Below are 106870 nucleotides of genomic sequence, written 5' to 3'. Positions count from 1 at the left end.
TCAGTTACGTATTGCTGGGTTTTGATTATAATAAATTTGAGACATTCCAAAAAGAAACACATAGTATTAGGGTTTTGATTCAAAACCGAAAATATGAGACATTCTGAAAAGAAGACATACGATTTGGGTTTTGATTAAAACCCCAAAAATGGTAGAATTTTTTGAAGAAAACATAGGATTAGGGTTTTGTTTTAAAAATATGTGATATTCCTAGATGGAAACATATGAGTAATGTTTTGATTAAAAAATAGGAGGCATCGCTGAAAGAAAACATCAGCTTAATGTTTTGATGAAAAACCCAAAAAAAAGGTGACCCTAAAAATAGAAAACATAGGATTTGGGTTATGATAAAAAAAATAAGAGACATTATGAAAACAAACAAAAGGATTATGGTTTTGATTTAAAACTGATAAATTGGAGATATTCCGAAAAGAAACGTTGGATTAGGGTTTTGATTGAAAAATAGGAGACATTCCGAAAAGAAAAAATATGATTAGGGTTTTGATACAAAAATAGGACATTCCAAAAATAAAATCATAGGATTAGGGTTTTGATTCAAATGCAAAAAATAGTAGACGTTCTGAAAAGAAAAAATAAATTTAGGGCTTTGATTCAAAATTAGGTGATAGTCTAAAAAGAAAACATAGGGTTATGGTCTTCATTCAAATATAGATGATATTTCGAAAAGAAAACATAGGATTATTGTTTTCATTGAAAAATAGGATGCATTCTGAAAGGAAGACTTTGGATTAGGGTTTTGATTGAAAACAAAATCATAGGAGGCATTGCAAAAAGAAAACATAGGATTAGTGTTTTGATTCAAAAAGAATAAATAGGAGACATTTCTTAAAGAAATCATAGCAATTGGTTTTGAATAGAAAATAAAAAATAGGAGACATTTCGAAAAGAAGACATAGGACTAGGGTTTGATTCAAAACTAGAAGACATTCTGAAAAGAAAACTTAGGATTATGATTTTGATTGAAAAGCAAATATTGGGAGACATTCCAAAAATAAAACATAGGATTAGTGTTTTGATTGAAAAATAGTAGACATTCCAAAAAAACATAGGAGTAGGGTTTTGATTGAAAAATAGAAGACTTTGTGAAAAGATAACATAGGATGAGTGCATTTTATATGTATATTTTTATACCTTTTTCTTGTATTTATCTTGTCTTTAAGCATTTATTTATTGTGATTTTGTGCTACTATGGGTATTATTGTGTGTTTGTGCACAAAAATAGGATCATGTGAAAAAAAGCAGGATTCAGCAATTACAGCTAGTGAAAAGATGTGAAATTAGCAAGACGCCGTGCTAGACATGGTCTCCGCATGACCCCGCATCGCCCCGATTATTCCGTGATTTTTGTAGCGAGAAATCGCACTATCTACTCAGTAGCAAAAATTATTGTAGCTCAAGTTTGAGAAGCTTCTACGCTTTAGTATGCAAGTAGCACGATCGTGCTAGGAGGTGATGCAGGGGCGTGGTCGTGCTGAACTTCTATGATTCAATTTTTTAGACATTCCAGTGATAATTAGGGGAGTGGCACGAACATTCGCAGGGCGTGTCATGCCCAAAAACTACTTTTTAAGTCAGATCTAGGGCATATTCTCTTCATCCTTCCTTCCTTCTTAGCGGTGGTAGCCGTGCTTTTTCCTTCATTTTCTAGGGCCAGAGTAGAGCTACTTTGCAAGATCGCGAGTGGAGTAGAGCTAAACTGGCGGAACTTCATTGAAAGCATTGTCGCTAGATGGTAGAGAAGCAAAGAAAAGAGTCCTTAATGACTTTATTACCTTTTGTTTTTAGTCTTTTTATGGATTTGTAAAACTATAAGGGGCTAGCCACTCTCTGGTGCTCCAGATCTATGAACTTGGATGTTTATGGTCTTTGTTGATTTACTTAATTTTAATATGTCTATGGGGTTCTATTAGTTTTTTGTGTTTAATTATGTGTTTGTATAACTTGATGTGTTTGATTTTGTCATAGTTGCTTGGGTAAAAACTTGGTGTGTGGATTACCATAGTTGAAGTTACCTTCTATGATTGCAAAACTCAATGTGTATGAAACCCCGATAGTTACCGTAGAGTAAAAATTTTAGTGTATTTGAGAACCATAGATGCAACATTGCTCTCGAGCACACACAAAAACCTTAGGATGTACCCCGATAGGTATTAAGAGCAAGTCCATTGCATGTTTCTCTATGGGATTAGTCCGGGGCACTACTCTATCTCGTAGCATCTCACCTAATTCTATCCCTCAAACATTACTCGTCATCTTCGTCCCTTTTAGGATCTAGTTGTAACCCTTTTTACCAACCATCATTGATTGGTTAGACATTAGAAGATCAATTTGTACTTTTCAATCCAAATCCCTCGTGGTTCGACAACCTTACCCCTCATGGAGTACCATTGTATTACTTGTGATGTGCGACCCGTGTACTCATGGAGAGCTCATCAAGTTTTTGTGCGTGGTTGTCTGGGGATTGGTAACCCTAGGAACATTAGGAATCTAGTGGTCTAGCCATTTAACTTTTTCCGTATATATATATTTATGTTTTTATTTGGTTACCTAATTTTTTTTATTCATCAGTTATTTCAGGAAGTTCAACCTATGACGAATTGAGTGCAACCTTGGAAGATCTAGATTGGTTTCAAAAATTCCATGAAACTACTGCATTCTATGAGCCGCTTCCTCAAAAGCATGGCACAACTAGTGAAGAAGAAGGGCTATCACTGACGGAATTAGAAGATCAATATTGGTTTTTGAAATTTTCTAAAACTCCGGCATTTTTAAGAAGAACCTCCACTCACAACTACGGAGTTTTCAATCCCATCCGAGATAAATTCAACCATGGACAGCTGGAAATATTTGAGACAGAAGAATAATTTGAATCAAGATGAAGCTTTGATTCCGGATGAGACTTCCGACATGGAAGGATATAGAGAGCCACAAAGTTTATATCAGAAAATTAGTAAAGGCCCTTCATGAGCCATATGGATCTAATGATACTGTAATTAATTAAGATCAAATGAGTTGGAGGAAACATTATAAGACTAAAGTCCCACAGGTGGAGTAAAATCTTGTGACCTGGAAAGGTATGAGAGTAATCAAGCTTACATCCAGAAATTAGTAGAGGCACTTCATGCACCATATGATTCTCATTAGATTGAAGTCCTACAGGTCAAAGAACAAGCCCTTGAAAAGGAGAGATCTCCTAAGGATAAAGAGAGTGAAGAGTGGGTCACATTTAGTGAAGAGCAAAAACCACCACCAATTGCTTTAGGTGAGCATTGGGAGAAGAAAAACATTGAAGAGGTTGAAGAAACATACTTAATTTACTTTGAACAAGTTGTCTCTATTGACACGGATGAATGGGTTTATAGGAAGAGAGCGCTTCAAGGAATTAATTTAAGTCTTGCAAAGAGGTTGAAACATTCTTTACACCTTTCCTCTAAGAAATTGAACAACTCGTGCCCCTGGTTGTTCCCTTGGAGGCCTAACTTTTAATTGATGAAACATTTATCACTAAAGAGAGCTCAAGGGATAGGGCATAAGGAGGATGATTTTGGATGAATGAGAAATATGAAGATAAACCCTTTAGCCTTGTTTCATATTTTGGAGTTTGACAAGGTTATTCTCAAGGAATTCATCGGCAAGCTTACACACGTCTCATTCGTTGGAATCAACTTTACGAGCAATGGCCAGAGGGAACATTTTTATTTTCAAACCGAAAGATTAGATGAAGATGCAAACTCCAAGACATTGAAACAAAAAGCTTCTTGTATACTTAACAAACTCATCTTTGGCAAGAAGAAGATGTTGGGAATTCCAGAATTTGTGGGTAAGAAAAAAGAGCCATACAATGACCCACGTGTGCATGTACTGATCCTGTATAATTTCCAACCCAAATTGTTCCCTTGGAGACATAAATCATGTTGGTTGTAGCCTCTAACATATATCCCTCCATGATAAGTAACTATGTGCTTTAATGGAAGTAGCTATGCAACTTGTAGCCGAAGGAGCACACTCTCTCTCGCCTCCCTAAGGTAAATCCGATAAGGTATGTCAAGTTAGTAACATTAAACAAGCGCTTCTTCCGATGCAACCCAAGCATTGGTTGTTTTTGCCCTTCTCGTTTTTTAGTTTTATGTAGTTGCTTGTTTTGAGTTCTTGAATAATTTTGTGTTGCTCTGACTTAATTTAGGGTTTTATCCTTGGTGTTTTTGCTTCTATTCATTGCATATTTGTTTTGTAAATTGTTGGGGTTGCATGCCTTGGTTATGGAAGTTTTGTAAAATTCAGAAATTACTGTTCTGATGCATTACAAGAGTGACGCTGGTCGGATCACTGATAGTGCCGTGAAGGGTTGCATGGTTCTCTTGCTCTTTACACGATCGTGTCTTCCCCTTTTGAGTTCTTGGGAAATTTTCCTGAGATTTTTAGGAGGAGAGGCACACCCTCGGCATGATCATGTGTACCCTGATTTCTTGCATTTATGGATTAATTTCTATTGTTTTACTGCAGATTATCATACCAAGGTTAAGAGCCATATCATTGATTCTTGAGCATCACCAGTCTTTATTTTACTAGTGTTTTTCTTTTATTTCTTATTTTCTGTTTCTTGAGCTTCACACTAGTTCCCCTTTGCTTGTAGGATTTGAGCCCTATGGAAACAAGGAACCCACATGTTGAGAGTGGCCACATCAGCTCCCGCATTCGAAAGTTAGTCCTAGAACTTCTCCTCAATTTTAATTGTCCTTGATTCATTTTTTCATGCATGCATTTGTATATTGAGGACAATGTATGGTTTAATTGTGGGGGAAGGTTTTACTATTGTATTCATTGTGATGAGGCATGACTTAGGATGATCTATGATTTTATTTTGTTGAATTTTAGACTTAGGATGATCTATGATTTTATTTTGTTGAATTTTAGACTTAGGATGATCTATGATTTTATTTTGTTGAATTTTAAGTGTAAGGAGACACTAGTGTGTTAGTGTATTTTTATTGAGCTTAATTGTTAGCTTCACTCTTATCTCGGAAACCCTCTTATTTCTCACCTTACCTTAATTGTAGAGCGACTTGTACTTAGGAGAAAACCTATAGCTCAATGACCATGATTGTTCCTTGTTATTAAAAATGGAAAAGTCGAATTCCTTGTGGCATAACCCACCGGCTCTTTTGTAAATACTTTGTAAAATGGTAGAAAGAGGTGTCACCTTAGAAGTGTGAAAAGCTACTCTTTGAGTAGTCGAATTTTTGGGCATTACTAGTGTACATTTGATGACCTCTTGCGAGAGAAAGGACTACTCAGGGTGTATGAAGCTACTCAAATTTAATATAGTGTGAAATAAGGTCATTGTTAGCTAAGTTGATTCAAAAATTGCATAGAACATAAATTAGGGTAATCATACACACACTCGGGGAGTACAAAGGGTGATAGTGAATCTTATCATTTTGATCAGCCCAATACGACATGGTGCCCTATTCCCCTCTTTTGAAATTCCTATATTACTAACATCGGAGTCGACACTCATCTTCTTCTTATGTGTTGATGTGTTTTGCTTAAGGACAGAGCAAAATGTTCAAGTAATGGGGTATTTGATGAGTGCATTTCATATATACTCATTATCCTTTATCATGTATTTATCTTGACTTTAAGTGTTTTATTTATTGTGATTCGGTCGCTGATGGTATTATCTGTGTGAAAATAGGTTACTATGCAAAAGGTAGGATTCTACCTCGATTACAATGGGAAGAGATGTGAAGTATTGTGCTCTCATGCGGACACCGTCACACCCACCCCTTCAATCGAGGTAAATCGTGGCAACCATCGGTTAAAATTCTCTTTTAGCTGGAAGCGACTACTAGCTTTTAAAGCAAAGGTCAGGACCTACAAATCACAATTTACAATTTTACACAAACTCACGGGGTTCAAAGTCTGGAAATATCATGAATCTGATAACTTTCGAATTTACTTGGTACAACTGCTACAAGATGTGATACCAATGACAAGAAATAAAAGAAAGGGGGACCCATCTGGGCTCTGGACTCGACCCGACTAGCTACATATGGGGTCGATCGAGCGATGCAGAGGTCACCCGTTCGCACTACACGAGACGTTCGAGGTTGGGTAAGGCGCTCAATAATTTCAAATACTTAAATACATGATATATATATAGTATATAAATACCAACTTCTCAAATAATTTTCCAACTTTTTCCAAAATACTGTAATTCTAGCAAAATACATTTTTAAAGAACTCTGAAACATAGATTCAACATAGATCGACATCAATTGATTTTCTCGGAAAACACAAATTTCTGTGAGATATCGCCTCATCACAATTCAAAAATAACATAAATTTCAAATTCAAAAATACGCTAATACCCAACACTCACCCAAAGATAACATGGTTCTAGAAAACTCTCTAAACCTTCGCCGTGGGTCGCAGCTTAGAGTTCGTGAGCCGACAAGGAACTCACGTCCTTAACGTTGACCCATTTGCTCACCTGGCCTACACTCCCGGCTACCCCGATGAATATCGCCGTGCCTCACGCTCCCACCGAACCGACTCAGACATCAATACCCGGGTCCACCACGCCACCTCTAAAAGGCCGGGCCCTGCGGGGGACCCACTACTCGAAAGAGGTCGGCCTCAGCACGCCACCATCAAACCATCATAGAAATACAACAATAATACCATCGATATAAATCATAACACAGGGATCCTTTTCCGGACAGAAGTATTCACATCACGGAAATAACCATTATTTTTCCAGAAAGTTTCATGCCAAAAGTATAACAATCGCGTAATGCCGAGTAAAAGCCGGGATCCACGATACCATTCCTATACCAGGGAATGAAAACCACTCTACTAACAATGCCGATAAAACATCTTTAATATGCTCACATGATTTCCTAAATCACTCCAAATCAAAAGCATATATACCCATCAAAAATAAATACACGAATCTGAATAATTAAATCACATATACATGTATTTTTACTATTCACAAATACGTATAATTATACAAAACTGATGTATCAATACGGTTATCATGTAACATCAATGGCAAACAAATATACATGTATATTTCAACTATATATGGAATCAAACATGATAAAATGAAATACTTAAACATTTATTTCAAAATACTTAGCCATTAAACAATTATTTCAAAAATAATAATAATTAATCAATTATTTAAAAATAATAGCCACTACCAACTCACCCTGTGTCCTTGGGTCCCTTGCTAGACCTGGAACTCTCCCAAGCCTAATCAACACCTAGTAGGATAACATAATAAAAATAAATAAATACGACAACTAAAAACATAATTTATCCCAATAGAAAATACAAAGAAAATCAATAAGCGACTCTCTAATCGACCCACTCACTCCAATCGGTTCAAACCCCGACATAGTATAACCAAATTGGTCTCCAATTACAATTAAGCTCAACTCAATTTGGGGCTAGACCATTATGAACCAACCTGGAAACCAACCCTCAATTCCATCAACCAAACTCAAATTCACCGAACCAAACTCAATTCTTATTCAAAAATCCATTGAACCAATTTGGTTCATCCAAAAATCCTTAACCCAAATCAATTGAACCAAACCCAAACCATCTCAACTTCGATTTCGATCAAAACCCAACTCAACCAAAACCAATTCAACTCTCAACCCATTTCAATTTGGTTAAAACCCAACCAATTCAATCTAACCATCATCATTAACACCTTAATCATCATCATCAACTTAATTAATCAAACTAAACCCCTAATCCTCAGGTCTACAAGTAATTGCTACAAATGAAAACCGAGAAAATCTCATCCTCCATTCAAGCTAGATTCATCATAAATCATGATGATTTTTCAACAGAATCGCTGAACAATCATCTATAATCATTAAACATGTTTTTCCTACTCAAATCCATAATTATTTTCATCAAATCCATCAAATACACATATATACATGACATACATACACTCATTACATCAAAAATACACCAAGAAAAGTCCTTACCAATTAAAACCATATCTCCCATGAGCTCCATCCCGATCGATCTCCCAAAGCTCCCTCTCCTTAAAACCTCCAATTTCTTCCCATTTCTTCATCTTCTCCGGGTTATCGTAGCGGATGAAGGGAAGTAAGATGAGCAAACCATCAAAATCTGAGAGTTTTTCTCCAACTTAAGTTTTCAGACGAAATTCACATTTAGTCCCTCAAAATATAATTTCTTACAAAACAGTCCCTGAAAAAACTCACCAATGATCCCCTGAATTATGAAATAGTATTCTCAAAAGGTCCTTTCAAATTATTCAATGATCCCTGGATTATAAAACAACATTTCAAAAAGATCCCTTCATCTTACCTTTCAGTCCTTGGTTTTCGAAACATTTTATATCAATCCTTTTTTAATTACTCTTTAACCCAAAATCTGTTATAAACTTTCACATTTAAGTCCTTATTCTTTTCACTTGGGGTTTCTCAACAAAGATTAATCAGAGAAAACCCATCTACTCTGTAGTAATATCCCTCGAATATATTTTTCTATCGCTTATCCATGTGTTCGAGGGTATTCATAATCCTTCCCTAAGAAAATTTCGTCCTCGAAATTTCTTAGCATTTATCCATCCGATATCACCGAATTTCACTTATTTGTTCCAAGACCTGTTTCTCTTGCTACAAATCGCTCAATAGTAAATAATCACACCGCAGATTCACTATGTATCGATCAATAAAGAGCATCCAAACACCTTTTCTTTGGCATCTTTAAGTTAACTCATTTTGGATAAAAATCAATTCGATAAAATCTCGACCCATGATTCCGATCACGATGACACTACTTTCACTCTTTGTCTCAAATGTCAAAATCAACTATCGCATCTAATCCCAATATGCAACTTAGGTTTTTAACCCCGATTGGAGACTCTAAATACTTCATTGGGCCCTTAACTTTATTTCTAATCACTACTAACTCTCCAAGTCTGAGACATGGCTTCTAAACTTAAGCTCAGATCACAACCCGTGATCTCTACCAAACCGGGATATCTCAACCTCGCTCTGATACCAAAAGATGTCACACCCACCCCTTCTATCGGGGTAGAATGTAAGCCCATCGCTAAAATTCTCTTTTAACCGAAAGCCCGACACCGCTTTTAAACAAAAATCGATCTACAAATCACAATTTACAACTTCACACCAACTACGAGGTTCAAATACATAAATACCATGAATACTAATAACTCAAATTTATGAGTACAACTCGCTCATGAAGATCACGACACCAATAAATAGAAAGAAAGATATGGGACCCACTGCGATCTTGGACTCAACCCCCGATTAGCGCTATACTCGATCGATGCAATCAAGGGTCTCTGCCCTGCAGACTACGAAAGACATTCAGGTTGGTTTCGGTAGCGGCTTAATAATTTTAAATACTTAAATACGTAGTATATAAAATATATAAATACTCAACTCGCTCAAATAATTTTCCAATTTTTCCAAAATACGAATTCTAGCAAAAATACATTTTTAAAGAACTCTCGAAACATAAATTCAACATAGATCAACATCGATTTGATTTTTCTCGAGAAAACACAAATTTTGAGGAGACGCCCTCATCACAATTCGAAAAATAATATAAATCTCAAATTCAAAATCAAATGAATACCTCAACACTCACCCAAAGTAACATGGTCTCAGAAAACTCTCTAAACCTTCTGCCGCGCAGCTGCTAGGTTGAGCCGTCCAGGAACTCATGTCCCTAATCGCTGACCCCATCGATTTGGCGTCACCCGGCTGACCCGGCTACCGATGAATATCCGATCGAGGCTCTACGCTCCCACCAGGCGGCCCTCGTAGTAATCAACACCCGGGTCCACCACGCCACCTCTAAAGGGTCGGCCCGTGGGGACCCATCTCTGCGATAGTAGGGGCCTTGCAGCCCGTCACCATCAAAAACCATCAAGTAAATACAACAATAATACCATCTCGTATAAATCATAACACGGGATCCTTTTCCGGGACAAAGTATTCACATCACTGGAAATAACCATTATTTTTCCACAAAGCCAATGCCAAAAGTATAACAATGCATAATGCCAAGAAAGCCCGGATCCACGATACCATTCCTATACCGGGAATGAAAACCAATTCTACTAACAATCGCCGATAAAACATCTTTAATATGCTCACATGATTTCGCAAATCACTCCAAATCAAAAGCATATATACCCATCAAAAATAAATACATGAACCGAATAATTAAATCACATATACATGTATTTTTACTATTCACAAAATCACGTATAATTATACAAAACGAATGTATCAATACTGTTATCATGAACATCGATAGGCAAACAAATATACGTATATTTCAACTATATATGTAATCAAACATGATAAAAATGAAATACTTAAACATTTATTTCCAAAATACTAGCCATTAAACAATTATTTCAAAATAATAATAATTAATCAATTATTTAAAAATAATAGCCACTACCAACTCACTCGGTGTCCTTCGGGTTCCTCACTAGACTCGAACTCCCTCCCAAAGCCTAATCAACACCCCTAGTAGGATAACATAATAAAAATAAATAAATACGACAACTAAAAACATAATTTATCCCAATAGAAAATACTAGAAATCAATAACCGACTCTCTAATTGGCCCACTTCACTCCAATCGGTTCAAACCCTCGACATCAGTATAACCAAAATTGGTCTCCAATTACGATTAAAGCTCAACTCAATTTGGGGCTAGACCATTATGAACCAACCTGAACCAGACCTCAATTCCATCAGACCAAAACTCAAATTCACTGAACCAAACTCAATTCTTATTCAAAAATCCATTGAACCAATTTGGTTCAGTCCAAAAATCCTTAACCCAAATCAATTGAACCAAACCTCAAAACCATCTCAACTCTGATTTGATCAAACCCAACTCAACCAAACCAATTCAACTCAACCCATTTCAATTTGGTTAAACCCAACCAATTCAATCTAACCATCATCATTAACACCTTAATCATCATCATCATCAACTTAATTAATCAAACCAAACCCTAATCTCGGTACTGCAAGTAATTTAAAGCTACAAGTAAAACCGAAAATCTCATCCTCCATTCAAGCTAGATTCATCATAAATACAACTGATTTTTTCAACACAAATCGAAGCTAACAATCATCTATAATCATTAAACATGTTTTTCCTACTCAAATCCATAATTATTTTCATCAAATCCATCAAATACACATATATACATGCATACATACACTCATTCATCAAAAAAATACACCAAGAAAAGCTCTTACCAAATTAAAACTATATCTCCCATGTAGCTCCCTCCCGACGATCTCCAAAGTCCTCTCCTTAAAAACCTCCAATTTCTTCCCATTTCTTCATCTTCTCGGGTTCATCAGAATAGCGGATGAAGGGAGAAGAAGATGAACCATCAAAATCTAGAGTTTTCTCCAACTTAAGTTTTCAGCCGAAATTCACATTTAGTCCCTCAAAATATAATTTCTTACAAAACAGTCCCTGAAAAACTCACCAATGATCCCTGAATTATGAAATAGTATTCTCAAAAGGTCCTTTCAAATTATTCAATGATCCCTGGATTATAAAACAACATTTCAAAAAGATCCCTTCATCTTACCTTTCAGTCCTTGGTTTTCAGAAACATTTTATATCAATCCTTTTTAATTACTCTTTAACCCAAAATCTGTTATAAACTTTCACATTTAAGTCCTTATTCTTTTCACTTGGGGTTTCTCAACAAGATTAATCATGAAAAACCTTATCAGCAACTGTAGTAATACCCTGAATATATTTTCTAACAGTTATCCACAGGTTCAGGGTATTACAGTTATCTATTTTATGTTTGAAGTGGACCGGATAATGACATGATATGAATGGTATGCAAATAGACAAAATTACCCTTTGTAATATAGTTATATATATATATATATATATATATATATATATATATATATATATATATATATATATATATATATATTTTAAAATAGACTTTTTTTTGAATTTTTTCTTTAATGATTTACTTATCGGTATATTTTAGATTTTTAAAAAATTAATAATCTATAAATAATGTCCACAAATATATAGATTGCAATATCACCAAATTGCAAAAAATATATTTAATACCTATTTCATTGGTGAAAATCATACACAAAGTCATCAATATGATATAAAGCTAGCGTAATAAACTCATTAATGGAAAATAAATAGATCACATCAAAATCAATTTAAAAAAAATCATTAGACTAGAGAAACTAAAAATAAGACAAAATTAAAAATATTATATTTAGATGAAAAATAATTGAACACGAAGATTAACTGAGAAACCTTTAACCACTCTAAATACGTAAAATCCTGCTTAAAATAGTAAAATTAGTGTTCTATCTAGTTGTTGAAAAGTTTTTTGTCTCAAGCATCTTGTTTAAAAGATCAAAAGAAGAGATACAATGAAATTAAGGAGACAAACTAAATAATAGGGTAAAAAGGTAAATTTTTTTTTATCATATCCTATTTGTTCATATCCTGACTCCCCCATAGGATACATTGAGCCAATAGGATATGACTATCATATCCTATTGACACACCAAACAAAGGACAACAACAGGATATTATCATATTTTATCATTTTTATTATGCCCACCAAACGGGCCGTAAATATTTGTCTTATTGTAGAGCAATTATACTATGCAAATATACAATCAAATCCCCAAAAGAATAAAATAAAATCATCTAAAAATAATATTCTGTGATATCAATGATGTTGAATCAACTCACCTTGAAATCTAGCTTGTGATGCACTAAGTGAAAATATTTTTCTTCGAAATCAGACTTTCGAAAAACAAAAGTTATATCAAAGGCTACATCTTTCAGTTGAGGGCATTCTACATGAAGATGAGAACTAACATGAATGTATAAGACTTCAAGGCTTCTTGATACAAGCTTAATTTTTCCCATTGGAAGTTGAACCTTAGGTAAAATCTGCAACTTCTTTAAGTGAAGGCATTTTGAAACCAAATTGCATGCAGAATCTAAGCAAAGAACATCTTGTCCAAAGATAAGTGTCTCCAACTTCTTCATATCCCCTAATGAAGGTACAAAAAGTCTATGATTTCCACCAATCTCCAAATGGTTCAAATTCTTACATAAAAGGATATTTTAAAGGTTATCAAATTCCTCATCATGATGAAAACATTGATCGATTGATGCACTAATGAGATGTTGGTTCTCTAACTTGAAAAATTGGTACTTCCCCACAATCTTTAACTGCTTCACTCTTGTGTTTTAGATATCAATTTTCCAACAATGATGCAACTTGATCAATGTTAGTTCTTGTAACTAGAGTGCAGCTTGACAACAAATTTTGCAGTTTATCATTGGATATTTGTACAAGCTTGTGAGAAGAGATGTGAAGGTAAGGTATATATTCGTTGTCGTTCCCTTGTTATGAGTTCGAAGTCAAGTAATAGAGTATTTCGTTTCATGAGAGCTCTATCAACAAACTCGACAAACATGGACTCATGATTAGTATTGATCATACTCGTGTCCAAAACTAATTTGGGCATTGAAGACCATGCATTGATCTATTTTCTTGAAACAATGCTAGTTCTGAAAGCATCTTTTGTTTGAAGTTTCATCAAGATTTCCTCTATTAATTCACTTGGCAAATTACCAAACACATCTGAAGATGAAAATGAAGAAGAAGAAGAAGAAGAAGAAGAAGAAGAAGAAGAAGAAGAAGAAGATGCTGCCAAGTCCATATCTAACATATAAGAAGAAAAAACATAAATGAGAAATATTAAATTGATAGATAAAGTAAATCATTCATAACATCATGTTTCAAGTTCATAAGATATAAATAAACAAGATAAAATTACAAAATAAAATTATGAGACTAGTCTTACTGCTAAGGGAGGGGAAAAAAACAACCTTCAAATCCCACACTGGCTTATCAAATTGATTGCTCTGAATCAATTAAATAAATACATAATAAGGAGAAACCAAAGTTGTGATTGATGGATGTAGAGGGAGTAAATTTCCGTACTGGTGTCCGTACTTTGGACTTATTTCAAATCGGGGTCTGAACTTTAATTTGTATCAAATTGGTTACCAAACAATAATATCGTTTCACCGGCAAGTGACCCAGTCTTTTCCGGCCTATATTTTCTGACATGGCCACCAGAAATTCATTGTCATCATCTGTGTGTCTACCTGGATCCCAGTTGGCCCCTTCCACGTCAAAGCTTGAAATTAATTTAAGGAAGCTTCGCCACGTCAAAGGCCATGTCAGATTATTTTCGCCACGTCTCCAACTTCTGCCACGCGTACAAGGGTTCATCCATCGTCTACAGAGATTGCTCCCTTGTGTGGTGGGGCTGCTGTATAATCAGAGAGAGATAGGGGAGAGAGCGACTGAGATAGCCAGAGGGTCCAGGCCAAGGTTGCCGGCGTGAATTAAGCAGGGGAGAGAGGCAAGGGTGAGGTGAAGATGGTATAGGGGAGATGTAAATCAAGATAGAGCCTTTTCGATGATGACCTGCAGCTTGTGTGGAGATGTAAATCAAGATAGTTTATCTATTTATTCTTTATTTGAATTTGTTATTTTTGGAGATTGATTTGCACCATTTATTTGTATTTTGGGGATTGCTTTGGTTGTATTTTCATTATTTGGACCTTTGAGGGTGACAATGTGATTTGTTTTAGGTTTTCATTATTGGTTCAATTTTGTGTTCATCTCTATTGTTCAGTTAGTTCTACTGAGTTTTTCCCTCAGGTCAACAGCTTTGTATTAGTCCTTGATGTTTTTTTAATGTAATTTTCTCTTGGAATTAAATAAAACAACCTTTTGATGGAGATTAGTGCCCAAGTTGAAGTGAATACAAAATTTCAATGTTAAAATTTACATCTATGTATTAAAAATTTACATCAGTTTGATCCTGAAGACAAGTTAGCAAACCTTTGAACATAATTCAGCAGACATTGAAATCATTGCCAGTTAAGACAATATTACTTGATAAGCCTGATTGAAATAAAGGAATTGGAATTATACACAACAAGAATAACAAACTAAAGGAAATTGAAGTGCAACATAAGTTAGGGTGGCTCAATTAATTATCTATAGTTCTTAAATTTACATCAGATTTCTGACTGAAGGCAATTTAGCAAACTAACTTGAATTTCTACCATTCAAGTCTACAACAATGACATTTTTAACAAAATAATGTTGTTATCGATCACCTAGTGATAATGTTACCAAATCTTCTCAGACACTTGAGAAGTGTTACAAAAATGATACAACCAGACAAATACAACACACACACAAAAATAAAAATAAATAAATAAATAAATAAATAAATCCCAAATGAAGCATCAGGAGTGAGTTATTTGTCTTTCTCAATTTTCTTGTCCATTGGTATCATCAAGAAAGCTATCTACATTTGTTTAAAATCTGATTTTATAAATCCGTTGACGCATTCAAGTAATAATATAATTATAATAGTAGCAATAATAAAATAAATAATAATATTAGGAGGGTAGAATGTTTGATACCACCGCAATAAATTTGGCTCTTAAAAATTTAAACATTATAAATAGCTAAACCCAACTGAGGTAGGCAGTCATAACAATGAAACTTGAATTAAGAGCATGTTCTGGCCATTGTGCAAATGGTTAGCTAGGGGCTTGATGCTTGATGCTTGATGCTTGATGCTCAAAGAATAGGAAGCTTGGCACACTTTGTGAAGTATTACTTTGCTCAAACATTTGCAGCAACCTTTTCTCCAAATTGAGTTGCATGCCCATTAAATATATTGAAAACGTTACGTGTATTTCTTGGATCATTGGCGAATTATTTAGCATAAAAGCCACAAAAGAAAGTTCTTCCTCGGTACCATGGAAATCGATGATTTTCAATAGAGTGAGATGATTGAATTTGACTTCCAAACCTGTGTGATTCCAATATCCCCAGAAATCCATATTGTTTTGATTTTTTCGATGTTTTTCCCGATGACACTTTCGAAACATCACAAAGTATAGAGAGAATGAGCAAAATTAAATATTAGAATTTATGTAAGAAAATTTCTATGATTAAAAAGATTAATATCACTCACCTTTATTTCAAGTTCACTCATAGCTGGGACTCTTTCAAAGAAGAAAAATGCAATGTATTCGCTTAATAAATTCTCGAACCAGACATGCAGTGAGAGATTCTTCAAATGATTGAATGTCGAAGGGAGACTGACCAATGTTTGCAAATCTGCTAATACCTATATCAATCAAGAATTAATATGTATTAATAAATCAATAATTGAAAAGAATAATAGTGAAAATGTATTGATTTCACTAATTGTTATATATATTGTAATATAAAAGTATACATCTATATATATACACACAAACATTCTAATTACCTTAAGATATTACAATTAAGGAAAATATTTGTACATTAAAGCAATCTTGTCCTAAAAATATACAATCAAACCCCCTAATAAAAGTATAAAATAAAATCATCTTAGACGATGAATCAACATCACCATGACAAATTAATCAACTGACCTTCAAATCTAGCTCGTTATGCGCTAAGCGAAGATATTCTTCTTCGAAATCTAACTTTTGATAAGCAAAAGTTATATCAAAGGCTGCATCTTTCAATTGAGGACAATCTACATGAAGAGAACAACAATAAACATGAATATATAAGCATTCAAGGCTTCTTGATACAAGCTTAATACTTCCAAATGGAAGTAGTGCTGTGGGTAATATCTGCAACTTCTTTAAGTGAAGGCATTCTGAAACCAAATTGTTTACAGAATCTAAGTGAATAAAAGAGTGTCCGAAGATAACAGTCTCCAACTTCTTCATATCCATTAATGAAGGTAGAGAAAATCTATGCCTTCCACCAATCTCCAAATGCATCAAATTCTTACATAAAAAGATACTTTTAAGGTTATCATCAGCTTCATCCCAACGAAAACACAGATTGATAGATGCACTAATGAGGTGTTGGTTCTCCAAATTGAAAAGTTTGTACTTCCCCACAATCTTTAAATGCTTCACTCTTGTGTTTCGGATATCAATTTCAGAACAATGATGCAACTTGATCAATGTTAGTTCTTGTAACTGTGTGCAGCTTAACAGTAAACTCTGAAGTTTATCACTTGGTATTTTTACAAGCTCCAGATGGAGACTTTTTAGCATGTCAAAACCTTTGAAGTTTTGTGGCAGAGTGAGTATGCAACCATTGAGCTTCAGGCACACCAGTTTATGGTGTGAGAAGAGATGTGAAGAGACAGTATATATTTGTTCTTGTTCCCATGTTCGAATCAGCCTTTCTCTTGAAAGTGTCATTGTTGTTCTCATTGTGAGTTCGAAGTCAAGTAATAGAGTATTCCATTTCGAGAGAGCTCTATCAACAAACTCGACAAACATGGACTCATGATTAATGTTGATCATACTCATGTCCAAAACTAATTTGGGCATTGTAGACCATGCATTGATCCATTTTCTTGAAACAATGCTAGTTCTGAAAACATCTTTTGTTGGCAGTTTAATCAGGATGTCCTCTATTAATTCACTCGGCAAATTACCAAACACATTTGAAGATGAAGATAAAAATGAAGAAGAAGAAGATGCTACCAAGTCCATGTCAAACATATAAGAAGAAACAACATAAATGAGAAATATTAATTAAATTGATAGAGAAAGTAAATCATTCATAAGAATTATAACATCATGTTAATTTCAAGTTCATAGTATATAAATAATTAAGATAAAAATTATGAGGCTAATCTCACCGCTAATGGAGGAAAACAAAACAAAACAAAACAATCTTCAAATCCCGCTTGTTTGCTCTGAATCAAATTAAATACATTATAAGGATGTGGACTGTTTTTAACAATGAAGTGAATAGTGAAAAGTTATTTGATAAAGTTTGTTGAATCAAGTATCAATTTATTAATTTTTATGGAACATAACTTAGCATTTTTTTTATCGTACGATATATATATATATATATATTATAATACATACATATCTATATATATATATGATACGCACATATATTATAATACATACATATCTATATATACGATACGCATATTTTCATATTTTTCATCAGACTAAATTAAACATCATTAAATAATTATTTTATTATAAATAATCTTTTTAATTAACCATAATAAAAATAAATAATTTTTAAAATAATAAAAATAGTAATAAATTTGGACAATTTCATGAAAACATAAAATATAGATAAGTATAGAAGAATAGAAAATGAATATATAAAATTTACCAATATATCTTATCCTATCGCTAGATAAATATATTTAAATTACATCATATTTTACTTTTTAAAAATAACTATTAAAGTTTTATTATTAGCTGATCATAAATGTGGAAGGGTCTATCAATCTTGGGTGAAATTATGGACTCGTGCCTCTTTCAATTCTTGAGCATTAAAAGTGTCCATGCTATCTACTATACATAAAACAAACTACCATTTCTTTTTGTTTTTTTTTAATATTAAATTTTATGTTAAAACTATGAAAAGAGTATTATTGTCATTTTATCATGTTTTTATTTTCACAGGAAAAACAGCTGGTTCTCTTCTTCTGTCATCCTGGATGACTTATTCCCCTTCTATCTCATTGACCCATTTATTTTTGTTGGTATTTATATTTATTTATTAAAAATATTAAGAAATATTTTTTTTAAAGAAATCAATTTATTTGGCAATGTACTTGTTCACGACAATAGATTGAGAAAATTTTAAATTATTAACTAATAAACATAAAATAAGAAATTATTTTATGGGATTATTTAGTGGGTAATAAATCAAATTACCCTGGTAAAAATATTTGATTTAAAAAAAAAACTTTGATGAAATTTAAAATCTTTTTGTTGTTATGGATGCTTTCGCAATATCTCAACATTATTTAAAAAACTAAAAACAAAAATCTGTGTTATAAATTTCAACCCTATCCCATTTCAAAGTGCATAAAAAAAATAAAATAAAATAAACCAAACAATTTTTAGACAATTTTACCTTGTTAAGTTGGGGATCCTAGTGGCCGGCAATTTTATACCTGTTCTCAACATTAGTTAAAAAATAAAAACAAAACAAAAATCTGAGTTCTAGATTTCAACCATATCCAATTTCAAAGTGCATAACTATGCGTAAGCTAACCATGCAGACTTGGTACCCTAACCATGCAAGTGTGGTAAAAATATATGATTTAATTTTTTTTAAAAAATTTGAAGTTGGTTAACATAACTTCTAATTCCTGGCAATAACTTTGAAATCAACATATGAAATTTATATCATAATTCAAATAACACTGAGAGCATGATATATTCATTGAAAAAATAATGGCAACATGAACTTATATATATAAAAAAGGATATCATACAAAAATATATCTTGAGTACTCAAAAAAAAAACAAAAGAAATGCAGTTAACAAATTTGAGATTAAAACATGTTCAAAAGTTCACGGCCCAAATATTACAAATAAAATTAATTAACAAATCTAAACATAAAGATTGAATTGTGTCCATTCTTGAGAGTAAGCACATTGTGAAATAATCAAGTAACCAAGCTTTGGATTTAATCAAACCCTTCTATCTATGCTTCCCTTTCTTGTTTTTTCTATACAAATAGATAGTCAAAATCTTGTTAATATCTTCTCAAATTTAAGGTTGAGTTTGCACATACTCACACAAAGAATGGGAGAGAAAAAAAAAGAGAGATATAGAGAGAGAATGAAAGAGATTGAGAAAAGTTCCCTTATTAGGCAATTAGGGCATGGTTATTGTGAGAGATTTGAAGCCAAAATTCATAAAGAGAAAGAAGAAGAAGAAAATGTTGGTGAGTATGGTTATTTGAGGAATAGAAAGGAAGAGATTAGAAAGAAAATAGTGCACAAGTTTTCAAGGCGTGGGAAACTACTTTCCTTTAGGCTTAATTCGCCTCCACCTAATTTCAAACCTTTGATGCAAAATGAATTGAATGGCGAATTTTTTTTAGTATACAATGAAGACCCTTGAGTGTGGTTTACATTTCCAAACTAAAGCAAAGACAACAATGACTTTTACAAAGTGAAAGTTTGCTTCTATCTTTTGTGCACTCAAAGAACAAAGCAAATGAATCTTGTGAAGAGTTTGTTTTTCATTCAATTAACTTGAATGATGTTAGGAGATTATTTTTATAGGAATGAAGTGGTGTTTAGTAAAGAGACACACCACTTCAATAATGAGTGTTATCTAAAAAGACACATCACTTCAATATACCACTTCAATAAAAAGTCACATTATTTCATTAATGAGACACACCACTTCATTAAATAGATACACCACTTTACTAATGAGACATTATTTCATTAATGAGACATCTTTTTAAATAAAATAAAACAATCATTCATTTATTAATGAAATTATAAATAACAAGTTCTCATTAGTTATATTATAAGTAGTGTTTATTACATTAGTGTCCTTTCATTTTTAAAATCCTCTCACAGAAAAAGAGAGGGATAGGGAGAAAGAACGAGAGAGGGTGAGAGGGACAGAGGGAGAGAAAAAAGGAGATGGATCGGTGCTCCAGGAGAAAATAAAATCTTGATAAAATGACAATAATACTCTTTTCATAGTTTTAACATAAAATTTAATATTAAAAAAAAAAGAATGGCCGGTGTGATCTCACATCTCGGTGGTTCCGTGGCCCTCCCTCCTACTTGTCAAAATTCATGAAGCTAGTTTTGTCAAATTTATTCTTTATATTTAATATATTCTTACCATTTTCAATTATATTTAATTATACATTTTATTAAATCATATTTTAAATAAAGGTAATCTTTAAAATTTAATATAATCTTTTATAAATTTTAGATTACCAACAAACTTTAACCAAATTCATGTGAATAAATTAAAATGGACAAATAAAAAAGACATCTTTCTAAAAGTTTACACGATATATTTCGATAATTTACCTATATATATTATCGAAGAACATAAGATATTTTTTTTCAAAAAAATAATGAATTATACGGATTTGATTTGTAATTAAGACTAGAGATTCAAAATTAATTTAAATATTCTAAATTACATTTTTACCTGTCTTTTCCCCCTCTTTCCTTCTTTCTCCTTTAGGCGCATCCTACTTGGTGACTCTAATATCCCTAACAACTCCAAGATCCCAAAGAATCCCTTGCCAAGATCTAAAACCTCCAATTTGAAAGCATCTTCCAAGAATATCACTAATTTTAAAATTTTTATTTGAGTTAGCATCAAAGAGGGTGAGACGGTAAGGATTGGCATAGGTGGTGGGGGAGAGAAAGAAAAGCGTGGAGAAGCATTGATGGAAAAAAAGCAAAATTGGAATATTTAAAGATGATCAAAATATTAAAATGACCCTCCTATTTTGAGTTTTTTTACTCTTTAAGTCTTTCTAATATAAAATCCACCATTTCGGTCTTTGTATTTGCATATTTTTGTCTTTTTAGCCCCTTCAGCAGATGGATTTGTCCTTTTAATTCTCATATTTGCACATTTTCGTTCTTTTTGATCCTCAAATTGATTGATGTTTATCAGTTAGAGGGATCAAAAGGACGGAAATTTGCTAATACGAGAACCAAAAAAGGTGAATTTTATATTAGAGAAACTAAAAAAACAGAAAGTGTAAAATAGAGAAACTATTTTCACCTTTAAAAATTGGGGCTTATTAGTCATCGAGAAAGTTATCGGCCTAGTTGGGTTAATTTGAGACTATGTAACACTCTTAGGGTCCGTTTGATACGAAAAAAAATGAGGGTCAGCACAGCACAAACACTCTTGTCTCTTGTTTGATTTGCAAATATGTTTAGGGTACAACACAACAACGTGTTTGAGTACAGCACAAGTTGAAAAAAAAATTGTCCCACCAAAACCATGGTACAAGTTTTAAGTTATGGGACAGTACAACAAAAGTCAATTTTACCCCACTTTAAATCCAAAAAATTACAATAATTAACTAAAAACCCATCCAAAAATTTGCAGTTGTCTCTACCCGATCTAATCCACGGCCGTGAACCTCCTTCCCCGGCCTTCCCCTCCACCGCGGTACTTTCCTTTTCAAATCTCTCTCCTCTTCTCTTGCCTTTCCCTTTCTTACTTTCTATTATCTTTGAGAATTCTAGGGTTTCCGGATATCTTTCATGATCTACCGTTCTTCTTCTATGCCAATTTTTAAAATTTATTTATTAAATAAAAAATGATTATTATGTTAAGATTCTTATTATCTCTAATTATAATAAACTTATTTAATCTTGTGAATTATAGTTAAAAATATCAAGATAATTAGTTTTTTTAATAAGATAAGAAATGTTAACAAAATTTATAATATATTTTTCATAAATAATTATTAGTTAATATATTTAAAATTTTAAAAATATTTGTGCCAAGTAATTTAAAAAAAAAATTTGTTAATTTTCTTATTCCACAATACTATAGGAATATATAAAGGGTATTATAGTAATTTTATATTTAATTGTGTTATATTAATTTAATGTTGTCCTTTGAATATCAAACATGGCACAAGACAAATACTTGTGCTGTACTACAAGCATTTGTGATGTGTTGTATTCTTGTGTTATACCTTTGTGCAAATCAAACGGACCCTTAATGTAATTTTTCTTTTTTTTTTCTTTTTTTTTTTTAACAAAACTACTTGCATACCTTTGAAATTGTGAAGGGTTTGTCCACATTATATAGAAAACTTTAAAGAGAGTTATTCTTCACGGAAATAAATTTAAAATTTTATAAAAATATAAAATAATATTTAATTATTTTTAAAAATAGTGTCGTAAATAAAAATGGTTTATAAGGATACAATAAAATAACAATTTTAACTTCTCATATATAATTTTTTATGATTTAAATTTATTTTAAAAGATTTTTATTATTATTTAGATATTATAGGTAAAATATGACCATATCTTTTTTTTTAATAAAAATGAGTTAAATCATTTATATATTTTTATTTGTTTATAAAAATTCACAGTTATTAGTCAAACACACATTTAGTATCCAATTATATGTATCAAAAATAAATTCACTACTGAGAAGGGCCAATTTAAGTAAAAGAGATTTGGTTGTTATAGTGAGTAGTTTCAAACTTGAATTCCTGTAAATACAAAAAACACATAAATGTTGGAGAAGTCGATATTTTATATGATAGGCTACTTGTATATGTAATAATTTTTTTTTAGTAATTATTTAACTTATAGTTACTATTATGACATAACTTTTCTATTTTCCTAACCTTCTCAATGTTTAGGTTTTATATATATATATATATATATATAAGTGATGAAACCGCATTGCTCCATATGGGCACTAGCAATAATTTTTCCAACAACTTGTGAGAGGATGTGTATAAGTTTTTAATTGCATTGTAACACTTATCATTGTCACACCCTATATTTTTTTCCACCAACATGTAAGGGCAAAGATGATATTTCTCCATATTTATCATGACATGGTGGTAGGTGGAGAGAGTTAGTGGAGTTGGTGGGATGAGTTAGTGGGGATAGGTGCCACCTACCCTTCTCAAGTGAGCCCTTGGATCAAATTGATCATAGCTCTTGATTTGTTAGGTGGAGGGTTATATAAACCCCTCATGACAACTTGTAAAAACACACGAGAGTGCTTTATGATATACAAGAGAGTTTTCTCCTCATCTTCTTGCTTACATATTTACGCGTGTTCTTGCATACTTAGTTTTTGCTTTATTATTTTGTCAAGTCCTTTCATTTCATACTTGCAAGATTGTTATTTTCTAAGTTTCTAAGCAATCTAAGAGAGGGAAGGCTGTCTTTTGTCAAAGGAACTTTGAACAAACACTTTAAGTGTGAACAATTACTGATTAAGGGTCTCATGAAACCTTGAACAAAAGAACAAGCCCATGTCAGTTGGTATCATGAGCCGTCAGTTTTCTTTACATTTTTCTTTTGAAAATGTCAGGATTTCAAAGTAACATAACCCAAGGTACTAAGGAGAAGGAACCAAGGAAAGGAGAGAACAAGTTCTAGAGATGTCATGGCGGATATGAACACAAGTCTCTCAAAGGTGGAGCTTGTGGTGGCCGAAGGGCAAGAGCGGTATGATGATGTGGAGCATCACGTCGAGGGACTCGAGCAAGGTAGTGAAGAGTTTCGGGAAGAGATGCAAGGAGCGCTCAACATCACTGCCTCTAAATGCCTTCGACCATGCCAAGAGCTTGGAAGATTCTCTCCAACCCAAAGTTATTCTTGTTGAGGGCGAACTTGCAAGGGTCTACACTGAGTTAGGTGCAAGATTGAAGCAAGTAGAAGAAAAAAACTCATATTATGTAAGAGGGCGATTGCCCAAGGAGCGAGTATGGCCACTCTGGCCACCACTCAGTCATCATCAAAGATTGATGTTCCTAGGCCCAAGCCTTACAATGGGTCTAGGAATGCCAATGAAATCGACAACTACTTTTGGGGCCCAGAACAATACTTCAAGGGCCATGGCTTGGAGGAAGCCAAGAAGGTTGATAGCACAACTCTATATCTCACCGACATTGAGAGAGGCATTTTAATTATCAACTCTTTTGATGATTTCAAGAAAGAGCTCAAGAAGCAATTCTACCCTTGAGAATGTAGAGAATGAGGCAAGAGCAAAGCTTCGTCTGCTATCTCACAAAAATAGTATTCAAGAGTATGTGAAGGAGTTCTCCGAAGTGCTCTTTAAAATCACCGACTACCCCAACAAGGAAGCTCTCTTTGCCTTCATGGATGGACTCCAACATTGGGCTATATTGGAGGTCAAAAGGAGGGGTGCTTAAGATCTTGCCTCTGCCATTGCCATTGCTGAATCTCTCATTGAGTTCAAGAAGCCAAAAAAACCCAAGTCTTTCAAAGACAAGGGGTTTAAAGGCAAGACCAGAGGAGAAAACAAAAAGGAGAACTTTCCTAAGTTCTCTAAACCCAATGATAGACGTAATACACCGGAAGGTAAAGAACTTCCTCCTCTTAAATGTTACTTTTGTGACGGTCCTCATTTTGTTAGGAATTGTCCTAACAAGAGCAAGATCTCCGCCTTGGTAGAGGAGAAGAAGAATGCTCATGAGTAGAAGAAGATGGGCTCTCTACAAATATTAGACGCCATCAAGGTCAAGGTTAGACCAAAGCCGAGAAGAAGGGGCGTTTATTTGTTGAAGCCGAAGTGAAAGGCCAAGTTGTGAAGGCCTTAGTTGACACCGGCGTCTCCAACAACTTCCTTGAGGTAAAGGAAGCCGAGAGATTTGGGTGTTGCCTACAAGAAAGAGCAAGGGTGGCTCAAAGCCGTCAACTCTGAGGCCAAGTCCATATTCGGAGAGGCACATGGCGTGGAGGTGCGCCTAGTAGAATGGAGGAGCTAAATTGATTTCTCCATGCATGCCAATGGATGACTACCCCATGGCCCTTGTGATGGACTTCATGGATAGTGTCAAGGCCGTGCCAATTCCTTTTGCCAATATCATGTACATTGTTGGAGAAGTAAGCCCAAGCATGATACCTTTGGCAAGGGAGGCAAGCCTCCAAACTAAGCAAATCTCGGTCCTACGACTCTAAAAGGGGCTCAAGAAGTCTTGCTCTACTTTCCTTGCCGTACTCAAAGAGGAAACCGGACAGATGTCTTATGAAGTGCCGAAGGAGATCATCCCTATCCTTGAAGAGTTCAAGGATATCATGCCACCGGAGTTGCCAGAAGCTTCCTCCTAAGAGGGAAGTAGACCATAAGATTGAGCTAGAGCATGGCTCAACACCACCGGCCATTGTTCCTTACCGAATGGCACCACCCGAAGTCGAGGAGTTGAGAAATCAATTGAAGGAGTTGCTTGATACTGGTTACATCCGACACTCAGAAGCACCATACGGCGCACGAGTACTCTTCCAAAAGAAGCATGATGGGTCTTTAAGGATGTGTATTGACTACCGGGCTCTCAACAAGCTTACGGTAAAGAACAAGTATCCAATCTCCCTTATAGGAGACTTGTTTGATCGGCTTGGAGATGCAAAATGTAAGGGTAAAGATGATATTTCTCCATATTTGTAATAACATGGTGATAGGTGGAGAGAGTTATTAGGGTTGGTGGGATGAGTTAGTGGGGGTAGGTGCTATCTACCCCTTTCATGTGAGCCCTTGGATCAAATCGATCATAGCCCTTGATTTGTTAGGTGGAGGGCTATATAAACCCCTCATGACAACTTGTAAAAACACATAAAAATGCTTCATTACAAGCATTGATATATAAGAGAGTTTTCTCCTCATCTTCTTGCTTGCATATTTACATGTGTTCTTGCATACTTAGTTCTTAATTTATTATTTTGTCAAATCCTTTCATTTCATACTTGTAAGATTGATTGTTATTTTCTAAAATTCCTAAGCAATCTAAGAGAGGGAAGACTGTCTTGGTAGAAGGAACTTTGAACAAACACTTTAAGTGTGAACAAATACCGATCAAAGGTCACACGGAACCTTGAACGAAAGAACAAACCCATGACATCATCCATCCAACATAATTCGATCTTTCATCATCCACGAGGGCACCTAGGTTACATGTAGGCTAAAACACTGTTGGCATGATGCTAGGGTATTTTAGTACATTAAAGTTGGATTCAGGATATCATAGTAAATAAGACAAATTGATTTATAACGTATTATTGTTAAAAAAAAGTCACATGTAAAAATGATGCAGTATAAATTGGTAACATCAAATCACCACCAAGTAATGACATAAAATAAGTAAAATGTATATATAGCCATCAGATCTTTGGTCGGGGTTATTAGTTTAGTGCGAAAAATATAGTGTGAAAAATTCAAATTTTGAGTTCTAAGTTCTATTAAACCTAATGGTAACAAGTCCTTAATTGTGGGTGCAGATTTATGTCTCAGCTAAACGTTTAATTTTTGGTTGTGCGCATGCCCTTAATGGTGTGTTTATCATATTTGTCAAATATATATATATATATATATATATATTAAAAACATGATAATAATAAAGAAATTTATTTGAATAAATATTGAAATACAATAATAATTAAATAAACATCACACTTCATGCATTTATAAACGAAAATCAATTGTCTGTAATGCCAAATGGAATTTTAAATCTTTAATCATTAATATTTAGTTTCAATGTAGAATTAATTTTTCAAATCACTAAATATCCAAACTTCCAATCATTTGCATAATTAATTTAGGAAACCTATTTAGAATTTGTTATATTCATCATCAGTTATTAGTTATGCAACTGAAAAACTAAATTAACTGTTTGACTTTTTTTTTGTTGTTGTAAATATAAACCTTTTTTTTTAATTTTATAGATAATTTATGTATATTTTTTTAATGAGATGGAAATTAAGTAATATTATAAAATAATGAAAAATATATAATAATATGGATTAGCTTCAGCGTCTGGTCCCTATTTTCTGAAGCAAGACAGTCTATAGGGCTAAAATGGTCATTTCATCCGACAAGATTTAATCCCATTTCTTTTATTTTGGTTAAAAAAATATATATATAATTCACTTCCATTTGTCTCATTTTTTGAGCCATCATCCATCGATTTCTTCTCCGAATCTCCTCCGTTTCCCAATTTTCCATCAATTTCTTCTCTTTTTTCTCAGATTGATTGATCCAAGGTGTTCTAGATCTCAGGGTTTTGTTTCCCTTTGCTGGTTCTTGGGTTTCTTGCTTCCATTAGTGTCCAAATTCCAAGTTTTTTTCTCTCTCTCTCTCTCTCTCTGGTGAGTAAATCCTTTCTTGGCTTATTGTTCATCTCTTTGTTCTTCTCTTTGATTTATCTCTCTCTTTTTTTTCTTGGTTTGGTTTTCAGCTTGGTTTTGGAGCAGTAGATCAGGTTTCTTCATTTGGGAGTCTCAGCTTCAGGTGACAATTTCCACACTTTTGTTCTTGATGTCTTGTTCTGTATGATTGTTTGAAACTTATGGTCAAATCTTTGTATCCCTCCTGAATATCATTCTGAGATGAGGTACTACTCCCAAGAATTATGATTTTATCTTCTTTTTGGAAATTCTTTTTGTGTTATATATATATATATATATGGCTTGAGTTTGAGGTTTATAGATTTTTCTGTTTAGGTTATGGAAAAGTAGATATATGTTAACATGAATGCTTATTAAATAAACAATAATCAGAGAAACTTGATTATTGTTATTAATATTTCAGATTTAGCTTTCGTTTAAGTTCTTTTTACTTTGATTGATATTAGGTTAAGATTTCTTGCCAAGAACTATAAGTTTTTCTTTCCTTTTTTTTTTACTTGGATAACTAGGGTTTCTGATTTTTTTTTCTCTATTGTTATTGTTTGTAGAATTTCTATGATGGAAATTTATTGCTTATACTTGGATATGTGAAATGAATATTTGGTAGTGGATTGTGGGATTGTTGGAAACATAAGAAGATTATAAATTTAAATCTTTTTCCTTTTCTGTTTCTTGAATTTCTCATGTTTGGTTTGTTTGTGATTTTTGATCTTTTTTTTAATCCCAAAGCCACATTTATCTTATGACATAGGTTTCCTGTGGAATCCAACTCTTCCAATCATGTATTTTATTTTTATTTATTATGCATTTATTTTCGAGTGAGAACTGCAAGCTTCCTATTTGGTTTAAATAAATCAAAGTTTTGTAATATGGAACTTCTGAATCTGGGCTAAAATAGAAAATAAAATAATTGTTTGGGTAATTATGTGTTATTTTAAGATCATTTTTATTATTTTCTATTCCAATGAATTGATCATAAAAGAAGTCTTCAGTAAATATTTGGTTTCTATCTCTGCCTAAAGCTTCAAATTGAATTGAAGCTTTTGTTTCTAATATCAACTTGAGATGAGGCATAGATTGTGTGTGACTTTCCCTTAGTTATAAATTCAAGGATTGCTTGAATTTCATTTTCTTGTTGTAAGAGTTAACATTTAATACTTTGAAGCTGTAATATATGCAGATTTCTTTAATGTGATTATGCTGTGAGGAATGAGCCTTTTTGATGCAAATACTATATTATGAAGGAAGAATGTCCTTTATATCTTTTTTAAAACTTTATTCAGGGTTTGTAATCCTATTTGGTGGTCTATTCTTATTTCTGTTTTGTTTAATTCTATTAGGATAGTGATTCACATTGCTTCTGGAATGACATTCAATATAGAAATGTGTGTTGAAATATATTTCTATATTGTAATATATTAAGAGTGGCGCCTATTAGTGGCAAGTCATGTCCTGAGATAGACCAGTAGATGCCCCCTTAAGGATGGTGGAAGGCTCTAGGTAGAGGATCGTAAATGAGGTAGAGATAGCCTAAGAAGTGTTTGGTAGAAACTTTACGTTATCATATGTTTGTTCTTGGTTTCTCTAGTCCCTTGGCTTTTGATAGAACAAAATGGTAGGGAAAGATTCATGTAGCCAACCCAAATAGCTAGGACTAATGGCTTTTGTTGTATTATCTTCTCCTCTATCCATTGTTCTTTTCTCATTCTTAGGTGAACGATGATCTCTTTTATTCTTGACCTTGTGGAATTATACCCTTTTGTTGACAAGAAATTGGACAAGTTTCTCATTGGGAAAGCCAATAGTGCTAACTTGCATCCTCTTACAGCTACTAGCTTATATGTGCTAATAAAGTTGCCGCACTATTACTCAGAAAATTCTTATTCACTTTGTTTTCTCAATAAGCTTATCTTCTTTTGATATTTATGGATCCATTCTCCCCTTTTTTTGGAGCTGAAAGCTGCAATTGGTCTCAGGATGTTTTTTTTTCAAATGACTTAAATACAGTAAAAGAATACTTCAAAATTGATGATTATATTGCCAAAATCAATCCATTTGGTTGCTGATACATTTTGCCTGATAATATATATAGGTAGTTTATTCGAATCGGGCAATGGCAAAAGGAAAAAAGCCTGCAGACACTGATGCATCTGATAGGAGCAATGATCGGATGTCACCCATGAAGGACAAGCCCTTGGTCCCAATAGCTGTTGCTGGATGTTCATCTGGAGAGGGTTTGCCATATGCTCCTGAAGATTGGCCAAACCCAGGAGACATATGGAGGTGGAGGGTAGGAAACAGGAAAGCTACTTCTGGACACTGGGTAGATAGGTTCCTCTATGCTCCTAAGAGTTTACAGCAGACAACATTCTCAAGCAGGGTTTCTGTAGAGCAATATATCAAGAAACAATTTCCTAATGAGGATGTTGAAAAGTTCTTTGCTTCATTTCTCTGGAGGATTCCTGCTGCTGATTACGCCCCACGAAAAGGTTCATTCTTTACTACTTGCCTTTTTTCTGCACTTCCTTTAATTTGTAGCGTAATTGCGTCATTTTAATTCCTCTTTTCTTTTTTGACAAAACTTATGTTGATTGTGTTATAGATATACTAATGTGTGCAGTTGTGTGTAGTTTGTTTAGATATCTAATTAACATATTATGATTGTGTTGCATTGTTTATATCTCTTCCGATATTCTTTGTGTTTAGGCATCCTCATTGAAAGCTTCTCACAAGTTTTCAAATTTGTAAGGTTGTCAAATAGTTTAGACTGAATCTGTTGATAAAAAAACTATGTTTTTTTTTTTAATCCTTTTCCGCTTAAGGTACAAGAGCTACTGACTTTTTCAAAAGAAACCAAGATAGAAAAGATGAGAAAGAAAATGCACTAAAGAAGTTTCAGTTTCTCTATTATGCATCCATACTCTGGAGCATAATTAAATATTTGGTAAATCTAAATCATTGATTTTGCTGATGGTTGCCCATAAATGGTCGTTTGTTTCGTGGAAGTGAAGCCACCAAAGTTGGAAATGGATCACTTCTGTAGAATTCATGGTGTTTAAGTACCAAATGTAGGTTGCTAACGTCAGAAGTGGATTTTTTGAAAAATCTCGCTTTAGTTAAATAGTGAAGTCCCACCTTGGAATAAATTCAAACATTCTTTGTAATTTTCTTCTTTAAAAGAAGTTCATTTACATATATACACCTAGAAAAGTTGATAATTGCGTATGTATCTTTGTAAATAATGTGTTTGTGTGTATACCCGTCATAAATCTTAAAAGGGCGAGGTTTGCATGCTATACCTGCAATTGTATTATTTATGTGGGTATATGTGTAAGTATGATCTTTTGTGGGGTATATACATTTATACCATTTGTTGGAATACATGCAAATATAACTTTTTTGTGGTTATATATGTAATTTTTTGAAATATTTTAACACACATAAATTATTGATGGACTGATGGACAAGTATGGTGGTGGTGATCACATCCTGCTAACGTACACCAATTTTGTCATCCAAACAACAAAAAGTATGGTGGTGATATGCTAAATAGTCAAAAGTCATTCCTTTAAGTAAAAGTGAGTTCTATGGAAGTGTGGCTTCACCACTTCCATTATGTTGCTTCACTCCTGTGAACCAAGCACTCCCTAAACACTTGTTTCTTGTGTTTTTCTGTAAGTGGTATATTGGGTGTGTTCTCCTTGTTGTCAATCATTTGATTGCATATATTGTCATAGCAAGTACATTAGTTTTTGAATTATTCCCAAATAAGGTTACAATTTTTGTGAGGATATGTGATGCAAACTTATTAGAGACAAACCAATGCATAACATGTGTTAAGGTGTTAGAGATAGATTGGTAATTTCAGTATTTGTCCTACATTAAGTGTGCCAAGTCAGGTAGAATCATTTTGAATTTTATCATTAGTTGAGTTTCAGTTGGGAGTCAAACTTTACTCAGATAAGTTTTCAAATCTCTCTATAAGATGTGATGAGTCTGCTTGGGAAGGAGTCAATGAATGAATTATTCTTAGTTTTTTTAAGCATAACACTTTATTTTAAGGTGTGATTGCCTTTTCTTCTAAGTGTGATTACTTAGATTTCTTAGTTGGTGTGATTGTTGAGCTTATCTTGCATCATTTTGGTACCAGAGCCAGCAAAATGTCTACTCATTTAGGAAGGACATGCCAAAGGTGGTTAATTGATCTTCAACGTGATGAGATCTTACTTGAATTAGTTGAAAAATTAGATTATCTCAATGCTTGTTTTAAAGACTAAGGATCAAAGTTACAACAAATCATGTCTAGTTCTATAACAAAACTTATAGGAGAATCAAGTGTAGTTGATAATGAAGATGTCTAGTTCTATAACAAAACTTATAGGAGAATCAAGTGTAGTTGATAATGAAGATGTCTAGTTCTAGAACAAAAGGCTTATAGGTTAACAATTTAATTCTTTACTGGAGCAAGAGATTTAGATTGAGAGATCCCGTCAAGTATCCAAATTCTTTTATAAGATTGTACTAAAGGGCTTTTTGACAGAGAGCACCACTAATTACAAGACAAAGCAATGGAAGTGAAGATATATAAGCCTAATTTTAATGAAAAATCAACCTCTACAACCTGTTGTACTTCCAAGGAAATAAGCTCGGTATATATTCCACAGCCAAGGAAATGGCACTAATATCAGACGAACCAATAAGGACAATGTTATAAGAAAAGTCCAAATTACTAGAAAGATTTTTGACAATGTTGCCACCAATGTGCAAATTTCAACATGCTGGTGATTGGGTTCTTTTATTATATCAACATTAAAAGTATTTGGTTGAATGGAAGAATAAGCCATGGTTATATTGGTTGTAGATTTTCCATTTGAAGTTTCAACAACAAATCTCTTTGAGAAGCAGCTTCTTTTTAGCTCACCGGACTCGAGTTTCTCAAGCTGGAGAGTATGATATAGAATAGGAGCTACTAGTATTATTTAGGATTAGAAGTTGCTAAAAAATAAAGTTCACATGTTTAAGTGGCAGGGGTAGTTTGGTAATTTCAGTTTTTGGCCTACATTAAGTATGCTAAATTAGGTGGATTTGTTTTGAATTTTATTGTAAGTTGAGTTTATCATCAAGTTTAGAATTCAAGATACACAGTTTAAATAAACTTCTCTTATTTGGAGTCAAACTTTGCTTAAATAAGTACTTGGATTTCTAGAAGGAGATAGATGAATCTTCTTGGGAAGCAGTCTATGAGTGAGTTATTCTGAGTTTTGTAAGCTTAATGCTTTATTTTGAGGTGTGATTACCTTTTCTTCTAAGTGTGATTGCTTAATTTCCTAACTGTGATTGCCTAGCTTATCCTGCATCACAAACATTTCCACATCAGTAGTAGTGCATCATCAAAACAGCACACATGACTTCTTATGTGGTATGTTTTAGTTCCTTCCAAGTTATAGCCTTGGTTGTGTTTATTTGACTAATTATTAGGCAATGCTTTCATCCTTTCTGATCCATCTAGAATTAGAATGCTTTATTTGGCTATACTATAGTTATTCTTGACAAAACTAAGGACACAGACAAAAATATGGGGAGAGAATAATTTCTTTTTTTTTTCCTTTTCTATTACGAAGAGAAATAGAATATATATGCAAGTGTTTATCCTCTAATTCTGGTTGTACAAGATTCTAGACATAGATTATGTTTGATTCGCTGAACAAGGAAAGGATTTTAATTCCAAAAAACTATTGCTATGATTTTGCTGTATTCCAAGTTTGGTGTGTACAAATCTTTCATTCCCAACTTGTCAAGTGAGTTGTGAAAGTTCTTGCGGCATATTGCCTTTGTAAGAATATCTGCCAATTGATCTTCAAATTTAATGAACAGGAAATGAATTATCTTGGCCTCAAGGTTTTGTTTGTTGAAATATCGATTCACCTCTATGTGCTTAGTTCGAATTTGTTGAACAAGATTATGAAAAAAAAATCAATAGCGGTCTTGTCGCAAAATATATTTTTGGGGCAAATCCAATTTCTATTAACAATATTTTAAGAGAAGCTCACACAAATCCTTAGCCATTCCACATAATGTGGCTCCATCACTTGACAATGCTACCACATTTTATTCTTCTCCGAGTAACAAGATTTCCACTAATGAACATGAAGTACCTTGAGGTGGACTTCCTGTCTAAAATATTTCCTACACAATTTGTGTCTGTGTAACCTTCCACCCTTTGGTGATTGTTTTTTTTTGTGAATATAAGTCCTTTCTCTATGAGAGGACTTAAAGTATCTAAGAATTCAAGTCGCCACATCCACGTGGTCTTCACTCAGACATGCATGAATTGGCTTACTGCACTTACAATGCGGTAATATTCGAGTGTGAGAGATAAATAAGCTTACCCACTAATTTTTGGTACCTCTCCTTGTTTGTTGGCATCTGGTTGGAGTATTCTCAAAGTATGTGGTTTGGACAATTGGTGTGTCTGTGGGCTTCCATTCTAGTAATCCTATCTCTGATAATAAGTCTAGAGTATATTTTTTTGGGGAAAGAAAGATGCCTTCCTTTAAAAGTGTAACTTTAATTTCCAAAAAATAGTTTAGTGCCCCCAGGTTCTTCATCTCAAGTTCCCATGCTAATTGTTTTTGATGCCTTGATGATTCTTCCAAGTCATATCCTATAATAGCTTATGATCTAAATTACTTTATAGGAATTCATATTTCTTCATTGCCAAGCTGAATCACCCAAACCATGCTGAATCACCCAAACCATGCTTAAGGTGATTGCTTTAATCGAGGCAGTGCTCTTTGTAACTTGCACTGTTGCACATTGTTGTGTCTCTTGAAGTTATCTTATAGCTAGGTGGGATATCCATGTAGATTTCCTCCATAAAGGCATTCTTCATTGCGAGGGATAAGACTATAAGAGCACTCTTATTGTGTCTAATTTAGCCATTGGTGAGAAGGTTATTTGACAGTCCACTCTATAAGTTTGTATGTAGTCTTTTGCTACTAACCTTCACTTATATTGGTCAACAGATCCATTTGCCTTGCACTTGATGGAAAAAATCCATTTGGCCTTGAGCTAGTGGAACAAGAGTCCATGTCTCATTTTTTAACAAGGCGTCCATGTCTTCCTTTATAGCCTAGACCCAATTAGGGTTGGTGGTAAGTCCTTTCTTGATATTGGCAAAAACGCAAATAGAGGAGAGTTCATTTCCAAAGGTTTTGAGGGACTCAAGAAGCTTTTTGATGGATACATAGTTGGTAAGGGGATACATTGATCTTTGTTTCTCAATGTCTAAGGAATACTTATATAGTTGTTTCTGGTGATTATGCTTGAAAGTTAAGTTATAGCCAACAAAATTATCCATATTGTTAGGACTCTGTGATGTAGTAAGAAGGCGTATGTCAGGAATATTCTCAAGAGATGGGTCATTGGGTTCTAGAGAGTGAGGGGATTTAATGTTGAGAGCATCTTTTGAAGGCAACTTTGGAGTCTTACTTGATTCTAAAGTGGCTGGCTCCAGTTCTTTAGGTTCTTTTGGGTCGTTGGATCCAAGGTTATTAGTTCCAGCTATGTAGATTTCTCCCAATCGCTCCTAAGCCCTTGACTTTTTCTCCCATCCCCCTTTAAAGAGTAGAATTGGGATTTGGTCGAGAAGTGAACATGACAAATTCTATGAATGTGACATCCATAGTAACCTAGGTCCATTTTGTGGTTGAGTCAAAGCATTCGTATCCCTACGAGTGTAAAGCATACCCCAAGAAGAGATAATGAATGGCACACGGATCAAATTTTGGCCTTTGATTCTTGTGGAAGTGAACAAGGGCAACATGGTGGAAAATTCACGCGGAAATTATGAAGACTGGTGGTAGTGTGGTAAACGTTAAAGGCATGTTTGGTTCGCTGAAGTAGCGAAAATGAGAGCTAATGTGACACTTTTGTTCGTTTGGTTCATAGTGGGGAAATGGCGATCTCCAAAACCCTTCACTTCGCCTTTTGACTTCAGGAAAAAATTGGCCGAAATGGGATGTTGAAGTCCCACTTCAGCCACGTGGCATGAGTGGAATATAATCACCCACGTATATGTTTTTTTCCTTTTTTTTCTACCTTTTATTGTTTATTTTTTTTTATCTTATATTGTTTTTTTTTCTTTTTTGATCTTTTATTTTTTATAGTAGAACATCTGCCTAGGACAGTTTGTCAAATTGAATAATGCACTTTCTTCTGGAAATTATTATGTGTTTATCCTAGGTTATTAATTTAAGTCATTCTAGAAATAATTAATATTATTCATAAAACTGTACATTAGATACAACATAGTAAATTTCAAAATAAGTTATTATTTTGGATATTAAAATAGTGTGAAAACTTAACCATGATAATAAATATATTTTTTTGGATGAATAACATAAAAAATATGAAGCATACTTATAAATTTAAATATATTTAAAAAGTTTGATGTGCTAATTTCAAAATAATTGTGCATTACATCTAATATATTAAATTTGAAAAAAAAAATTATTTTTTGGATAACAAAATGATGTAAAAAACTTAACCTATAAGGTAACAAGATTTTTATGAACAAATAATATAAAAAATGATTAATATGAAGCATAATCTTACCTTTGAATATGTTTAAAAAAAGGACAAGTAAATATTTTTTTAAAATGTTTGGGGAAAAAATACTTGACATGAGTTAAAGTCTACAAGTTACTATGCTAATTAAAAAAAAAAATTAACAAGTTGAACGATTATAAACCTAATTCAACAAATGTAAGGAGGTAGCTTTACCCCATCATAAAGTGGTGAGTGGAACCTCACTTTCATTTTTTTCTAAATTTTTACTTCCGCTAACCAAATAAAGAAATGGTTGGTGATTTGGCACCTCCACTTCAACGGAGCACACGGAACTGGAGATTTTCAACCGAAACTTTCACTTCGACCGAAGTAGCACTCTAGACTTCCACTATTTCAGTGAACTGTGTTCGAACCAAACACACCCTAAGAGAGCTTAGAGTGAAGTTTGAAAATGCAGGACCTTGGAAGGTATCCTATTGAGCAAATGCACAACCGTGGTGATTGTTAAGAGTATGTCCTAGAAGCCCTACGAAGATACTTGTATTGGGGCATGTCATTTGTATTATATAGGCTTGTTATTAATAATAAGCATTTATTTTGATGTCCATATAAATCTTGTGTTAGAATTTTGATCAATTTTGAATACTATAGTATATGTATTAAATTACACGTTTTACTCCTTACGAGTTGAGAATGGTATTAAAAGGGTTTAGTGTTTACACTTAAATAATTCGCAAATAAGATAATTTTTAGTTGGGCATTCAAGATTCGTAATGATTTATATGGTTTATGCTTTGACAAAATGTGTCAGTTGAACATTATGGGACAATAGAAGTATGTCATTGATGGTGTATTTGAACATAACTCGCGACAATTCAATTACACGGGTTTTATTCTTTGACCGTCAAGGATTGGAATTATTGATTATAATCATATGATTTGTCCCTAGACTTGAGGTATCATGATCACGATGTGCTTGTGACGTCTAGTTTGAATTAGAGTAGTGAGGCCCAATTTACCTTTTGGTTGGGTCAATCTCGAAGTGCGGTTATGTTAGGCAAGTACCAGTTTTGAGTGATCACCAAGAAAGAATTTTTTCTCCCAAAAGTAAACGAGTTAGTATTCTCTGCAATCATGAGTATATATGATAAGAAGACATTTGTCAAGGCACACAAACTAATTGTGTGAGACACAAAAAAGGTAGTTTGACAATCTTACTCTACTATGGATATTTGCATATAATCAAGTTTAGTGAGTTTGATGATTTTCCATGGCTTTCACTCGGTTGAGATAGAAGAACGAAAGGTTTATATATATATGGTTCTCATAAGTGGAAATGTTAATAATGATCTAATCATTCGTGTTCGATTTGCTTATGATGTAGGGTTACTGGGCTAGCTAGGTGTAGGGGTGGTAATGGGACGGGGAATCCCCGATCCCCACGGGGACCCGACCCGACGGGGATGGGGATTCCTCGAATCCCTCCCCCATGGGGGCTGGGACGGGGGCCAATTCATCCCCGTTTCCTAAATGGGGACGGGGACGGGGAATGCCCTCCCCGCCCATGGGGATCCCCGACCCGATTAAAATACATATATATATATGTGTGTATATGTATGTATAATTTTTCCAACATTAAAAAATTCAATGGTATAGGTGATAATATAAAAAACTCTAATTTTAATTTAATTACGCTAATCACATAAATTATTTATTTTAAACTAATAACAATTAAAATTAGATATAAGAGCCCTATGTTAAGTAGTTTTGATCTTATCATAATTTTATGTATATATTTCTGTTGAGTTGTTTTTATGTTCCAATATGTAATAATATTTTTACAACTGGAGAATCCCCATGGGGATCCCCGCGGGGGATGGGGAAGAGAATTCCCACCGTCGGGGATGGGGAATCCTCATCCCCGCCATTGACGGGGACGGGGACGGGGACGGGGACGGGGCATCCCCGCCCCGCCCGCCCGTTACCACCCCTAGCTAGGTGTTACTCACGTTTTTGGTATCCTCTTATTGCCAATCGGGACAAATCTAGATAGACACGCTAAGAATTAAGAGTTAGTCTGGTTTTGAAAATAGGGATAAAATTGTCAATTTAAAATTTCACTCAATGGGATGGAATAAAATTGTATCATGAAGTAAAATTATAAATTGGGTTATGTTTTGTTTTAAATTTAAATTTTGATTAAAGTTGGATTGAATTGAATAACTAATGAAAATTCAAAAAGCTTGAGGACAAAAGTTGCTTTTGGAGTCATGTCTAAATCATATGACTTCATAATGGTATAATGGCAATTTTTACTTTAGTAAGTTTATATAAATATGACTTCCTTTTGAACCCCTAGCTGTAGATCTCTTTTCTCTCGTGGCATCTATTCCTTGTTGGTTCTCCCTTTGTAACCCTAGCCACCATTGTGAATAATGTAGTAATGATCCACTGTGGTCTATCATATGCTTCTTCTGATCACTGTTTTTATTGTTTCCTCACTAGATATATTGGGAAAATCCACTAAGATATTATTGCTGAGCGATGAGAATTTTACACCTTTCTCTCTTTTTTGCTTCTCATATATTGTTTGAATTAAGTAACTTTTGTTCTTATTGTCGTATTGTTCCATGGACGAATTACTTAGATGAAGTGATTGCCGTTTGTAAATCTTATGATATTGGTTATAAATATCCTCTTGCAATTTTACCAGGTCTCTTCTTTTCTACTGTAGGATTCACTCACTACTTTTAGATTATCATCTTTTATGTTTGATATGATGCATTGCACATTCAACTTGCTATTACATTCTTTATTATGTTAATTATCCTACTGTTTATTATGCCCTTTTTACCTTGTTGACATATCTTATGTTTCATGTTTCAAGCTGCTACCATGAAGAGGGTGTTTAATTCTGTGCTCATGATATATGAGTGCCATCTTCTAGGTTGACCATATGATTTGTTATCAACAACCAAGTGGTTTATTGGTAGGTGGATCCCCATTGGAACTTTTCACAAGTGTGAAAGTTCAAATCATGAGTGATGGCACATTTATGAGAGTGTGGGTAGTGGTTGTGTGCAGGTGGTCCCACCGCCCATATACGTGCAGGTCCCTGTTCTCACTTGCTCCGCCGAGGCTTGTGCACACCACTGCTTTTTTTAGCGGTTTAGCATAGTGTAATTTTTGTCTTATTTGATATGGTATAAAACAAGGAACACAAGATTTAGTTTTTCCTTTTTATAGCATTAATTTTGCATTTATTAACAGATAGGTCTTGTAAACAATCTAATGACTTAGAGCGTTCTGGATCAGAATCATCAGGGTCTGAAGATTGTAAAGCTGGCAATAAGATGTGCTCTATGCAGACAAAGGAAAAGACCGACGCATTTGTTGTCATGCCTTGTAATATCTGTTGCGGTGAAAGGAACTTCTGCCGTAACTGTTGTTGCATTCTTTGTTGCAAAAGCATTGATTGGGCTTATGAAGGTTACAGTTATATTAGGTGTGAGGCGTCTGTCGATGAGAAGTTTATTTGCGGTCATGTTGCACACCTGGATTGCGCACGCCGTTGTTACCTGGGTGGAACTGTGAAAGGAAGCATCAATCTGGATGTTGAATACTACTGCAGACGCTGTGATAATAGAACTGATCTTATGGAGCATATGACAAAGCTCTTCAAGACTTGTCAATCTGTGAACTCTTACGAAGATATTGAGAAAATGTTGAACTTAGCTTTGTCTCTATTGCGTGAGTCCCAACATATCCTAGCGAAGAACTTGCGCACTTCCATGGAATTGGTTCTGGCAAAGGTGATAAGATAACAGCTTTTCATTTTAAGGTAATTGAATTCTCGTGCCATAAGCATGATGCTGTTCGTTTCAGCTTAAACGTGGATTCTCCCTTGAAGAGATCTGGAAATCGGAAGACATTGCCTTGACATTTACTTCAGGTTAGCTGTTACTGAGAACTTTATTATTTCGAGATATGTGTCTCATTTATTAAATATATATGACTTTGTTTAGCTTTTTTGCTAATATTAAACATTCAATATTTGGTTTAAAGTCACTATTTGTCCTTAACTAGGGCCATTGTTCGTTTTCTTGTTCCTCAAAACTGAAAGTTGTATGTTTTGGTCTCTCGACTTTATTCGTTTTAGTCCCTGGTGTCATTACTGTGACAACAAATGTCATGCAACCGGCACTAAGGTGTCCGTTAATGCCATCATGGCATCAAACATGGATGCATATGTGGATGACTTATCCACGTGCGATATTAGAGTAAAGGATGCATTGATGGCGGTTGGTCGATGTTTAGTCACAGTGATGAACAGATTGACTAAAACAAACTCATTTAGTTGAAAGACCATGACGAACATTTGAGGACCCAAGACGAATAATGACCCGTAAGTTAGGGACCAATAATGACTTTAAACCTAAATATTTTGGTAAATCCCAGGACGAAGGAATATAGCTAACAATGGAAATGAGATAACAACGTTCGAGTCTTTAGACATCGGGAGAGACAACAAAGAAAGGGACGGGCTTTAGGAAAGAAGCCGGGGCTTTGCTCGGTGGTCGCACAGTTACTGCACAAGCTCAAATGCCCATCTACATAACAACAGATCATAGCAATGTCTCTGCAAGACTTGATGAAGACATAGCTAAGGCTCTGCAGGAACTGAAGAGATCTCAGGAATCTGAGTACCGGTTTGCGGCGCAAAGGCTTTACGAACAAAAAGATCTTCTTCTTAGTTTGTACCAACAACTTGAAGGGGACCGATCAAAACTTGCGCATGAGTTCTCGCTGCGTAATGGTAATGATTCTGATGCTCTTCTCACCAATATTTTAACTAGAGTTGATCGGATTAAGGAAGAGGAGGTAAAACTTCATGAAATGTTGAAAATTGGTAAGGGGTTTGGACAAACTCCGAAAACTATTCTCGGCCTACACTTCGGTATGAACATTGATGAATGATCGACGCCATGTGATTGTTCTCTTTTTTGTTTGTATTTTAAATCTGTTAACAGGTTAGAAATGAATGTGTGTCGAAAACCCGGTCCCTGTAATCCTCTCTAATGATTCATAATTTGTATGTTTTTTATTGCTAAATGCTAATCCTCTTATTCACACATAACTTGTCTGGATGTAGATTTTGAATTTATTCAGGTATGTTGGCTTTTCAAGCTTTTATAATGCCTATCATAATATATATATATATATATAAGAATATTTCTATTAAACTAAAAAAATAATTTTTATATTTAAATCAAATCATGTATCAATCTATTTTCTAAGAACAAATATCATGATTTCTTTTGTCAAGATGAGTTACTACTTAAAAAGCAATGTCAGTAATAACTTTGATATTTTTCAGTGATGGCTGGTAGAACTCTAGTTATTAATTTGATCCAAATAAAATGCTTATGGCAACACATTCTTTTTCATAAATTTATGTAAATACTTTTATCAAGAAATATTACATAAATATTTTATATTTTTTATTATAGTTTAAAACAAAAGGCACTATTTCAAGCCAAGCTCCACACGGAAACAATTTCATGTTTTGGATTGCCTGAGCTTTTATGGGGAGGAACACGTTTTCATTTATTATTATTCAACAAATTAGACCACTTACAAATAAATTCTAATTAATAATCAAAATTACAATCACTGACCAAAAATAATGAGGTAGGTTAAATCATATTGATCAAGGTCAAAACCAACCATCACCAAAAATAACTTTTTTTGGGGTCACCAGTGACTTATTTTTTTATAAACGATACCAGATCTGTAGACCAATATAATTGGGTTGGCAGGACCTTTGGAATAGTCCCCACATTTCCAATACTACTCAACTGTCCCAATCTACCTCAATAATAATAATAAAAATAATAAAAATAATAATAAAAATCTATGCTTCCTTCTACTTTTATCTTTCCTCTCCACACTTTAATACTTTATATGATCTTATCTCATAATCCATGGAATATAGTTCATTATTTAATAGATGCCAAACTTCAACCACCATTCATTAATCAAAAAGTAAATAAAAATAAATAAACAAATAAAATGCCATATATATCTTATAATATCTAGCACATCTGACAAGACATAAAGATTGATGAGAAGTAAGAACTCTAGATGATTCTTTAATTTACTTGTTGTGTTGTTTGATGACTGGGTGATGGTGCAGCAGCACAGAATAGCAGTAGTTCAAGTGTGGTCACAAACATCACTTTCCAATGATATTGAAGTAATGATGTGCTGTATTCCAAGCATCTTCTCACTTCCCAATAATTATTTTGAAGTGTTTGATTAACAGTGAATTATAAGTGCAAATATGGACAGTGGGGACAATTATGCCCTACTTTTAGGTTGGTTCTTTCCTAGACAAGGTCTCTTACAAAGAATAAGCCATTTGGCTCTTCTATCATGACATATAATAATCAAATGTTTGGCCTAAATGTATCATCATGTGTTACTTTTTGTTCAATGAGTCCCAACTGTCCAGCTATAACATTTGCATATGACAATCATATGATTCATATTCACAATAAAAATGAGAGTACAAATAAAATTCACTCTCACAAGAAACACATTCAAACTCAATCAAAGTCAAAATTGGAATATATATATATGAAATAATATAATCATGCGTTGCTTTTCATCGAATCAATTCCATATAACACATTCGACACTTTTATAGAATAATAATGCTTTACTGTGAAACCAAAGTAGATGAAAAGCATATGAAAAACATATGAAATTTTGGGTCAAAATAAAATTCAGAGTTGGACCACATTCACTCACAGTCAAGATTGAAATCTGAATAAAAAACCATTCAAAATAAAAGTATGTGTCAAGGTATAAGAAACGTATAAAATTTCAATTGGAATCGAATGCCGAGGACATATACATTCATTCGCAATCCATCGTAATCTGAACACAACATTACAAATAAATTACCACAAAAATGGAGATCATTTTACAATCAAAATTCGAAAAACAGAATACAAATACAGGGAAGAAATATAACCACAGCATATACAAAATACAGAGTATAAATGCATTCAGTCAATACCAAAATCAAAATGTGGACGTTAAAAAATTCACTCTCACAGTTGAGATGAAAATTATTGAATAATACATTCACATACAATCAAAACTAATACAAAACCAGACATTATTAAAAAAACAATTGGTGAATTTTGATGGAACTCAAACACAAACACAGAATACAAATACCTTCACACTCACAATACAAATTGAAAAGGAAATACAAAAACATTTCATTCAAACTCTCAGTCAAGATAAGATTAGAGCGTAAAGTTCATGCACACATAACAATAGACATCAGTATAACAACAATACATAGTCATGAGACAAAATTATGCAAAAATTTTATGTAAAAACTACAAATTTCAAACAAAAGGATTAAATTGAGAAAAACAAGTGTAATTAGAAGGCAAAATCACAACTTCAAAACAAGAAAGATCCAATTTTTAGCTACTATTCATGGAAACAACACTCTCTATATCATCAAAAGCAAAATTCTTAAAAATGGAACAACTTAAATGGTGAAAAATCCAACCTTATATATATACAAAAACAGCCCAAGATGTTCTCTTGATTCATGCATTCAAGAACCAAAACAAAGCATTCGAATTGAGAAAAGATTGCGAAAACAAAGATGGAATGAAAAAGAGATAAAGAGATTACTATTGTACAAAGACGAGGCGACCGATCCCGAGATCATCGTTGCCGATCCCAAGGCCACCATCATCAACACGGTCATCAAGATCAACGCCCCCTTTAGGGACGGTCACGATCAACACGCCGCCGACGTAGTCCGCGGTGGCGAGAGCAGGGCGAGTACAAGGCGGGAGGCGGAATCGCCACCGATCGAGCTCAAGCTCATCAAGCCCTTCCTCGCCAGCAAGCGGATCATCATCACCAACATCCCTGACGACCACCTTCATCACACCAGGATGGATCTCAATCGCATGCGCCCGGACCTCATCCCACGCCTCCTCAGTCGACGCCGTGAACCGGAAACTCGTCGGACTTTCTTGAACCACCACCTCAGCGTCCGACCCCAGCGGCAGCTCCAGAACCTTACTAAAGATATGCGGAAGCCGCCGGAGCTTCTTCTGCCGCCAAGCACCTCCGATTCCACCGCCGGCAGCCACCGGCAAGCTCCTCCTCTTCGGCGCTGGGTGCACCCTCATTCCTTCCTCCAAAAACCTAGAGATCTCACCCCAAAATTCACCAAAAACGAACCCAAACCCTAACCCTAACCCTAACCCTAAAAAAAGCTCCAAATCGGAGAGAAGAGATGGTGAAACGAAGGAGAAGAAGCTTGGCAATAAAAAGGGCAACAAGATGAAGGGTATTTTCGGAAAGATAAATTATAGAGAGCTCGAATTGATTCGATTGAGAGGTCGTAGCTTGCGAAACTAGAAGCTAGATGGGTTTAGTTTGCCACTGGTTTTGCATTTATTTACGAGAGTGCCACTCTTATAATTGAGTTGGGGGCAGTGAGAACCGTCCGATTGGCATAGGATGCTATCGGGTGTCGTGATTGGACCGTGAGGATCTTGGTGGGTTTCGTGGTACTATCTTGACCGTTGGATTTAGTGGGAGGTGTCACGTGATAAGTGCGCGTCACGTTTTATGGACCATTGATTCCGTTTTTGTGGTCTTTGGGCTTTTATTCCTGGCCCGGCCCAATTTTAACTTTTCAGGCAATTATTAATTATAATTTAACTTTTTGCTTATATATATAATAATATCTTAAATTTGAATCATTTTGTTATTAATTCATTCCCTCACTAGAATACAAATTTTTTCTTTTAATTAAAAGTTTCTATTATTTATCTACTTTTATAGATAAAGAATTTGTCTATAATAAGTAAAAAATATTTTAAACCTAAATTATAAGTAAAGCCTCAGCTTATGAATTGAAAAGGCTTATAGAAGCCCATAAAAAATAACTTAGTTTGTAATTTTAGTTTTTCATTTATCTATGGAGGGAAAAGTTATTTTATTTTGCTTTATTTAATTTAATTTAATGGGTTAAAATAGTAGGGAAACTTTAAAAGTTATATTACAATTATAACTCTAAAAAGAGCTTTATGTAAAAATTATACTATTGCACTTATGATATTTTTAGTAAAAAAATAATTAGATCTTAACATTAACCTTTTAAATCAAATTGAAGTGTAGACTAGTTCATTTGAGAAATGACCTATACTAATGGAAGGATTCATTTTTGAATGAAGTACTCTAACCGGCATTCCTATAATTGGTTCAATAGGTATTTATTTATTTATTTATATTTAGGGCTAGAATAATCACTATATTAATCTCATGAAAATAATTGTAGATATGAAAAAGTAAGAATTCAAAATGACCTCAACCCTCTCAATTCTTACATTTAAGAAGAGTTTTGACATATTTTATAACATATCAATTTTTAAAAAAATATAAAAAGAAGAGAAATTTTTTATTATTTTTTCTTTTTTATGGATATATGAATATATGTGTATAATATTTTTCTTCTGCTTTCGATTACTATGTCAATATGATCTGGGCTTTTGTTTATTTCGACAACAACAAAAAAATATTGATTATTTCTGGATTTTTGTTTTGTGGTTGACTTAAAATATCTCAAATTATAATACATAATATATATATATAAACATACACTATGGACAATAAAAAGCATCATCCTTATTTGTTTCTACGTTATCACTTAGAAACATTACAAAAGATTACAAAGAAAATGAAATAAAGCCAAAAGATAGTACATAAAGGAATCATTTTAGTTAAGGAAAAAAAAATAGTAGACAAATTGTGGATTCGAGCATAATCAAAATGCAAGGAAAAATATCTCGTTGACGATAAAGCAAGTCTTTTTATTTATAAAAATTAAGTTACACCATCTTTATTAGTCTCAAAGTAGATATTAATTAGCCCCTCCATTAAGTGGTAATTTATTTCAATCCTTTTAAGGGAAAAAGAAATGTAATGTGATATTACAATTTTTTTTCCCTAAAAATTTTTTTTAAGGTTTTTACATTTGATGTAAATGTTTATCTATATATTTTCAAATTTTTTTTTTACGATATATGGATAAATTATATGTTAGGGGTGTGCATATGGACAAGGTTTGATCATCTAGCGAGGGATGAATGGTTACTTTCCATCAAATATTAAATTTGAGATTTTTTTTAATATCTCACTTTTAACAGCAGCGTTAAGTATCACTGAGTTATTAGTTATTTGGTATTTTCAAAATATTTGAGTAATTTTTTATAAATATAATTTTTTTAATTTCAACTAATACCATATTAATAATATATTATTTTATATTATAGTTCCTAATTTTGTGCATCACTGATTCACTAACAAAATATTTCATCAAACATAATTTTAAATGGTTATCTCCTTTTGAATAAATTAAAAAAAATTATTTGGTGAATATTTTATTTGCATCATCAAATAAAAAATTAAAAGATAAATGAACGTGAATCTGACCTGATTAAAATCCTATCCAATAATACACCATCAAAATGTTATTTTATTTTATTTTATTTATTTAAATATCATGAAGCTTTGCACTTCGCGTCATATCCGAATATGATTTATTTTCATCAATTTATTAATGAATGTGAAGCTTTACCAAATAATTAATTAAAATAAATTAATTAAGTTCAAACTGACTTTGGATTTAATTTCTCTATTAAATCCAACATCATAAAACCAATGCCACGTGTTCTTACATCCATCGTCAATTTTCATCGAACGGCAGAAACTCGTTTGGATTTATCTCATCACCGATCTAAGCTTATCAACGCGTATCCGTCTACGTGGCAATCCTTTTATTGGTTGAATCCTTGAACAGCAAAACCCTTGTAAAATCAAAGCTGACCCCGAATACACGAGTGATCGATAAGCGGTGTTCCGCCACGTGTCGTTTCATTTTCAGTACCTTCACCATGAAGTTAACAAAAAGCAAAACCAAAATTTCTCACCCGAAAAAAGAAACCATCCAATAAAATCAACCCAAATCATCAAGTCATTCCATTTGTCCCCTCTTTTCCAAGTCTCATCAATAGAAACAAATATCAGATAAAGCGTAGTGGCATTTTGGTAATTTAGTTGAAGACAGTGCCCTTTTACAAAAGAAAGGCCTCAACGATGAGTCGTCGTCTCTTTGTGCATCATCTCGTCGGCAAAATCTCTCCGAGAGAGCTCTGCGCGAGCGGAAGAAACCCTCGATTCCGATGAAGCTCTTCAAGAAGCTCCGCGATCATGGCCGCTCTAGCGAGGTTCCCGGTTGCTCCCTCTTCGTCTACGCCCCCTCCGTTGTCTCCTTCTTGTGCCTCTGACCACCGTGCGGCGGCTGGTGGCGCGGCGGCCCCGGCTAACCCTTCTCCGCCGTCGCCGTCTGATGCTTCCCGGACTTCTCCGGCTGGTGACTTTATGATGTCTGAGGAGGAGTTTCAGGTGCAGCTAGCGCTGGCGATCTCGGATTCGGAGTTTAGGGATGATCCTGATCGGGATCAGATCCGGGCGGCGAAGCTTCTTAGCTTGGGGAAGCAGCGGATGGATCCGATTCGGGAGGAGGATGTTTCTGCCGATGTGCTTTCTCGTCGGTATTGGGTGAGTTTTTTTTTTACCTGCTCGTTTTGGAGCTTGAATTTTTCTTGTTTTAGTATCCGATTTAGGTTTGATTATGCTTAAGAACAGTAGGAAATTTAGAAATTGTGGTTTTGGAGAGGAATTGCGACTTTTTCTGAGAAATTAGGGTTGGCTTTGGCCGTTGGTAGAGTGATGAAAAGAAATTAGCCAACTTTACTCTTTATTGTGATTGATTTTTGTTGTGTCTGTTTACTTCCTTGTTTCTCAAATCTTTTTCCCATTCATGGATGCCAATAACCTTAGACAATCTATTTTACATGAGGGAACTCTACAATATCCATGGTTTTCATTGATGACCTGGGCCTTAGGACCATCCAATTTGTTTAAATGTGGATGCCTGACTAGTGACTACTTTTAACCCCCAGTCTGTTTCCACTATGATTAATAAAAGACCGTGTAATTAGTGGAGGATTTCATTTTTTCGGCTTGCTTGCCTGCATGTTTTGCAATCTAAAAAATCTTTTTCAATCTAATATTGTCTGTCTGGACTCATGTCTAATGCTTGAAAATCATCACTTTCATTTATAATATAACTATTGATGTTTTTGCTAATTGCATTTATTCCTTCAAGATAAGCTTTTGCCTTTTCATGTGTGATTTCCTGCACTTTCAAATCTTGTTTATGCCTTTGAATGTGATAATAATGTGCATATGTTATTCTTTAGTCTGTTATTTTTAATTAGTGTATTTCTATCTTCTGCTTCCAGGAATATAATATTCTTGATTATAAAGACAGAGTTTTGGATGGGTTTTATGATGTACTTGGGTTGTCAATTTCTGCAAATGAAGGAAAGATTCCGTCACTAGTGGCTCTCCAAAATGGAAATCTTGGTTTTGAAGCTATTGTTGTCAATCATGCTATTGATCATGACTTGGTTGAGTTAGAGCAAGTAACACAGTGTATATTGCTTGACTGCCCTGCTGAGGTAGGAATTTTAGTTCAAAGAATGTCTGAACTTGTAGCCGGGCATATGGGTGGCCCTGTAAAGGATGCTAGTATCATGTTAGCAAGATGGTTGGAGAATAGTACAGAGTTACGAACGTCACTACAAACAAGTGTATTACCTATTGGTTGCATAAAATTAGGCCTATCTCGCCATCGTGCTTTGCTCTTCAAGGTCAGGCATTGTACTATTTTAAAATGAGGTTTCTTTCATTATTATCACCACATTCTGGCACACTATCCATGTAATAAACCCCATGTTAATTAATCCCTTTTTCTTTATTACCTTGTTATGAAACCATACCCATGCAGGTCCTTGCAGACAAAGTTGGTGTTCCTTGCAAGCTAGTCAAAGGAAGCCAGTACACTGGGGTTGACGATGATGCTGTTAACATAATAAAATTAGATACCGGAAGGTGCGTGTTTATGTTTTTGAAGTAGTGTCACTCTTAGAGGATCAGTACCTGCTAAAAATAGTGAGCTCTTGTATAATAACATTTGGGGTTAACTCAGTTATTCTTGAAAGCTCTTTTTTTTTTAAAAAAAAAAGGTTATTGAGCTGTTGGTATTTTTTCATTTACCTATTAACGTTTTATGATTTCACAAATAATTTTTGAATTTGACAGCTTTTACCACTTGCTATAAGGACTTCTCTTAAATGCTGCTTATTTTGTGTATGCAGTTTCATAACAAGGAATCGTGCATAAGTATAACTATATATTTCCCCTTCATTTTTTTACCTCTTTTCTCAGAAGGGTTGAATTAATACTATTGCCTCTGCAAAAGTTTATTTGACTGAAACAGTTGTAATGTGTTGAAATGATGTGGCGTCTTCTTTTTCTTTTTTTCAGTATGATTGAAAAAAAGAAGGGATTATGTTAGTAATAAAGGAATTGTTGTTGAAATTGGTCACTTGTATGGTGAACTTTGGTTGTATTCGTATGAGTCATTCTTCTTGTCATTGTTAATGAAGACTTATGATACTTTTCACAACAAAAATTGTGGTGTTTTCTTATTCTCAATGCCTAATATCTTCTTTAACTGCTCTCTTCTTTTGTTCTTTTATTTTTTAGGGAATTCTTGGTTGATCTCATGGCGGACCCTGGCACTCTTATTCCAGCAGATGTACTGAGCATAAAAGATGTGCCCTTAAGTTCAGGTGATTCAAGACTCGCAGAAAACTTCAATTCCTGGGCCACAAATAAATCAGGGGGTGACTTATTGGGATCCAAACAGTTATATGAAAATGAATCTGGAGCTTCATCATTAGATAATAATATCTCAGATAAAAGGTCAAGGCATGAGGAGACAATACTAGTACCTTCTGTTGCAAGTAGTGGAATGTCATCCATAACAGTTGGTAGTAGTTCAAGTACAAATGCAAAGGGTTTGTCTTCTGATCAGCCAAATCAGTTCCCTTCAAAGCAGAAAGGCATTGCTGTATCACCTTTGGATGTTAATAATTCGATTAGTGAGAAACTCAGCATAGTATCAAGTTTACAGAATGCTGAAGATTCTAGAAACCTTTTTGCTGAGCTGAACCCTTTCCAAGAAATTGGAGTCAGAAAAACTTCTGGACCACCCAAAGTTACTGATAATAAAAAATATGAGTATCAGAGGCGCAGAGAAAGCATTGCCCCATTACCTGCAAGGCCTCAACAGCCATTGATTTGGAAAAATCGCCCTGCTTGCAATGAGGTTCCAAACACAAAGCAATATAAATTTGTGGAAGGAATTTTACCGAGAAAAGAGATAGGAATGAATGATCTTAATGCTTCCTCTTCTCATCAATCAACTGCAGATGGGAAGGCATTGCTTGATGGTTCTAGTGGAACTGGTAGCTCATTTGTCACTGGCAGAGATACTTCTGATAGTAAGAGGAATGGTGCCTTCAGTGCTGGTCGTCCTTCTGAGTTCAAAAAATTGAACATTTCCTCCGAATTACATCAAGATGGTAGGATGTATATTGGCCAAACTACTTCACAAGCTAATAAACAACTGAATCAACCATCAGAAAGAAAAAACAGAAATGAAGACCAGATGGCTTTGCAAAGCTCTGCTGAAATGAATGAACCAATAAATGACATTGAAAAACATGATCAGAAGAAGCACTTGGGTGATAGTTTTATGGGGACAGACATGTCATTGAAGAACCTAGAATCCTCTTCCTCTCCTTCGGAAGTGAGGTCAAGCAGACTTGATTCAATGCTTGATGATGTGGCGGAACCAGAAATCCCGTGGGAACACCTTGTCATTGGGGAAAGGATTGGATTAGGTACAATTTTGTTATTGATAATGAATGATTTCTTGTAGTTCTCTTTACATGGATGGGCAGATGCTCGTATTTAGGAATTTAAAACACCATCAAATTATATTTGATATATATCTAATCAGGTTAAATGCAGCCAATTTCATTCATATATATCAATTTACTATCAGGATCTAATAAAATCGTGAAGCCCTTATGTTTACAATTGTTAATTTTCCATTATCAGTGATTGGTGAGTTTCACATTGTTTACTGAAAAGGAGCAGATTACTCCATTTTTCTAGCAATATTTGCCTTTTAATGTGCAACATATTTTGCTTGAGAATTAATTATGTGTTGTTTTTGTTTCACTGAACAGGTTCTTATGGGGAAGTGTACCGTGCAGATTGGAATGGCACGGTGAGTTGTTAATTGCGATATCACTTGCACTCTTTATTATTAGAAATCTTCTTTGAGTTAAATAAAAACTATTTGAATTTTTCCAGTTCTGTTTTTAGAGTTCTTTTCTGCCTTTTTTTTCCCCAATAGTTAATTGGTTGTCTTATGGTTGACTATCCTCTAACTTTATTGTATAATAGATTTCTGACATATTGGGTCTAATATGTAAGAATTCTTATCTTTGATGCTTTGAGAGCCTATTACTATGAGATATCATGGTAATATTTAAGGATGAAAAGTGTTTTGACTGGTAGGCCTTTTTTCTTATAGTTTGGCCTTATTTTAGTAGGATATTGAGCTTTAACTTATGGGTTTTATGAGCTGCTTCCGGCAAAATGCTCAATGGTTGCAATTGAACATGTAGTAGATGTGCAATGTAAGGAATTTCAGTAATAGGGCTTGATGGTTTGAGTTGAGGATATTGATCACCAAACTGTTTGACATGACTTACAAATAGTTTTTTCTGTTAATTTTTTTTATATGCTGATTGATTTTGTTATGTTCCTATTTTTCCATTTAGGTCAATGGGGATAGAGTCCTATTGTTTGAGAGGATCAGTCATGAAGTTGTTTGATTATCGTTTGTATGAGGAAGTAGTACCTAATTGAGTTATTCAAAGATGAGATAGAGAGAAATTTTGTTTTTATAGGTTTGAATATTGTGTAGTGCATCTAACTGAAAGGAATATTTTGATTTTAGTATAAAATTTGCTGCAAGAAATTGATATTGGTTTCTGACTGGTAATGGAGTACACTTGATGTAATCGTTGCAAGAGGATGGAGGCTTCTTGATTATGATTATTTTAATAGTTTAAGTCTTGCTTTGTTTTTTTTTCCTATATGCTGTTCTTGGTCTGCATCCTTCATAGCATGTCCTTTGGCGGTGATCACCAGTGAAGCCATAAAACAAGTGAGCTTGTCTTAGTGAGAAGTGGTCTCCTTAATAAGTCATACAAACAACTAGCTACAGAAATACTGTATTGTCATTTATTTTATCCACTGCATAGCTGCTTTATGAAATGTTTGGGCTATTTTTGTGTTTAAAAGATGTTCTAGGTGATCCTACGAATTTTTATGTGAAGGATCTTTGCTTAATTATGTTATTTAATATATCTGTACTATTCTTACCTTGTTTGATTTTAAATCTGGACATCTTTTTGGTAAAAAGGATGTTATAATTTATCTGTACTGTATATGAATAATAGGAAGTAGCTGTGAAGAAATTCCTGGACCAGGATTTTGATGGAGATGCTTTGGACGAATTTCGGAGAGAAGTAAGTTGCTTGTTTTCTAGAGTAATCATTACATGATTTTATATTGCCACTTTATCTTTTGACGAGGGAGCTTTTATTTTTATGTGCCATTAGGTGAAAATAATGCGTAGGTTGCGGCATCCAAATGTTGTTCTTTTTATGGGTGCTGTGACTCGCCCTCCCAACTTATCAATTGTTTCAGAGTTTCTTCCAAGGTAAAAAGAGAATCCTCTTTTCCTTTAAATTGAACCAGTGAGTAATATGGAAGAAATCAATTTGCATATTCGTACTTCAAAAAAGTTAGCAATATCTTAAATTGGTTTCAATTTAGTCATTGGCATGAACTCAGATTTAATATGTTCCGACATTGTTTGTGCGCCTACTAATTGATTGCAAAGCATTTGTTCTTTTGGTTTTATATAAACTTTGTCCAAAATGGTCCTTATCTCACATGTGCACTGATAATTTGAAAGAGGGTTGTACCATAATCTTGAAAGCTCTAACAGAACACTCCCACCTCCACATTTTAGATTTCATGACAGAATCTAGCAATGAACTTTGAAGCAGAGCTGTATTCAACATCTATTGTTTGAAGGCAATTGAGCTTCATCCTGTCATTTGGTTTTGTGCTCAATGGACGAAGCCCATCCTTTTCTCGTGTTTTTTTACAAATTCTTGCACTTTGGGGTTTTAGAGGAACTGTATGGTTTTGCATCTGTATTTGGTTAAGTTACCAGTGTATTTTTTTTTAACCTTTCTCCTTTTTCTACATGAAACAGTGCAGCTTGAACCTAAAGTTTTACATATGTAATTCTCCAAACCTATCGACATAATCAACCATATCTTATTAGGTTTCATGCTATTCAGAGCAGATACTAGGGTGGACTTTTTTGTTATTTGTGTTATATAACAAGAATTGAACATCAGGGAAGCCATCTGATGTGCATGGGCTTGTAGACTTAAAATTGGGGGAGCAAATAATGAAGTATTTGAAGGGTATAAAGTTTGATGCAATGTTTTAAAGGATACATAGGTATTTATGGAGTTTTGAGATGTATTAATACAAAAAAAAGAAATTATTTGTTGATTTTACTTTTAGAATTTCAAATTGTGCCAGCACAATATTTTTGGATGATGGAAAAGTCTTTTTTTGCTCCTTTCATGACTTTGACTTAAATGCAACTTGATCTATCAGAGGAAGTCTGTACAGAATTCTTCACCGTCCAAATAGTCAAATTGAGGAGAAGCGAAGAATCAAAATGGCCCTTGATGTGGTATGTTTAAATTTTTTTTCATAATTTCTTGATTGGAAGTCTTGTGTGAAGCGATCCTCTGTGTTGTCCCACAGGCCAAGGGCATGAACTGTTTGCACACCAGCATACCAACAATTGTCCATCGTGATCTGAAATCACCAAATCTGTTGGTTGACAAGAACTGGACTGTGAAGGTATTTTAATTTTGCTAACCTTGAATACATGGAAAGGTTTTGGAACTTCTGCTTTTAATATGAAGGATAACTATTAAGGTAATTCAGAAAGTAACAGCAGAATATTCCTTGTCCAAAATTTAAAACTGTCTCAAACTGATTGAGTTGTGCACTTTCAGCCATAGTTGGTAGAATAATAATTAAGGTTACTTGTGTTGGTTCATTGGTTATGCACCTAATTAGAGCTAAGAGGCCCCTTCTAAATTATGAGTATAGCCCTTTCCTATGAATACTGGTCAAAATATTGGGCAAGTTCAAGTTGTTCCTTTTGACCATAGCATCATCCTTAGTTTTCCTTTATGCAGTGTGATCTATTTAGGAAGCCAATATATATAATCTAATGTCACATACAGAATCCATGCCAAAAGCTTATTTATGTATGTTTGGGAAAGGTAACCTCTTTAAATGTTGGAATAGAATAATAAATATATATCATCCTTAATTTTCTTGATCAACTGTTACTTTATTAGTTCGCATTGATTGCATTCTGATATCAGTGTAATGCAGGTCTGTGATTTTGGCCTCTCAAGGTTGAAGCACAGCACATTTTTATCATCAAAGTCAACCGCTGGAACAGTGAGATCTAGTCTTTGCTCCACTACATTTAGGAAATTATTATTTCTAGTCTGTTGAACTCCTCACATTTAACTATCTAAATCTCTGTCCTTATTCTGTTTTAGCCTGAATGGATGGCACCAGAGGTGTTGCGCAATGAACCATCAAATGAGAAGTGAGTTCCTATATTAAAACCTTATTTTTTTTTTGTGTTGGCAAGAGAGTTGTCGCAACAGCTAATAAGACGGAAACAACACACATTGAGCAAACAGAAGTAAACTAAAGAACAATGAACAAGTTAAACACAACATATGATAAATTAAAAATGAATTATCTATAGTTTACTTCCGTTATATTATCTATGATATATCTATAGTTATCTATAGATATGCTTATCTATAGTTACATTTAAGCACCTTATTATTTCCTAGACACTTTGCATTCTTTGATGTGTTTGTTAACTTGAGCTGTTCTCTTGCAATGCTTAACACCTTCAATTGTCTTTCTCTATTCATCATCTCATATATATATATGCATGGCCTCCAATCCCAGGTGTGATGTGTACAGCTTTGGAGTGATATTATGGGAACTGGCAACTCTGAGGATGCCTTGGTCTGGTATGAACCCAATGCAGGTGGTGGGTGCTGTTGGCTTCCAGGATCGCCGTCTAGAGATTCCAAAAGAGGTTGATCCTCTCGTAGCCAAAATAATCTGGCAGTGCTGGCAAAAGTAAGCACACTATATATTAATAATGATATGAACTATTCATACATAACATCTAAGGTTGACTATATTTATATATATGTATTGTAGAATTGTACTAACTCTGTTTTGTTCTCAACCTTTGCTTTTTGTGAAATGAACATGCAGAGATCCAAACTTACGGCCTTCCTTTGCGGATCTCACAACAGGTCTCAAGTCTTTACAACGGCTTTGTTGTCCCTGCTTATCAGGATGTGCAAAACCCACCTTTGGCACAAGAAATATCAGTAAACACAACGCCTTGAACATACTAAATGGTATATAAGCTTTAAGCTAAGACTATCCATCCGTTTATTACTTTTTGTAGTGCTTAGTAGTGCCCTTAAATCAGGAGATGTGAAGTGTAATGCTAGTTTAGTTTGCCTTTTGGGCTAGAGCAAAAATTAATGCCCATTTGGCCTGTGTCTATGGAGACTGTACAGGAATGCTCTTTATGTCTATTCAGTATATATTGGTACTTGTAAGTCCGAAGAACTTGCAGTGGCTTGTAGGAGTTTCTTAGGGTGTTTTCTTTGCTTTGTACCCAATTGAAAACCAGGGATATTATATAGACGAAAATGGGAAGACCTTATGCCTGATTGTGAGGAAAGGGAGTGGTGCCCGGGTTGAGTGTAATTAAGTTGTGTAAATAATAGTGACGATACTTTGAGTTGTTGAAAAATGTGGTCTCTGGAATCTTTAAGAACTAGATTCCATTTCCTGATTGAATGAATGAATGAATGAAATGAAAAGGAGAATATGACATTGTTATATTGGTGCCTGCAGTACTCTTGCTGGAATTATATCTATATATGTTAAAGTGTTAATGTTCTTGCTGTGCCATTTGATTTGTGAATATTTTCATCTGACAATGGTTTTTATTAAGCTTCATGCAAACTAATGCACTGTCTACTCTGTTTTCATTGTTGTGTTTTGTCAAAATGTTTGAACCTTAAGGTCTTCAAGGAAAATTTAAAACAGGAAAATTTGCCAAGCAATGGAAAGGTCTTGTAAATCTATCATCTATCCAAAATAAATAGATAATGTTACAAATGAAAAACACCAGCCAAATGGTTAAATAAAGATTTTGATAACGGAGGTGACATTTGACAACAGGGAGCTGTTTGGTTATGTGACTTAATAAATAATTCTTTAATGGTCAGACAACAAGTGAAGAATTCTGTTTGAGAAAAACTACTCAATGTGTGATGAGCAATTCAATCATATAATAAATAAATATTGATGAGTATGACATAATTTTTCAGCTGTCCAAATTTTGCTTCGTTGAATTGTTAGCTCAAAATTATGCCTTGCCAAACTGATCCGCTCTTGTTCCCTAATCTGGATTCAACTTGCGAATTTGTTAATGCTCTTTAGCAGCATTTGTGAAATCAAAGCTTTGATTGATCATCAGGTTGTTGGATCTTCAGAGAGATTGATCATGTGGTTCTCGTTCTCCTCAAGATGTTGAGTACTTGCTACTCTTTTCTCAAAGACGCTCCATGCTCTTCATTTCCACTGGCAAGCTAGCAACTCATTTGCCTACACCTGCAGAAAAAACAATAAAAGAAATAAATAACAGGAATATACATATATATATATATATATATATCATATCACACTTATTAGAAATGTGTCATGAATATCTCAGCAAAATAATTGAACTCTAAATAAACAAAACAACACAAAATTGTGATAGAAACATCACCTTATCATAAACTGCTGTAACAAAAAACCCAATGCTCCTTTAGTATTCCAGTATTAAACTTTTGATCCTCGAACAAGTTTGCCTTGGCTTGATGAGTAGAATCTTGCTATCACTACCGAAAAAATAAAGAATCTCCACGCATCATGATCTTAATGAAAACTCTTTTTTGAAGTGCCAAAGCCTCCTCTTCCATAAATAGCTTTACCAACTGTAGCAACACATTTATCAATTAACACCTTTTGCCTTTGTTTTGCTCATTAACCTGCCAAAAGAAGAAGAGAGAGAGAATACACACAATTACAATAGTAACACCAAAAACAAAGTTAGGTCTGAAAGCCCCTCATTTTAGATCATTTTGTACATTAACAAAACTAAGGCTTTCAAAGTTTGACAAAGTCCACAAGTAATCCTTAGCAATATGCAAGTGAAAATAACAAATAAACAATATTTTACATATATATATATATATATATGTTTCCACCATGCTAACAAAGCACAACTTACTTGAAAATATAGTTTGAATGAAAGATACAACCCAATGATTAATGTCTTCAATCGATCAACTTTCAAGCTAGACTTCACTTAGAAAATACAAAAGATAATAATGGTAAACAAACCTCAAACTTGGAAACCAAATAATAATGTCTTCACATCGGCATAAATAAAAAACCAATCAAAGAGTTTCAGATTTGAGAAGAAAACCAGAAACAACACGAGCAATCCAGAGCATAATTGCACAGTAACTTTGGTAGATCACTGATTAATTGCGAAGAGAAATTGTAGTTCTGAGAAGCTTTTGGAGATGTAAAACCCCGGAAATTAAAGACCTGTCAAATGGATGACATGATTTCTCAATGTTATAAGTTGCACATTGAATCTGAAAATAAAAAAAAGATAAGAAAAAAGAAGAACATTTTCTACTAATAAATATTGATCTTACTTGGTTTGAGCATGAGATGATCTCTAACTTGTGCAGACAGAAACATAGAAAACTCAAAGGCCTTTCATTTACTTCCACTAGTCGTGCCTTCATTAGGGTTCTTGTCCTGTAAAGACAAGAATATTCAACAAATTAATCATTCTTAATAAGGTAATGTTCCTAGTTTTAATTACATACTTGTACATATTCTTCCATGCTTCCAACATTGTCCATGCTTTTAATAATAATTCAATTATTATTGGTGTTATAATGGGTGCATACTATAGATAAACTATATATATACTAACATTCAAACATGGATTATAAGGTAGGGAAAGAGGCATACATATGCCCAATTAATAAATGCCCGCTTCCAAAGTGAGATCTTATTGAGTTAATAATACAGAGACAATAAATTTTAAGCTCTTTATATATATCTTTAAAGAACTCAGAATGAATAGTAAAAATGAATTCTATAATTTAAGAAAAAAAACCTTCTATAATAGCAATTGATTAATAATTAAAAAAATTATATTAATAACTTGATTTAACATTCGTGAATGCACAGTACATGTGAAGAAGTTGGAAATAATAAAAGAAAACATGAAACTTACCATTCTGAAACGTGGCAGAATGTGAGATGGGATGGTGGCATCATCCCACTCTAAGCTTTCCCACCATTCTCTCTTACAATCAATCAATATCATTCTTTGATTGTTGTTGTTAATGCCACTCTTGAATGGTAACTTCTTTAGATTAAGACATTTATACACTATAAGCTGTGAAAGTCGAGGGAAATCCAATGCAAAATTGCTTATGCTCACTAATTTTGGTAGCTTTATTAAAAGTATATCTTTCAGAGCAGGGAATGTTGGGCAGTGTTCTGAGACTTCTTGTTGTTGGATTTCTCTCTCCTCCTCGATGTAAACCAATGTTTTTATCTCCGCACAATCACATAGTGCAAGGCTTGAAAGTTGAGGGAAATCCAATGCAAAATTGCTTATGCTCACTAATTTTGGTAGATTAGTTATCTTTAGAAATTCCAATGCAGGGAATGTTGGGCGGTGTTCTGAGACTTCTTGTTGTTGAATTTCTCTCTCCTCTTCCATGTAAAACAACATTTCTATCTCTGCACAATCTTCTATATGTAAATAATATAGACATGGGAGATGCAGGACCCAAGCTAAATTATCCAAATTACATCCTATTATATATAACCACTTCAACACATGAAAACATTCTGGAGGCGATAGATTTTTCCAAATAATGTTTGCCAGTTTTTTGACATCACTTATAGAGAGGTATTTGAGATGACTCCCACTTCCATTCATCACAATCTGGTCAAGCTGTGGGCATGATTCAATTTTTAGTTCTTGCAAGAATCCATGATTTTTGCAACTTAAAGTGTCAAATGAAAGAGAGATGATATCCAAATTGTATAGCCAAAGCCGAGTAGTTGGCAAACATGAGAGTTGTTGGAGAACCTCTTTTGATATATACTACTCGCATTCCTATGGCTTTGACGTGTTTCTTCAATTTCTTTAACTGTTCTAGGTCTACCCATCCTGATGGAAATATGTCAATGACCTTCAACATCTGTAATCTTGACATGAGATCCTCCACCTTGCCAAGCCTCTCCAAATGGTTGCATATCAGATATTGCAATTTCTTTAAATATACCAACTCCTTTGGAAGCGATGAGATATTTGTCCTTGAAATGTTTAGGTATTGTAAATTAACTAAACATTTGATGTCCTTTGGAAGCTCTTTGATACCAGTTCTTTCAAGACTCAAATATGTCAAATTTGGCATCCGTCTGAGAAATCCTTCAGGAATATTTTCCAAATTATGATTATTTTTAATCATTAAACACAACAAATCAGAACACTGATGAGGCAAACTTGGAAAAAGCTCCACCTGGCCTTCTATAATCACTCGGTTCGCGAATCTCCAATTTTCTGCATTGATTGATGCTATGTTATTTGTCACTATCCATTTATTCATGTTTTCCCCACAGTCTGATGCTATCCACCATGCCATCTCATAAATTACATCATGTGAACTCACATCAACATCATCATCAGGAGAATACCGCAATAAACATGATTCCTCTAGCTTCTTAATTAAAGATCTGCCTTGCTGTACGATAAGCCTGCTGTAAATTGTCAAAATTACCAACCAGGCCTAAACCCATCCATAATTCCAACCAATCAACTTTAAAATATGACCATCGCAAAATGGAAGCACACAAGAAACACTCCTGAATATTTCTAGGTAGATTATCATAACTGAATTTCAAAATCTGAAGTAATGATTTCTGCCCACCTTCAATACCTGAAATTTTTAGTGAGCTCAAAATATCATCCCACTCTTGGACAGTATTTCTGTTAGACATGGCCTTACCGACCACTTGCAGAGCAAGTGGCAAACCACCACACTTCTCCATCACTTGCCAAGCTTTTTCTTTCAACTTTTCATCTGACTCAATAACTGCTTGATTAACATTGTGCTTGAAAAGAGCCCATGCTTCATCTGGTTCCATGCATTCCACTTTAATTCTTTTGCTTGCCTCCATCCGGGCACACACATCTTCTGACCGAGTAGTGAACATCACTTTATATTTGTATGGTTTGGTAGAACCATTATCGTCCATATAAGGATTGATAATTCCAAGACCAACAAGGTTTACTGGCTTCCATATATTATCCAAGAGCAATACAATGTTCTTAGTTTTCAGGGCTTTGAAGATGTCTTGTTGACCAGCAGAATCAGGGGACAAATGCAATTGTTTAGCAATCTCTTTCCGAAGTTCTTCCAACTGAGTATTTTGTGAAGATTCGATAAACAGCACATGATCAAATCCCATGTTTGCATCATCATCTGACAATGAATGATTGATTTTTTTCAAGAGTGTGGTCTTGCCCACACCCCCCATGTCTCATATGCCAATTATATCGTTTGTTGCCTCTGCCAGGTAACTGCAAGCAACATTAAAGTTGGAGACGATTTTTTCCCCCACTATTTTAGATGATTCAGAGACTGGTTCAGGCTGTGGTATGTCGGTAAATTTGATTTCTGGCTGTGTTGTTGTCAACTTATCTATCTTCTCTTTCAACTTGACTGCATTCCTGCCAACCTTATAGCTTGAAACACAATTTAGAGAATAAGAACATCCTGGAACACAATTACCTTTCCGATATTTATCCAATAATCGTTCTACCTTGTTATCCTTTTCTTTAACCTGTTCAAAACCAATTCAAATGGTGTCATTAGAAATCTTTGTGGCAGCACACCTTACTTTTTCTATAATATAACAAACTGAAAAACACAAAAAAAAAATAAAAATAAATAAATAAATATATAATTGGATAAACAAACATAAAAATTCTATAATGTAATAATATATATTATCTTGATTTATAAGTAACCAAAAAAAAAAGGAAAGAAAAAGTCATTCTATACTACGCTATGATAGAAGAATCTTTACATCGCGAAGCCAGTCTTTAACTTGATGTTGATTATTGAGTAGTTTCCCGTTGTGTTGAGGATCATCAAGCTTTCTCTGAACATCCTCCTTCGTCGCCATGAGATGTTTCAATGCGTTCTCCAAATTATTAAGTTTCTTTTTGGTGCGGAACACATAGCTAATGTCCTGACGCGTAACATAGCTTTGAATGCAAGAACACAAACAACTCACTGGATCCTGCATATTTCTCAAAATCAATACAAGGATTGAAAACACAGAACCAAGCTCTCTCTCTCTCTATCTCCCTCTCACAAGCCACTGTTATGATTTATGAGTTCTTACTTCTTACAAGTAATGGCATTCAATCTTGTTCCTCAAATCTAAAAATAATAATGTAAATAACAAATGATTCCTTCAGTCTTATTATCACTGAAAAAATAGTACGCACATGTGCTTGACATCTAGTTTTATCATTTTAAAAATAAAATAAGCACTTGTTGTTTTTTAACTTTAGAATAATAAACTCAATAGTACACGGTACACACGTGGCTTGTCAGTCCTTTTGTATGACGCTTTTAATTCATGACAGTGAGTCATTAATGTGCTTGCTGGACTATCTTGTTTTGCGCTCATTTATTATTTATGGTTGGAGCTGGAGGTTTTCATAATAAATCATTAACTTTGGATGTTGTTTAGTTAGAATAAAATTTTATTTAATTTTTTATCACATTATCAAAATTTAACTTGAAGATGGGAAAAATAAAGATACTATGATTAAAAAAACAAAATAAATAAATAACAGAGCTATTCTTAAGCGAAAAGCTACTCAGTATATCAGTATATGGTAAAGTAGAATTAAATTAAATACTAAAAAAAAGAATTAATCACACAAAGCATAAAAAGCTGAAGCTGTCTCAACGTTTTTTTTTTTAAAAACTAAAAAATAAAAGCCAAAAAAGACAGGAATTAATTTCTAGCTTGACCAGTGTTTGGTAATATATATATATATATATATATATATATATATATATATATATATATATATATATATATATATATATATAGTTACTCTTAATTTTATCCCTTCAATTTCTTTCCTTCTAAACTTTAATTTGGGGAGGACATTTGGTAATTCTTAATTGATTAACATGTCATATATTTATCCCTTAAAAATTTTCTATACAAAACTTTTACTTCCGCCCATCCATTTTATTAATCTATCTTATCTAATTCACATTAAGTAAGAAAGTCTATTTTATCTAAATTTTATAAAAAATTATATTAATTTTTCAAAATTACTCTTATTTATAATATGATTTAATAACATATGTATTTGAATATAATTTATTGAAAGTTGTACAACTACATTAAATATGAAAAGTAAATTTTAAAAAAAAACTAGTATTTAATATCTCATAAATTTTCTAAATAGATAACTAAATAATTCCAAAGAAAAACCCTAAAATGAAACAAGTAAAAAAAATTGGAGGGAGTATTTTGGGTGGACATTTGATATCTCTTTACACTATGGGCATGTTTGGATTCAAGGATTGATCCCCAAGGATTGGGGATCAATCCTTGTGGCATGTGCATGCCCATGTTTGGGCATGCACCTAGGGATATGGGAAGGGATTGATGGGGGATTGTATGCCCCTCAACCCCTTCATGCTCATCCCCCTCATTTTTGGGGGGATTGAGCATGCCTTGATGATGTAATTACCTTTTAACCCTTTATAATATTATATTTATTTAAATGTTAATGATTTACATTGTATTTATACATTATATTTATATTGTATTTACATCGTATTGGATGAAAATTAAGAAATGACATGTTATACATTGTATTTATTTTTAAAATATTAAAATTATTTATATTTTAGTGATTTAAAAATAATTAAATTTGAACATTTATTTATTTTAAATAAAAATAATTAAATCGTATTCATCAATTAAAATGTATAAATTTAAAATTTTTATTTAGAAAGATGGATAACTCATTTATTTTTTTATAGAAAGTTGGACTGTTTAATAATAATTGTTTCTTTTTACAAGGATATATTATTTAATTAAAGATATTAAAGGGGATAAAAAGTAATTTTACTAAAGATTTTTCTCCTATTCTCTATCTTATTCCATTACCCAGTCATCCATTGAGGGCGTTACTTTTGTTCACATCCCGTCAAGCACTTCCTGTTTTATATTCACATCACTACCCCATATCACATCTCATCCCCATCGTATTTCCATTCCCTCTAAGTAGTGAGGGAAATTCTAAATCCTCAAAACCCAAATAATTTCCAATTGAAACAGGCAATTATTTTCCACCCACTCAAATTAATGTGATGATCTCAAAACCTAGATCAAAATATTTTATTAAAAAAATAAATCATGCGCATTTCCATAAATAATCACTGAAATGCATATTTTAGAAATTAATTAAAAAGTTACAATATTAAAAAATGCTTTTTTTTATAACTTAACTTTTTTCTAAAATTATTATTACTTTTTTAAAACATATCAATTTTTATAAAACATATTTATTTTAAAAATTATTATCAAAATAGAAAGCATTACACATTTTTAAACCTAATTTCTTCTAATTTTGTTAAAACTTATTTGCTTTAATTTATTTTTAGATTTATTTAGATAATATATATTTTTTAATATAGGTTTTCCCTCATAATTATTTTTTTTTAAAGAAAAGGATAACTTGAGAAATATAAATGAGGTAAAGTAATGAACCGATGGATAGAAAGTTTGACCTTAGGAGGCATAACACATGCTCATAGGCTGTTGATGTAAACAACCTTGTAGACTTGTAGTATAGAATTAAATGCCTAGTTTGGAGTATAAATATGTAATTTGAAAGCAAATATTTTAAACTAACAAACATGTTATGAAAAATAAAAATCATAAATAAATAATTATTTCTTAAGTTACCGCCTTTTTAAAAAATTATTAAAAATGAGAAGTAAATTAAATAATCTATATAATCAGAATAAATTTTAAAATAAATTAAACGAAACAGGTTTTAAGCAAATTAAAAAATAGATTTAAAAATATGAAAAATACTTTCTATTTTAATGATATTAATTTTAAAATAAACTTTTTTCAATAATTAATTAGTTTTTTAAAAAACTATTTTAAAAAAATTAAGTTAAAAAGCAAAAAAAAAACATTTAAATACGTATAAAAAAAGGATGAAAGTGAAAAAAAAGTATTATGTTGTTTTAAATTATAAAAATTGTCTAGATGCACATTAAATACGTATGCGATGGCTCTCGAGCCATTTAAATAATTCTAAAAAAACTAAAGATGCGCTACGAAAAGCCCTAAAATTAGTCAATCATTCATAACAAATTAAATTATTAGTAATAAACAAATAGTCCTCTAAAGTTAAGGTATTTTTCTAAAAAGTCTTCTCGACGAGTTATTTTTTTAGAGCCTTTCTGCCTAAAGATGATTGATGTTGACATAAAAGGTATCGAAATTTTAGTTAACAAATTTATCACAAAAATTTGTATTAAATAATCAAAGAGAAAAAGATAATTTATTAATTATAATACAAAATAAAACACACTTATATATTGCTTAAAAATTATAATTTTTAAAAATTTGTGTTTTCATATTCAAATATATTCTTTAGAATTAATTTTTTAATAAATTAAAAAAATTACATAATTTTTTTAAAATAAAATTTGGCTTAAATAACCAAAGGGAAAAGATAATTTATTAATTAAAAAACAAATAAGGGATTTAAATTAAAAAAACACACACATATATTTTTTTAAAAGTTATTTAAAAGTTTAATAAATTTTAAAACACTAATAATTTTTTAAAAAATTAGTTAAAAAAACCAAAGAATAAAAGTCAGATTTATTGATTATAAAATAATTAAAGTAGGGTTAAAATCGCAAAAAAATCATGATTTTTCATTTAAAAATGCTTGAGTTAAGCATTTCCGATCAGTATTGGTCGGTAGGGTCGTTACGATCACCCATGTATGATGATGTGATGGTCTTGAGTAGTTTTGAAAATTAAATATATATATATATATATATATATATAGGGCCAAGCTATTAAAAAGCCTATCGCTCATTTTAATGGAATTTGTTTCCCAAGGCAAAGTTTTTTTCCAACAAAAATACTCCACCAAACATGGCAAGCAAATTCCCATGTGTTACATTTTAGGGAAAATACCCAACTTTTTTATGTATCAAACACTACCTTAAGATTGGAAGTTTCCATAATAAATCTATATTTTTAGGTGTTATTGGAATAAAAAAAATCTATTATTTCGTTTTGCATCACAAAATTAAATTTGAACTTCTATTAGAAGTTGGAAAAAATAAAACTAGTATGATAAGACACAAAATAAATAAACAAATAAATAAACAATAGAACCATTCTTAAAGACAAAGTAGTGGAAGTAAATTAGAATTAAATTAAATACCATCCAACAGAATTAATGCTCAATTTCTTCATTCAAATCAAGCAATATATAAAAACACAAGTTATGGGCTTGTTTTTTTTCCCCCAAATATTATAATATTTTAAATTATTTATATGACTGTGCATGAATAACATTATTTATGAAAATACATAAATGGTATACAAACAATACACAATATATCATAGGGTCCGTTTGGTTAGAGGGAATGAAAATATGAAGATGGGGATGGAGATGGAGAAGGGGAAAAGGATGGGAATATAAAATAGAGAAGGGGGATTGGGGATGAAAACAAAAGTAATATTTGGTTGGAAGGGATGGGATAGGAATAGGATAGAGAATAGGAAATTTTTTTGATAAAATTACTTTTTTACCCTTTAATATTTTAATTAAATAATAAATCTTGTAAAAGAAACCATTATTATTAAATAGCTATAATTTCTATAAAAAAAATTTAAATGAGTTATCCATTTTCTAAATAAAATTTTAAATTTATACATTTTAATTGATGAAGACAATTTAATTATTTGTATTTAAAATAAATAAATATTCAAATTTAATTATTTTTAAATCACTAAAATATATATAATTCTAATATTTTAAAAATGAATACAATGTCTAACATGTCATTTCTTAAGTTTCATCCAATACAATGTAAATAAAATATAAATACAATGTATAAATACAATATAAATCATTAAAATTTAAATAAATATAATATAATAAGGGGTAAAAATGCCATTACCCCGTCAAGGCATGCTCAATCCCCCCAAAATGAGGGGAATGAGCATGAAGGGTTTGAGGGGCATGCACTCCCCTCTCATTCCCTTCCCATGTCTTTTGGTGCATGCCCAAACATGAGCATGCACATACCACAAGAATTGATCCATAATTTTTGGGGATCAACCCTTACATCCAAACACACCATAATATAATATATAAAGTAATAAATTATTTACCGTTTGTAGTGTTTGTCTAATTAATTTCAAAACGGTAAATTGTTTAAAATTTCAATTCTCACATATTCCCCGCTTTTCATAAATATTTCAATATTATAGAACATGTTTATAATATAACAGTACACCCTATCAAGAAGAGATAGAATATTTAAAAATTATTTTTATTAATCACACTCAAATATCATATCACACTATCATTGTACTACTACACAGTCTACACCACTCCTCTATGGCTCTATCTAGTAAGACTCTAGCCTACTATTATTACACACTATATTTGTCACTCATTCACGCACTTTTGTCTCACTGAGCACTCACTCACTCTTCTTTTCTCAGTAATTACTCAACTTTCTCACTCAATTACGGCCTTAACTCTAAACACTTATTTATAATAGCTAGCATGCGGTAGTTAATGAAGAAAATTTGAGACATTAAAGTCGGTGGAGCTTGTTTTGCATCGATATATTATTTAAGGTTGGATATCAAAGTTTTTTGTTACTCTCTCTGTGGGGGCAAAGTTGCAACTGACAGCTCTATCTTTTTCTTGAGTTTTCCCAAATGAATGTTCTGTGAAACCACAATGAACGAATATCTCCATGTTCCACATGGCCCATCACTCTGATTGCTTTGTCAGCTAGTATATATCTAGGTTAAAGATAAATTCATTTTACCTTTGCTCTATAAGAAACAAGGACCTTTCAACTTAGTTATATCCTTCAAAAATTTCATTGCCCTGCTACTCTTTTAACTTGACAAACAATTTAAAAAACAAGAGGTTGGAACAAAATATCTCTGTTATGTTCATCCAATAATTGTTTCACCTTCTCATTTTTTTCTCCAACCTGTTCAGATCATACAATCTTGATTTAAAAATAAAAGAAAAAAAAATCTTTATATATACATAAATCTTTTGGTGTGCAATACACATCAGGTTCACTAGAAACATGTGTCTGTCTTTCCACAAATTCTAAGCACTAGTGGTATTATGGTGACTTATTGGGTAAATTAAGCAAAGACACCTCTTTTTTTTTTGAATTAAATATGGATAAACCACAGATTTATTAAATTAAAAGCGAAAATACAAGGAAAAAAAGTCGTCGCTCACCAGAAGTGAGGAGGAGCAGGGATACAAAGAAAGATAAAGAGCAAACAGAGAAAAAAGCTAAGTAAGTGGAAGAAAGCTGTCAGCATTTCGAGTCCCTACTAATATCAGACGTCAAAGCAACTACTCCCGACGTAACCCGAGGGTCAAGGTTGCCAGCAGAGGAGGAATCTTTTGCTCTAAGAAAGTTGAGTGAGCGCTTGATTTTCTGAGAGGCTTCATTTAGAACTTGCTGGTGTCTGTCTGCAGCAGTAGAAAACCAAGATAAAAGCATGTTAACAGATTTAAAAATAATGTTAATCTGCGATAAATCATTCATGTGAAAGATACGAGCATTTCTTTCGATCTAGATATTCCACAAGATAGCACGGGAAATGAGATCCCAAAGGATTTGATACTGAGGGTTAAGGGAAGATAACCAAGTCGTCTAGAGTAAGGGGATTGATTGTGGAAGAGGGGAGAGGTCTAGAGCTTGGAAAAAAAAAGCCCAGATGCGTTTGGAAAATACACAGTTGAGGAAAAGATGATTCAGGCTTTCAGAAGCATTGTGACAAAGGACACAAGTGTCCGACATGTTGTAGGAGATACACCTTTTCGTGAATAAGTTAGCAAGAGTAAGAATTTTGTCTTTCCCAGCGAGCCAACAAAAAAGAGTGATTTTGCTAGGGCATCGAGTTTTCCAGAAAGAGGGATAGAGCGTGCTACGTAATCCACCATCAATAAGAAATTTATAGAATGATTTAACAGAGAAATTTCCATTTTTTTCAAGGGACCAAGAAGGAGAATCGTCCTGAGAAGTGGAGCAATCAGGGATAATTTCTAAAAGTGAGGATAACGAGTCAGGAGGGTCTGGGGAGAAAAGGATCTCCAGATTTCTTAGATGTTGGGAGAATTGCCTGATGGTTATCCAAGGTGTTAAGCACTGAGAAAAAAGGTCCAGCCAGAAATCTTTGAGGAGGATCCCAGAGTGCCAGCGGTCAAACCAGAGGGAGGTGTTAGAGCCGCTTCTGATAGATTTGATCAAACATGAGCGAAAGGCGGGTAGGATGGAGGTCACACCTGCCTAAAAGAAAGATTTATTTCTAGGCGGGGAGTGAAACAAAAGCCCATTAAGTTCGATAGGGGAATAGTTGGAGTGAATAATTTGCCAAGTAAGGCAAGATTGAAATCATAAATATTCAGAATTCCCCAACCTCCCATATTTCGAGGTCTAGTGATCCTGTTCCAAGCAATTAATCTGATTCCTCTCGGGCCCAAATCAGGACCTTTCCATAGGAAGTCTCTACGAATCTTATCGATTTCTTTGATCACCCAAATAGGAAGTTTGAAGACCGACATCCAGTTGACGGGGACGGTGGAGAGAATAGAATTGATGAGAGTAAGGGGCCCCCAAGGGATAAGTATTTGGCTTTCCAAGGTGAGAGTCTAGAACAAACCATACTAATCAGTTTAACCCAGTCAAGGCGTCTTAGGCGCCGGCTAGAAAGTGGGATCCCAAGGTAAGTTATAGGAAGACAATTTCTAGAGCAGTTTAAGATTCTAGCTGAAGATTCATGTGGTTGGAAGCCATAGTTGGTTGAGTACAAGCAACTTTTCCAAAAGTTAATGGATAACCCAGATGACCCCTTAAAAAGGTAGAGGATAAGTTTGATGATTTGAAGATCCTCCTGACCTCCAGCAGAGAAGATAAGGAGGTCATCAGCATATTGGAAATGACAGAAATTAACCGTCTGGCTTAAGGGAACACCCACAAGGACTTTGGATCTAAGCGCATGATGAAACATAGCACTCAGAACATCAGCAGCAATAGCAAAGAGGAGAGGGGACAGGGGATCACCTTGTCTTAATCCCCGTTTACATCTGATATAACCCTGGATGCTACCATTAATGATGAACTGAGATTTAGCAGTACTCAGAATAGCGTGAGTCCAAGATAGCTATTTCGCTCCAATGCCTCTAGCAGCAAGGATTTCGGTAAGAAAGTTCCAATCTAAAGAATCAAAGGCTTTAGCAAAATCAACTTTGAAAGCGTATCCAAGAGATTTCCTTTTCTGCAAGTTGAAAATGATTTCTTGGGCCCCAACAATATTATCCGCAATGCATCTCCCTTTAATAAAGCCAGATTGCGAATCATCCACAAGATCGTTGATAACATTGCTAAGCATGTTGGCAAGGAGCTTAGAAATGATTTTACAAGTAGAATTGATAAGACTGATGGGTCTAAAGTCCGCAACAGTTCCAGGGGAGTTATTCTTAGCAATGAGAGCGATGTTGATCTAGTTAATACGCTCAAGGTTTAGAGAGCCATCGAAAAAATCACTACAAAGAGTAACTAAGGAATCTTGAAGAAGGTCCCAGTGTTTTTGGAAGAAGAGAATAGGGAATCCATCTGGACCTGGGGCTTTGTCAGGGTTAAGGCCAAAAACAGCTAGTTTAATCTCATCAATAGAAAAAGGTATTTCTAGATGGGATAGATCGACTCTAACTTTATAATCAAAGAGAAAATGCCAGTCGATAAGAAATCTATTGGAAATGGGGGTTCCAATGAGGGAGCGAAAGTGGTCAGTGAAAATTCTGCCAAATTGAACAATATCGTCAGTCCACCGATCATTATGAAAGATGCGAGAAATATGATTAAGATTTTTTCTGCCATTAGCAACATGGTGGAAAAATTTAGTATTGGAGTCCCCTTCTTTGAGCCAGGTGATTATGGATCGCTGTTTCCAGTAAACTTCTTCCTGTTTTAGGATTGTAAATAGCTCGGAGCGGACTTGGGAAAGTCGAGTATTTTCATCCTTAGATAGGGGTCTGCTTTCACTGGAGATATCAAAAGAATTAAGTTCAGAGAGCAGACAATTTTTAAGGAAATTAGAGGCGCCAAAGGTGTTCTTGGACCAAATTCGAAGTTTAGATTTAAGGAATGCTAATTTCTTGGAAAAGATAAAGGCACCACAGCCAACAGATTTGTTTATGTCCACCAATCAGTAATAAGAGAATTGATCTGAGAATCAGAGTACCAGAATTTCTCAAATTTGAAGAGTCGAGGGTGTTTGATATGATCTCCGAAATCGAGACAAATGGGGGAGTGGTCCAATCCAAATCTGGGGAGAACAAGCTGAATAGTTCTGGGAAAGAAAGTGGTCCAGTTGTGGGAATAAATGAAACGGTCAAGTCTGACCCAAGTAGGATTAGATTAGCTATTGGACTAGGTAAATCTTCTTCCACTAATAGGCAGATCAATGAGATCAAGGTCATTAAGGAAACTATGAGAGGCAAATAAATCGCTATGAGCAATAATCCCATTATTTTTATCGTTAGGGGAGAACACAGTGTTAAAGTCTCCACAGATAACCCAAGGAGTAGAGATGAGATTACTAAGGGAGCGAAGTTCGTTCCAAAAGTCGGATCTGATGGAGCGAGAGTTTGGTCCATAAACACTGGTACAAGCCCAAGAAAGATTATTAAGGCCACTAGTGAAACTAATGGAGATGGAGAAGGATCCCTTATGAATCAGGTTACCAAGAAGTTTAGAGCTATCCCAAGCAATAATAATACCTCCCGCCGAGCCTAGAGCCGGCAGAAAGTCAAAGGAGTCGATGTGCTTGCCCCCGATAGAACGCAGTAAGAACAGTGCATGTCATCTAGTTTTGATTCTTGAAAACAAACAATGTCCGCATGAGAGTTTAAGATTACATCCTTAACTAGATGGCATTTTGAGGGTTTGCCTAGACCTCTAACATTCCAGCATAAAATTTTCATGGGGAAACATTTAAGGTCTAGACGTGGGCCTCGAGGGGGATCCCTTGGGAAGTGCCCTAACAGATTCAAGAGAACGAATTTTATCTAGGCATTTGGTTTTATGAGAAGGCGAACCTAGAAATTTAATGCCACAAGAGTTACTGTAATTTAATAATTGAGCATCAGTCCAAGAAGAAATTACTGAATTAATAGGAGTAGGCGTACCTTCTCTAGGATCTTTTGGAATTTTTTTCTTAGATGAACGCAGTGGAAGAGGTACAAATCCTGCTTCTTCATTCCAGCGCCCGGACGGTTTCTTGGGTCTATCACTCCTTCTGATTTGCTTGGGATCAGGAGGAGGAATGAAAGGTAAATTTTCTTTAGGGGTAAAAACAGCTGAAGAGGGTCCTGGAATGACATCAGTCATTTGGACATCAACAAGTTCAGATGGGATTTGAGCTTGTTCAGTCAGAATGAGATTATCTTCCTCTAGGAAAATATCATCTTCCACAATATCATCTCCAAGGGTTCTTTCATCTTCACCCCAGTCAAGGAGTTCCTCATCAGAGTGGTCGTCAAGTGGGGAATTCTGGGGTGAAGGATCAAGAGCATAGAATTTATCTGAATTTATGCTAGGAACCAGGGTCCAGCCTTCATGGACGAATATCCATTTGTAACCAGTAGGAACAGGAATTGGAGGGGGGAGGGGTTTAAGATGTGCAGGTAAATTCTCCTGATCAACAAGGATGGATAGAGATTCCTTAGCAGTGTTATCAGGGTTAGAAGTAGAAGCTGCTGAGATATCATCACGAGGCAGTTGATTCTCAGGTAGAGAAGGGATAATATAAATGGGGTGTTGATTATCTTGAGGAGGTAAGCTGACATCCGATGGAGGATCAGGGATGTGCGGATCTCGAGGCATGTCTGTCTTTAGAGATGAAGAGGATGGAGGTTGTTCATCTCTAGACGCTTGATCAAGATCTAAAGGGTTGGATTTATTAGCAATCTGATCAAGATGGGAGGCTTTAATGAGAGAAATCTCATCACGAGGCGAATGATAGGGGACAGGAGGAATGCAGGAATCCTGGGAATCTCGATACCGAGGCAGAAGAGACAGAGGAATGGTTCCAAATATAAGAGAAGAATTCTCATCCCAAGGCAAATCAACGGCCATTGGGAGAGCATCATTCACGTTACTGTATGGCAACAGTGAAGATGCTTTCTCGGGAAACTCCCGAGTTATCACCGGAATCTCAGAGTATCCGGCGAACTGACGGATAACAGTGATGGGAAGGACTTCTCCCTGAGATTCGATAGCAGCTGCTCTCATCGGTTGGCCGAGACCGGAGCTAGGCTCTACAGTCTCGCCAATTAAGGGATCAACAAGAGGAGGTAAGAGGGATTCTTTACCCTTGGATTGCTTAGGAGCAAACACCCGGTTGCTTTGGACCAGAATAGATGAAGCCAGAGATGAAGAAGGGATCGCAGTGGCCTGAGTGGCTTTGGAACGAAGAATGTGGGCACTGTCGTCCACCAGATTGACGATGAAACTTCAAACGCCGACGTCGACTGTGATCACCAACGGGAAAATGATAGAAGGTTTAAGTCTGACAAGGGTTCGAAGGTGTTCAAGAGATATGTGTTCCTTCTTTTGAACGTAAATTAAATCGCCGATCGGACGGAGAACCTTTACAATGGAATCCCAGTTCCAGCAATGAAGTGGGAGGTTCGAGATCCGGATCCAGTTGTAGTTGCCTGCAGTAATTGAGTGCGAACCGAACTCCGCGGTCCAATGGGAGAGGCTGATGCTGCAGGGATCGAGGTGCGAGTTCAGGGACATAGGCTTCTCTTCACCACGGTGGCAGCGTCTCTCGCAGATGTCATCGTGAGGACGAAGTCGTTACTGAAAGGAGTTATGTGTTCACAGGCATCAGGGTTTAAGCTATGGGAGAGGGAGGAATGCAGTGAGCGGACGCTTGCGTTGCCGGAAAGAACCCTAACGATCACCATTTTTTTTTAGATCTTCTTTAGATTTCAAGATAGCTTCAGTGATGGGTAAAGAGACACGAAGAGAAGCAGGAGAAGTACGAACATGGACACGAAGGATAGGTTTGGTTTTAGACGGGTTATCTGGGGAGAAAAGCTTCGATTTAACTCTGTATTTCTTGGGATCAGATCGCGGTGGAGGAGTGTGGAGCGGACAACGGATGGCAAAGTGACACACGCCAGAGCAGCGCTTGCAGGTGAGTTGATGCCTACAATCCTTAATCTTGTGCCCAGGTCTCAGGTATTTCCTGCAGAATTCTCCAGATTCCGGCAATCTACGACGTTTAAGAGAAGAGGGAAAAGGTTCAGATGAAGGAGGAGAACAAACTGCATCGGCGTAGGAGGTTCCCTCTCTCACTGGGGATGCCTTAGAGACCGGGATGACCGGAGGATTCAGAGGAAGAGGCGGTGCGGCGTTGGCAGAAGGAGCGGAGGAACGGAAGTTTCTGCTAGATCTGCCGCGAAATCCGCCACGATAGCCGCCACGAGGATGCTGGAAGCTCCCAGATCCCTCTCTGGCGATGAATGAGGAGTCGCGAGAGCTACCGAGAAACCTCATCGGAGTGAAGTTACAGTTTAACGGAGGAGTTACACCTCTTCTATAATAATTTATATAATGTAAACCTGTAATAACTATCTAATAACTTGCTTCTTTTATGCCTTTTGATTAGTTCAATTAAATATAATGAATACGTTGAATTTGCTAAGTAATACATCATTTGTATGTATATAGATATTCAACATGTATTATTGAGTAGACATCTTTTAACATCAATCCAAAGACTTATTTTCTTCTTAAACATCAAGGTATATATTAACTCTCGAATACACATCTTTCTCTATGCAAGGCACTCACACAAATAATTAATGAATAAATAAATGTATAGATAAAGGGTGGCCTTTGGATTGATTTTTGGAGTATAATTTTTTTAAACTAGATAAACTACAAATTCTATTACAAGGTAACTAGTAAGAAATCCATGTGGAGATAGAACAAATAACTTACAATAGAATATGGACAATTGAAAATATTGATTTTTAATCAGTCATATTTTGCCACTAGTAAAATAAAGTGACCATTTACTAACTTTTTGTAGCGGTTTCATGCATGATGAAGAACATTGCCAAGCGGTGCCTTATCAACCTCAAAATTAAATGTCAAGACATATTAGATCACTTAGACCCAAGTTCAGTTTAGGTTATGACGGGTAAATAATTAGATTCAAGATTATCTAGACTTTGCCCTGTTCCATAACATGGGTCATAAAATTTGCTTAAGTCTGTCTTGATTTGCAACCTTAAAACCAAGGCCCAACCAAACCCATTCAAATTAATTTTTTTTTAATCAAATAAATAATAAATTATATAGAAAGAAGTTCATAATAATATTAGTATCAAATTTAATGTTTACAAACTACAACAAATTCAACTCCAAATAATGAAAATCAAAATATGTCCACATTCAAAACTATATATATAAACTCCAATTCAAGTCTTTAATAAATCAAATAACTTGTTCCAAATCAAATTATTTCATACAAAACAAACAAGTCACTTGCAATTGAAAACATGATGAGAATTTCTTTCTTTTTTTTTCATAGGCATTCAACTTGACATAATTGTTATCAATCTCTAATCAATAACATTTGTGCAAAATTGAACAAAAATTAATCAAAATAGGCTAGTTAGAAAAAAAAAAAAGTTAGTCTCTTGATCACAAAACTATTTTACTTATACAATTATTGCAGAAACATCATTTGCCTCAGCACTAAATTAAGCCAGATGCTTCATCTTTCAATTTTACTATAACTATTAAATAACAAATTAAGAAATCACAACATAATAATATCATAACAATACATCAAATTAAAAACAGTAAAATTCATCTACAAGAAGCCTCTAGCATGCATAGAATCATCAAAACAAGCAAGGGTTTAAGCCTTTTTTTTTTGTTTGAATGCACTCCTCAAATAGTTTTTGGGTGATAAAAAAAGAGCTTAAACAGCTGATTTATTAGAAAAAACAGAGAACAAACCTCTCACAATACAACAAAAAAGAAAACATAAAAAAAAGAAGAAAAAATAGAAACAACAACAAACCAGAGCAGGAAGAAGAAAGAACAACCAAGACAAGAAAAAAGAAGGAACAACAAAAAATTAAAAGGAGAAATCATGATCATGAACAATTTTCATAAGCCATCTAGGCAGATCTCTCCCTTGATGAAACAAAGATAACATGTGGAGAGAAATGCTATGTGACGCTAGTCTAGCTGCAATTAAACACCAACTCTTCGGAATGAGATGGATTCTAGGAAAGCCAATGTCTAAAATGATAAACTTGAGAAGATCTATAGCCTGACTGGTTCGCCAAGTAAACATAGAATCCGTGGTTTTAAGAGCTTCACAATTTACCTAATAAGCTTTAATGCTTCAGTGTAATAGTGCATTATAAGACTCCCTAATAGAATTTTCCAACAAATGAAGAAAGTTGAGCTTGGATTTGTCATCTACTGGTACTTCCAAAAGGCATCACAGATGTGGCTTATCTCCAAGATCTCGACATTTTGAAGATGAAAATTGTATCACTTTCATGTGAGCTAGCACAACTGAAGGAATTGAAGTTTTAAATATGCAAAAAGCTAAAGCTCAGTTATGTAGAAAAGGGTCTTATATACGACTTACACAAACTAGGGGTGCTTGAGCTACAGCCTTTTGACTCTGTTCCAGCAAAATGCGTCTAAGGTTATATGTAGGAAATGTGAATAGGATACACTTGCTTGTCAAATCTCTTATGTTTTTCAATCTACTATCAGAATCACCTACATGTTACATTCAAATAAAACAACTACATGAATTAGAATACATTCATTTAGGATCTTTAAATTGCAAGAATCGTGTATGCATTGAAAAATTAAAACTGACTGTATGTAGCAAGTTAAAGGAAACAGTCATAAATGGAAGTGAAAGTGACCGCAAGAAGCTACATTTGTGGGATCTCAATAACTTGAATAAGATCAAGTCCAATTAAGTGGAATCCATATGCTATGCCCAAAAGTTGCGAAACTTGTTTATAGGCAAGTGCAAGAGTTTGAAAAGCCTTTCTTAGGTTTTCCACGTTAACTTTTGCGGCCTTTGCTTCTCTTATGGCTCTTACCACTTAGGCAACCAAAGATTGGGCCCTGCCAAGGGAGTCAAGGTCCCATGGGTGGGCTCAACAACAAACTCTGATCAGGCTAGGCTAGCCTCAGTGTGAGTTTGCACAATAAACTCTTATTAGGCTAGTTAAGCTTCCCACTAGGTTCGACATACTTCAAACTCTTTTTTACTATATTGGCTGGCCTTTTCATCTTTTGTCTTATTCGCTTAAGGCGGTAGATATCCTTAAAAAGAAACATAAGAGTAATTTTAATAATTAAAGATGAAGGATGAATAAAACATGAATAAAAAAATGTGCATCTTTCGTCAAGCAAGCCAAAACATTCCAAAGAATAGTTCTAAAGAGAATATCACAAGTATCTCTGGTTTACCCTGTAAGGTGGGTCCTCAAAGTTCCCCACATATCTGCAAGGGAGATGGGGAGGTTAGTGTGGACCCATTATTGTTATTGTTAAAATAATAATAATAATAATAATAATAATAATAATAATAATAATAACTATAATTATAATAATAATAATTATTATTACTTTAATAGCTTTGAATTTAAATTTGTCCAACACTTTCTCTTATCCTCAGAAACCACTGAATCTATGTGATTTGATTATACCTGTAGCCATGGATCATTCAACTTTATTGTTTGTTTTTTTTTGAAAAAAAAACTTTGCACGAACCCTTATCTTCTTCTCCTTTATTATGTGTTGGTGCCGAAGGCTAGCACAATTGTGGAGAATTTGTTTTTATTTTATTGTTGAGGCAGGTTACTCCTTGCATGCATATTAATGTCAATAAGTTGTGGACTTTGATAAGCTACACTTCTTTATTCTTAAAGATTACACATTGAATATTTTAGTCAAGATAACACTTTCTGTTCCTATGCATGTCAAAAAGGTATGCTACTTTGTCACTGTGTTGCCTTGGATTGGTTACTCATGTTGATTCATTGGATATGCCCCCAGCTAGAGCTAGGAAGCCTTTCTAAATTATGAGCATAGCCCTTTCCTACGGGGAGAGTTGTACTTTTTGGGGATAGCATCATGCTTAGTTTTTCTTTATGCAATGTGGCAATGTGACCTATTTATTATTACAAACTAATAATAAATGGATATCATCTTTAATTTTCTTGATCAATTGTTACTCTATTTGTTCACATTAATAGCATTATGATATCAATGTAATGCAGGTTTGTGATTTTGGTCTCTCAAGGTTGAAGCACAACCCATTTTTATCATCAAAGTCTATTGCTAAAATTGTGAGATTTGGTCTTCACTCTACTACATTTGAGAAATTATATAATGCTTTAATTCGACACCTCACATGTCACAGCCCGAACTCAGCCCAGCGCGGACAAATAACTGTGAACCCACAAGGTAGAAACCCCACATGCACGCAAATTAAGAACAATTTGATGAGCTTCAAAAGGCCCAATAACTAATCCACAGTTCAAAGATTTAAAAGTAACATCATGTTGCAAAACATGAACCAGATACATAAATGTAAAGAAATTGAATCTTTAAGTCCAAAACATTAAGAAAATCCAAATATCGGCATCCAATAAACATTTTGCAAAATACAAAAATAAAGAGAAGTGGTTTTCCAATCATTTAAGTGTCTCCAATTTACTATGGCCATTTGTTTTACCTCGGTGGCGCGGTGCGAAACTATAGTCTCAGTTACAAAGTTCATATCGACATGATCAATATTGACCCCTATTAACTGGGTTAGAACATAGTTATAATTGGAGGCTAACTTAATGTATAACAATAATTTTTGCAATATCCCACTTTGAGAAACTAACAAGTATTTTAAAAATAACAACAAATAAAAAAATAAGAAATAAATAAATAAAAATAATAAAAATAAATAGATAAATAAATAATTAGATGAGTGAAATTGTAGTTGACTGCTAATACAAGTGACAAAATTTAATAGAAACCCAAACTAACCATGCTTTTTAAGATAATTTAACAATTAACAAATAACTAAAAGCTAAAAGAATTAGATTAGAACATCCAACTAGACGTGGCCATTTTGAACCGAAACCGTGGAACCGAACCGGAACCGAACCGCCAAAAACCGAACCGGAACCGAAAAAACCGTGAATCAGTCCCTAAAACCCGAACCCGGAACCTTCATATAAGGTTCGGTTCCGGTTTCAAAATTTAAAAACCGTGAAACCGGCGGTTCCATATGCGGTTCCATATCGCGCTCAACCCGAGCTCCACATACTGCTCAACCAAAAGGTTCAAAACAAAAGTTCATATTATATTATATAAATATAATATGAATAATGTCATACTATATAAATAATGTCATTTATGATTAGGTTTTTTTATTTTGTTAATATCATTAATTAGTAATTAATTAAGTAATTGCATGTTTAAAGATATTTTAAATAATTAATTAAAGATATTAACCAAATTGATTATTGATTAGGCTCGATTCGAATACTTGATTAGTCGATTAGGTCTCGATTTATGACATTCGTCCAACTTATATGTCATCGTGCCATGCGAAACTTTGATACTCATGCAAGAGGATAAGTTATAATTAATTGATTATGCCACAAATTATTAGTTACAAATTAAATATGGATTTATTAAAAATAATTTAATTAACGAGAAGTACTTAAATATTCAATTCTTTAGTAGATTTCCATATTATTTTTTTATAATTTAATATAAAAAAACAAAAGACTAGACTTTTATATATCTTCCGTTTTGAAACTTACAAAAATTAACATAGTTCATATTAAATTATATTTATTTTATATAAATGAAAAATATACTTTGAGTAAAATGTTCTCATGTAAAAAACATTTGAATCATTAAAAAAATATATAAATAAATAAAATAAAATAAACATGAATATATATGTGTATATATATCAATTTACCTGATTTTGTTGATCATTTAAAGATATATATATATATATATATATATAGATATTCCAATATATAGATAAAACTCCCAAGATTTTTCAATTTGTAGAACTATGCAACTTATATAAGTATACTAGAAATCAAAAAGAAAAAGGAAAAAATAAAAAAATAAAAAAACAATTCCTAAAGAAAAACAAATAACATACATGAACATTAAAAAAATAATAACAACAAAATAAATAAAACATCTAAAACTTTTGGGTATACTAGTATACCTACTAACTTAACCTACTATCTTATATTAGTATTAAAATTAATTCTTGTATTTTTTTGTGTTAATTAATTTGAATTATTGAATTATTTAGTTTTAAAAACGAACCAGTATGACCAGTCAAACCCGGAACCGTTGAACTAAAACCGCTGGGAGCCGGGAATCGAAAACCCGAACCCGGGAACCGAACCGCCAAGAACCTTGCCTGGGAGGTTCGGTTCGGTTCAAAGCTTTCTGAACCCGAACAGCGGTTCGAGGAATCATGAATCGGCGGTTCCTGAACCGTGGCCATGTCTACATCCAACCATTACAGTCTTAAGAAAACACTAAACTTAGTGTTTACCCACCCACATGTTCGGCTTTAAAACAACAGCTGATTTTCACAAGTTAACAACACTAGCCTAACAGTGTGGTAAAACATTGTTTTAATTAATGAGTAGCATTAAGTTAAGGTCATTATCTGAAATAGTGCCCTGATGTGACACACATTAAAAACACAATAATGAAAAGATTAACTAAGGCACACAAAAAAAAATTGATGCTCAGACATATAATTAATAACCCTCAAGCTTAACTGATGGGATCAATTAACACCATCACAAAGGCTAATGCTTTAAGCATTGAACGGGGCATGATAGGTGGACGGAACTGGGAGTAACCCATGCAACTAATAACATATATAAATACATGTTAGCATGCAAGGTTAAGAAGACCACTAACATAACAATAACATTTATTTCCAGAACACCAAAAGAAGTGCTTATCCATGCCAACGTTGTAAAAACCTGGTAGGATCTCCAATGTAAATAAATGAAATAGAACAACTCAACAATGGCAATAACCAAGCTATTGTGAAATGAAAAATAACCCCAAAGTTCACAAGATCCAATTTATCAAAGCCTTAAATAATTTTTGCTCAAGAAGACGGCGGATAATACACAAGTACAAAATTAAAATACATATAACTGAGATATATATATATATATATATATAGATATATATAACAAAATATAGTTGAAAACTAAATGTGGAATTACTTACTTGGAATAGCTCCCATTTTAACCCACTCCCAAAGCCAATCAACCATTCTTGAGATATCCTATAAATGGCAACCAAATTTAAATGCTCAATGGCAAATTAAAACCCACTAAGCATTTGACTACACCAACAATGACATGAACTAGTGAGAGCATCCTAAGCACTTCTTACTCAAAGGAAAGTAACTATTAGGCTTGGGAAGACATGTTGTCATAGCAAGGAAGTGATGCACATAAGCTTGAATAAACATCTAAGGTTCACACAATTAAGGTAACTAGACTTGATGAAGAAATGAAGAAAATCTAACAACAAGGTCTCCAAGGCATTTCACAAGCACCTGGTGTGCATGTTCAAAGACCAAGTGTTAGCACCTTTTTGGCAACAACCATGCTAAGAATAATACATACATTCCAAGAACACACAAAGATAGAATTTAGCTAGCCAAGCAAGGATTCTTCTAAGGCTTAGCACATGCTTAACCAACACAAGGCTTACAATTCAAGACAAACATCACAATGCAACACACAAAGCATGAGAGATAAGATTTCAATTAAAAGCAAAATGAGAGCTTGCTTTACCCAAATAGCTATAGAGAAGAAGCCACTCCACTCTAGAGCTCTCTCTCCAACCTCCAACCAATCAAGTTCTCCAAGGTTGTAGCAAGATGAAGAAGAAGATGAAGAGAACCTTGGCCTTGAAGCTTGGAATTTTTAACATTTCCCATGCCAAGAAATGGTTTCATGGTGTGGCCAAAGGAGAGGGAGGCATGGTTGTGGGGGTGAAGTCCAACCAAGAGATGGGCAAGCGGGAATGTTCTTTCTATAGTGGAGACAGGACATGGTAGGGAGGAAAAAACAAAAGAAGCAAAGCATGGTTGACCATGCTTGACTGGTGTAGGTCTCACATCACATTCAACTCTCTAAAATCTCCATCCTATTCTGTTTTAGCCTGAATGGATGGCAGTACCTAGGGGTGGACATGGGCCGGGTGACCCATGAGCTGGCCCCTGAACCCAAAATCAAAAAATCTGAGGCTGGGTTTAGAAAGTTGAGTAGCGGGTTGAGATCGAATGTTTTAGTAGATTAATTCAGCTGGGTTTTGGGTCGGATAATTTTTGACCCGACCCTGACTCGACCGAATAAATAAATAATATATATATATCATATATTATTTATAATATATATAATTATATATATAATAGTAATAGACTTGAAAAAGAGTAAAGCATTTATAATCACTTTGTGTTGTATTTTTAAAATGTTTGAAAAAAATTTTTAGGAGTTGTAGTAGTAGTTTTATTTAGTTATTTCAATTATTTCATAAAAAAATTATTTATTTTTGGGTCGGGTTAAATTTGGGCACTAGGCTTAATGACAATCAAATGGGTCGAACTTGGATCAAAACAATTTAGTCGAATATGGCACCAAGTCAACCCGAATATATGGGTTATATATTTAGTCTAGCCCACTACGACCCAGTACTATGTCACCCTAAGCGATTGCAGAGGTGTTGTGTAATAAACCATCAAATAAGAAGTGAGTTTCTGTATCAATAGTTACACTTAAGCAAATTATTACTTCTTAGATATTTCAAGTATATATATCATAATTTTATTTGGCCTGGCTGCACTGATTGATGTGTTTGTTTACTTGAGCCATTTTTGAGCCATTTTCTTGTTACGCTTAAAACCTTCAATTTTCGTTTTCTATGGATCATCTCATATATATTTATATGCACGGTTTCCTTCCCATCTTAGGTGTGATGTGTGCCGCTTTGGAATAATATTATGGGAACTTGCAACTTTGGGGATGCCTTGGCTTGGTATGAACTCAAGCAGATGGGGTGGGTGTTGTTGGCTTCCAGGATTGCCGTGTTGAGATTCCAATAGAGGTTAATTAATCTTCTCGTGGCCAAAATAATCTGGCAATGATCCGGCCATTCTCTCTGAGAGCTTTTTTTTTTTGTGAATCATCTCGTCATCAAAATCTATCCGAGAGAGCGGAAGAAACCCTCAATCCGATGAAGCTATTCAAGAAGCTCCACGATCATCATGGCCGCTCTAGTTAGGTCCCGGTTCCTCCCTCTTCGTCTACGCCCCCTCTGCTGTCTCCTTCTTGCGCCTCTGACCACCATGAGGTGGCTGGTGGCGCGGCATTCCCGGCTAACCCTTCTCCGCCTTCGCCGTCCAATGCTTCACGGCTTTCTCCTGCTGGAGACTTTATGATGTCTGAGGAGGAGTTCCATGTGCAGCTGGCACTGGCGATCTCGAACTCGGAGTTTAGGGTTGATCCTGATCGGGATCAAATCCGGGCGGTGAAGATTCTTAGCTTGGGGAAGCAGCGGATGGATCTGATTCGGGAGCAGGATGTCTCTGCTGATGTGCTTTCTCGTCGGTATTGGGTGAGTTCTTTTTGACTTGTTCGCTTTGGAGCTTGAATTTTTCATGTTTTAGTTTCTGATTTAGGTTTGATTATGCTTACGAACAGTAGGAAATTTAGAAATTGTTGTTTTGGAGAGGAATTGCAACTTTTTCTGAGAATTTAGGGTTACCTCTGGCCATTGGTAGAGTGATGTAAAGAAATAAGCGAACTTTACTTTTTATTGTGATTGGTCTTTGTTGGGTCTTTTTACTTCCTTGTTTCTCAAATATTTTTCTCATTCATGGATGGCAATAACCTTACACAATCTAGAATGTGAAGAAGATGGTGAGACCTAAGACAATGATTGGAACTTGAAAGTCCATTAACTTTGCAGTTGTAGAGTGGCAGATGTGGCACTGGACTGTCAGCATTTTTCCGCCCATGAATTTTCTATGGAAATAAGGCTCTATTTTACATGAGGGAACTCTACAATATCCATATCCTTCCTTGATGACCTGGGCCTTACGAATTAGGATCATCCAATTTGTTTAAATGTGGATGCTTGACTAGTGACTACTTTTAACCCCCACGTTTGTCCGCTATGATTAATAAAAGACCGTGCAATTAGTGGAGGATTTCATGTTTCAGCTTGCTTGCCTACATGTTTTGCAATCTCAAATATCTTTTTCAATTTAATATTCTATAACTGTACTTATGTCTAATGCTTGAAAATCAACACATTCATTTATGATATTATTATAAATGATTTTGCAAATTGCATGTATTCCTTCAAGATAAGCTTTTGCCTTTTCATGTGTGATTTCTCACACTTTCACATCTTGTTTATGCCTTTGAATGTAATGATAATGTGCATATGTATTCTTTAGTCTGTTATTTTTAAATAGTGAAGGAGAGATTCCATTACTAGTGGCTCTCCAAAATGGAAATCTTAGCTATTGTTGTCAATCATGCTATCGATCAAGATTTTGTTGAGTTAGAGCAAGTAACATAGTTTATATTGCTTGACTGCCCTGTTGAGGTAGGCTTTTTAGTTCAAAGAATATATGAACTTGCAGCCAGGCATATGGGTGGCCCTGTAAAGGATGCTAGTATCATGTTAGCAAGGTGGCTGGAGAATAGTACAGAGTTACGAACATCACTACAAACAAGTGTATTACCTATTGGTTGCATAAAATTATGTCTATCTTTTCATTGCAATTTGCTCTTCAAGGTCAAGCATCATACTATTTTAAAATGAGGCTTCTTTCATTATTATCACTACATTATGGCACACCATCCATACGATAAACACCATGTTACTTAACCTCTTTTTCTTTCTTACCTTGTTATGAAGTCATACCCATGCAAGGGCAAAGTTGGTGTTCCTTGCAAGTTAGTCAAAGGAAGCCAATACACTGGGGTTGACGATGATGCTGTTAACATAATAAAATTAGATACCAGAAGGTGTGTGTTTATGTTTTTCAAGTAGTGTTGCTCTTAAAGGATTAGTACTTGCTAAAAATAGTGAGTTCTTGTAACATTTGGGGTTAACTAAGTTATTCTTGAAAGCACATTTAAAAAAAAAAGTTAATGATTTCACAAATAATTTCTCTTTTTTTTTTAATTTGAATGTGACAGCTTTTACCACTTGTTATAAGTATCTCTCTTAAATGCCACTTGCTTTGTGTATGTAGTTGCATAACTAGGAATCATGCATAAGTATAACTATATATTTCCCCTTCATTTTTTTAACTCCTTTCTCAGAAGGGTTGATTTAATACTATTGCCTCTGCAAAAGTTTATTTGACTAAAAGAGTTGTAATGCATTGAAATGATTTGGCTTTTTCTTTTTCTCTTTTTGGTATGATCACAGTGTCCCTTCAATGAGGAAAAATAAAAATCCAATTATGTTAGTAATAAAGGAATTGTTGTTGAAATCGGTCACTTGTATGGTGAACTTTGGTTGTATTCGTATAAGTCATGCTTCTTGTCATTGTTAATGAAGACTAATTATACTTTTCACAACAAAGACGTGGTGTTTTCTTATTCTCAATGCCTAATGTCTTCTTTAACCACTCACTTCTTCTTTTGTTCTTTTTTTAGAAAATTATTGGTTGATCTCATGGTGGACCATGGCATTCTTAAGTTCTGGTAATTCAAGACTAGTAGAAAACTCCAATTCCTGGACCACAAATAAATCAGGGGATGACCTACCAGGATCCACAAAGTTATATGAAAATGAATCTGGAGCTTCATCATGTGATAATAATTTCTAAGATAAAAGGTCAAGGCATGAGAAGGCAATACTAGTACCTTCTGTTGCAAGTAGTGGAATATCATCCATAACAGTTGGTAGTAGTTCAAGTTTAAATGCAAAGGGTTTGTCTTTTGATCAGCTAAGTCAGTTCCCTTCAAAGCAGAAAGGCATTGCTGTAGCAACTTTGGATGTTAATAATTAGGTTAGTGAGAAACTCAGCATAGTACCAAGTTTACATAATGTTGAAGATTCTAAAAACCTTTTTGCTGAGTTGAACCCTTTCCAAGAAATTGGAGTCAAAAAAACTTCTGGACCACCAAAAATTACTAATAATAGAAAACATGAGTATCAGAGGTGCAAAGAAAGCATTGCCCAATTACCTGCAAGGCCTCAACATCCGTTGATTTGTAAAAATTGCCCTGCTTGCAATGAGGTTCCAAACACAAAGCAATATAAATATGTGGAAGATATTTTATTGAGAAAGAGATAGAAGTGAATGATCTTAATGCTTCCTCTTCTCATCAATCAATTGCATATGGGAAGGCATTGCTTGATGGTTGTAGTGGAACTTGTAGCTCATTTGCCATTGGTAGAGATGTTGCTGAGAGTAAGATGAATGGTGCCTCCAATACTGGTCGTCCTTTTGAGTTCAACAAATCGAACATTTCCTCCGGATTACATCATGATCTGGTAAGATGTATATTGGCCAAACTACTTCACAAGCTAGTAAACGACTGAATCAATGATCAGAAAGAAAAAAAAAAGAAATGAAGACCATATGGCTTTGCAAAGCTCTGCTGAAATGAATGAATGAATAAATGACATTGAAAAACATGATCGAAAGAACCACTTCAATGATAATTTTTATGGGGACAGACAGGACATTGAGGAAACTAGAATTCTCTTCCTCTCCTTCGGAAGTAAGGTCAAGCAGACTTGATTCAATGCTTGATGATGTGGTGGAACCAGAAATCCCATGGGAACACCTTGTCATTGGTAGAAAGATTGGCCATTTTCTTGTTGATAATTGTGAAAATAGGAGAAATAGTTTGTATATTTCATTAGCAAAGGAGTACAAGGATATATATAGAGAAATATTAGGGTTTTGTGGTATAGGCCCAATATAGCCCATTAACCAAATATAAACTATAACATAAATCTAACACTCCCCCTCAAGCTGGAGCATATATATCGAGCATACCCAGCTTGTTACATAGATTACTAAAGATTTTAACATTTAAACCCTTGGTGAAGATATCCGCCAGTTGCTCAGACGACTGGGTATATGGCGTAGAGATGACTTCTTTCAGTACCATATCACGAACATAGTGATAATCAACCTCCACATGCTTGGTATGCTCATGGAATGTTGGATTATTTGCAATGAAGATGGCAGCCTGGTTATCACACATCTGCATAGGTATTGTGATAAGGAATCCCAACTCAAATAAAAAAGGCTGCACTCAAACCATTTCACAAGCTGTCTGTGCCATTGATCTGTACTTTGCTTCTGCACTCAATTTCGAAATCACATTCTATTTCTTGCTTAGCCAAGTAACCAAGTTTCCACATAAATCGGACGTAGACTTTCTGTCTCCTTTATCGCCAACATAACCCGAGTCAAAATACGCTGCAACATCTAGGTGACCATGATTCATGTAGAGAAGACCTTTGCCAGGAGTTCCTTTAACATATGTAAGAACCCTTAGAGCACCCTGCCAGTGAACATCTCATGGCTCATGCATAAACTGACTCAGGAGTCCAACTGCGTAACATATATCAGGACAAGTAATAGTTAGATAAATGAGCTTGCCAATCAGACGTCTGTATTGACCAGGATCTTTGAGAAATGGGGAAGATGTCTCCCAAAAATGTGGTGACTGCTCAATAGGTGTGCTCTCTAGTTTACAACCCAATAAACTAGGCTCCTCAAGTAAGTCCAACACAGACTTCCGTTGTGAGAGCGTCATCTTTTCTTTAGCATATGCAAACTTAATACCAAGGAAGTATCTAGGTTGTCCCATGTCTCGTGTAACGAAATGTTTAATTAAATGCTCCTTAGTTCTCTGAATGCCCTGGTGATCACTACCCGTTAACAAGATGTCATCGACATATACCACAAATACAACACAACCGAATGAAGTGTTCTTATAGAACACATAATGATCCACATTACACCTGCGAAAACCATCTGCAACTGCAATTACACTAAATTTGTCAAACCATGCACGAGGACTTTGTTTTAGACCATAGATCGCTTTCTTGAGCTGGTAGACTAGATTCTCCCCCTAAGCAACATACCCCGGAGGTTGCTCCATAAATACTGTCTCAACTAAGTCTTCATAAAGAAAGGCATTCTTCACATAGAGTTGACAGAGTGCCCATGATCGATTCATAGCTACCGACAGTAGAATGCGAATAGAATTCAGACGAGCAACCGGTGAAAAAGTCTCAGCATAATCAACACCATAAGTCTGAGTAAAACCATGGGCCACTAACAGGGCTTTATAGCGATCAATTGTACCATTCGCTTTGTGCTTGGCAGAGAAGACCCATCGCAAGTGACAACGCTAGCATCAGCAGGGCGAGGCACAAGCTCCCATGTACCACGAGATCTCAAGGCTTCCATTTCCTCATCCATTACCGTATGCCATTGTAGAAGCAAACGTGCATCCTGGTAGTTCCTGGGAATTGACTCAGCAGACAAGGAAATAGCAAATGTGCGGAAGGACGGGTGAAGATTATCATAAGAAACAAAATGTGAGATGGGATGTTTAGTACAAGAACGAATACCTTTGTGAAAGGCAATGGGAAGATCAAGAGACGGATCTGCGTGGTCCGGGGAGAAGACTGGAGGGGCGGAGCTGGCGGTGGTACACGTTGGCGTCGATGATAAACCTGTCCAAAATGACCATCATCTGTATCCAAAGGAGAAGGCGTCACACTAGGCATAGGCACGAGGAGGAGGGGACCAGAAGCGGGGATGGGGAGAAACAATATCGAGATGACGTAGTTAACATATCGTGAGAAACTGAGTTAGAAAAAAATGATTGAGACTCAAAAAACGTAACATCCATAGACATAATACTTCCGACTAGTTGGGTGAAACAACCGGTATCCACGTTGGGTGCAGGAATAACCAACAAAGACACATTTAAGCGCACGCGGGCGCAACTTGTCCAAACCAGGAGTTAAATCCTGAACAAAACCAACACAACTGAAAACATGAGGGGACAAGTGAAACAACTCGGTATCAGGTAAAAGACGACATAGAGGAACCTCTCACCCTAAGGGTGCAGAAGGCATACGATTAATAAGATAGACTGCAGTTAAAATAGCATCAGACCACATATACATAGGAACATTACGCTCTACCAAAAGAGTGCGTGCAACATCCAAGATGTGACGATGCTTTCTTTCAGCAACCCCATTTTGTTGAGATGTGTGTGGACAGGTGGTTTGATGAATAATCCCAAAGGAAGCACATAAAGAATTTACAGTAAAAGAGAGAAATTCTAAAGCATTATCGGTACGAAGACATTTGAGAACAGTGGAAAATTGATTTTTTATTTCCAAAATGAATTTTTGAAGGACATCAGCAATAGAACGATGGTATTTTAACAAATATACCCATGACACTCGGGAAAAATCATCAACAAACACAACATAGTAACGATGACCAGAAATAGGCGCGACCTTAGAAGGTCCCCAAACATCACAATGAACTAAATCAAATAACGACCGACTAGACACTAGAGTGGAATGTTTAAAGGTAGCACGATGATGTTTACCCAACTGACACGACTCACATTGAAACGACTCGACCTGAATCCAAGGCAAAGTTTGCTGAAGATGACTAAAAAAAGGGTGACCCAATTTGCAGTGCCATATGAGTGATAACTCGGAGTCAGAAACAGATGCTGCTAAACCACGAGGAATATTATCACGCACCAATGTATACATGCCGTCACCACGATTACGCCCCAAACCAATCCTCTTCCCTGTCTGCAGATCCTGAAAAATGCAGTGACAAGGGAAAAATGTGACACTACAATTCAAATGTTTGGTGATCGTAAAAACGGATAGCAAGTTAACAGGAAATTCAGGTACGAAAAGAACATCATTTAGTCTAAGCTGAGAGGAAGCCTGCATAACTCCCTCTCCGGACACTAAGCACGATTGTCCATCGGCAATTGCCACAGAACGAAAAATAGAAAGAGAAAGATTTTGGAAAAAGATTTTGTACCTGTCATGTGAGAAGAGACCCAGAGTCAATAATCCAAGAACTGTCCCTGGAAGTAAGAAAGACATTACTTGAAAAAATAGAAGAAGAGACTGTGGTGTGAGACGCTGTGCCCTGTAGCTGCTGGAACCGTGCAAAGGCATCCTGAGAGATAGTAACAAACTGTTTAGCACTGGAAGTGGGTGATGAATCTACCACCTCGGTATTAGCATTGGCCACTGCCGGGCGACCATGCTTATCCCAACAACGATCCTCAGTATGGCTTGTGTGTCGACAGAAGGTGCACACAAACCTATTCCAACTCTAGTCTTCCTGGCTCTTTCTTTCCAACCGTCGACTGATCAGAGGACACAACAGGCGATGGATATGTGGATGTAGAAGACAGGCGAAGCACGCGAGCATAAATAACAGCAAGATCAGGCATTCTCTAAGAACTCAGAATAGAGCCCTTCACCTGGTTTTGCATCTCAAGAGGAAGCCCAGAAAGATATGCGATGACTGCAATTTCATTCCGGTAACGACGAAGGGTAGCTAGATCAAGAACTAATGGTTGGTAAATATCTAGCTCATCCAACAGGCTACGGATGTGAGTGAAGAATTGAGGGGCAGTACGATCACCTTGACAGGCTGTAAACAGTTGCTCATACAACTCAAAAACACGAGAGATATTATTTTTATTTCCATATGTCAATCTACACATCTCCCAAATTGCCTTTGCAGTAGTTAACATCACCATACTTCGGGCAATATCCGGCTCCATACTATCAGTCAACCATGAGCGCATTGCATTATCTTAAGCAAGCCAATCAGCATACTTGGCATCCTTAAGAGTCTGGCTGATCTGCCGTGAGGTACGACGATTTCTTATGAGCCATAAGAAACTGCTCAAAACTCTGTGCCCAAAAAACATAGTTCCTCCCATCCAACTTTTGCGAGGTACAATGGAGATTCTTAACTAAAGAATCATAAGACAAAGACATGACGATGAAAAGACAAATCCTTCAGCAACGAGACAAGGGCATCACTGGTGAGGGCTGAGGAACATCACCAGGTGCCCATAGACCAACGAGAACGGCGAAAGATGAGCGGCGGCTGGCAGTAGAGGTAGCGGCGGCAGGTGGAAGGCTAGGGTTTGGAGTAGTGGTGGCGGCGGCTAGGGTTTAACCCAGGGCTCTGGTACCATGTGAAAATAGGAGAAATGGTTTGTATATTTCATTAGCAAAGGAGTACAAGGATATATATAGAGAAATATTAGGGTTTTGTGGTATGGGCCCAATATGGCCCATTAAACAAATATAAACTATAACATAAATCTAACAATAATGAATGATTTCTTGGAGTTCTCTCTACATAGATGGGTCGATGTCATGTTTAGCATTTTAAAATACCATCTTTGATATACATCTAATCATGTTAAATGCAAGCTAATTTCATTCATATATATTATTTAACTATTAGGATCTAATAAAATCGTGAAGCTCTTTTGTTTACAATTGTTTATTTTCAATTATCAGTGATTTTTTGTTTCATATTGTTTTACTGGAAAGGAGCAAATGAACATATGAGATCATTTTTCTAGCAATATATGTCTTTAAGTGTGCAACATATTTTGTTTGAGAATTAATTACATGTTTTTGTTTCACTGAATAGGTTCTTATAGGGAAGTGTACCGTGAAGATTGGAATGGCTCGGCTAGTTGTTAATTGCGATATCACTTGCATTTTTTATTATTAGAAATCTTCCAAGTTTAATAAAAACTATTTGACTTTTTCTAGTTCTATTTTTAGAGTTATTTTCTGCGTTCGCCCCCCGTTTTTGTTCTATAACTGACTATCTTCCAACTTTATTATGTAATAGACTTCTAACCTTTTGAGTAATATGTAAGCATTCTTATCTTTGATGCTTGGAGTGCCTATTACTATGAGGTATCATAATAATATTAAGGATGAGAAGTGTTTTGACCGTTAGACCTTTTGTCTTATAGTTTGGCCTTATTTAAGTAGGATATTGAGGTTTAACTTATGAGTTTTTTGAACTGCTTTCGGCAAAATGCTCAATGGTTGCAATTGAACATGTAGTAGATGTGCAATGTGAAGAATTTCATAATAGGACTTGATGTTTTGAGTTGAGGACATTGATCACCAAACTGTTCAACGTGACAAACAAGTAATTTTTGCTATTAATTTTTTTTAATTTTTTTTATATGTTGATTGATTTTGTTATGTTCCTATTTTTCCATGTAGGACAATGGGGATAGAATCCTATTGTTTGAGAGTATCAGCCATGAATTGAAGTTGTTTGATTATTGTTTGTATGAGGAAGTTGTACCTAACTGTATTATTCAGAGATGAGAAAGAGAGAATTTTTTTATAGGTTTGAATCTTGTGTAGCCCATCCATATGAAAGGAATATTTTGCTCTAGTATAAGAATCAATGCAAGAGATTGACATAATAGTGATGATCTGGGCTGTAGGCAGATGTTCGTTGGAGTTTGGCATATGTTGGTTTTTGACCGGCATGGAGTACAATTGATGTAATCATTACAAAAGGATGGAGGCTTCTTTGATTATGATTAATTTAATAGTTCAATTCTTGTTTAGTTTTTTTTCTATATGCTATTCTTGGTCTGTATTCTTTATAGTATATATCCTTTGGTGGTGATTTCAATTAATGCCATAAATCAAGCGAGCTTGTCTTTGTGAAAAGATGTCATCTTAATAGGTCATACAAACACCTAGCTATAGAATACTGTATTGTCATTCATTTTATCCATTGCATAGCTACTTTATGCAATGTTTGGGCAATTTGTGTTTAAAAGATGTTCGAGGCGATCCTACTAATTTTTATGTGAAGGATCTTTGCTTTATTATGCTATCTAATATATCTGTAGTTTTCTTATCTTGTTTGAGTTTTAGATATGGACATCTTTTTGGTAAAAAGGATGTTATAATTTATCTGTACTGCATATGAATAATAGGAAGTGGTTGTGAAGAAATTCCTTGATCAGGATTTTGATAGAGATGCTTTGGATGAATTTCGGAGAGAAGTTACTTGTTTTCTGGAGTAATCATTACATGATTTTATATTGCCACTTTATGTTTTGATGGGGAAGCTTTAATTTTTATGTGCCATTAGGTGAAAATATTGCGTAGATTGCGGCATCCAAGTGTTCTATTTATGAGTGCTGTGGCTCACCCTCCCAATCCCAATCTATCAATTACTTCAGAGTTTCTTTTGAGGTAAAAAGAGAATCTTGCTTTCCTTTAAATTGAACCAGTGATGAATATGGAAGAAATCAATTTGCATATTCTTACTTCAAAAAAATTATCAATATCTTAAATTGGTTTCAATGTAGTCATTGGCATGAACTCAGATTTAATATGTTCCGACATTGTTTGTGTGCCTACTAATTGATTGCAAAACGTTTGTTGGATTGTCTTTTGGTTTTATATAAACTTTATCCAAAATGGCCATTGTCTCACAAGTGCACTGATAATTTGAAAGAGAGGGTTGTGCCATCTTCATGGAAGCTCTAACAGAACATTCCCAACGCCACATTTTTTTATTTCATGGCAAAATCTAACAATGAACTTGAAGCAGAGTTGCATTCAACATCCATTGTTTCAAGGCTAAGCCCATCCTTTTGTCATATTTATCCATATATTCTTGCTCTCTAGGGTTTCAGAGGAACTGTATGGGTTTGCATCTGTATTTGGTTAGGTTGCCAGCATATTTTTTAACCTTTCACTTTTTTCTACTTGACAGTGCAGCTTGAGCCTAAAGTTTAGGAATGTAATTCTCCAAAACTTTTTATATAACCAGCCATATCTTATTAGGTTTCATGCCATTTAGAGCAGATACAAGGGGTGGACTTTTGGTTATTTGTGTTATATAACAAGAATTGAATATTAGGGAAGCCATCTCATGTGCATGGCTTGTCGACTTAAGATTGGGGGATCAAATAATGGAGGATTTGAAGGGTATAAAGTTTAATGCAATGTTTTAAAGGATATATAGGTATTTATGGAGTTTTGAGAGATATTAGCTAAAAAAGAACTTATTATTTGTTGATTTTTCCTTTTGGAATTTCAAATGCCAACACTTTTTTTTTTATTTCGGTAAAGTTTCATCACTTGACTCACATGCAACTTGATCAATCAAAGAAAGTTTGTTCAGAATTCTTCACCGTCCAAATATTCAAATTGAGGAGAAGTGAACAATCAAAATGGCCCTTGGTGTGGTATGTTTAATTTTTTTTTCATAATTTCTTTGTTGGAAGTCTTGTGTGAATTGATCTTCTCTGTGCTGTCCCATGGGCCAAGAGCATGAACTGTTTGCACACTAGCATGCCAACAATTGTCCATCGTGATCTGAAATCACCAAATCTAATGGTTGACAAGAACTGGACTGTGAAGGTATTTTATTTTTGGTAACCTCGAATGCATGGAAAGGTTTTAAAACTTATTCTGCTTTTAATATCAAGAAAAGATGCTAATGTAATTCAGAAAGTAATAGCATAACCTTCCTTGTCTGAAATTAAAACTTTGTCTGAAACTAATTGAGTTATGCACTTTCATCCTTAGTTGGTAGAATAATTAAAAGAAAAAAAAGATGATAATTTTCATCACTTGTGTTCCTATTACTGTTTTGAGAGCTGTTCTCCTTGGATTTGTGTGGGATGTTTGTTTATTGTGTCATCTTAGATTGATTGCTGGTAATCTTTACAGCTTGCCGAAAGTGGACTTGGTGGGTTTTTGTTGTAATTATATTAAGGGAAACTAGTGTTTATGTGGAAAATTTGGAAGGTTTCTACCTTTCTATTATAGTGGCAGACTGAGAGATGGAGTTTGACTGCGTTGTAATCCCAATGTCTAGGATATATTGAAGTCTTGGAATTTGAACAGATATGAACCTGGTTTGGAAGACATTATTTGTAAGTTGCCTACTAAGGCATCTGAGCCTCTGCATGGATCTGGCAGCAGGAAGTTTTATATATCCCATACTTACCGAAAATATTCTGCTCAGACCAACAATTCTTGCGTCACTCAATCTATGAACATGATTGTATCAAATATTAATCATTTGGTTTACATCACTCATTTAGTCGTTTTAGGTATCCATTATCTGCTAACTTTATGTTGCTATGAATGGTTTTTTTTTCAACTTCAAATATGTGTCTTCTTTTCGGTCTTATTAGATGTCAGTATGACCTATATTAGAAGTAAGTTTACCTGATTTTTTTTTTTTGTCATTATCATGCCTCTTGGGCCCAATCAAATCAAGCAAATCAAGTCTTGCTTTGTTTCAGAAATGTATTTGAATGTGTTTCTATCTGAATAAGCTTGAATAATTATACTGTAGGATATCCACATCCTTTTTCTTATTCTAAGTCTTGTTTGTCTAATGTTTACGTGTAGGTTTTCCTCTTGCTTTCCCCTTCGGTCTGAGCCCTTGTTTTCCACAAATCCTCAACAAACTCAAAGATTCGACTTCCAGCTTCGTCAGATTAGATGAAGAGGCGCTCAATCGCGGTCGTTTGAATTTCCAGCATGCTCTTTACGGAAAGTTGTTCGGCAAACCTCCAACGTTTGATCAAGTTAAGGCTGTTCTTCTCGCCAAATGGTTGGATTTCGGAAAAATCCTCATCTCAGATCTTCCAAATGGCTTCTTGTTGATTTGTTGCCCCTCGCAAGTCGCAACAGGTCATGCAGCGTCTCTTAAGGGATGGACCGTGGTCCGTCAATGGTATTATCCTACAATTGTCTCCCTGGAAGCCGTTTTTTGAACCCTCCTTTGCCAAGCTTAGTCCTGCAGCTATTTGGGTCCAGTTCCACAACCTTCCTGTGGAATGCTGGGATGGTGAAACCCTTGAAACCATTGCCAGTCATCTTGGTGTTCTTCTCAAGATCGACGAGCTTACTACTACCTTAGTCAGATCTAAATTTGCTCGAGTATGTATTGAAATTGATCTCTCCAAGCCGCTTAGCCCTGGGTTCTGGATCGGGGATGATCATCATCGGGTCTTCGTCGATGTGATGTATGAACGACTGCCTACTTTTTGCTATAAATGTGGATTAATTGGTTATGGATCTAACTCATGCAATCGACCGGCATCGGATGGAACCGGAGGCCATGTTCTGCCCTTCCGTAATAAGCGACAGCAGGTAGTCGGACCTTCCCAGGCTCCTCCCGACGTCGATCAACCCATGGAGTCCAACGATACTCATGAATCTGACCCTCTCTCTATGAGTGACCCTCCTAACTCGGTCCAGACCCCACCGGAGACGGATTACAGTCCCTGGCTCTTAGTTTCTGACGGCGTGGCCGCGCTCATGGTCGTGGTGGCATCACCCGTGCTAGTCATGTGACTGCGAGAGCCGCAGCCGATACGGGTCCCAATGTCAACGCCCCCCGAGGCACCGTATCTCGAAGCATCTGTGGCGGCTCGAGAGGCACTGGCAGAGGGCGGTTCATTAGTTCCAATGCCACTATCGCTACTCCCTATGCCACTAACGTTATTCCCCAAGCCACCCACATTATTCCAAGCACTGACGCCTCCACTAACCCTCATCATCCAAATTTGAACGTTGATATACCCACGCCTACCATTTCCCTAGGTGGTGTTTTTTCTCCCCATGCTTCTTTACCGCCCGACCCCCAATCAAATCGTTCCTTTTTGTAATCCCCAAGATAAAGGAAAAGCTCCTGCCTTTCCCCAGTCAAACTCTCCTCCACCAGTCCTTCGTACATCTCTCCAAATGTCTTACTCCCCTTCTACTCCATCTCACCCCCTTCATTCGTTGGTTGTGGAAAAGGTCTCTTCGGCTTTAGACACTGGCGAAATGGAGGAAGACTGTGATGATGAAGATGATGATTATTCAGATGAGGAAGATGAAGAGATGCCTGATGATGATGTCCCCGAGGATTCCATGACTTTAGTTCAATATCTAGAGGAGGCAAGAAGAGAGGCTCTCATTCGAAAAGGTTCTCAGTATTCTGATGTTTCTACGAAGAAAGGAAGGCTCGAGGTCGGGGGCCCTTCCTCTTGAAGCTCTATCTGTTCCCTTCGGACTATATCCTGCTTTTCCCGTCAGGAAGTTACTTTTCTTTTCCCATTTAAGTTTTTATGAATATGCATTCTGCTAAAATTATCTGTTAGAATTGTAGAGGCATTTCAGCGATTGATACGTCTTCCGGCGTCCTTCGTCTCATTCGCAAGTTTAATCCTATCATTGTTTGTCTAGTTGAGACTCATGCTAACTCGGATCGAGTTGACCGTTTCTGTAATAAGGTGCCTAAACATTGGGAGTGGACTGCGATTCTTGCTAATGGCTTTTCCGGAGGTATCTTTGTGCTTTGGAATAAGGCTATTGGCAAGGTAACTCCTATCGTTGTTTCTCGTCGTGTTTTACACATTATCATCTCGTCGGCTTCTTCTAAAAGTTTCATTATTTCTGTCGTTTATAATTCAGTTCGTTTTCAAAAACAGTGCTTACTTTGGAATGAGTTATCCAAAATCACTTGTTTACGTATCCCCTGGCTCATTCTGGGTGATTTCAACTCTGTTCTTTCCAGATCTAAGCATAAAGGGGGTTCATTTTCCTATTACAGTCGAAAATCTCGTCTTTTCCTAGATTTTGTTGATTCCAATAACCTTTTAGACTTAAAGTACACTGGTTCCCCATACACTTGGTGCAATAATCAGTTCGGTTCAGCTCACCGCTGGGCTAGATTGGACCGTTGCCTTGTGAATGTCGACTGGCTTGCTTCTTTCAAGTCTTACAATCTTAAGCATCTTACCCGTTCTTTCTCAGACCATTCTCCTCTTTTCCTTTCTGCTAGTTTTCTCCCGTTTCATAAAAAGAATGTTTTTCGTTTTGAGAATTTCTGGTTGGACTTTCTAGGCTGTCATAATGCTGTTTTGACAGCCTGGAATTTCAACCCTCATGGTAACCCCATGCATTCTTTCTCTCATCTTCTTTCTCGTGTTCGTTCTAATCTTATTTCTTGGAGTCACAAGGGAGTTAATAATATTGATTCAGCTTTAATTCATACTGAGTCTGAGATCCATCATCTTGAACAATCTGATTCCAATCCGAACATATTTGCTATTCTCATGGAGCATTATGCTAAGCTCTCAACCTTGCAGCTCCAATATAACACTAAATGTGCTCAACGAGCACGCTTGCTTTGGCTTAAGGATGGTGACAAAAATACCAATTTCTTTCACAATACCATTCGAATCAGATCTCATGCTAATTTTATTTCTCAAATTGAAGATTTGGATGGCAATGTTTTCTGTTCTCATGCAGATATTAATAGTACATTCTTGAACTTTTACCAAAACCTCTGGACTGCCCCTACTGAGATTCATATGGACATTCTTAAGGCCCTTCCTTCTGACCTCCCTCGGCTCTCAGATTCTGATGGAGCGCATCTCATCCGGGAGGTTACTAAGGAAGAGGTATATGCAACTTTAATGGACCTTCCTTCTGGTAAGTCTCCTGGACCCGATGGTTTTAATGTTGAATTTTTTAGGAATTTTTGGCATTTTATTGGTGACCATCTCTTTGCTGCTATCCATCATTTTTTTGTCACTGCTTGCTTGCCTTCTACTTGGGGTAATACCTTCATTGCTCTTATCCCTAAGAAGGATAATTCCAAGTTGGTTTCTGATTTCCGTCCGATTTCTCTTTGCAATGTTTGTTTTAAAATTATTTCTAAAATTCTTGCTAACCGGCTTAAAATTGTCCTTCCTGATCTTATTAGTCGGGAGCAGGTTGGTTTTGTTCCGGGTAGATGTTCTTTTAATAATATTATTACTGTTCAAGAGATTGCTCATTCTATTGAAAGAGATACCATTGGCTTCCCTAGGATGCTTATTAAAATAGATATTGAAAAGGCCTACGATACCCTTAATTGGAGTGCAATTCTTGCTGTCCTCACCAAAATGAATTTTTCTCCCACCTGGATTTCTTGGATTTCTTTTTGTCTCAAATCCAGTTCTTTCTCCCTCCTTATTAATGGTGTCCCCACTCCGTGGTTTCATTCTTTTAGGGGAGTTAGGCAAGGTGATCCTATATCTTCTTATCTGTTCATATTGGTTTCTCAAATTTTATCTTCTCTCCTTAATTTTGGTTTGAATAGTGGCATGATCCTAGTGGTTCAATTCTAATCTTAGCCATAACTTTTAACCATTTAATGTATCTTGATCGATTTACTCTTGATTACTCCATGCTTCTCATAATGTCTGCTAGAAACATTCGCCTCTGTTTGAACATATATTCTCATCTCATTGGCCAGAGACCCAATCACATTAAATCTCAAATCTTCTTTCCTTCTTGGTTCAATAAACATGTGATGAAAAGCATTTGCAACATTCTCAACCTTCCTCTAGCTTCTTTTCCTTTTAAATACCTCGGCGTCCTTATCTCTCCCAAGCGTATTGCTGCTCAAGTCTTCCAACATATGATTGACAAAATTCATAATACTTGCAACAGATGGAAATGTCTTCATCTTTCTTATGCTGCTAAAGAAATTCTGATAAATTCCTGTATCCTCTCCATTCCTATTTATACTCTTTCAGTTTATCCGATCCCTGAGACCATTCTGTCTGAGATTTCTAAGATTGTGCGAAATTTTTTTTGGAGTCGAGGCAGCAATGGAAAGGGCATCCATAATGTGAGGTGGAATGTAATCACTGCAGGTAAGTCTGAGGGTGGACTTGGTATCAGAAATCTTTCAATAGCTAGACATTCTCTTATGGCGAAACATAATTTCGGATATTTGAATAACGACAATGTTTTCTGGGTCAATATTTTGAAATCTAAATATGGTAACATTAATTTTTGGGTCGATCATGCCCCGCCCAATTACTCTTGGTTCTTCCGGGGTTTGTGTAATTCTGCTGCTCATATTAAACACTTTTGTAAAATTTAATCTATCAATCCCTCGAGCACCTCTTTCCTGTTGGACCCTTGGTGTTTTGATATCCCCATTGCTCTTAAACCCACTTTTCTTAATATGGATGCTGATTTTCATCATTTTGATATTTCTGATATGATTTGTGATAATAACTGGGATTTCAGTTGCTTTAGATTCATTTTTGGAAATCAAATTGACTATTCTTCTTGTAACTTGGGCTATATTAATCCTGATTCTGATAATGGTTGGGTGTGGAATCCAAAATCTTGTAGTAGCAACATTTCTGCTACAATTTATCATCACTTGAACCACAAATCTTCTTTTTCGGATAATTGGATTGGCTGGAAAATGCTTTGGTGGTTACATGTTGCTCCTCGTTTGAAGCATTTTGTCTAGCTTTGTTTTAAGGGTCGCTTATCTACCACCGATTTTCTTTTTAATTTGCATTTGGGCTCGGACATTCCTTGCATTCTTTGTGGTATTTCTAAGGAAACTATTAATCATTTATTTGGTTAATGTCCCAAATCTATCTTTGTCTGGGAGCAGCTCAGCAACTTTGTGAACACCACCATCTCTTTATGTGTATGTGCATGCTTTTCTTTGTGGTTTTTTTAGTGTTGTCACTATATTGCCTTCTTGATTGGGATCGGTTACTTGCGTTGATTTATTGGATATGCTCCTAGTTAGAGCTAAGAGGCCCTTCTAAATTATGAGTATAGTGTTTTCCTATGAATATTGATCAAAATATTGGGCAAGTTCAAGTTGTACCTTTTGGCCATAACATCATCCTTGGTCTTCCTTTATGCAGTGTGATCTATTTAGGAAGGCGGTAGATATAATCTAATGTCCCATACAGACATCCATTCCAAACAAATTTATTTATGTATGTTTGAGAAAGGTGGCATCTTTAAATGTTGGAATATAATAATAAATTGATATAATCCTAAATTTTTTTGATCAACTGTTACTCTATTAGTTCACATTGATAGCATTCTGATATCAATGTAGTGCAGGTCTGTGATTTTGGTCTCTCAAGGTTGAAAGCACAACACATTTTTGTCATCAAAGTCAACCGCTTGAATGATGAGATCTAGTCTTTGCTCTACTACATTTAGGAAATTATTATTTCTTGTTCGTCGTACCTCTAACATTCAACTATCTAAATGTCTGTCCTTATTCTATTCTAGCCTGAATGGATGGCACCAGAGATGATGTGTAAACAACCATCAAATGAGAAGTGAGTTTTCTATAATAAAACCCTTCTTTTTTCTTTTTCTTTTTTTTTTTGTGGGCGTGCTTGCGCGCTGTGTGACTAGAGAGCTGTAACAACAACTAATAAGATGAAAACATCACAGCTTGAGGAAACAAAAGTAAACTAACGAAGAATGAGCAAGTTAAACACAACATATGATAAATTTAAATGAATTATCTATAGTTCAATTCTGTTATAGAATTATTTATGATATATCTATAGATAATATAGATATGCTTATCTATAGTTTACACTTAAGCACCATATAATTTCCTTGGCATTTGGCATTCATTGATGTGTTTGTTAACTTGGGCCATTCTCTTGTGATGTGTACAGCTTTAGAGTGATATTATGGGAAATGGCAACTCTGTGGATGCCTTGGTCTAGTATGAACCCAATGCAGGTGGCGGATGCTGTTGGCTTCCAGTAGAGATTCCAAGAGAGGTTAATCCTCTTGTGGCCAAAATAATCTGGCAGTGCTGGCTAATAATGATATTAACTGTTCATATATTACACCTAAGTTTTTTTTATTATATTTATTTATAGATAGGTATTGTAGAAATGTGCTAACTTTGTTTTTCTCAACCTTTGCTTTTTGTGACATAAGCATGCAGAGATCCAAATTTGTGGCCTTCATTTGCAGATGTCACAAAAGCTCTCAAGTTGTAAAGGCCTTCCTTTGCAGAAGCCACAAATGCTCTCAAGTCTTTAGAACGGCTTGTTGTCCCTGCATTATTAGGATGTGCAAAACACACCTTTGGCACAAGAAACACTAGTAAACACAATGCCTTGAACATACCAAATGGTAAATAAACAATAAGAGTATCCATGTATTTATTACTTTTTGTAGTGCTTAGTAGTGCCCTCAAATCAGGAGATGTGCAATGAAACGCTTGTTTTGTTTGCCTTTTGGGCAAGAGCAAAATGTAATGGCTATGTTTTCTTTCTTGAGACTGTATAAGAACGCTCTTTACGTCTATACAGAATATACTCACGAGTCTGAAGAACTTGCAGTGGCTTGGAAATGGAGTTTCTTAGGGTGTTTTCTTTGCTTTGTGCGCAATTGATAATCAGGGACGCTATATAGATGAAAATGGGAAGACCCTATGGCTGATTGTGAGGAAAGGGTGTGGCGCCGGGTTGACTGTAATTAAATTGCGTAAATAATAGTGATATTACTTTGAGTTATTGAAGAATGTTGTCTCAGGAATCATTAAGAAATAGATTCTATTTCCTGATTCAACTAATGAATGAATGGAGGAAATGAAAAAGAGAGTATGACATTATTATATTGGTGCCTACAGTACTTTTAATATGATAGTTTCATATATAGATATATTATTAATAATAATATTATTATTATTATTGTTATAATAATATATTCATGGTTTGTTTGATAAGCATTAAACAATGCAAGCTAGTGGTGCGTAGTCCCTGTTTCCATGAATTAAAGATGACACCAAACAAGTATCTGAAAAGTAGTACCATAGTGGGAATAAAGATTTGGAGAACGGAGGTGACATTTGACAACAGGGAGCTGTTTGGTTATGTGACTTAATAAATAATTCTTTAATGGTCAGACAACAAGTGATGAATTCTGTTTGAGAAAAACTACTCAATGTGTGATGAGCAATTCATTCATATAATAAATATTGATGAGTATGGCATAATCTTTCAGCTGTCCAAATTTTGCCTTAATTGGATTGTTCACTTGATCAAAATTATGCCTTGCAAATCTTATCCTCTCTCGTTATCCTCAAGTTGTTAAGTACTTGCTATTCTCAAAGAAGCTCCATGCACTTCATTTCCAATGGCAAGCTAGCAACTCATTTGCCTACACCTGTAGAAAATAAATAAATAAATAATATATCATAACACCCTTAACTAAAAATGTGTAGATGAATATCTACACAAAATAATGAATATCAACACAAAATAATGAATATCCTTAATAGACAAAATAACACAAAATTGTGACAAAAACATCTTATCATAAATTATTGTAACAAAAGACCCAATGCTTCTTTAGCATTCTGATATTAAACTTCTGATCCTCAAACAAGTTTGCATTGGCTTAATGAGTACGTTCTTGCTATCACTACCGAATACATTAAAAAACTCCATGCATCTTTTTTTTTTTTCTAAAGTGCCAAAGCCTCCCTTTCCACATATAGTTTTATCAACATCAGCAACACATTTACCAATTAACACTTGCTTTTGCCTTTGTTTTGCTCTTTAACCTACCAAAACAAGAAAAGAGAAAAAAATTACAGAAGCAAAAAGACAAAAATCACATAAGTAGCGCCAAGTACAAAGTCAGGTTTGAAGGGCCCCCATTTTAGACTATTATGCACACTAAGAAAACTAAGGCTTTCAAAGATAGACAAAGTCCACAAATAATCCTTTGCAATATGCAGGTGAAAATAACAAATAAACAATATTTTACATATATACATATACATGCTTCCAAATAAATCCAACATTCTAACAAAGCACTACTTACTTAAAAATATACTTTGAATGAAAGATACAACCCAACGATTAATGTCTTCAATCGATCAACTTTTAAGCCAGACTAAACTTAAAAAATACATAAGATAGACCTCAAACTTGTAAACCAAATAATAATGTCTTCACACCGACATAAATAAGAAACCAATTAAACTGTTCAGATTTGAGAAGAAAATCTAGAAACAACACGAGCAATTCATAGCATAATTGCACAAAATTTGGAGATCACTGACTAATCGCAAAGAAAAGTTGTAGTTTTGAGAAGCTTTTGGAGGTGGAAAATCTAGGAAATTATAGACCTGTCAAAGGGATGGCATGATTTCACGATGTTATAAGTTGCACATTGAAATTGAAAACAAAAAAGAGAAGAACATCTTCTCCAAATGATCTTGGTTTGAGCATGAGATGATCTCTAACTTGAGCAAATGAAAAAATGGCATCTTACTAGGCTTGAACTAACCTGAGTCTTCATCACTCTCATCCTGCAAAGACAAGAATATTCAGCAAATTAATCATTCTTAATAAGTTAATGTTACTAATTTTAGTTGCATACTTGTACGTATATATACTTCCATGCTTCAAACAATGTCCATGCATTTAATAATAATTTAATTCTTGGTGTCATAATGGGTGCATATTGATAAACCATATATATACTAACATTCAAACATGATGATAAGGCAGAGAAAGAGGCATACATATGCCTGATTAATAAAATACTCCTTCCAAAGTGAGATCTTATCAGTGTATTGTTAATAATACAGATATAATGAATTTTAAAGCTCCTTATATATATATATATATATATATATATATTAAAAAAACTCCACATGAACAGTAAAAAAGAATTCTATAATTTTTAAAAAAAATATCCTTATGTTATGGCGATTGATTAATGTATAGAAAATTATATTAATAACTTGTTTTAACATTCATTAATCCACAGTACATGTACATGTGAAGAAGATGGAAATAATAAAAGAAAAGCATGAAACTTACCCCGATGAAAAATGGCCGAAGGTGAGATGGGATGGTGGCATCATCCCACTCTAAGCTTTCCCACCATTCTCTCTCACATGCTACCACTGCGTGAGTTCTTTGCCGCTCACTGCGTCAGCTATACTTTATGTTTTTCACTCATCTGTCTCTGCATTCCAGTAAAGACAAGAATATTCAGCAAAATTAATCAAAACATTAGTGAAGTTAGTGTTCCTGGTTTTAATTACATACTGTTCATAAACACATGCATCAAACATGATCCATGTGTGTAATAATAATAGCTAATTCTTGGTGTTATAATTGGCGTAATGATACACCACTATATATACTAACGTTCAAATATGATAATGCGGTAGGGAAAGAGGCTACATATGCCCAATTGTCTAAATGCTCTTTCAAAGTAAGATCATGTCGAGTTAATAGTCGCCTCTCGTGAATTACTTAAAGCTCGCCCTCCTATATATATATATATATATATATATATTAGAACTCAGCATGAAATAATAAAAAGGTATCATATAATTTATCCTGACGTTATAGCTGCATTGATTGATGAATAGAAAATTATGATGATATTCTTGTTTAACGTTCGCTCATGAATCCCCCTCCCATGCTGAAGAAGCTGGATAACAAAAGAAAAACATGCAAACTTACTCCCGCTGAAATCAGGCTGAAGGTGAGGTCGGACGGTGGCATCATCCCACCTAAGCTTCCTAATTATCCACTATTACAATCAATGCTCATCATTCTTGATTGTTGCTAGAAGAAGATAACTAGTGATTTCAATGTAGTGGGAATGTTGGGCGACACCAAACTTGTTGACCCTCTCCTCAATGTAAAACAACGTTTCTATCTCTGCACAATCTATTATTTTTAAATAAGACAGACATGGGAGATGCAGGACCCAAGCTAAATTATCCAAATTACATCTTGATAAAGATAACCACTTCAACACATGAAAAAATTCCGGAGGCGGTAGATCTCTCCAAATAATGTTCTGCAGTTTTTCGACATTAGAGATTTTAAGCTTATTGAGATGAGTCTCCCTTCCCTTCATCACAATCTGCTCAAGCTGTGGGCATGATTTAATTTTTATTTCCTGCAAGAATCCATCATCTTTGCAGCTTAAAGTATCAAATGAAAGATAGATCATGTTATCCAAATTTTTTATATAAAGCCGAGTAGTTGGTAAACATGAAAGTTGTTGGAGAACCTCTTGTGATACTACACGCATTCCAATTGCTTTGAGAACGTGTTTCTTCAACGACTTTAACTCTTCTGGTTCTGCCCACCCATATGGATATAGGTCAATGACCTCCAACTTTTGTAATCTTGAGATGAGGCCATCCTCTACCTTGCCAAGCCCTTTCAAATTTCTGCATATCAGATATTGCAATTTCTTCAAACACACCAACTCCATTTGAAGTGATGAGATATTCGTGTTTGAAATGTTTAGGTATTGTAAATTAACCAAACAATGGATGTCCTTTGGAAGCTCTTTGATACCAGTGTGCGAAAGATCCAAATATGTCAAATTTGGCATTTGTTGGAAAAATCCTTCAGGAATCTTTGTCAAATAAGAACTATATTTCATCATTAAACACAACAAATCAGAACACTGATGAGACAAAATTGGCAAAAGCTTCACCTCGCCACTTATAAAGACTCTGTTCGCGAATCTCCAATTCTCCGCATTGATTGATGCTGTCTTAACTTCGAACGTTTTCACTATCCATTTATTTCTAT

General features: G+C 34.7%; 9 protein-coding genes and 2 long non-coding RNA genes across 11 annotated transcripts; 4 read left to right on the top strand and 7 right to left on the bottom strand.

Annotated features, from left to right (window-relative positions):
• Positions 1–16169: 16169 nt before the first annotated feature.
• Positions 16170–17703, bottom strand: LOC120254424 (F-box/FBD/LRR-repeat protein At1g13570-like; the record flags this gene model as incomplete). Its single annotated transcript, XM_039262539.1, has 3 exons — positions 16791–17703; positions 16615–16721; positions 16170–16325 (listed from the first exon to the last, which is right to left on the bottom strand). Coding segments are annotated over exons 1-3 (1176 nt in total), but the record flags the coding sequence as incomplete, so codon positions are not given.
• A 9935-nt stretch (positions 17704–27638) lies between these two features.
• Positions 27639–41614, top strand: LOC120254425. The gene is given in 7 exon segments (XM_039262540.1): positions 27639–27840; positions 27930–27982; positions 29972–30368; positions 39766–40262; positions 40336–40402; positions 40909–40994; positions 40996–41614. Coding segments are annotated over 5 exon segments (1458 nt in total). The 5' UTR covers positions 27639–27840; positions 27930–27982; positions 29972–29992; the 3' UTR covers positions 41428–41614.
• Positions 41615–43987: 2373 nt separating this feature from the next.
• Positions 43988–44778, bottom strand: LOC120254416. The gene has a single exon (XM_039262532.1). It carries the CDS (start codon positions 44679–44681, stop codon positions 44172–44174), a length of 510 nt encoding a protein of 169 aa, XP_039118466.1. The 5' UTR covers positions 44682–44778; the 3' UTR covers positions 43988–44171.
• Positions 44779–47654: 2876 nt separating this feature from the next.
• Positions 47655–56615, top strand: LOC120254419 (serine/threonine-protein kinase EDR1-like). Its single transcript, XM_039262534.1, is given in 14 exon segments — positions 47655–48120; positions 48867–49277; positions 49415–49518; positions 50176–51377; positions 51729–51769; positions 53013–53081; positions 53175–53275; positions 54256–54334; positions 54409–54507; positions 55054–55122; positions 55227–55276; positions 55654–55830; positions 55972–56035; positions 56037–56615. Coding segments are annotated over 14 exon segments (2889 nt in total). The 5' UTR covers positions 47655–47769; the 3' UTR covers positions 56109–56615.
• Positions 56616–57740: 1125 nt separating this feature from the next.
• On the bottom strand, positions 57741–59958 carry LOC120254420 (disease resistance protein RPS2-like). Its single transcript, XM_039262535.1, has 3 exons — positions 59084–59958; positions 58168–58427; positions 57741–57812 (listed from the first exon to the last, which is right to left on the bottom strand). Exons 1-2 carry the CDS (start codon positions 59798–59800, stop codon positions 58311–58313), a joined length of 834 nt encoding a protein of 277 aa, XP_039118469.1. The 5' UTR covers positions 59801–59958; the 3' UTR covers positions 57741–57812; positions 58168–58310.
• A 630-nt stretch (positions 59959–60588) lies between these two features.
• Positions 60589–61404, bottom strand: LOC120254423 (disease resistance protein UNI-like). Its single transcript, XM_039262538.1, has one exon. The coding sequence runs from the start codon at positions 61402–61404 to the stop codon at positions 60589–60591; it is 816 nt and encodes a 271-aa protein (XP_039118472.1).
• A 7181-nt stretch (positions 61405–68585) lies between these two features.
• LOC120254426 lies at positions 68586–82397 on the bottom strand. The gene is made up of 3 exons (XR_005534613.1): positions 82157–82397; positions 81582–81639; positions 68586–68692 (listed from the first exon to the last, which is right to left on the bottom strand). It is a non-coding gene; the product is annotated as an uncharacterized LOC120254426 (long non-coding RNA).
• An 881-nt stretch (positions 82398–83278) lies between these two features.
• Positions 83279–85427, top strand: LOC120254422 (probable serine/threonine-protein kinase SIS8). The gene is made up of 2 exons (XM_039262537.1): positions 83279–83978; positions 85293–85427. Exons 1-2 carry the CDS (start codon positions 83799–83801, stop codon positions 85425–85427), a joined length of 315 nt encoding a protein of 104 aa, XP_039118471.1. The 5' UTR covers positions 83279–83798.
• An 11853-nt stretch (positions 85428–97280) lies between these two features.
• LOC120254421 lies at positions 97281–102572 on the top strand. The gene is made up of 4 exons (XM_039262536.1): positions 97281–97466; positions 97598–98933; positions 101550–101599; positions 101951–102572. The coding sequence occupies exons 1-3, from the start codon at positions 97281–97283 to the stop codon at positions 101552–101554; spliced, it is 1527 nt and encodes a 508-aa protein (XP_039118470.1). The 3' UTR covers positions 101555–101599; positions 101951–102572.
• Positions 102573–103550: 978 nt separating this feature from the next.
• On the bottom strand, positions 103551–105205 carry LOC120254417. Its single transcript, XR_005534609.1, has 3 exons — positions 105125–105205; positions 104586–104607; positions 103551–103854 (listed from the first exon to the last, which is right to left on the bottom strand). It is a non-coding gene; the product is annotated as an uncharacterized LOC120254417 (long non-coding RNA).
• A 652-nt stretch (positions 105206–105857) lies between these two features.
• Positions 105858–106718, bottom strand: LOC120254418 (disease resistance protein RPS2-like). The gene has a single exon (XM_039262533.1). The coding sequence runs from the start codon at positions 106716–106718 to the stop codon at positions 105858–105860; it is 861 nt and encodes a 286-aa protein (XP_039118467.1).
• Positions 106719–106870: the final 152 nt, after the last annotated feature.

This window comes from Dioscorea cayenensis, unplaced genomic scaffold (genome assembly GCF_009730915.1).
Source record: "Dioscorea cayenensis subsp. rotundata cultivar TDr96_F1 unplaced genomic scaffold, TDr96_F1_v2_PseudoChromosome.rev07_lg8_w22 25.fasta BLBR01000441.1, whole genome shotgun sequence".
NCBI classification, from domain to species: Eukaryota; Viridiplantae; Streptophyta; class Magnoliopsida; order Dioscoreales; family Dioscoreaceae; genus Dioscorea; species Dioscorea cayenensis.
The sequence above is the reverse complement of the archived record's forward strand: the minus strand, read 5'-3'. Positions and strand labels throughout refer to the sequence as shown.

Excerpts from the sequence above, each read along its gene's own strand:
- LOC120254416 (XM_039262532.1), bottom strand. The coding sequence starts at position 44,681 with ATGAGGGTGCACCCAGCGCCGAAGAGGAGGAGCTTGCCGGTGGCTGCC.
- LOC120254420 (XM_039262535.1), bottom strand. The coding sequence starts at position 59,800 with ATGAATGGAAGTGGGAGTCATCTCAAATACCTCTCTATAAGTGATGTC. Across the intron at positions 58,428-59,083 it reads TTCTGCCACGTTTCAGAATG|ATTCAATGTGCAACTTATAA; the intron begins GTAAGTTTCATG and ends TTTTATTTTCAG.
- LOC120254423 (XM_039262538.1), bottom strand. The coding sequence starts at position 61,404 with ATGGGGGGTGTGGGCAAGACCACACTCTTGAAAAAAATCAATCATTCA.
- LOC120254422 (XM_039262537.1), top strand. The coding sequence starts at position 83,799 with ATGATGTCTGAGGAGGAGTTCCATGTGCAGCTGGCACTGGCGATCTCG. Across the intron at positions 83,979-85,292 it reads TGCTTTCTCGTCGGTATTGG|TCATACCCATGCAAGGGCAA; the intron begins GTGAGTTCTTTT and ends CTTGTTATGAAG.
- LOC120254421 (XM_039262536.1), top strand. The coding sequence starts at position 97,281 with ATGGAGGAAGACTGTGATGATGAAGATGATGATTATTCAGATGAGGAA. Across the intron at positions 97,467-97,597 it reads CGAAGAAAGGAAGGCTCGAG|AATTGTAGAGGCATTTCAGC; the intron begins GTCGGGGGCCCT and ends ATTATCTGTTAG.
- LOC120254418 (XM_039262533.1), bottom strand. The coding sequence starts at position 106,718 with ATGAAATATAGTTCTTATTTGACAAAGATTCCTGAAGGATTTTTCCAA.